We start from the raw sequence: 144,179 nt of genomic DNA, 5'->3' as shown, positions 1-144,179 counted from the left end.
TGTTTTCTTTTATCATTTCTTTAATTTCAGATTATTTTCTTGAATTAAAGATCAAACCCTAGACCCATTCGAACCAAGATTGGTTCAAATTGTTTGGACCGAATCTAGGATTTATTCAAGGCTGAAAGTCAGCCCTAATTTTCCCACAAATGGGCCTAAGGATTGATGTTTAATTAAATGGTTAATTCGGCCCAGCCTGTAAGGCCCAGTTTTAAACTGTTAAAACTGCCAAAAGCCCACTTTAAAGGATCAAGCTATATGGGCCGAACTGGGTAACCCTGATTCAGCCCATATACCTAGATGATGTAAACTGTTAATATTATGAATTAAAATGGGCTTCAAATGGGCTATTACAGATAATTAATTGATTGGATCAATTCCTCCCTGCATGTGATGTATGGATGTGTGTGATGTGCTACGTTCATGGACCATAAGTGCTTGGCCCATGCAGATTCGATAGTGGCTCTTGCGCACACCATGGCTGAATGCACATCATTGCCATGGTGTCCCTACTGGTCATTTGATGACCTCCCTCAATGGTGGGCCCCACACCTCCTGAAGAGGTTACGTGCGGAACCTTGGCCGATTTAGGCCCACCGAAATCTGGCTTTATGAAAATCAGTGGGAGCCACTCTGGTTTGACCTAAAATAAACTAGGGCGTAATTTTTGTTCCCTCCAGTAAATATGAGTGCATTAGATAGGGAGATTCATATGATGAACTCCCTTTTATAATCTCAAAGAGATCAACTCCTAATCAGATTAGGAGTTGCTAATCCAAATCATATTTGGGTTTGAAGTCCCTTAGTGATAACGGATAATCCTTATCTTATCTGCAAATCAGATCAGCTGTCTCCAAATCTAATTAGGAGGTTTCTAGATCTAAATCTTATTTAGATCTTGGACTCTCTGAGTGGATAGGGTCTAAGCCCAATCCTTTTAGCTGACCCACTTCAGAATTCGCCCCCTTTAAATGACTGATCAAATCAGCCCAGTTCGAAATGGGCTTAAGGCCCATTAAGGTTATGTACTCAAAAACCTTCCAAATTGCTGCCCAGTTGGGCTTCCTTGTATGGCGTGGGACCCAAGCATTGATCTACACATCAGCCACATGGGTTCAGCCCGGCCTTTGTTACAAGGCCTAGCCGAATGCACTGATGAAGACAGTGTACCCCCTGAAACCCATCAAATGAGCTCTATGGGCCCAACACTTACACTAAGTGGTCCCTGGGCCAAGCCACCTTGTAACACCCAGGGACTGTGGGCAGATGCTTGATTAGCCCATCAGGTGTTATCCTCAATGGTCTTACACTTAACCTCTCAGCCCATAATGATCATACACTGCCCGACAAGAGAGGACCTCTCCCTCGGCTGCAAGGAACAGTGTTGCACTCTCCACTTATATGGATCCCGGGAATTAAAACCTTCTTGCAAACAATTTAGAAACCATACATATATACTTTTATATCTTATATAAAATATATTTTGCAAAACAAATCTCAACGGTTGAAATCGGCTGCCGGCAGTCTTGGTTTCCATCAGTGAGAGTGCATTCCCGATCATTACCTTTGTCCGACAAAGGGGCTGATCCTGTCACTATGATCACCCACTCAGATGAATTCTCGGACTGTCCCAACATACCCAGGTTTTGACCCCCGCTAAGGATCTCACTGATTGGTACATCAAAGACAGCCCAATCCGACACCTAGTGTAGTATCATAATCAAGTCTAGGGGTCGGGTGTAACTTTCCAGTTTTGCCCATCAATCTCCAAGGTCCAGGGCAATACTGGAAATCTGGTCCAGTTCAAAGATTCAATTAATCCTACACTGTATGTGCCTAGGGTCTCACCCTGGCAGCTGAGACAGGCCACCCCAACCGACTTGGTGGCACCACAGTGTCAGCCTTGTCAGGATAGGTCTCCCCAGACCGACCCATTGGCTGTGAACATTCTAAACTAACACGAGTCTCATTAAGTGTCCAGCTTAAGGGTATTACACAGAAACATACCAAGGGAACATGAATCAAATATGTATCTTTATTCATTTACAATAAACTCATAAAGTACATCATTCTGATTGAAGCTAAGGGCATACAAAACTGTCTAACAGCTCCCACTTGCACTTAGGTCCAATCAGGTACTAGCCGGAGTCCCATGCTTTCCACGTGTTTCTCAAACACTTTCTGTGATAGTGGCTTAGTCAATGGGTCTACCACATTCTCTGCTGATGCTACCTCTTTACACTATCCTCCCGTAGGTCCAGCGTTGTCATACAACAGTGGAATGGGTGATGTGCTGAATTAAAAATTCAGGAATGAACACCTTCATTCATAAGGCAGCCTCACATACGGAAATGCTTTCGGCTTGGGTTGTGGACTATTAATTTTCTACTTAGGACCCCTGTTTGCTGACATTCAGGAAACAACACACGATCCTATCGTGAAACCAAATCCAAATGTAGACTTTCTATCATTTGGGTCTGACTGGAAATCGGCATCTGTATACCCTTGGATCTGTAGTGAGCTACCATCGAATACTAGACAAAACACTTTTGTCCTTCGAAGGTACTTAAGTATGTTTTTCACAGCAGTCCAATGCTCCTGCCCTGGGTTGGCCTGAAATCCGCTTACTACACTCACTGCTTGAGCAATGTCAGGACGAGTGCACAGCATGGCATACATGATGCTCCCTACGGCTGAGGCATAAGGAACGTCTTTCATGCCATCAATCTCCTCAGAAGTCTTGCGAGACATCTTCTTGGAGAGAGTGACTCCGTGCCTGAAAGGAACATTTCCTTTCTTGGAGTTTTCCATGCTGTATCTTTTGACTATTTTGTCATTGTAAGCAGATTGGGATAATCCTATTATCCGCTTCGATCTATCTCTATAGAGTCGAAGACCCAGTATATAGGAGGCTTCTCCAAGATCTTTCACGGAGAATTGCTGCGAAAGCCATACTTTCACCGTAGTTAACATTCCCAATGAGTAGAATGTCATCTACATACAGAACCAAGAAGGTAACCTTATCCCCACTGTACTTCCTATTGACACAGGGTTCATCCGGATTCTGCTCGAAGTCAAACGATTTGACAGCAGAGGCAAAACGGATGTTCCAACTTCTAGAAGCTTGCTTAAGTCCATAAATGGATCTGTTAAGTTTACATACCATGTTTTCCTGACCTGCAGCAATGAAGCCTTGCGGCTGCTGCATATAGATATCTTCAGTAAGATCTCCATTCAGGAATGCAGTTTTGACATCCATCTGCCAAATCTCATAATCATGGTATGCCGCTACAGCTAGCAGGATCCTAATGGATTTAAGCATGGCCACAGGCGAAAAGGTTTCCTCATAATCGATGCCCTCTTTCTGAGTGTACCCTTTCGCCACCAGACGAGCCTTGAAGGTCTCAACTTTACCATCGGGGCCCTTCTTCCTCTTGTAAATCCATTTGCAACCGATTGCCTTTACCCCGGAGGGCGGATCTACTAGAGTCCAGACTCCATTGGTCTCCATTGAGTCCATCTCTGCCCTCATGGCCTCCACCCACTTCTGGGAATCTATGTCCAACATAGCTTCCGCATAAGTCACGGGATCCTCCTCACTAGTCAAGGTTTCCACCAGGTAACTATCCTGGTCATAACCATAACGGACTGGTGGCCTGGATGCCCGAGTGGATCTTCTAAGTTGGTCACTACCTGGAACTTGTGGGACATCTTCCATTGCTCCTGAGCTCTCCTCATCAAGAACAACTTCCTGACGATGGGTGTCCAGGACATAGTCGGTTTCCAAGAATTGTGCATTTCGACTGCAGAACACTTTCTGCTCACTTGGGTCATAGAAAAGGTAACCTACAGAGCCTTTTGGGTAGCCTACAAATAGGCAACGACTGGTCTTAGATTCCAACTTGTCTGCACTCGTTCTTTTAACGTGTGCTGGACAACCCCAAATCTTCAAGTGTCTGACACTTGGTTTCTTTCCGGTCCAAAGTTCATATGGAGTATTCGGAACCGATTTGGTTGGAACCCGATTGAAGAAGAAGGAAGAAGAAGGCGGCGCAGGAGATTTGCAGATGGAGAGGTCGCTTTCTACGATTTGCAGTTTGTGAAACTGCAACCCTAGTGATTAACCTCTGTTTTGTAGGTGGTGCGAACAATCCATATTTGATTTGTGATTGTTTAAAATCAAAATTATTAATTTCAGATCTTTCATGGATTAATACTTGAATTGAAAATCAGTTTTGGACATTTTAGGACTAGATTGGACCAAAACTATTTGGACCGAATCTAGGGTTCGAAGGGGACTGTTTTTAGTCCAATTTTTTTCCCTCTTGCAGTTCCAAATCTGACGTTCAATTGCAAGGATTAATTCAGCCCACCTGTAAAGCCCAATTTTAAAAGTTTAAAACTGCTAAAGCCCACTCTTGTGAGGAAAGCTGTATGGGCTGAACTGCTAACTGCGATTCAGCCCATATACCTAGTCAACATTAATTGTTAATGTTATGGATTTTAAATGGGTTGTTAATGGGCTTTACAGCAGTTAATTGATTGGATCGATTCTTCCTTTACATATGATGTTTGGATGTTTGATGTGCTGTGACCATGGGCCATAAGGACTTGGCCCATGATAACTCGTTAGTGGCTCTTGCGCACACCATGGCTGAATGCACATCATTGCCATGGTGTCCCTTAAGGTCATTGGATGACCCCTCCTTACTTGGTGGGCCCCACTATCCTGAAAAGGGATGCGTGCGAAAACCCTAGCCAATTAAGGCCCACCAGAAATCTGACTTTATGAAAGTCAGTGGGAGCCACTCTGGTTTGACCTAAATTAGAACTAGGGCGTAATTTTTTTCCCTCCAGCAAATATGAGTGCATGTGATAGGGAGATCCATATGATGGACTCTCTAAAGGCCTTCCGTCATTAGCACAATGATGGGTCCTTTAGTAATGAGGAAACGCACCATAAAATTGGGCTATGCATTTGTTGTTGGGTCTGTCAGAGTGTTTCATAAGATGATAGGGGCGTCATAGACCGATGTGGGAAGGGCTTCACCAGAAAATGGGAACTCTCTCACGGTACCTTGGCGTAACTTGAATATGATGGGTGAGCACTCACTGGACAGAAAGGTTTACCTGAAAATGGCTCTGAACCTTGTTTGATAGAGGCCAAAGGGAAACTCATACGATGAGTGGATATGATCTATCACAGAAAGGTAGTGGGGTTTTGCAGCTGAAACAGTTGGCTTCACGCACCCTATGTGATTTCCCACATTTCTAGAGACATTTCGCCGTCTCCGTCACTGAGAAAGGAGGGAAATCTCAGAGATGAACAAATGGGAATGGAACATAGATTAAAAACCATATCTTTGTAGGTTAACATGAATCAAACTAAGGTTGTGGACTAACGTCTTTGATGTTTTATCAGAAAATGGCAAACGGTCAATTCGCAAAGCTTCTAGACGATAACAAGCTTAAGGGCCCAAACTATGCCGACAGGTACAAAATTCTTATGTTGGTCCTAACTTCCGAAAAGTTAGATAAGGTGGTGAAAAATCCTGCCCCGGAACGTCTGGGTGACAGGGCTTCTAAGGCCCGTAGGAGGGAGTACCAAGATTGGGAGGATAAGAACTCCCTAGCCCACTGCTTTGTCATTGCCTCCCTAGACAACTCAATACAGAGGCAGTTCAATCAGATCGAACTAGCCAAGGACAAATTGGACAGTCTAAAGACAATGTATGAAGAGTAGAATCGTTCTACTCGACAGAAAGTCCTGAAACTGTTCATGACCGCACAGATGTCAAAAGGGCAGAAATTTTATGACCATTGTCTTCGGATGATGGGTTACATTAACGAACTCGAATCCCTTGGATCCGGGCTAGATCTTGGCACGCAAGTGGATGCCATCCTGAATTCTTTGCCCTCTTCCTTCAATGCGTTCACAATGAACTACAACATGAACAAGCTGAATGTCAGCATCCAGGAACTCAGCAATATGTTGCAGAGGGCCGAGGATTTACTTAAGAAGGATGAGCCTGTGGTTATGCTTGCTGAAGCTAACAAATCGGGAAAGAAAAAGAGAAAGGCAAAGAAGCCCCAGAAGAAAGCTGCCAAGCCCAAGAAGTAGAAGAAGAACAAGGCATCTGATGTTTGTCACTTCTGTAAGCAGACCGGCCACTGAAAGAGGAACTGTCCTGCCTACCTGGAATCTAAGAAAGGTAACGTCGAAACTTGCGTCATAGAAACTAATATGTTAGTTACTTCTGTGTCCTGGTGTGTTGACTCTGGGGCTTCAACTCATGCGTGTAACTCACTGCAGGGGTTCAAAGTTAGCAGAAGATTGAGTGAATGAGAAGTGACACTATTCTTGGGAACGACTGCAAGTGTTGTAGTTGCGGAAATAGGAACCATAGAATTAGTCTTTAGAGAATGAGTGCTTGTACTTAAAGATTGTCTTTATGTACAGAACTTAAGAAGAAATTTAATTTCTGTTTCTAAACAGTGTGCTGATGGGATATACTGTTTATTTTAGTAATATGATTACTGTTAAACGGAATAATAAATTCATCGTATGCGGGGAAGTGGAGAATGGTCTCTATGTTCTACATCCTTTTTTGGAAAATAACTTAACCGAAATTACATCGGTCAAAAATCCCAAGAAAAGAACTAGTGATACAGTAAATCCCATGTGCCTCTGGCATTACCGACTTGGCCATATCGGTATTGACCGAACCACAAGGCTGGTAAAGGATGGTCCTTTGGATTTTCTAACTGTGGAAAATCTTCCCACTTATGAGCCATGCCATCAAGGTAAGATGACTAAGCGGCCATTTGACGGTAAGCCTGAAAGATGTGTAGACACACTTGACCTAATACATACAGATGTGTGTGGTCCCCTGGGTGTTAGGACACGGAACCAACACGTGTATTTCATCACCTTTATAGATGATTTTTCACGATATGGTTACGTGTACCTAATGAGACACAAGTCAGAATTGATAGCTATGAATATATAACTTTAGCAAGTGCACTAGTTATCAAGTAGTATAATAATATCGTTCCCACGGGGATTTAACAAAATAAGTATTAGAATCACAGTCTTCCCTAATTATTTGGATAGTTGAAATTTAGACTTGAGGAAACAAGAACTACTGAAAATAAAGACTGGAACAAAGAAAACAAGGGTGATCACTAATCGAATATGCAATCGATGGAATCGCTAGGACTTTAGGTCCACCTAACCAATGTAATGAATATTGATGGGTCCAATTATCCAAGACTAATTGTTATTCCCATAAGCTGAGATTTTCACAAATTTATTTAATATTCTCTCTCGAGATATACTAAACCTATGCCCATCAGGTAACCCTTCGATCTCTCGAGTAGAGCTCTCAAGATGAAAGTGCATTAAGTCCAAAAAAACCATTAAATTCAAATGAATCATGTATATATATCTCTATATACCATTCAATTCACACTATGAATTATTCTGTCAATTATGTGAATTCCTCTCTCAATTCATTCACATAACCCAAATCAATTAAGAGGTGGCCAAGCTCTTAATTGCATTAAGCACAATAATTCATAGACTATATGGAAATCACAATCTTGGAAAAATCAAGAAGATAAAAATATATTCATTAACATGGTTAGGCTTCCCATAGCCCTAGCAAGAAACAAATCAGTTCATAATGGAAGAATTAAAACAAAGAAAGGGGAAGAAAGAACTCTTGAATTCGCCCATGGTGCTGAGATCTCTCCTCTTCTTCAAGTTTCTTGAATTCTTGAACCTTTCTTGAACCCTTCTTGACTGATTGCTCCTTGCTTCTTGATTCAGATCAGAAGTCGAATGATTGAATGAGTCAGTGATCAAGTGATAATCCTCCTAGTCCGCCCCCTCCTTCTTTTAGATCAAAGGGGAGAGGGTGGTCTCCTACTTTCTCTTGAAGTTGATCTTTTCAAGAAATAGAAAGTCCTATCCTAATTCTAATCCTATCTCTTAATTTCTTGAACTGAATACTTTTTTCACTCTAAGATTACATCAAGAATTTAAATCTAGAAGGATTCTTCTTAGTTTCTTGTTCTTGGATTCGTAATAGACCTCCTCTGCGAATTGGGCTTCAGCCAGGCTTTTCTGCGAGTTGGGCCTTCCTACGAAATTGCCCCGACTTTGGGCCCAGATTTGACTTCGATGCAGGCCGAATCTGCGAAAGCCCAAAACATGAAAGGTGTGGCTTTTTCTCTTATCTTTCTAGTGGATCTTGAATCAGCCCATTCAGAGTTCGGACACGCGAGTTAGGCCCAGATCACTGAACGATGTCAAAACTGTGAAAAATCATCTGATTTGTCTTTCTTTACTCTTGATGCCTTCTTTCATACCCTGAACCAAAATACAAGAGATATGAGTCCAATTAGATGCTAATTTAGTATAAAAGATAGAATAATTGGGGATAAAAATATGATAAATTCTCCTCTCATCAAGAATCCTTTGAAAAGTTCAAAGAGTTCAGACAGGAAGTCGAGAAACAGTTAGGGAGACAAATTAAGGCCCTTCGATCGGATCGAGGTGGCGAGTATCTCTTTGACGAATTCAGGGACTACTTGAAGGTCAATGGGATATTATCACAATTAGCTCCTTCTGCTACACCTCAACTCAACAGTGTTTCAGAGAGAAAGAATATGACCTTGTTGGACATGGTCCGGTCACTTCTTGTACGCTCAGAATTACCCACATCCTTTTGGGGATATGCATTAGAGACTGCTATCTACGTGCTGAATCGGGTTCCAACCAAATCGGTTCTAAAAACTCCATATGAACTCTGGACTGGAAGGAAGCCAAGTGTAAGACACTTGAAGATTTGGGGTTGTCCTGTGCACGTTAAAAGAACGAGTGCAGACAAGTTGGAATCCAAAATCAGCCGTTGCCTATTTATAGGCTACCCAAAAGATTTGGTGGGTTATCTATCTATGACCCAAGTGAGCAGAAAGTGTTCTGTAGTCGAAATGCCCAATTCTTAGAAAATCGAATACATCTTGGACACTCATCATCAGGAAGTAGTTCTTGATGAGGAGAGCTCAGGAACAGTGGGAGATGTCCCACAAGTTCCAAGTAGTGACCAACCTAGAAGATCCACTCGGGTATCCAGGCCACCAGTCCAATATGGTTATGACCAGGATAGTTACCTGGTGGAAGCCTTGACTAGTGAGGAGGATCCTGTAACTTACGCGGAAACTATGTTAGACATAGATTCCCAGAAGTGGGTGGAGGCCATGAGAGCTGAGATGGACTCGATGGAAACCAATGGAGTCTGAATTCTAGTAGATCCGCCCTCTTGGGTAAAAGCAATTGGTTGCAAATGGATCTACAAGAGAAAAAAGGGCCCCGATGGCAGGATTGAGACCTACAAAGCTCGTTTGGTTGCAAAAGGGTATACTCAGAAAAAAGGCATCGATTATGAGGAAACCTTCTCGCCCGTGACCATGCTTAAATCCATTAGGATCCTGCTAGCTGTAGTAGCATACCATGACTACGAGATTTGGCAGATGGATGTCAAAACCGCGTTCCTGAATGGATATCTTAGTGAAGATATCTACATACAGCAGCCGCAAAGCTTCATTGTTGCTGGTCAGGAACACATGGTATGTAAACTTAATAGATCCATATATGGACTTAAGCAGGCTTCTAGGAGTTGGAATATTTATTTTGATTCTGCCGTCAAAACGTTTAACTTTGAGCAGAATCTGGATGAGCCTTGTGTTTATAGGAAGTCCAGTGGGGATAAGATCACCTTCTTGGTGTTGTACGTGGACGATATCCTACTCATTGGGAATGATGTAGGAATGTTGACTTCGGTCAAGGTATGGCTATCACAGCAATTCTCCATGAAAGATCTTGGAGAAGCTTCATATATACTGGGCCTTCGACTCTATAGAGATAGATCGAAGTGGATAATTGGATTATCCCAGGCTGCTTACATTGACAAAATTGTCAAAAGATACAGCATGGAGAACTCCAAAAAGGAAACATTCCTTTCAGGCACGGGTCACTCTCTCCAAGAAGATGTCTCCCAAGACTACTGAGGAGATTGAGGGCATGAGAGACGTTCCCTATGCCTCAGCCTTAGGGAGCATCATGTATGCCATGTTGTGCACTCGCCCGAACATTGCTCAGGCGGTGAGTGTTGTAAGCAGATTCCAGGCCAACCTAGGGCAGGAGCATTGGACTATTGTGAAGAACATACTTAAATACCTTCGAAGGACAAAAGAGTTTTGTCTGGTATTCGATGGTAGTTCACTACAAGTTCTAAGGTATACTAATGCCAATTTCCAGTCGGATCCAGATGATAGGAACTCTACATCTGGGTATGTTTTCACGATAGGATCATGTGCTGTTTGCTGGAAAAGCAGCAAACAGGGGTCCACTGCAGATTCCACAACCAAGGCCGAGTACATTGCCGCAAGTTAAGCTGTCAAGGAAGCCGTGTGGATGAAGAAATTCATACACGAATTGGGAGTGATTCCATCCAACACATCACCCATCATGTTGTTGTGTGACAACAATGGAGCGATCGCCCAGGCTAAAGAGCCTCGGGCTCACTCGAAGTCAAAGCACATCGAGAGGAAGTACCACGTACTATGGAAGATCGTTGGTAGAGGGGATGTCCTAATTCAGAAGGTAGCATCAGCGGAAAATGTGGTAGACCCATTAACTAAGCCACTAACACAAAAGGTGTTGGAAAAACACGTGGTAAGTATAGGACTCCGGCTTGTACCATATTGGACCTAAGTGCAAGTGGGAGCTGTTGGACAGTTTTGTATGCCCTTAGCTTCAATCTGAATTGATGTACTTTTGATATTTAGTGTAAATAAATGAAGTGCATGTTTGATTCATGTTGTTTGGAATAATTCTGTGTAAGACCCTAAAACTGGACACTTATTGAGACTCGTGTTAGTTTTAAATGTTCACAGCCATTGGATGAGTCTGGGAGATTCATCCTGCCAAGGCTGATACTGGTGTGCCACCAAGTGTTGGGATGACCTGTCTCGGCCACCAGGGTAAGACCCATGGCACATGCAGTATGGGATTACTTGAATCCTTGAATCGGACCAGATTTCCAAACAGATGGGCAAAACTGGAAAGTTGCACCTAACCACTAGACTCGATTATGATACTTCACTAGGTGTCGGATCGGGCTATCTTTGATATGCCAATCAGTGAGATCCTTAGCGGGGGTCAAAAGCTGGGCATGTTGGGGCAGTCTGAGAATTCATCTGAGTGGGTGATCATAGTGACAGGATCAGCCCCTTTGTCGGACAAAGGTAATGATCGGGAATGCACTCTCTTTAACGGAAACCAAACTGCCGGTAGTTGATTTCAATCATTGGAATTTTTTTTTGCAAAATCAATATATATATGTATGGTTTCAAAATGTTTGCAAATGGTTCTAATTCCCGGGATCCATGTGAGTGGAGAGTGCAGCATTGTTCCTTGCAGCCGAGGGAGAGGTCCTCTCTTGTCGGGCAGTGCTTGATCATTAAGGACTGGGAGGTTAAGTGTAAGTCCATTTGGGATAGTACCTGATGGGCTAATCTTGCACCTGCCCATAGTCCCTAGGTTTTTATTAGATGGCTTGGCCTAGGGACCACTTAATGTAAGTGTTGGGCCCATAGGGTCCATGTGATGGGCTCAGGGGTTCATTGAGCTTTTCAGTGAATTCGGTTAGGCCTTATAATAAAGGCTAGGCCGAACCCATGTGGCTGGTGTGTAGACCAATGCTTAGGTCCCACGCCATACAAAGAAGCCCAACTGGACAGCAGATTGGAAACTAGTTAAGCACTGAACAGTTAATAGGCCAAAAGCCCATTTTGAGTTGGGCTGATATGATCACCCATCTATGGGGCAGATCTGGGATTAAAGTTAGCAAAAGGATTAGGCCTTTAACATTATCCACTCTGGGAGACCAAATTCAAATTAGATTTGAATCTGGTAACCTCCTGATAAGATCAGGAGTAAGCTAACCTAATCTGTAGATAGGATTAAGATCATCCCCTATCCAGATACTGATTTGAATTGGGATAACTCCTAATTGGATTAGGAAGTTTCTTAATCAAGAAGAAAAGAAAAGAAACCCTAAGAGAGAACATCATCAGAATTCGAAGCTTGGGTTTTGTGCAAGAGAACATCCTACGAATTGGGATTGGATCTCATACACACTCCAGAGAGAAGAGAAGCAATTTCAGCCATCTTCACTTCAGGAGTTCTCCTCCAGCCGCCGCCATTCTTTCTGACAAGATTCGATCTTTGAAGAAGAAAGAAATCAAGAAATCAGTTCTTGACATCAGTTTTGCAAAAAAGACTGAAAAGATTTGGTGCTCAGAGTTTCCAGAGGGTTCTTGCGAAGGATTCAATGTATAGGATGCACTCTACTGGTTCCGTTCCACCTATTGTTGTGTCATCTTCAGCAAGAGAGGATCTTGGTGTCCTCTTTGGGCGTGAACACCAACTTTGGGAGATACTGCTTCTCTGGATCAGGTATAATCCCTCCCTTGTCTTTGGTTTAGATCTGGTTCCATTATGGTTCAAGTAGGATCCTTGAATATTGTATTCTTAAATTAGGGAATACGATTCCCAGTTGGAAGAAGGTAAGAAATTTTTGAAATTCGCCCACCCATTCTGCAATCTTTATGGCGTCCATACGACGGATCCTACCATCCTTTCACTTTTCTCAGCCCTAAAATTTCATATATGGGTCCAACAGTTGATGATTAATTATAAGATGCAATTCAGCCCACATCTGTAAAACCTAGTTTTAATATGCTAAAACTGCTTTAGCCCAGTTCAGCATAAATGCTATATGGGTTGGACTTCTCTTTGCAATTCAGCCCATTTACCTAGATAATATTATTTGATAATGTTATGGGCTTTAAATGGGCTTTACATATGGGTTTTACAGTTATTTAATTGATTGGATCAATTATGGATTTCATGCATGTGATGTACTACGTTTATGGGCCATAAGTACTTGGCCCATGTTGATCCGATAGTGGCTTTTACGCACACCATGGCTGAATGCACATCATTGCCATGGTGTCCTTAAGATCATTGGGTGATCTCCCTTCGTGGTAGACCCCACACCATCTTCCTCCCCAAGATGAACCGTGCGGAACACTAGCTATTTAGGGCCCATCTAAACCTAGCTTTATGAAAGCCATTGGAGCCACTTTGGATTGACCTAAATTAAACTTGGGCGTAATTATTCGTTACCTCCTGAAAATATAAGTGCATGTGATAGAGAGATTCATATGATGAACACTCTAAAGCCTTCCATCAACAGTATGAAGGTTGATTGTATTGGTGGGTGGGGATGCACCATAAAATTGAGTTATTCATCTGCTAATGCAGTTGGTTGGATTGCTTCATAAGATGATAGGGGCGTTATAAACCGATATGGGAGGGGCCTATCCTAAAATAAAAAACACTCTCACGGTACCTTGGTGTTTACGAACATGATGGGTGAGCACTTACTGGACAAAAAGGTTTAACCTAAAATAACTATGAACCTTGTCTGACATAGGCCAAAGGGAAAACTCGTAAGATGAGTGGATAAGATCCTTCATAGAAGGTGGTGGGGTTATGCAGCTGAAACATTTGGCTCCATGCACCCCATGTGATTTCCCACATTTCCAGAGACACAACTGTTTCCATCACTGAGGTTGGAGGGAATCTCGGAGATGCCCAAAATGGAAATGGAACATAGATTAAAAGCCATATCTATGTGATAACATGAATCAATTAGGTTGTGGACTTACAAATCTGTCTTGCCTTTTATCAAAAATGGCAAACAGACAATTCGCCAAACTGTTGGACGACAACAAATTCAAAGGCCCAAATTATGCTGACTAGTTTTGTAACCTTATGCTGGTCTTAACGTCCGAGAAATTGGACAAAATTATGAAAAACCCTACTCTGGATCGTCCAGGTGACAGGGCTTTTGAGGCTAGACGAAGAGAGTATCAAGAATAGGAGGAGAAAAATTCTCTTGCCCGGTGTTATATTATAGCCTCTTTGGATAATCCGATACAGCGACAATTCGATAAGATCAAAGTGTCCAAGGACATATTGGATAATCTAAAGACTATGTATGAGGAGAAGAACCATTCTACTCGTCAGAAGATCTTAAAGTTGTTTATGACCACACAGATGACCAAGAACCAACAGGTTCATGACCATTGTCTAAAGATGATGGGTTATATTAATGAACTAGAGGTTCTCGGGTCAGGGCTAGACCATGACACTAAAATTGATGTTGTCCTCAATTCCCTACCTCCCTCCTTCAATCAGTTTATCATGAACTATAACATGAATAAACTAAACGTTAGCCTTTAGGAACTCAATAAAATGTTGCAGAGGGCTGAAGAACTGATCAAGAAGGAAAAGCTAATAGCCATGCTTGTTGAAGGTGACAAATCAAGCAAGAGAAAGCGGAAGGCTAAAGGGAAGGCTCAGAAGAAAAGTAGCAAAGCTAAGAAGTAGAAGAAGGATAAGGCATCGGATGCCTGTCACTTCTGCAAATAGGCCTGCCACTGGAAGGGGAATTGTCCTCAATTTTTGGAGACTAAGAAGAAAGGTAATTTTGAATCTTTTATTATAGAGACCAATTTGTTAGTCACTTATGCATCCTGGTGTATTGATTCCGGGGCTTCAACTCATGCATGTAACTCACTACAAGGGTTCAAGATAAGCAAAAGACTGAGCGATGGAGAAGTGACGCTCTATTTGGGGACTTCTACAATAGTTGCAGCTACAGCCATAGGAACTGTAGAATTAGTTTTCAGAGAATGAATTATTGTACTGAAAGATTGTCTTTTCATACCAAATTTAAGAAGAAATTTGATTTCTGTCTCAAAATTGTGCATTGATGGTTATTCTATCTTATTCAGTAATGTGATTACTATTAAACGGAATAACAAATTTCTCGCATATAGAGAACTTGAGAACGGTATCTATGTTCTCCATCCTTCTTTGGAAACAAACCTTATCGAAACTACGTCGGAAATAATCCCCAAGAAAATGACCCATGATACAGTAAATCCCACGTGCATGTGCCATTACCGACTTGGCCACATTAATATAAATCGTATCACAAGGTTGGTAAAGGATGGTCCTTCGGATTTTCTAATTGTAGAAGATCTTCCAACTTGTGAACCTTGCTTTCAGGGTAAGATGACGAAACGACCATTTACCAATAATCCTAAAAGATGTACAGGCACACTTGACCTTATACATACTGATGTATGTGGTCCCCTGAATGTTAGGACATGTAGCCAGCATGTTTATTTCATAACCTTTATCGATGATTATTCACGGTATGGTTATGTGTACCTAATGAGACATAAATCTGAATCTTTTGAAAAGTTCAAAGAATTCAGACAAGAGGTCAAGAAACAGTTAGGGAGAGAAATTAAGACCCTTCAATCAGATCGAGGTGGTAAGTATCTCTCTGACGAATTCAATGACTACTTAAAGGACAATGGGATAGTATCACAACTAGCTCCTCCTGCTACACCATAGTTAAACGGTGTGTCAAAAAGGAGGAATCAGAGTTTATTGGATATGGTCCGATCACTTCTCGTGCACTCAGAGCTACCCACATCCTTCTACGGTTACGCATCAGAGTGTGATATGCGTGTTGAACCGGGTTCCAACCAAATTCATTCCGAAGACTCCCTATGAGATTTTGGACCGGCAAGAAACCAAGTGTAAGACACTTGAAGATTTGGGATTGTCCGACACATGTTAAAAGAACTAGTGCTGACAAATTGGAATCCAAGACCAGTCGTTGCCTATTTATAGGCTACCCCAAGGGCTCTATGGGTTACTTATTCTATGATTCAAAAGAGCAAAAGGTGTTTTGCAGTCGAAATGCCTACTTCTTAGAAAAAGAGTACATCCTGGATAATAATCATCAGGAAATTGTTCTTGCTGAGGAGAGCTCAAGAGTAGTGGGAGATGTCCCACCAGCTCCAGAAAATAACCAACCTAGGAGATCTACCCGGGTTTCTAGGCCTCCAGTTCATTTCAGCTATACGGAAGATATGTTGGACATAGATTCCTTGAAATGGGTAGATGCCTGATGAACATACAATTTATCTATAATTTATGAGGTCTTTGCATGGATTATTATGCCAGTTTTATTTAATTTTTCCCTAATTTAGCTTAATGCTAAGAAAAGATTCCAGGGGTAATTAATCCAAGAAAAAGAAAGAAAAAAGGCAAGAAAATAAGGTTCAAAAAGACCAATTCCAGCCCAGCCCGGTTGTGGAAGCAAGAGAGAGCACTTTGGCCCAAGAAGAACAAGTTGATTCCTTGAAAAAAAACAAGAAAAGAAAGCCTAGAAAAGAGTAAAATTTGGCCCAGTAGAGAAGGCCCATTCTCAGCCCAAAAGAGCCGCCTAGAGTGTAGCTATCATGTGCTAAGAGGGAGCCTAAGTGCAACCAAAATAGCAGCCCAAAGAGCTAGGGGCGGCAACTCTTAGAAGGCTTTCAAGAGAACTCTAGAAAGTTCAACAAGGGGGTGTAATACACCCCATTCTAGAGGCTTCAAGAAGGGGCAAGAGCCCCCTTGAAAATCTATATAAGGAAGCCTCTAGAAGGAGGGAAGGTGTTCAATTGCTTGAGAGAAAAGCTCTCCCACTCCTATAGGTTCGAATACCTTCAAGAGAAGAGAAGAGAAGAAGGGGTAGGCGCAAGGAAGAGAAGAAGAAGGGCTGAAAGAGTTCAAGTGAAACTAGCAAGAAGAGAAGGTGAGTTCGAAATTGGGGTTTTTTGATTCAGAGATCTATTGTAATAATTCTATTCTAGTTTCATTTTCCTTTTATTTGAATTCAGCTTCTTTGTTGTAATTTTCTTTTCTTTCTCCCTCTTCCATTCTTTCTTGATGTAATTAAGTTTGTAAAATTTCAGATCAGCAATCAATTTCTTTTTGATTCATTCGAATGGGTGTGAAGTGTTCTTGAAGTTTCTTGAATAGAGGTTTACTGTAGATCAATTCAGCCAATTAAACTTTCAAAACTCATATCTGAATTCTCAGATCTGAGATTGCAAGATCTAAATTGCTTGAAAGAGAATTCAGATCTGCAAATTTTCAGATTGGCCGAATTGATCTAAGCTTGGAATTCTTCGAGTGTTTGAGAAAGACTCTAGGAATTCAGATCTACTATTCAAGAACTGAATTGCATGCAAGGTTAGAGATAACTTGCACAATTCAGTTGATGATCAATTCAAATTTGAATTGATGCCTTAGATGTGTTTGAAAAAATGCATGCATGAATTATTAGATTCTTGCTAGAGATAGAACAACTGTCACTCATGCATAGGATGAACATGCACTCGAGAGAGGTTGTTCATGACCTTGGGGTATACCAAACCAAGGCTTAATAACAATCTATTCGAATGATTCAATTTGATTGATTACTAAATTCTGAGAATAACATTAACTGTTTACTCTTCTAACCTGAATTGAAGGCAATTGGGCCAATAATTTAGAAAGATTTTAGTTTAAGATTTTTAGCTTTTGAATAAAGTTTTGATTTATTGTTGATCAGATAAGAAGTGTTCAATTTAGTATTGGTAATTATTTCCTAAATCATTGTGGGAACGATACTCTATTCATTACTTTACTACTTAAACGGCTAGTGCACTTGCTAGTGTCACAATGAGCCACATCAAGTTTTTGGCGTCGTTGCCAAAGATTTAGGGAAACAATATTAGGAAACATTGAGCATTCATAATCTGGTCACATTCAGCATTGCATTCATAGTTGGTTTAATTTGCTTAATTTTACATTTTAGCTTTGAATGCAATTGTTGTACTACTGTAGTTATGGAAACAAAGGTGATTACTAACCGAATATGCAATGATGAAATCGCTAGGACTTTTGGTCCACCTAACCAATGCAATAAATATTGATGGGTCCAATTATCCAAGACTAATTGTTATTCCTATAAGCTGAGATTTTCATAAATTTATTTAATATTCTCTCTCGAGATATACTAAACCTATGCCCATCAGGTAACCCTTCGATCTCTCGAGTAGAGCTCTCAAGATGGAAGTGCATTAAGTCCAAGAAAACCATTAAATTTATACCATTCAATTCACACTATGAATTATTCTGTCAATTATGTGAATTCCTCTCTCAATTCATTCACATAATCCAAATCAATTAAGAGGTGGCCAAGCCCTTAATTGCATTAAGCACAATAGTTCATAGACTATATGGAAATCACAATCTTGGACAAATCAAGAAGATAAAAATATATTCATTAACATGGTTAGGCTTTCCACAGCCCTAGCAAGAAACAAATCAGTTCATAATGGAAGAATTAAAACAAAGAAAGGGGAAGAAAGAACTCTTGAATTCGCCCATGGTGCTGACATCTCCTCTTCTTGAAGTTTCTTGAATTCTTAAACCTTTCTTGAAACCTTCTTGACTGATTGTTCCTTGCTCCTTGATTCAAATCAGAAGTTGAATGATTGAATGATTCAGTGATCAAGTGATCTAAAGATGGTCTGCCCCCTCCTTTATATAGATTAAAGGGGAGGGGGTGGTCTCCTACCTTCTCTTGAAGTTGATCTTTACAAGAAATAGAAAGTCCTATCCTAATTCTAATTCTATCTCTTTATCTCTTGAACTCAATCATTTTATCACTCTAAGATTACATCAAGAATTTAAATCTAGAAGGATTCTTCTTGGTTTCTTGTTCTTGGATTCGTAATAGACCTCCTCTACGAATTGGGCTTCAGCCAGACCTTTCTGCGAGTTGGGCTTCAGCTGCGGATTGGGCCTTCCTATGAATTTGCCGCGATTTCGGGCCCGGAATTGACTTCGATTCAAGCCGAATCTGCGAAAGCCCAAAACATGAAAGTTGTGGTTTTTTCTCTTATCTTTCCAGTGGATCTTGAATCAGCCCATTCAGAGTTCGGAGACGCGAGTTAGGCCCAAATCACTGAACAATATCGAAACTGTGAAAAATCATCCGATTTGTCTTTCTTTGCTCTTGATGCCTTCTTTCATACCCTGGACCAAAATACAAGAGATATGAGTCCAATTAAATGCTAATTTAGTATAAAAGACAAAATAATTGGGGATAAAAATATGATAAATTCTACTCTCATCAAATCCCCCACACTTAAACTCTTGCCCGTCCTCGGGCAAGACAAAACTCAAAACAAAATTAAAACAAGAACAAACTAACTAAAAGATTTGTTTTGGATTTCTCTCAACAAGGTATTTGTCCTCCCGCATGCCTTGATCCAGTATTAATGGTCCTCTCATTCGTCCACTTCTTTTCCTTTTTAACTTGTCAAGGAATAATCTTAAATCGCCAATCCTCATGTCCCCAAGTGAGATCGACAATCAAGGGAAGCAGGCATCTCTTCGCATGAATAATTTAGGTCTAGAGTAAGCCCTCTTTGTTTTCATAATCACATGTGGAAATATTCAAAAAATACCCTCTCATGATTCTTCAGAACGAAACAAGGAATGTTATTACCATAAGCTTGCTCATGTATCACATCTCCACCACTTATCATGAGTGCAATGCATCAAAAGGTGAATTAGGGTTTGGGATCTAGGGATGAGTGCATTTTATGCTCCATCTCACCCTTTTATCTTTGTGTGAGTGCATTTTATGCTCCATCTCACACTAGCTCTTTTTTTTCTCTCGGTGTGAGTGCATTTTATGCTCCATCTCACACAAGTTTTTTTTCAAAATTTTTTTTTTTTGGATAACACATTCCAATACATGAACTCATTATCGTGGTCTCAACATGCCTAACAAAACAAGTTCTAGAATAATCAACCCCTGTTTGTTCGTTAGAAACCAAATGCTCACAAGGGTCAACTCTGTATTGCATCTTGCTCATTGATCATTCAAACTACTGAGATACCTTCCATAGCAAAAAAATTCAGCTAGATTTGCTTGCATCCTTTCTTGTCTATCCTACCTAAGCACATGATTCAAGGTGGTTTGCAATCATTCAAAAACAAGTCTCTAAGGAGCAGAAATTTCAAAAGGAAAGATTAAAAAGTGATGATCAAAGCATGCTAGAGTTTGAAAAATTTATCAACCCCTTACTCCTCCCCCACACTTAAGATCTACATTGTCCTCAATGTATGGAATATGCATAGCAAGAACAAGGAGAGAGATTTAAGAGAACTTCCCTGCTATCTATGATTAAGGTCTTAAGAAAGGAATGTTAGACAGTTTTGTATGCCCTTTGCTTCAATCAGAATGATGTACTTTATGAGTTTATTGTAAATGAATAAAGATACATATTTGATTCATGTTCCCTTGGTATGTTTCTGTGTAATACCCTTAAACTGGACACTTAATGAGACTCGTGTTAGTTTAGAATGTTCACAGCCGGTGGGTCAGTCTGGGGAGACCTATCCTGACAAGGCTGACACTGTGGTGCCACCAACTCGGTTGGGGTGGCCTGTCTCAGCTGCCAGGGTGAGACCCTAGGCACATACAGTGTAGGATTAATTGAATCTTTGAACTGGACCTGATTTCCAGTATTGCCCTGGACCTTGGAGATTGATGGGCAAAACTGGAAAGTTACACCCGACCCCTAGACTCGATTATGATACTACACTAGGTGTCGGATTGGGCTGTCTTTGATGTATCAATCAGTGAGATCCTTAGCGGGGGTCAAAACCTGGGTATGTTGGGACAGTCCGAGAATTCATCTGAGTGGGTGATCATAGTGACAGGATCAGCCCCTTTGTCGGACAAAGGTAATGATCGGGGATGCACTCTCACTGATGGAAACCAAGACTGCCGGCAGCTGATTTCAACCGTTGAGATTTGTTTTGCAAAATATATTTTATATAAGATATAAAAGTATATATGTATGGTTTCTAAATTGTTTGCAAGAAGGTTTTAATTCCTGGGATCCATGTAAGTGGAGAGTGCAACACTGTTCCTTGCAGCCGAGGGAGAGGTCCTCTCTTATCGGGCAGTGTATGATCATTATGGGCTGAGAGGTTAAGTGTAAGACCATTGTGGATAATGCCTGATGGGCTAATCTTGCATCTGCCCACAGTCCCTGGGTGTTACAAGGTGGCTTGGCCCAGGGACCACTTAGTGTAAGTGTTGGGCCCATAGAGCTCATTTGATGGGTTTCAGGGGTACACTGTCTTCAGCAGTGCATTCGGCCAGGCCTTGTAACAAAGGCTGGGCTGAACCCATGTGGCTGATGTGTAGATCAATGCTTGGGTCCCACACCATACAAGGAAGTCCAACTGGGCAGCAGTTTGGAAGGTTTTTTGAGTACATAACCCTAATGGGCCTTAAGCCCATTTCGAACTGGGCTGATTTGATCAGTCATCTAAAGGGGGCGAATTCTGAAGTGGGTCAGCTAAAAGGATTGGGCTTCGACCCTATCCACTCAGAGAGTCCAAGATCTAAATAAGATTTAGATATGGAAACCTCCTAATTAGATTAGGAGACAGCTGATCTGATCTGTAGATAAGATAAGGATTATCCCTTATCACCAAGGGACTTCTAACCCAAATATGATTTGGAATTAGCAACTCCTAATCTGATTAGGAGCTGATCCCTTTAAGATTATAAAAGGGGAAGGGGGCGGCAACCTTGAAGAACACAATATCATCAACAGCATTCTTCTCTTTAAAGAAAGAGAGATTGAGAGATTTCCTGCATATTGCGAATTCTCTTCTGCCGCCACCTTCCTGCCATTGCCATTCCTTCAGTTCGATCTCCAGTTCTTAGGAGCAATCAAGATTGGATCTTGATTTCAATCTTTTGGGAAAAGATTGATTGGAGCTGTACTCACAATCCGTCCAATTGATTCTTGCGAAGGGTCAAGTTCTTTTGAAGAACATTGCTGATTCTGCTCCATCCTTCACTGCGCCATCTTCAGTGGGAGAAGATTTTGGATCCTTCCTTGGGCGTAAACACCTCCATTGATTCTAAGGGTAAGTAGACCTTTTCGCACATCAATTAAAGCATCACTAGTAGCAAGAAAGGGTCTCCCTAAAATTAATGGCATCGATCTATCCTCCTCCATATCCAACACAATGAAATCAATAGGGATGATGAAATTCCCTACTTTAACTAAGACATCTTCCACTATTCCCCTAGGGTATTTAATGCTTCGATCGGCCAACTGTAGGCTAATAGTGGTAGATGTTAGTTCATGCAATCCCAGCCTTTTAAAAATAGAGTAGGGCATTAAATTTATACTAGCACCAAGATCACATAAAGCTTTTTCAAATTCAGTTCTCCCTATGGTGCAAGGTATAGAAAAACTCCCTGGATCCTGAAGCTTTGGGGGCAATTTATTTTGGAGGATGGCTGAGCATTCTTCGTTCAAATTTACCATCTCACATTCCTCCCATTTCCTTTTATTTGACATCACCTCCTTCAAGAATTTGGCATATTTCGGCATCTGTGACAATACATCAAGAAGGGGGAGATTAATGTGTATTTTTTTGAAAACTTCTAAAAATTTCTCAAATTGTCTATCTAAGTTAGCTTTCAAAATTCTTCCAGGGTAGGGAATAGGAAGTTTAATTTCATGTAAATTCAGTTTAGGAGTACTTCCCTCATTCTCCTTTTGTAGATCGGCCACTTCAGCTTCCTTGTCCTTTCTTTGAATTTCGCCAACTGTTTTCCCACTTCTTAAAGTTATGGCGTTTACTTGTTCTCTGGGGTTCATTTCTGTGTTGCTGGGTAGCCTTCCCTCTTTCCTTTCTGATAACATGCCTACAACCTGCCCCATTTGAGCTTCTAAGTTCTTAATTGTTGTTTCATGGCTTTGGAATTTTGCTTCAGCAGTGTTGATGAACTTAGAAATCATCTCTTCCAGATTGCTCTTTTTTTCTTGTGGGGGCGGTTGTGGTTGGAATCCCATGGGTGCCTTTTGATGATTGTTGCTCCAAGAGAAGTAGGGATGACTCCTCCACCCTGGGTTGTATGTATTGGACTATGGGTTGAAGTTTGACCTACCAGCATGAGAGATAAAATTAGCATTCTCATGGGAAATAAAAGGACTATTTAATTGACAATCAGAATTAGTATGTCCTATTTGACCGCATAAATTGCATGAGATGCTAGATGGTGTATTAATGGCTGCAATATTAAAAGCATCAAACTTCTTATTCAGACTAGCAAGTTGCACAAATATGGCTGCAAGGGAATCGATATGGTGTACTCCCCTCTGATTGGTTCGACCATTGCTCCACTGGTAGCTGTTTGATGCCATCTCCTCCACTAAGTCATATGCTTCCTCTGGAGTTTTCCTCATAATTGTACCACCTGCGGCTGCATCAATAATGGACCGATTAGAGGGGTAATACCATTATAAAAAGTTTGTATTTGTCGCCAAATTGGTATCCCATGGTGGGGACACTTTCTAAGCATCTCCTTGAATCTTTCCCATGCTTCATACAAGGATTCCCTCTCAATTTGAGCAAAGGTAGTAATTTCATTAATTAACTTTGCTGTTTTGGAGGGTGGGAAATATTTAGCCAAAAATTTTTGGGTTAGATCATTCCAAGTGGTGATACTTCCTGCAGGGAGTGAGTTGAGCCAATCTTTAGCTCTATCACGCAATGAAAAAGGAAATAATCTTAGCCTAATAGCATCATCACTAACTCCATTATGTTTAAAGGTATCACATATTTCAAGGAAGTTAACGATGTGTGCATTAGGGTCATCACTTGGTAACCCACTAAACTAAATACTAGTTTGGATCATTTGAATTATTGCAAGCTTTATTTCAAAATTATTGGCATGGATGGTAGGCTGGAAATGCTGGATGTCGCCCCATCAATGTTTGGACAAGCATAGTCCAAGAGGGTGCGATTTCCATCTGCCATCTCTCCTACTATCTCTATGGCTGGTTCGCAAATAACAACCTCTTCTCTTGATTTTCCTTTGTTGGCCATTTGCAACAAACGAAGGGTCCTTTTAATTTCTGGATCGAATTCAGCTAACCCTTCCTGTCTAGTGCGTGTCATGCACTAGTAAATCTGAACCAACAAAAAAAATTCGAACAAACAAATAAAAATAAAAATAAAAATAATAACAGAAATAAAAAGAAATAAAAGGAAAAAGAATAAAAAAATAATAGAAATAAAGGGTCCAAATTAATCAAGGTTAACAAATTCTAATATTATTTTAGGATTAAATCCCCGGCAACGGCGCCAAAAACTTGATAGCTATAAATATATAACTCTAGCAAATGCACTAGTTATCAAATAGTATAGTAATATCGTTCCCACGGGGATTTAACAAAATAAGTATTAGAATCACAATCTTCCCTAATTATTTGGATAGTCGAAATTTAGATTTAAGGAAACAAGAACTACTGAAAATAAAAACTGGAACAAAGAGAAAATGGAAACAAAGGTGATTACTAACCGAATATGCAATGATGAAATCGCTAGAACTTTTGGTCCACCTAACCAATGTAATGAATATTGATGGGTCCAATTATCCAAGACTAATTGTTATTCCCATAAGCTGAGATTTTCACAAATTTATTTAATATTCTCTCTCGAGATATACTAAACCTACGCCCATCAGGTAACCCTTTGATCTCTCGAGTAGAGCTCTCAAGATGGAAGTGCATTAAGTCCAAGAAAACCATTAAATTCAGATGAATCATGTATATATATCTCTATATACCATTCAATTCACACTATGAATTATTCTGTCAATTATGTGAATTCCTCTCTCAATTCATTCACATAACCCAAATCAATTAAGAGGTGGCCAAGCTCTTAATTGCATTAAGCACAATAATTCATAGACTATATGAAAATCACAATCTTTGATAAATCAAGAAGATAAAAATATATTCATTAACATGGTTAGTCTTTCCAAAGCCCTAACAAGAAACAAATCAGCTCATAATGGAAGAATTAAAACAAAGAAAGGGGAAGAAAGAACTCTTGAATTCGCCCATGGTGTTGAGATCTCCTCTTCTTGAAGTTTCTTGAATTCTTGAACCTTTCTTGAACCCTTCTTGACTGATTGCTCCTTGCTCCTTGATTCAAATCAGAAGTTGAATGATTGAATGAATCAGTGATCAAGTGATCTAAAGATGGTCCGCCCCCTCCTTTATATAGATTAAAGGGGAGGGGGTGGTCTCCTACTTTCTCTTGAAGTTGATCTTTACAAGAAATAGAAAGTCTTATCCTAATTCTAATTCTATCTCTTTATCTCTTGAACTCAATCCTTTTATCACTCTAAGATTACATCAAGAATTTAAATCTAAAAGGATTCTTCTTGGTTTCTTGTTCTTGGATTCGTAATAGACCTCCTCTACGAATTGGGCTTCAGCCAGGCTTTTCTGCGAGTTAGGCTTCAGCTGCAGATTGGGCCTTCCTGTGAATTTTCCGCGACTTCAGGCCCGGAATTGACTTCGATTCAGGCCGAATGTGTGAAAGCCCAAAACATGAAAGTTGTGTCTTTTTCTCTTATCTTTCCAGTGGATCTTGAATCCGCTCATTCGGAGTTCGGAGACACGAGATAGGCCCAAATCACTTAACGATGTTGAAACTGTGAAAAATCATCCGATTTGTCTTCCTTTGCTCTTGATGCCTTCTTTCATACCCTGGACCAAAATACAAGAGATATGCGTCCAATTAGATGCTAATTTAGTATAAAAGACAGAATAATTGGGGATAAAAATATGATAAATTCTACTCTCATCAGTCCCTGGGCCAAGCCATCTTATAAAATCCCTGGGACTGTGGGCAGGTGCAAGATTAGCCCATCAGGTACTATTCTAAATGGTCTTACACTTAACTTCTCAACCCTTAATGATCAAGCACGACCCAACAAGAGAGGACCTCTCCCTCGGCTGCAAAGAACAGTGCTGCACTCTCTACTCACATGGATCCCGGGAATTAAAACCATTTGCAAACATTTTGAAACTGTACATATACATATATATATTTTAATTTTGCAAAATAAAATTCCAACGATTGTAATCAAATGCTGGCAGTTTGGTTTCCATCAGAGAGAGTGCATTCCCGATCATTACCTTTGTCCGACAAAGGGGCTAATCCTGTCATTGTAATCACCCACTCAGATGAATTCTCAGACTGTCCCAACATACCTAAGTTTTGATTCCCGCTAAGGATCTCACTGATTGGCATATCAAAAACAGTCTGATCCGACACCAAGTGAAGTGTCATAATCGAGTCTAGGGGTCAGGTGTAACTTTCCAGTTTTGCCCATCTGTCTCCAAGGTCCAGGGCAACACTGGAAATCTGATCCGGTTCAAGGATTCGAGTAATCCCATACTGCAAGTGCCTTGGGTCTTACCCTAGTGGCTGAGACTGGCCATCCCATCACTTGGTGGCACACCAGTATCAGCCTTGGCAGGATAAATCTCCCCAGAGTTATCCAATGGCTGTGAACATTTAAAACTAACACGAGTCTCAATAAGTGTCCAATTTTAGGGTCTTACACAGAATTATACCAAACAACATGAATCAAACATGCACTTTATTTATTTACACTAAATGTCAAAAGTACATCAAATTGGATTGAAGCTAAGGGCATACAAAACTGTCTAACAGCTCCCACTTCCACTCCCACTTGCACTTAGGTCCAATCTGGTACAAGCCGGAGTCCCATACTTTCCATGTGTTTCTCAAATACCTTCTGTGTCAGTGGCTTAGTCAATGGGTCTGCCACATTATCCGCTGATGCTACCTTTTGAATTAGGACGTCCCCTCTACCAACGATCTCCCGTAGTACGTGGTACTTCCTGTCGATGTGCTTTGACCTCGAGTGGGCCCGAGGCTCTTTAGCCTGGGCGATCGCTCCATTGTTGTCACACAACAACGGGATGGGTGATGTGCTGGACGGAATCACTCCCAATTCGTGTATGAATTTCTTCATCCACACGGCTTCCTTGGCAGCTTAATTTGCGGCAATGTACTCGGCCTCGGTTGTGGAATCTGTAGTGGACCCCTGTTTGCTGCTTTTCTAGCAAACAGCACACGATCCTATCGTGAAAACATATCCAGATGTAGACTTTCTATCATCTGGATCCGACTGGAAATCGGCATCAGTATACCCTAGAACTTGTAGTGAACCACCCTCGAATACTAGACAAAACTCTTTTGTCCTTCGATGGTATTTGAGTATGTTCTTCACAGCAGTCCAATGCTCCTGCCCTGGGTTGGCCTGGAATCTGCTTACCACACTCACCGCCTGAGCAATGTCCGGGCGAGTGCACAGCATGGCATACATGATGCTCCCTATGGCTGAGGTATAGGGAATATCTCTCATGCCCTCAATCTCCTCAGAAGTCTTTGGAGACATCTTCTTGGAAATAGTGACTCCATGCCTGAAAGGAACGTTTCCTTTCTTGGAGTTCTCCATGCTGTATCTTTTGACAATTTTGTCAATGTAAGCAACCTGGGATAATCCAATTATTCACTTCAATCTATCTCTATAGAGTCGAAGACCCAATATGTATGAAGTTTCTCCAAGATCTTTCATGGAGAACTGATGTTATAGCCATACCTTGAGTGAAGTCAACATTCTTACATCATTCCCAATGAGTAGGATATCGTCCACATACAACACTAAAAAGGTGATCTTATCCCCACTAGACTTCCTGTAAACACAGGGTTCATCCGAATTCTGTTCAAAGTCAAACATTTTGACAGCTGAATCAAAGCGGATGTTCCAATTCCTAGAAACCTACTTAAGTTCATATATGGATCTATTAAGTTTACATACCATGTGTTCATGACCAGCAGCAATGAAGCCTTGCGGCTGCTGCATGTAGATATCTTCACCAAGATCTCCATTCAGTAACGCGGTTTTGACATCCATTTGCCAAATCTCGTAGTCATGGTACACTGCTACAGCTAGCAGTATCCTAATGGATTTAAGCATGGCCACGGGCGAAAAAGTTCCCTCATAATCGATGCCTTCTTTCTGAGTATACCCTTTCGCCACCAAAAGAGCTTTGTAGGTCTCAATCCTACCATCGGGGCCCTTCTTCTCTTGTAGATCCATTGCAACCAATTGCTTTCACCCCGGAGGGCGGATCTACTAGAGTCCAAACTCCATTGGTCTCCATCGAGTCCATCTCAGCACTCATGGCCTCCACCCACTTCTAGGAATCTATGTCTAACATAGCTTCCGCATAAGTTACGGGATCCTCCTCACTAGTCAAGGCTTCCACCAGGTAACTATCCTGGTCATAACCATATCAGACTGGTGGCCTGGATACCCCAGTGGATCTTCTAGGTTGGTTACTACCTGGAACTTGTAGGACATCTCCCACTACTCCTGAGCTCTCCTCATCAAGAACTATTTCTTGACGATGGGTGTCTAGGATGTATTCGGTTTCTAAGAATTGGGCGTTTCGACTGCAGAACACTTTCTGCTCACTTGGGTCATAGAATAGATAACCCACTGAATCTTTTGGGTAGCCTATAAATAGGCAACGGCTGGTTTTGGACTCCAACTTGTCCGCACTTGTTCTTTTAATGTATGCAGGACAACCCCAAATCTTCAAGTGTCTTACACTTGGCTTCCTTCCAGTCCATAGTTCAAATGGAGTTTTCGGAACTGATTTGGTTGGAACCCGATTCAGCATGTAGATAGCAGTCTCTAATGCGTATCCCCAAAAGAATGTGGGTAACTCTGAGCGTACGAGAAGTGACCGGACCATGTCCAACAAGGTCCTATTCCTCCTCTCTGAAACACCATTGAGTTGAGGTGTAGCAGGAGGAGCTAGTTGTGACACTATCCCGTTGACCTTTAAGTAGTCCCTGAATTCGTCAGAGAGATACTCGCCACCTCGATCCGATCGAAGCGCCTTAATTTCTCTCCCTAACTGTTTCTCGACTTCGTGTCTGAACTCCTTGAACTTTTCAAAGGATTCAGACTTGTGTCTCATGATGGGATGAGAGATCCATCCTATGGACGCCCAAAAGATTGCGGAATAAGGGGCGAATTTCAAAAATTTTTCTCTCCCTTCAACTGGGAATCGTATTCCCCATTTAGAAAATCATATTTTCAAGGATCAATTCTGAACCATAAACTGAGCCAGATCTGAACCAAAAAGAAGTGGGAAGGATTATACCTGATACGGAGAAGTAATATCTCCCAACGAAGGTGTTCACGCCCAAGGAAGGATCCAAAGACTGCTCCTACTGAAGATGGCGCAGTGCAGGTGGAGCAGAATCAGCAGTGTTCTTCTCCAACAACTCTGTCCTTCGCAAGAATCAGCAAGATGGCACGTGAGCACAGCTTCCTTTCAATCCTTTCTCAAAGGACTGATGTCAAGATCCAATCTTGACTTCACCCACCAGTGGAGATCGAACTGGAAAGCAGGGCGGCAAGAACAGGGAGGCGGCAAGAGAGTATTTGCAGGGAGCAGAATTCTCTCTTCTAGATTTCAGCACCAAAGAAACCTGATGATCTGTGTGTATTGTGTCTCTAAAGGCTGCCGCCCCCTTCTTCCTTTATAGTCTTAAAGGGATCAGCTCCTAATCAGATTAGGAGTTGCTAATCCAAATCATATTTGGTTTAGAAGTCCCTTTAAGTGATAAGGGATAATCCTTATCTTATCTGGAGATCAGATCAGCCATCTCCTAATCTGATTAGGAGGTTTCCAGATCTAAATCTTATTTATATCTTGGACTCTCTAAGTGGATAGGGTCTAAGCCCAATCCTATTAGCTGATCCACTTCAGATTTCGCCCCTATATTAACTAAATAAGCAACCCAGTTCGAAATGGGCTTTAGGCCCATTAAGCTTATGTGCTCACTTAACCCTCTTAACTGCTGCCCAGTTGGGCTTCCTTGTATGGCGTGGGACCCAAGCATTGATCTACCATAAACTAAGCCAGATCTGAACCAAAAACAGTGTTCTTCTCCAACAACTCTGTCCTTCGCGAGAATCAGCAAGATGGCACGTGAGCACAGCTTCCTTTCAATCCTTTCTCAAAGGACTGATGTCAAGATCCAATCTTGACTTCTCCCACCAGTGGAGATCGAACTGGAAAGCAGGGCGGCAAGAACAGGGAGGCGGCAAGAGAGTATTTGTAGGGAGCAGAATTCTCTCTTCTAGATTTCAGCACCAAAGAAACCTGATGATCTGTGTGTATTGTGTCTCTAAAGGCTGCCGCCCCCTTCTTCCTTTATAGTCTTAAAGGGATCAGCTCCTAATCATATTAGGAGTTGCTAATCCAAATCATATTTGGTTTAGAAGTCCCTTTAAGTGATAAGGGATAATCCTTATCTTGTCTGGAGATCAGATCAGCCATCTCCTAATCTGATTAGGAGGTTTCCAGATCTAAATCTTATTTAGATCTTGGACTCTCTAAGTGGATAGGGTCTAAGCCCAATCCTATTAGCTGATCCACTTCAGATTTCACCCCTATATTAACTAAATAAGCAGCCTAGTTCGAAATGGGCTTTAAGCCCATTAAGCTTATGTGCTCACTTAACCCTCTTAACTGCTGCCCAGTTGGGCTTCCTTGTATGGCGTGGGACCCAAGCATTGATCTACACATCAGCCACATGGGTTCAGCCCAGCCTTTGTTACAAGGCCTGGCCGAATACACTGTTAAAGACAATGCACCCCCTGAAACCCATCAAATGGGCTCTACGGGCCCAACACTTACCCTAAGAGGTCCCTGGGCCAAGCCACCTTGTAACACCCAGGGACTGTGGGCAGATGCAAGATTAGCCCATCAGGTATTAACCTGAATGGTCTTACACTTAACCTCTCAGCCCATAATGATCATACACTGCCCGACAAGAGAGGACCTCTCCCTCGGCTGCAAGGAACAGTGTTGCACTCTCCACTTATATGGATCCCGGGAATTAAAACCTTCTTGCAAACAATTTAGAAACGATATATATATACTTTTATATCTTATATAAAATATATTTTGCAAAACAAATCTCAACGGTTGAAATCGGCTGCCGGCAGTCTTGGTTTCCATCGGTGAGAGTGCATCCCCGATCATTACCTTTGCTCGACAAAGGGGCTGATCCTGTCACTATGATCACCCACTCAGATGAATTCTCAGACTGTCCCAACATACCCAGGTTTTGACCCCCGCTAAGGATCTCACTGATTGGTACATCAAAGACAGCCCAATCCGACACCTAGTGTAGTATCATAATCGAGTCTAGGGGTCGGGTGTAACTTTCCAGTTTTGCCCATCAATCTCCAAGGTCCAGGGCAATACTGGAAATCTGGTCCGGTTCAAAGATTCAATTAATCATACACTGTATGTGCCTAGGGTCTCACCCTGGCAGCTGAGACAGGCCACCCCAACCGACTTGGTGGCACCACAGTGTCAGCCTTGTCAGGATAGGTCTCCCCAGACCGACCCACTGGCTGTGAACATTCTAAACTAACACGAGTCTCATTAAGTGTCCAGTTTAAGGGTATTACACAGAAACATACCAAGGGAACATGAATCAAATATGTATCCTTATTCATTTACAATAAACTCATAAAGTACACCATTCTGATTGAAGCTAAGGGCAAACAAAACTGTCTAACAGCTTCCACTTGCACTTAGGTCCAATCAGGTACTAGCCGGAGTCCCACGCTTTCCACGTGTTTCTCAAACACTTTCTGTGATAGTGGCTTTGTCAATGGGTCTGCTACATTTTCCGCTGACGCTACCTTTTGAATCAGGACATCCCCTCTACCAACAATCTCCCGCAGTACGTGGTACTTCCTCTCGATGTGCTTCGACTTCGAGTGGGCTCGTGGCTCCTTAGCCTGAGCAATGGCTCCATTGTTGTCACACAACAATGGGATGGGTGATGTGCTGGACGGAACAACTCCCAACTCGTGAACGAACTTCTTCATCCACACAGCTTCTTTGGCAGCCTCACTTGCGGCAATGTATTCGGCCTCGGTCGTGGAGTCTGTAGTGGACCCTATTTGCTGCTTTTCCAGCAAACAGCACACGATCCTATCGTGAAAACATATCCAGATGTAGACTTTCTATCATCTGGGTCTGACTGGAAATCGGCATCTGTAAACCCCTGGATCTGTAGTGAGCTACCGTCGAACACCAGACAAAACTCTTTTGTCCTTCGAAGGTACTTAAGTATGTTTTTCACAGCATTCCAATGCTCCTGCCCTGGGTTGGCCTGAAATCTACTTACTACACTCACTGCCTGAGCTATGTCAGGACGAGTGCACAGCATGGCATACATGATGCTCCCTACGGCTGAGGCATAAGGAACGTCTTTCATGCCATCAATCTCCTTAGAAGTCTTGGGAGACATCTTCTTGGAGAGAGTGACTCCGTGCCTGAAAGGAACATTTCCTTTCTTGGAGTTTTCCATGCTGTATCTTTTGACTATTTTGTCAATGTAAGCAGATTGGGATAATCCTATTATCCGCTTCGATCTATCTCTATAGAGTCGAAGACCCAGTATATAGGAGGCTTCTCCAAGATCTTTCATGGAGAATTGCTGCGAAAGCCATACTTTCACCGTAGTTAACATTCCCACATCATTCCCAATGAGTAGAATGTCATCTACATACCGAACCAAGAAGGTAACCTTATCCCCACTGTACTTCCTGTAGACACAGGGTTCATCCGGGTTCTGCTCGAAGTCAAACGATTTGACAGCAGAGTTAAAACGGATGTTCCAACTTCTAGAAGCTTGCTTAAGCCCATAAATGGATCTGTTAAGTTTACATACCATGTTTTCCTGACCTGCAGCAATGAAGCCTTGCGGCTGCTGCATATAGATATCTTCAGTAAGATCTCCATTCAGGAATGCAGTTTTGACATCCATCTGCCAAATCTCATAATCATGGTATGCTACTACAGCTAGCGGGATCCTAATGGATTTAAGCATGGCCATAGGCGAAAAAGTTTCCTCATAATCGATGCCCTCTTTCTGAGTGTACCCTTTCGCCACCAGACGAGCCTTGAAGGTCTCAACTTTACCATCGGGGCCCTTCTTCCTCTTGTAAATCCATTTGCAACCGATTGCCTTTTCCCCGGAGGGCAGATCTACTAGAGTCCAGACTCCATTGGTCTCCATTGAGTCCATCTCTGCCCTCATGGCCTCCACCCACTTCTGGGAATCTATGTCCAACATAGCTTCCGCGTAAGTCACGGGATCCTCCTCACTAGTCAAGGTTTCCACCAGGTAACTATCCTAGTCATAACCATAACGGACTGGTGGCCTGGATGCCCGAGTGGATCTTCTAAGTTGGTCACTACCCGGAACTTGTGGGACATCTCCCACTGCTCCTGAGCTCTCCTCATCAAGAACAACTTCCTGACGATGGGAGTCCAGGATATAGTCGGTTTCCAAGAATTGCGCATTTCGACTACAGAACACTTTCTGCTCACTTGGGTCATAGAAAAGGTAACCTACAGAGCCTTTTGGGTAGCCTACAAATAGGCAACGGCTGGTCTTAGATTCCAACTTGTCTGCACTCGTTCTTTTAACGTGTGCTGGACAACCCCAAATCTTCAAGTGTCTGACACTTGGTTTTTTTCCGGTCCAAAGTTCATATGGAGTATTCGGAACCGATTTGGTTGGAACCCGATTCAGCACGTAAATCACAGTCTCTAATGCGTAACCCCAAAAGGATGTGGGTAACTCTGAGTGTATGAGAAGCGACCGGACCATATCTAATAAGGTCCTATTCCTCCTCTCTGAAACACCGTTAAGTTGTGGTGTAGCAGGACAGTTCCTTTTCCAATGGCCGGTCTGCTTGCAGAAGTGACAGACATCCGATGCCTTCTTCTTCTTCTGCTTCTTAGGCTTGGCAGCTTTCTTCTGGGGCTTCTTTGCCTTTCTCTTTTTCTTGCCCGATCTGTTAGCTTCAGCAAGCATAACCACATGCTCATCCTTCTTTAGTAGATCCCCAGCCCTCTGCAACATATTGCTGAGTTCCTGGACGCTGACATTCAGCTTGTTCATGTTGTAGTTCATTGCGAACGCATTGAAGGAAGAGGGCAAAGAATTCAGGATGGCATCCACTTGCGTGCCAAGATCTAGCCCGGATCCAAGAGCTTCGAGTTCGTTAATGTAACCCATCATCCGAAGACAATGGTCACAAACTTTCTGCCCTTTGGACATTTGCGCGGTCATGAACAGTTTCCGGACCTTCTGTCGAGTAGAACGTTTCTGCTCTTCATACATTTTCTTTAGACTGTCCAATATGCCATTGGCTAGTTCGATCTGATCGAACTGCCTCTGTATTGAGTTGTCTAGTGAGGCAATGACAAAGCAGCGGGCTAGGGAGTTCTTATCCTCCCAATCTTGGTAGTCCCTCCTACGGGCCTCAGAAGCCCAATCACCCGGACGCTCCGGGGCCGGATTTTTCACCACCTTATCTAACTTTTTAGAAGTTAGGACCAGCATAAGATTTCTGTTCCAGTCGGCATAGTTTGGGCCCTTAAGCTTGTTATCATCTAGAAGCATTGCAAATTGACCGTTTGCCATTTTCTAATAAAACAGCAAGGATGTTAGTCCACAACCTTAGTTTGATTCTTGTTACCTACATAGATATGGTTTTTAATCTATGTTCCATTTCCATTTGTTCATCTCTGAGATTTCCCTCCTTACTCAGTGACGGAGACAACAAAATGTCTCTGGAAATGTGGGAAATCACATGGGGTGCGTGAATCCAACTGTTTCAGCTGCATAACCCCACCACCTTTCTGTGACGGATCATATCCACTCATCGAATGAGTTTCCCTTTAGCCTCTGTCAGACAAGGTTCAGAGCCGTTCTCAGGTAAACCTTTCTGTCCAGTGAGTGCTCACCCATCATATTCAGGTTACGCCAAGGTACCGTGAGAGAGTTCCCATTTTTTGGTGAAGCCCCTCCCACATCGGTCTATGACGCCCCTATCATCTTATGAAACACTCTGACAGATCCAACAGCAAATGGATAGCCCAATTTTATGGTGTGTTTCCTCATTACTGAATGACCCATCATTGTGCTAATGATGGAAGGCCTTTAGAGAGTCCATCATATGGATCTCCCTATCACATGCACTCATATTTGCTGGAGGGAATTAAATTACGCCCTAGTTCTAATTTAGGTCAAACCAGAGTGACTCCCACTGACTTTTAAAAAGTCAGATTTCTGGTGGGCCTTAATCGGCTAGGGTTTCCGCACGCATCCCTTTTCTGGGTAGTGGGGCCCACCAAGTAAGGAGGGGTCATCCAATGACCTTCTGAGACACCATGGCAATGATGTGCATTCAGCCATGGTGTGCGTAAGAGCCACTAACGAGTCATCATGGGCCAAGTGCTTATGGCCCATGGTCGCAGCACATCAAACATCCAAACATCACATGTAAAGGAAGAATTGATCCAATCAATTAACTGCTGTAAAGCCCATTAAACAGCCCATTTAAAAACATAACATTAACAATTAATGTCTACTAGGTGTATGGGCTGAATCGCAGATAGCAATTCGGTCCATACAGTTTTTCTCACAAGAGTGGGCTTTTGCAATTTTAACCTTTTAAAACTGGGCTTTACAGGTGGGCCGAATTAATCCCTATAATTGAACATCAGATTTGGAACTGCAAGAGGGAGAAAAATTGGACTGAAAACAGTCCCCTTCGATCCCTAGATTCGGTCCAAATAGTTTTGGTCCAATCTAGTCCGAAATTGTCCGAAACTGATTTTCAATTAAGAGTTAATTCATGAAAGATTTGAAATTAATCATTTCGATTTTAAACAATCACAAATCAAGTATGGACTGTTTGCACCACCTGCAAAACAGAGGTTAATCACTAGGGTTGCAATTTCACAAACTGCAAATCGCAGAAAGTGATTTCTCCATCTGCAAATCTCCAGCGCCGCCTTCCTCTTCCTTCTTCTTCAATTAAGAAAATAAAAAAAAATAACAGAAATCCTATTTCTATTAATCAATTAGATTCTTGGTCGAATCCTATACATTCAGTCTAGAAAAAAAATTATTTACAGACCGAATTGAATAAAATAAATGAAAAAGGGTGCGTAGACCATCTGTGCCAAATCTGCACTGCGATCTCCAGGTTCGAACAGTCCATTAAATCAAAATAAATAAAGAACAGTTCTAAATAAATTTTGGATTTAACAGAAATTAATTTCAGATCAATCGCCCTTAACAAGAAACAATTTCTTGAAATAAAGAAAACAATCTGCGCAAATCTTGGCAGAACATCTTCTGTCTATCTACACAGGTTCAGATCTGATTTTCTTTTGGTTCAAGATTCGAACCTGTGGCTCTGATACCACTGAAAGAATGGTAGGATCCATCTAATGGACGCCATGAAGGTTGCGAAATGGGTGGGCGAATTTCAAAAATTTTCCTACCTTCTTCCAAATGGGAATCATATTCCCTAAATTTAGAATACAATATTCAAGGATCCTACTTGAACCACAATCGAACCAGATCTGAACCAAAAAGAAAAGGGAGGAGTTGTACCTGATCCAGAGAAACAGTATCTCCCAAAGTTGGTGTTCACACCCAAAGAAGACACCAAGATCCGCTCCTGCTGAAGATGACACAGTTGTTTGTGGAACGGAACCAGCAGAGTGCATCCAACACACTGGATCCTTCACAACAATCCTCTAGAAACTTTGAGCACCGAATATTTTTTAGTCTTTTCTAAAAGACTGATGTCAAGAATTAATTTCTTGATTTCTTTCTACTACAAAGATCAAATCTTGCCAGAAGGAAAGGCGGTGACTGGAGGAGAACTCTTGGGATGAAGATGGCTGAATTGCTTCTCTTCTCTGGAGTATGAATGAGATCTGATCTCAATTCGTAGGATGCTTTTTTCGCTTTTCACCCTTGGTTTGAAATCTAATGATTTTTCTCTTAGGGTTTCTCCTCCTTTCTTCTTGATTAAGAAACCCCTAATTAGGAGTTATCCCAATCCAAATCAGTATTTGGATAAGGGATGATCTTAATCCTATCTGCAGATTAAGTTAGCTTACTTCTGATTTTATCATGAGGTTACCAGATTCAAATCTGATTTGAATTTGGTCACCCAGAGTGGATAAGGTTAAAAGGCCCTATCCTTTTGCTAACATTAATCTCAGATCCGCCCCATAGATGGATGATCATATCAGCCCAGCTCGAGATGGGCTTTTGGCCCATTAAATGTTCAGTGCATAACTAGTTTCCAATCTGCTGCCCAGTTGGGCTTCTTTGTATGGCGTGGGACCCAAGCAATGATCTACACACCAGCCACATGGGTTTGGCCCAGCCTTTATTACAAGGCCCAGCCGAATTCACTGCAAAGCTCAATAAACCCCTGAGCCCATCACATGGACCCTATGGGCCCAACACTTACACTAAGTGGTCCTTGGGCCAAGCCATCTAATAAAAACCTAGGGACTGTGGGCAGGTGCAAGATTAGCCCATCAGGTACTACCTAAATGGTCTTACACTTAACTTCTCAACCCTTAATGATCAAGCACTGCCCGACAAGAGAGGACCTCTCCCTCGGCTACAAGGAACAGTGCCGCACTCTCTACTCACATGGATCCCGGGAATTAAAACCATTTGCAAACATTTTGAAACTGTACATATATATATATATATATATATATATATATATATATATATATTTTAATTTTGCAAAACAAAATTCCAACGATTGAAATCAACTGCCGGCTGTTTGGTTTCCATCAGAGAGAGTGCATTCCCGATCATTACCTTTGTCCGACAAAGGGGCTGATCCTGTCACTATGATCACCAACTCAGATGAATTCTCAAACTGTCCCAACATACCCAGGTCTTGATCCCCGCTAAGGATCTCACTGATTGGCATATCAAAGACAGCCCGATCCGACACCAAGTGAAGTGTCATAATCGAGTCTAGGGGTCAGGTGTAACTTTCCAGTTTTTCCCATCTGTCTCCAAGATCCAGGGCAACACTGGAAATCTGGTCTGGTTCAAGGATTCAAGTAATCTCATACTGCATGTGCCTTGGGTCTTACCCTGGTGGCCGAGACAGGCCATCCCAACACTTGGTGGCACACCAGTATCAGCCTTGGCAGGATAAATCTTCCCAGACTTATCCAATGGCTGTGAACATTTAAAACTAACACGAGTCTCTATAAGTGTCCAGTTTTAGGGTCTTATACAGAATTATACCAAACAACATGAATCAAACATGTACTTTATTTATTTACACTAAATGTCAAAAGTATATCAAATCGGATTGAAGCTAAGGGCATACAAAACTGTCTAACATTCTTATCATGCATTTCAATGTTTAACAGTCACTTCCTCACACTTCAATGTAAAACGTCATCAATGCACTTTTACACCGATTCCAATCGCAACCTTAAGGGGTTGTTGTTTCCCTTTTAATAGTCCAGGTCGCTTTTAAATTTCCTCCGAAGTTGCATAGCGGACAAAAAGTTTAATTGGTTCTTCAGTATCACCAGCAGTGTAGGCATTAATTTTTTTTTCTTGAAATAAATTAGGAAAGAAAAATAGGTTGGTTTAATAAATCAAAATTCTTGGGTTGGTAATATTTCTTATAATTAATTTTCAGTACAAGTTGAATGGAGTGGTGCAATTACATATTCACACACAATAAAACAAATTAAAATAGAACAAATAGAAGGGAACTTGTTCAAGGGTTTATAAGAGAATGATAGATCAAATCTTTGACCAGAGATGTCTCCCTTCTCAGCGTTAATTCTCTTTTACTAACTACACATTCTTAGACAAGAGCTACAATATGATCAAGCATGGCAAAATATAGAAATATTAGTAATCGGGATTCCTATATATGGTGATCATGTATATTTAGTTATTTGATTTAATTTGATTACACATATATTTAACTTGTCAAAGAAGAATGGGTCGGATCAGAATAAAGAAAAGTACGATGGGTCTCCCTTGAGAAAATTTTCAAACATTTTGAGCATGCAGCTTCAGCGGTTGACCACGCTGCGCTAATCTCAGTCGTCTCTTTTCCACGTGAATCATCAGTTCAGCATTAATTTATGAGTTTCACCCATTTTAGTTATGCAGGAAAGATGGAATAGAATCCATATGAAGAAAATATAATATGGGCTTTCTCTTATTTGCACGTACGTGTATATCATTCGGGAACCAGTTCAGCATTAAAAATTTTGCCTAGCTTATAATTTTTGAAATGCTTGCCAGACGTGGGCTAAGCATCTACATATGTTTACCAAATGAACATATTTTTCTTAATTACATTACAGCTAATGGAATAGATAAATTGCCCTAAAACCATGAATCATCATCATCTAAGCTTTATCCCAACTATGTTTTATCCTAGAGTATGAAAAAATAGGCATCAACTCATCCATATTGTAATTTGTGTTTATGCTATGTATGCTACAATTTCCCATAAAAATCCTTGTTCCATAAAAAGATCATAACATTTTGGCTAGCTCAAGTTGATGATGTTATTTTTATTGGTTTTTAACATGACTCAACCTTAACGAGGCAAAACATATACATGTAAATTTTAAAGCCAAATAAATGGGCTTAATCTACATGGTAGGTTCTAAAATAATATGGGCCTCCATAGGCCCAAGACCCATGTTTACATAAACATGACCATGGCCTAGAAATCCAAGTATTCTAAGTCCAGTTAGGCCCATCTCCTATTGTAATAGGGTGGTCTCATTGGCAAGACCATTAACTCCTACATAATGGAGTATGTTTAAGAATTAATCATAACCTAACATTCCACTTACATGGGGTTAGTTAGCAAAGTTGATTGAGGTGGCAGCTCTAATCCCAGGCTATAAATAGCCTTGCCTAAAGAGAGAGAGGTTCTTTTTTACAACAATCAAATTGCAAGAAGCTCTCAGACACCAACACTTGAGGATTGCAAGCAACCACAAGTTCCTACAAATTTCAATAACTCCAAAATTAAGAGAGAAGAAAAAAGGAAAAAAAAAAAAAAACTTCTTAGTTCCCTACAACACACTTGAATTTAAGCTCTTTAAAGAAGATCAAACCACTACAAAAGGGCCCTTCTTAGAGAAGCATCCTTCACAGCTGATCAAGCGCGAAGCCTAAAGTGAAGAAATCTACATCAACACTTAAAGGAGTACAAGAAACACGCCAATGGCCCTTATCTTCACTAAATTCAACCATTAATCAGATGTTGCTCATGTCATCAAGCAAAAATCAAAGGGAGTCCATTCCCTTGTATTTTCCTTTATTACAAATTTATTTTTGTAATTTGTTTTTGTATTTTGTGTTAATCAAATACACGAAATTTGTGCCGACACTAGTATAAGACATTCTTTGCAAATTTCCATTAAACTAATCTTTCCTTTTTATTAAACAAAAGGATTTGATGCTAAAATTAAACCATGCAAACTTGGATTATAACTTTATATAATTGATTTTCTTTTTGATAAAATGTATTAGATGTGGTTCTTATATTTTATTACTTGAGTCTAACCAAAAAATCTAATTATTATTATTATTATTATTATTATTATTATTATTATTATTATTATTATTATTATTATTATTATTATTATTATTATTATTATTATTATTATTATTATTATTATTATTATTATTATTATTATTATTATTATTATTATTATTATTACTATTATTATTATTATTATTACAAATTTATTTTTGTATTTTGTGTTAATCAAATACACGAAATTTGTGCTGACACTAGTATAAGACATTCTTTGCAAATTTCCATTAAACTAATCTTTCCTTTTTATTAAACAAAAGGATTCGATGCTAAAATTAAACCATGCAAACTTGGATTATAACTTTATATAATTGATTTTCTTTTTGATAAAATGTATTAGATGTGGTTCTTATATTTTATTACTTGAGTCTAACCAAAAAATCTAATTATTATTATTATTATTATTATTATTATTATTATTATTATTATTATTATTATTATTATTATTATTATTATTATTATTATTATTATTATTATTATTATTATTATTATTATTATTATTATTATTCCAAGGGCTCGGGGGGTTAGCCCATCCCCTAAACCCATAATTCCCCCAACCCAGGTGCAAGTAGGATTCAACCCCAAGTCTCTTCTACAATTAATAAGAGACTTTACCAACTAGCTAGTTTGCACCTTGCAATCCACTACTTAATTAATTAAACCCTTCTAAACTATTCTATCAATAAATGGGAAGAAGATTTATATGCAAGAGAAATGCATATTTTAGTGGAATGTACATTTGAATATTAATAGAAATACAATGATATAAAAAACTTAAGGTCTGTTTGGTTCACAGTCAGAATCATAATCAAAATCATTTGGAATCGGAATCGGAATGGTCTATTCCCTTACTTTATTTGGTTAAAACAGGAATGGGAATGAAAATTGGAATAAGTAAGAATGGGATTTCATTCCCAAAGGAGGGGTAGGGAATGACCATTCCCTCATATGGGGGGTTGCCATTCCAACAGGAATAAAAATGGGATTCCGATTCCACTCAATCGGATCTGCTAAAAATTAATTCAAATCAGAATTAAAACTCATCATGGTTCGCATAGAAGAAAGAAATAAGGAAGATTCAATAGAGAAACCTCAAGAAACCCTAATCGAATCTAGGTTATCAATGCAGAATCAAAGAAGAAGACAACTTATGAATCTTGGCATCAAACTTCAATCACCTTGTTGTGATCCTTCTCCAGTTCGCATTCAGCAGCCTTCTCTTCCCTCTAGCAGTCATTCTCTAATTTTCTTCCAGGGGTTCGAACCCTCATCCCCTCTTTTTCTTTTCTTTTTATACCTTTCCTCTTCAGCCTTCAAGAGAAGCCTACAAAATCTCCTAAAATTTATCTAGACAGTCTCCAAGTTTGACTCATCAAGAAGGAGTTCAAAAACTAAGTTCTCGTGTAAGTGGGAGAGTAGTGAATTCCCGAATGAAAACTTGCAGGCTAAGGAATGGCTCCAGCACGTCAGCAATGCAGTTGCAGATAATTCGGTCCCGATTTTGACCTTGATGCAGTCCGTATCTATCAAAACTCAAAACATAAAATTTGTATAACTTTTCCTTATCTTTCCGACGCATCTTGAATTATCTCAATCGGAGTCTGGATGAGAGATTTATTCCCAAATTATGACACAGTGCTGAAACTGTCCAGAATTACCCGATTAGCCTTGTTTTTCACTTAACGTCTCCTTTCGTGTCCTAAATCAAAATATAAGAATAATGAATCCATTTAGGCACTAAAATAAGTATAAAAGACTAAATATTAAGGGATAAAAATATGATAATTTTTATTCTCATCAAATCCCCCCACACTTAGCTTTTGCTCATCCTCGGGTAAAGATATTACCCATAAACTGATCATCCCCGAGATTATTTCCAACTATCAAATGACTTTTAGGATGAGAATGCGTTAAGTGATCGGAAATCCTACATAAGCACTCTGATTCATCCCCATGATTGGTCACTTTTATCACATACATAAGAGCCAAGGAAGGGGAGAACATGAGATTGTTCATGCTCCAACACTCAATCCCGTTCAATATGTATAGCAGTTCCTTAACCACCATGATTAACCATCATCTCGAGCTTAGTCTCAAATCTGTCAATGCACTCAATTGAATTTCCAACTATATTTTTGTCCCTTTGAACTGCAGCCGTCACCGAATTCTTTTCTTTTCTTTTTGTTTTTTTTTTTTGTGAGTGCATTTAATGCTCCATCTCACACGAGTCACAGGCTAGAAACAGATAACAATACTCATATTCCAAGTTGCTAGTTTTACTATTCAACTTAGAATAGCGGAATTGGGACTGAACTCATATCATAAAGCACTTAAAAACTGAACTACTACAAATTGGCTTCAATATAGCAATTGTACTCTCCATTATTCTAGCAGTAACAATCAGGTATATATAAAGCACGTAAAAAGTTTTTATAACACCTCTGTCTCTTAAAATATCCCTAGCCTACTTTTGAAAAAATTAAAATCAACTTTCGATACAGGTGTAATTGTGTAAAATATTTCACTATGTTTATAATGCTGTGCTTATTAGATCCAGACGCCTATTCTAGGCATTTGGGGAGAGCATGCATGGCTAGTTTGTTTTATTTTTTTTACTTTTATTTGCATTGTACATATTTGTATTTGTATTCTTTCTTATGTATGCCTCATTAAATCCTTTTTTATGTATGATAGAAGAAGCATCATTTATAGAAACCAGAATTTCTGGGTTGATGTGCTAGACATTAATTCACACTTGTACTTTGGCTGAATCCACCTCCTTTTATTTCTCAGTCTTCATCTTGATTGTAATCACAGAGCTTTTAATTAATGAAAGTTTCTGCTATAAGGCGTAAAAAATTACATAATAGGTACACTACGAGATCAAAGAGAAGGAAATAACCATGGAATAAGAAACGGGAATATTAATGGTTCAACAACATGAAAGCAGATAGCAATTAAGCTACTTCACTGTGGACATGGCGGCTGATTTGAAATGTTCGTACCACATGAATGGCTCGAAGGTGGCACTGGGGCTCTTGGGAGGGACTGAAATTGAAGCACAATATTGTCTTCCTTGTTGAACCACTGATCTTGGCCGAGAGATCTTGTTGCTACAAGTGGAAGGACTATGGAAAGCAAAATTATGAACATCGCCAAAGCTCTTATCAAGAAGTAGTAGTGATCATTTCTCTTGTACGGAGCCATCCTTAGCTTCTGTGACTGTGACATACAAACTATAAACTGTGGATGAAATCAATTGTCTTTTGTAAGTTTGGGTTCTCTAATGCAATGGGATGGTAATTAATAACAATTCAATGAAAAGACTCTATATATATTAATAACAGCTTATGTGAGCTTTACTCAGCTTGAGAGAGCCCTGTTGCAGGTTGAATCCAAACACCAAAGTTTGACAACCAAAACGTTGTCTTACAGGCATTTCTTCCTCCTGGGTATTGAACAATATGCAAGGAATTGAAGTGTTTACACGATCATTGACCAGAGAATTCCCCTCTTCTCAAGGATTTTGTTTACTAATCCTGGACAACCTACAGTATAGATCTTGTGTTATTTGTGGTTGTTTAGAATTTAGACTACAAGACAATAAGAATTTAAGAAACCATGCAAATTAAAGATTTAGAAATTTGTTAAGTGTTTGTTATTGGTACTAAATTATTAATAAGAGCTAGGTGAATCTCATTTATGTTGTGTTATATAATCGTGTTTGACTAATGCATATTGAACTACAACTCGTCCAAATCAAGAAAAACGACAGGTCTCTTGGGAAAATCTTCAAACATTGTGACGATGCACTGTTCTTAATGCTTTTCAACGTGACAACTCCAGTATTTGTGGGTAACAAAGTCCGACGTGGGCTTTGTATGTATCGTTTAGACGAATATACACATAACCGGCAATGAGAAACCAGTGAAACCAGTAAGCCGTGATCCGCCTTCCGCGTCACCAAAGACTAGCGGCTAGCGCTGAGCAGCAGAGCATAGTATATCTTGCGGCTGTTACTCATCATGACTCATGAGCTGCCCGGGTCAGCAAACCGGTTTGCTGATCAAAATCATCAGTTTGCTGATCAGAGAATTCAGTATTTAACAAAATTGGATAATGATCGAAACCATTAGATATAACATGGTTTTTAAAACCGGACCGGACGGTCGGATCGGATCAGAAAAGCCGGGAACTGGTCAGGTGATCGGTTTCGGTTTTCCCTAAAACCAGATTTTCTTCAAAAATCATTGATTTTGGTCAATAAATCATTGACCCAGACAGTTAACCGTTTAAATGATTTTGACCGTTTTTTATTTTTTTCTTAAAACAGGCTGACTATTCAGTTCAAACGATCAGACCGTTCGACCCTTGAACCAGACCCCTGACCAATTAATTCTCCGAGTCGGTTTTAAAAAACTTGAGGTACAAGGTGCACTACTTCAGCGTTGGAAAACAAAAAAACTAAGCTCTTAGGTCAGAACCACACAAGACACCGTCTAATCTACCAAATACGTCCACAATTCCCAATTTTGCATAAATTATTTCCTAATTTTGCAACTGACCCAATCTTCAAAAAACAACACATTAATTCCTTTTTATTTTACAGGGATCACCATGAATAAATTCATGAACAAAACCATTCATCATCTTCCCCTTTTATTTATAACAGCAAGCTAGTTAGCTTTGGCTTCCAAAAATAATGTTGTTAATTAATTTGTTCCTCTTCTAAAGGAAAGCTTTATAGTATCATCCCAAACCACTATCATGCAATATTTGGTTTGCTTTTTTCAAAGGGATGACCACCCCCTAGTTTGGATGTACACTTTTAGAGGACTAGCATTGGGCTTTGATGGAGGGTGATTTGGCCTGACCTCGGAGCATGGGACATGTGGGTACAACCTGGCATAAGTGACAGCTCAATGTGACAATCTGGCCATAACTCGGCGTACTGAGCTCGTCGGAGCCCAGTAATACAACTCGGCGGACGTAGCAACTCGCCGGGAAGAAGCATCTAGCATACTCCGAATTCTCCCTAAGGGAGGAGGACTCCCGAGCTCCTCCCAGTGGGCCCAGAACTCTCCCTTCCTGAGAAAGGGAACACCCCGATCTACTGGAAGTATCCCAAAGTGGGGACACTTCGGGATAGCCCCATTGACGCTCCCGCCCATACTTGCCTAAGGCTCGCCTCGAGCACTCGCACCTCGGCTACCCCAACACCCCGGTGTAGGGTAGCTCGAACCAAGGCAGCTCGGTGCAAAAGTAGCTCGGCAACCTGCAGAAAAGATCTGCCTAACAATAGTATCTGCCGAATCTGGAGGTTGTGCCCACGTCTCTTGTCAGGCGGCATTGTGCCTGCCACTTCTGCCAAATGTGGCACGCCTGACAGGTCCATACCCTGCAACGGCTGCCCACATCCGTCACCTTGGCTCTGGCAATAACGGTTGTGGCAGAGGCGGTTACACCTGATTTGAGAGATCTTCAATATAAAAAGACCCCGACCCTCGAAGAGAAAGGTATTGAACTTGCACCATCTGCACTCTCAGCTCTTTATTTGCATTCTTTAGCTTTCTCAGAATTCTAACTTAAGCATCAGAGTGTTCCCGACGGGCAAGCTCCCCGGGAATTCTTCACCTTCTTCATCATCTCAGGTACCGTCCGTCACCAGCTAGGAGCCAGGTTTCCGCCAGCTAAGAGTGCCCGGATCGCGCAGCATCATTTGGCGTCGTTTGTGGGATACGTTGCAAAAAGTCTTCCTCCAACCACTACAACTCTCAAAACTCAACATCCATGGCTTCTTCCAGCAATGTCGGACGAACTGCAAACCAAAACGCCTCTGAGGAACAACCCCAGCTTCCCACTATCTGCATTGGACAGTTCACCGTCCCCCTCTCTACGGACAGAGTTCCCAGTCTAAATGTGTCTCAGACAGTGGCACCCGTGAATGTTCCACTTCCCTCTACGATCGGAACAACCTTCGTTGAACCCTCCATCATCCCTCCGGTAGCCAGCCAAAGCCAGCTTGAGGACCTGATGCAATGCATGCGAGCTATGCAAGCTCAAATGCAACAGTTCCAGCAGCTTCAACTTTATCAGCAGCAAGTGTTGCACCAAGTCTCCCAGTATCAGTATCAACAGTAGTTTCCTCCACTGCCTCAGGCTCAGCAACCACTCCCTCCTTGGCATCCGGCTATGCAGCAGGCCAAGCCCCGCCACCAAAACGGGCTTCCTTCTCGCCGAGGAGAGACCTCGGCATCGTCTCGTGGCGGAAAAGAGAGACCAGCTACCCCTACCCATGCCTCGCAACCTGCAGTCAGGTCGGGGGCCTCCCAGCCAGTTAGGCATGCGTCGCCTCAGCATTCGCAGTTCGGGCTCCCACTTGCTGAGAACCAGTTTGAGGTGCTGGCCGCAGACTTGAGGCAAGGCCCCTCAGTTCGCAGCTACCAACAGTAGTCCGAGCCCCTCCCTGGGCCCATCGAGCTCGGTCATACCGAAGCCAGCAGCACCAACGCCGAGCCAGCAAGGAAGTAGCGGAGGCGCCGCCGAACTCGCCGAGCTCCCACTCACAATCTGCTCAAACTCCGGGGTAAGGAAGAAGTAAGCTCGGGCAAAGTAAAAGTTACTCCACTTCTTTCAGTTCCTTCTCCTCTGTCGCCAAAACTTCTTGTCGTTCCTATGCCGAAGGATTTCAAGCTTCCCCCACTGGATAAGTATGACAGATCCTTTGACCCGAAGGACCATGTGGACGCCTTCCAGTCCCAGATGCACCTGGCAAGGGTCAGTGAATCCTGTATGTGCATGGCTTTCTCCACCACCTTCAAAGGGGTGGCCCGTACGTGGTACCGAAACCTTGTGCCCGGATCGATAAGGAGCTGGGCGCAGTTCGTGCAAGTCTTTGTTTCCCACTTTGTCACCAGCAAGAGATGTCCTAGAACTCAAGAGAGCCTCCTTTTTATAGTCCAGAAGGAAGGGGAGTCCATCCGAAGCTATATCAAGCGATTCAACGACGCTTGTTTACAAATACCCGACCTGGACCCCGAAGTTTGGCTCACTGCGGCCAAGCGCGGCATCACCCATAAAGAATTCAAGTGGCATGCGATTATTAATCAGCCCAAGACTGTGAACGAGTTCCTCAAGCTCACGGATTAGTTTATAGGGACGGAGGAGGAGATCAACCAGAAAGGTGAACATGCCCTTGAGAAAAGAAAGAGGAAGATAGAGCCCCCAACCCAGGGCGATAGCAAGAAGAAGAAGGACCAAGCTCAGGGCACAAGGCCAGGATAGCCTTTCCGAGCTCCGGCAGCAGAAAGGGCGGACTACACGCCCCTAAACGCGAAGCGGGTCGAGATCCTTATGGCCATCAAGGATGCCCCGTATGTGAAGTGGCCACCTTGGTTGAAGGCAGACCCTAATGCAAGGAATAAAAATTTGTTTTGTAATTTCCATAAAGACCACGGTCATAGTACCAAAAACTGTAAAAATCTCTGCGACGAGATAGAGGAGCTTATCTGTCGCGGATACTTGAGAAATTTTGTACAGAGTAATAAAAATAATAAAGCAGGTCGGCAGGGAGAGCAGAGTAGAGACGCTCCCGAACCCAATAGGCAAGCAGAGCAACTACAGAGGCAGCCCCCGGAAGAGAGACCAATTCGGGGGACTATCCACGTGATCGTCGGAGGATCAATTGTCGCGGGCTGCACTTCGGCAGTAGCTCGGGCCTCAGCTCGCGAGGCCGCTAGGGAAGAACAGAATCCCCGAAGCGGTCAAGGATGGAAGACCATATCTTCTTCACAGAGGACGACACGCACGGGGTCCACTACCCCCATGATGACGCACTCGTCATAAAGATAAAGATTAATGACTTTAAAGTCAGGTGTGTCCTCGTCAACTCGGGCGGCTCGGCGGATATCCTTTTCAAAGCAGCATTCGACCAGCTCCAGCTCCAAGAAAGTGACCTGAAGCGCACAAATACTCCCCTGGTAGGCTTCAGTGGAGAGGAAGTCAGGCCCCTAGGAAGGATTACAGTACCTGTGGAAGTCGGCACTTGGCCCAACATAGTGACGCTCAACCACAACTTCCTAGTGGTCGCAACCCCCTTCCCATACAATGCCATAGTTAGACCTGTTCATGGGTCGGGCCGGGCCGGGCTTTTAGTGTTCACTAACGGAAAAATAATAGGCCCGAGCCCGAACCCGGCCCGACCAACGGGCCTAGAACTTGGGCCCAAGCCCGGCCCTGATAAAAAGCCTGAAGCCCGAGCCCGAGCCCAAAGCCCGACCTAATAAAAGAAATTAAAATTTTTCCCTGCATTATCTATTTTAATTCAGATGTTTTTTCCCCTATTTAAATAAACACAATTTTACATTCTTAAATCAAAAAATTTATTCAAATGGAAATCACATAGCCCATTTTAATTTCATTCTTTTTTTCTTACAATCAAGTGAATCAACAGCCTTCTTTAAGGTTGTTTAATATATTCCCTGTTGTTTGGTTGTTTCTATACAACCAAGGCAAACCTGAAATAAAACACATAAGAGCAAATCATATAAGTTCATATTCCTACAAATAGCACCACACGCTAAAACTAAATTCATATAACTTCAAGTTCATGTTCCTCCAAAGTCATAAAAAAATAATCTGAATAAGACAAACAAAATCCATAAAACATGTTCTCCATCCATTCTTAAATTCACCAACAAGATGGAATATTCCAACTCTCAAGTTCCAAGCCATTCTAAAAAATAAAATAAAAGACTTCATTGCCCATATGACAATATCAAATAAAACATGTTCTAGGCTTCTAGCCATCTCCATTCATTCTTGAATTCACCAACAAGATTGAACATTCCAACTTCCAAGTTCCAAACCATCCTCCAAAAGAAAATAAGAAATAAATTTAGTACCCATGTCACATATGTAATTTGTTATCATGTCAAATGACAAATAAATAATGGAAATATATATTATTATAATACCTAAAGCATATCATCAAGTTCAACATTTTCATCATCATCATCACTACTATTTGATTCTCCATCCTCTTCTAACAAGCTTGATCCTGAAGAAGCCCCTAACAAGCTTGATCCCCCTGCATACAATTGGAAAATCTATTAGAAAAAATTCAATGAATCATATATTTTAATAAACAATAAATAAAAAAATTACCTAATACAAGGCCTTGTGCACGAAGCCAATCTTCAAGACAAACCAAAGCTTGAATTGTCTTGGACTTAAGTGAACTTCTCCAAGGATTGATCACCTTTTTTCCAATGCTAAATGCAAATTCGGATGCAACTATGGAAATATGAATAGCCAAAATATCTCGAGCCATTGATGCCAATTCAGGATACCTAAGTGAACTCTTATTCCAATACCCCAAAACAACAACATCTGCTTTGATATCAAGGTTTTGTTCCTCCAAGTAAAGGTCTAACTGAGTTTTTTCACTTTGAATCTTTTTTTTCGAATTCAAAAATTGTTGATAATCCTCAAACCCATCACCATCATCATTTCTCTCACTCATGTCAAATTGACTAGAAGATCCAATAAAGGAGGTGGAGGAAAATTTTTTTTTGTATTCATTAAACAAATCATGGAGAGTTTTAGTTATAGCATTAACATGCTCCTCAGCTTCATCCTCATAAAGTTTATCAAAGCAATACTCCACTAACCTAATCTTGCAACGAGGATCCAACACAGCAGCACAAGACAAAATCATACTATATTCAGCCCAATATTTATCAAATTTCTCCTTCATTTTTCTAATCATGTCAGTCATAAAATTCTGAGGTTCCTTACTCACTAACATCAAATGTCTATGAATCATCCTCACTCCCTTGAAGTAATGTTTGAAGTAAGGTACTTACTGGCAGAAAACATGCAAGTAACATCATAAAAAACCTTTAAGAACTTGTGAACCTTATCTACTTTTCCCCATTCTTCTTCCAAAAGCATAAACATTTTAAAAATATTATCCCTTTGCCCCCAATGTTGTAAGACTTTCTTATAATAAATGGCATGTTCAAGCATCAAATAAGTTGAATTCCATCTCACACACATATCTATCATCAATCTTCTAGTTGTGTTTAAGTGAAAACTTTTTTCAGCAAGTTCATAAAATCTATGCTTCCTGGCAGCTGATTTCTTTATATTTTTCACACCATCTTGAATCTTACAAATAACATCATCAACAATATTCAAACCAGCTTGTACAATAAGATTCAAAATATGGCTACAACAACGAACTTTGAAAAAATCACCACCACACACCAAAGATTTATGTATTGAAGATCTCAATTTCAAAGAGTTAGCCATCACATCATTGTAACTAGCATTATCTAATGTGACACTAAAAATTTTCTGATCAATATTCCATTCGCTTAAGCACATGGCCACCTCATCTGCTAAAGACAATCCATCAAAAGGAGGTGCCAAAGCTTTAAAACGAATAATTCTTTTCTGTAACTTCCAATTGTTGTCAATCCAATGAGCAGTTATACACATGAATTCATCATCACTGTGCTCAGATCTCCAATTATCGGAAGTTAAACAAATTCGACCAAGTGTATTAGACAAATCACTTTTCACACCCTCTTTCTCTTTCACATAACTAGACATGATATCTCTTTTAGCAGTATGCCTACTCACATTTTTAAATTCAGGATTTATAGATTGAATAAACAATCTAAAACCAAGTTCTTCAACAGTAGTAAAAGGGTGTTTTCCACATACAAGAAAAACTGATAATGCCTTCTCCGAATTCTTCAAAGAAGTACTCCCATCATTGTTTGATTGAGTAGTTACTTTGTACTATCTAATATCTTGAATTCTACATCTAGGGCAATGCTCTAAATGACGCTTCAAGTGAGTAGTTCCCTTACTTGACTTACCTTGTAATATTTTTATGCAGTGCTTACATCATGCCTTCTCCGAATTAATCTTTTCCATTTCTTCCCACAGATGTCAATCTTTTCTTAGTGGAAGTCTGATCAAACTCTTGATAGTCATCATCAACTATATCTACTCCAGCACCGCATTTTCACTTGCCATTGGCATGATAGTAACTATTAAATATGAAATAACTTGCATAATGAATTCTAATTTTATCAATAAGATAAGCATATATTAAATAAAAAACTAAAAGAAATTTCTACAATTTGTTTACATTAAAAAAGAATATAATTTCTGAATCTGCAAAAAAAACCAATTGTTGATTATCTAATATAAATTCTGAATTCAATAATCAATATAAATCATAATTTATTTACATTAAAAAAGAATATAAATTCAGTATAAATTCTGAATTCAATAATCAATATAAATCAGAATTTATTTACATTAAAAAAGAATATAAATTCAGTATAAATTCTGAATTCAATAATCAATATAAATCAGAATTTATTTACATTAAAAAAGAATATAAATTCAATATAAATTCTGAATTCAATAATCAATATAAATCAGAATTTATTTCCATTAAAAAAGAATATAAATTCAGTATAAATTCTGAATTCAATAATCAATATAAATCAAAATTTATTTACATTAAAAAATAATATAAATTCTGAATTCAAGACAAAATAATATAAATCAAAATTTATATAAATTCTAAAGGAGAGAAGACCAACATTACCTAGTAAATTTCTATTTCAAGACAAACAATAGCATTCAAGCAAGATGATAGCATTCGGCTTGGTTATACAAGTTAATTGGGCTTGGTTAGGTGAGCTGAGGCCCATTCAAATTTTAACAAATACTCAACCCAAATCCACCCAAGTTGCAACTCTGACCCCAAATGAAGGGTGGGAGGACCAAATATTCACAAGGAAACCTTCAAAGTTCAAACCCAATCAACTTGCCTAATCCAAAGCTCTGAGCAACTTTTGTTAGGTTTAACAAGGCCGGTGTCACATTGATTAAATTGAGTCTACATCTCAGGGATGGGCCTCAATTAACACTAAACCTGGTTCTACCTGCCCAAATTGCAATCTTATTCTTTTCTGACTTTACAAACTCAGATCCAGAATCTTCTAGGGATCAAGATGATCAGATTATGGCTGTAAATGTGTTGTTCCTGGTCTGAGGCACTGAACGAATTTTGAAGTAAATCAAGACAAATGTAATTTAAATGAATAAATTTAGGTCTGAGATGCTAATGGCAGCCTAGAGCTTACACCCTTAAACCAGATCAGATTGCCTAAAGCTTCCAAATAAGGACAAACCCAGTACTGGAAGGACAGAACAGCTCCGCACAAACTGCCATGAGGAAATGATCAAAAGGTGAGTTATTTTTTTTTAGAGTGTGGGAGATTGGTCCTCCAGCAACATTGAGAGAGGATTGCAGAAGCGCACCCACCAGCTCATCCTGTCTCAAGACACCCACAAAAGAATAACATAACTTCAGCTTCATCAGTTTTGAAAGGAATGGTAATATCTCACTTCCCTTGATAGAACTGATAAAAATAAATCTTCTTTTCTGTAGTAAACACTCCTCAGTGTTGGTTGAACTGTATACAGAGTAAGAAAATGATTCTTTTGGACTCCTTTTCCTTGCAACTTTTCTCTACTTTTTCTTGTAAGGCTTTCCTGGCTTCCCATTATCTAAACAAAGGCTTCTGCTCCTCATGTTACAACTGAAGGCCATTTCACAGTTGAAGCCCAATTCGTAGAAGAGCCTTGTAGTAGCCCAAGCTATTAAAGCAGTCCAACTCGAATTCAAAAGCCAAGAGTCCCAATTTCGAATGTAATCTCTAGAAAGAGAGTCTAATCAGATTTAAGTTTTGAATGTAATCCTAGAAAGATAAGATGATTGAGATTAGATCACTAGATAAGAGATAGGATAGGATTAGTTCAAAACATATCAGGACTTTCTTAATTGAGGTTAATCTCCTAAAAGGAGTTGGAAAACAGCCCTCTCCCTCAGCTATATAAGGGGGGGGGGGGGGGGGGGGGGGGGGGGGGGGGGGGGGGGCAGACTAGCTTTAAGCATCAAGCAACTCGATCAATCAAGAAAGATCAGTTCGGCCTTCTGAGAAGCAAAGCATGGAGAATTCGAAAATCATGAGCAGTTAAGCTTTTCTTTTCTGGTTCAAGGGGGGATGTTCGATTGTGTCATCGTGAGGTTCAGTATTTAATTCAAGTTCTTGCTTTTTTCAAGTATTCGTTGATTCTTGTGCTTATTCTCTATGGATATTAATGTTAATTAGTCTGACAAATTAGTTAATATTGATTTTCCTACTACTATCCATGGTTCGGTGATCCGTAATTGTCACGAATAGTGGTACAAGTAGCAATTAGGTTAATATCTTTCTGGGTCAATTGTTCGTGACAGCCTTTAACCAATGTATTGACATGTTTTAACCTAAAGGGAATCAATGGAACAAGATTCGATAATTATTATTGTTATTTTGGTTTAACTGTTTTCACAAATTTAATGCTATCACTAGTTAATATGGAGCGCTATCGTACCTAGTCGATTAGTGATAAGTGTTGATCGAATGCTGGGTTTGGTCAGCTGATTTAGGAAAACATAAGGTTTATTATGGTTATCCTAATAAATCTAAGGTTAAATGCTTGAATTGCAAGACTGCCGAAGTCTACCTAGGATCGATGACCAATTGATTAAATCCGAACCCTTGAATCAGAATTCGGTAAGACTGATTTCTCTTAAAGTTGATATTGCTCTCTTGATTCTTTTTGAATTTTAATTATTTAATTTTCCCACTCTCTATATTGCACACTCGGCTGAGAAATTGTTTCCCTACTACAAATTTATTGTGGGATTCATCTTAGTACCACTACTACTACAAATTTATTGTGGGACTAGCATTAATTTTGAGGGCTTCGACAACCCATCAAAATTTTGGCGCCGTTGCTGGGGAGCTACTTTAATTTCTTAGCTTGTCACCTTCTATTTGTGTTAACCTTCTTTGTTTTATGACTCGTGCTTCTCAAAGAGGTGAACTAGAGTACAACCCCGAAATTGAGAAGACTACCTGTCGTTTAAGGAAGGAGGCGAAGCAAAGGAATGACCGTTCACCTCCAAGGGTGAATTCTGAATTCGACTTGCCAACTTGTGATCCACCTATTTTCGATGAAGAAGAAATGATGGCTAATAGGGAGAGAACGCTAAGGGAGTTGGTTGCACCAATCATGAACCAACAGCCCCTGTGCATAATATATCCCACTCTCGAGGTAGCCTTTGAACTAAAATCTGGATTGATTCAACTGCTTCCTATTTTTCATGGCTTTCCAGGTGAGGACCCTCATAAGCATCTCAAGGAATTCCATGTTGTTTGTTCAAGCATGAAACCACAGGGTATGACTGAGGATCAGGAAAAACTTATAGCTTTTCCTTTTACTTTACGAGATAAAGTAGAGGATTGATTATACATTCTTCCTCTCGGTTCGATACGTACATGGGATGAGATGAATAGAATGTTTTTAGATATATATTTTCCTGCATCCCGAGCTGCAAATATTAGGAAGGAAATCTGTGGAGTTTGGCAGTTGGGTGGTGAGACACTATACGAATATTGGGAAAGATTTAAACAGCTTTGTGCTAGCTGTCCCCACCACCAAAAGCCCGAACAGCTCTTGATCCAATTCTTCTACGAAGGACTCCAACCTATGGATAGAAGTATGGTAGATGCAGCTAGTGGAGGAGCCTTGGTCAATAAAACACCCGAAGCGGCTAGGGAATTGATTTCCAACATGGCCAAAAATTCACAACAATTCGGAGCAAGAACAGATGGTACTATCAGGCGTGTTAATGAGGTAAGTCATTCTAATTTAGAAAATCAACTTTCTGATCTAACTGCCTTGGTTCGACAACTGGCTGCGTGGCAATTGCAAACGGCAAGGGTATGTGGTGTTTGTTCGATTCCTGGGCATCCTACGGATATGTGTCCATCATTGCAAGATGGTTTGATGCAGCAAGTTAGTGTCGTAAGAGGATTTCCGGGCCAACCACAATGCAAGTATGATCCCTATTCCAATTACTACAATCCTGGGTGGAGGGATCATCCCAATCTGAGCTACAAAAATCAAGGAGGACCACAGAGATATCAGCCCCAATCTTTCAACAGACAACCCCCAATTTCAGCACCTATCTCTGTGCAAGGTCAACCCTCGAGTTCAGGTATGTCATTAGATGAAATCATTAAGGCTCTTGCTACTAACGCTCAACAATTTCAACAGGAAACAAGGGCCAGCATCCAGAACTTAGGGAACCAAATCAGTCAGCTTGCTACTTCCATTAGCAAGTTGAAGGCGCAGAACTCTAGAAAGCTACCATTGCAGACGGTAGTTAATCCCAAGGAAAATGATAGTGTAGTGGTGCTGAGAAGCGGGAAGGAATTGCAGCCACAACCTACCTCACCAAGGAAGGCAGATAAGGGACAGAAGGAAGAGGAGAAACAAGATTCAAACAAGAGCCCCATTAAGTTAATATCCGACCCCCCTCTCCCAAAGATTACTAATGGGATTGTGCCTCCATTTCCTAGTAGGTTGGAAAAATCCAAGAAATAAGAATATGAGCAAGAAGTCTTGGAGACCTTCAGGAAGGTGGAGATAAATATACCCTTGTTAGAAGCCATCAAACAGATCCCAAAATATGCTAAATTTCTGAAGGAGTTGTGCACTAACAAGAGGAGGCTGTGAATCGATGAGAAGGTAAGGGTTGGAGAAAACGTTTCAGCTGTCATTAAGAGGACATTGCCGGAAAAACGTGTTGATCCAAGTATGTTCACTTTACCTTGTGTGATTGGCAATAAAGAATCAAGCGTGCCATGTTAGATTTAGGTGCATCCATCAATGACATGCCATACTCGATTTATTGTGCTTTGAGATTAGGTCCCTTAAAGAAAACTAGGGTAGTCATTTAGCTAGTTGATCGTTCTAACGCCTACCCGGAAGGGATCGCTGAGGATGTGTTGGTGCAGGTTAATGATCTAATCTTTCCAGCCAACTTTTACATTCGGAAGATGGAGGAGGACACGGTCACAAGTTCAGCCCCACTTCTATTAGGCAGGCCATTCATGAAAATGGCCAAGACCAAAATAGATGTGGATGAGGGTACCCTCTCCATCGAGTTCGACGGGGAGATTGTTAAATTTAATATTTTTGAAGCTATGAAGTATCTAAATGAATGCCATTCGATCTGTTCTATTGACACTGTTGATTCAATTGTGCAGGAAGTTTTTGGAGAAGAGGATATGAATGAGGAGCTCGAATTAAGTGCATAATTGGACATGGAGGAGGAGTTCGATACACCCTGCGAAACTCCAGAACCGATACCAGAACAAAAGGTAACAAATTCTGATATTCCATTGTCATTTTCTCATAAGAAATTGCTGCCTTCTGTTTTGCAGGCTCCGAAGTTGGAATTAAAGACCTTGCTAGATCAGCTTAAGTATGCATATTTGGGTGACAAAGAAACATTGCCGGTGATCATTGTGAAAGGGTTGACTGAAGAACAAGAGGAACGGCTCATCAAGGTTCTGAAGAAATATAAGGCGGCGATTGGTTGGACCATGGCCGACATAAAAGGGGTCAGTCCCTCAATTTGCATGCATAGGATTCTTTTGGAAAATGGCGCCAAACCAGACAGAGAATCGTAAAGAAAGCTCAACCCGGTAATGAAAGAAGTGGTGATGAAAGAAATACTTAAGTTGCTGGATGAAGGGATAATCTACCCAATTTCGAATAGTAAGTGGGTAAGTCCTATACATGTTGTACCCAAGAAAACTATGATAACTGTGGTAAGAAATCAAAATAATGAACTAGTCCCAATGAGGATACAAAGTGACTGGCGTATGGTAATTGATTTTTGAAAACTTAATTTGGCCACTCAAAAGGACCACTTCCCATTGCCCTTCATAAATCAAATGTTAGAGAGATTAGCAGGCAAGGCCTTATTTTGTTTTCTCGATGGATTTTCAGGATCTTATCAAATTGTTATTGCCCAAGAGGACCAAGAGAAAACAACCTTCACTTGCCCATTCAGCATCTTCACCTACAGACGGATGCCTTTTGGTTTGTGCAACACTCCAGGCACTTTTCAAAGATGCATGATTAGTATATTTTCTGATTTTATTGAGAAGTGCATTGAAGTGTTCATGGACGATTTTACTATTTATGGTGATTCATTTGATGATTGCTTAAATAATTTGAGTAAAATTCTGAATCGATGTGTCGAGACTAATCTTGTTTTGAATTATGAAAAATGCCACTTTATGGTAAAGGAGGGCATTGTGTTGGGACATGTTATCTCTGCTAGAGGAATAGAGGTCGATAAGGCAAAAGTTGATTTAATTATGAGCTTACCTTACCCTACAAATGTTAGGGAAGTACATGCCTTTCTTGGACATGCAGGTTTCTATCGCAGGTTTATCAAAGACTTTTCAAAAATCGCCCTGCCATTGCCCAAATTGCTTCAAAAGGATGTGCCTTTCCACTTTGGAGATGAGTGCAAGGAAGCATTTGACAAGCTAACCAAGGAGGGAGTGACTTAGTCACTCCCCCCAGCTAAAGGGCTAGAACACCGAGCTAACCAAGGGCCTCGGCACTACAGTGCATAGTATGCCAAGGACGCAAGCAACTCAGGTATGGACCCTACGGCGCTTAGCCCGCCTCGGCATACAATGGGTTGGACCCGCTAGGGACAGCCAGCAAGTCAAGTACTGGAGGACAATTCGGGCATATGCCTTACTATGTCGCTCACCTCGGTGTACGTTATAAAAACCACCCCTACAAGGTACTGGGAGACAGTTCGGGGAGGCGACAGACGAAAAACCTTACTCTGGACACTTAACAGTTCGGATAAAGCAGTCACTCTGGCAAAAATATAAAGTGTGCAATACTTAGCAAAAAGGAGAAATTCATTGATCGAGAGTTCCATACAAGGAGCTCGGTAAAAAAGAAAGGAAACTAAAACTGAGCTCACAGGCTCAACATACAATGACTACACTAACTATTTGGGGGACTCATCTTTACTCGGAACCTCCTCAGGAGCTTCTGCCAGGTCAGTGGCATCTGCCTCTTCGTCGCCGCTCTCCTCTTCAGAATCCGGGTCCTCTGTGGCCTGGCGGGCTATCTCGTCCGTGATCCGCAAAGTGGTGATGGCGCTCGTGTCGAGCTCGGGGTATGTGTTCCTTATCAACCACCTACTAAGTTTGAATCCCTTATGATAGGCCTCCGTCAGCACAACATCAAACTTGTCCGATCTGACATAGTCTAGAACGACCTTAACCTTGGTCTCCTCTATGGCCTGGTTGAAGATCTCGGTTTTCTCCTCAATATCGGCCATGAGGAACTCCACTTCGTGCTTCAGGACCCCTTTATCCTCCTTAAAGCCTTTCACCTTGAGCTCTAAAGCCCCCTTGCCTGCCTGGAGGGTGCTCACCTTGCTCTTCAGCTCATCCCTCTCGCGTGCCATCTCCTCCTCCGCCAGTAGTGCCTCGATGACATTCTTTCAAGCTGAAGCATCGCTCTCCAGCCGATAGATTTGGTCGCGAGCTGCCCTCAGATCGGTGTGGGCTACGCGAGTCCTCGGCAGCTAGAGCCCGCTTCAGATACCTCTCAGACTGAAGAGTCAAGGCATGCACGGCGGAGTTCACCTGACTAGAGAGGATTGATTAGCACCGAAGAGATGCAATAAAAAAGGGGGACAAAAGAAGAGAAAGAAGGGTCTTCATAACTTACCACCATTGTGTGGGTGGCAGCCCGGGCCCCAAGCTGAGCAGGAGCGAGGTCGGCCCAAAGGGAGACCTCTTCGGTGTAGACAGCTCCCTTGCTCTTTCGAAGGCTGCACTGAGGAATCAGGATGCTCCAATCCCTCTCCTAACTCCTCGAGCTAGAAATGGCCGTCTCGGCTATGCGGATGGGCTCAGCAGAAACTTCAGTCGCTGCATCGGCAGCCTCAGTGGCGACCTCGGGCTCCGTAGCTGCCTGTGGAGCAGGCTCTGCCGATGTCTCGGGCTCCCGAGGTGGTAGGATCTCCTCCAAGTCGATGATTGGAGGTACGTCAGGGAGCTCAGGCTTAGAGGCAGGAGCCTACGGAAGCTCGAGTTCGAAAGTGGGGGCCTGCGGAGGCTCGATGCGAGCTCTCTTGGCAGCTCACTTCTTCTTCTTCCCTTTCATTTGGCGGAAAAGTCTCTCCCCCTTAAGCTTCTCTTCCTCCATGGGCCCTGCAACATAGCTCGGCATTAGTAAACTCGAAAGTACTAACTATTTAAGCAAGGTACTAAGTAAGACAACCTACCCGGGCTCAAGCCGGCCTATATGAGCTTGCTCTCGGTGATATAATCCTTGTAATTAAACCCGAGCTCAGCCCATGATTGGAGCGTCTCCCTTGTCTTCTTGTCCAGGATAACGTCAGGGTCTTGAATGCACATCATTGCCATCCCACGGTGTTCCGGACTACAAAGTAGTCCTGCTTCCAGGCTGGGACTTTGCTAGGAAGCTTGTGAAGTAACTTAAAACCTGGGCGAGGGGACAGGTAGTAGGCCCACCTGTGCTCGGGGAGAACGCTTGAAGCGCTCTTCTTTATTGAGAGGATCGAGCAAAAAATATCAAAATTCAAAGGAAGGACATACTCGAAGCAAAGGGATATGGTCCCGACCATGTTACGAACGGAGTTCTGGTGAAGTTGGTTTATTGTGACGTTGAAGTGGTTCAGGACCTCTACGATAAGAGGTGGAAAGGAAGACGGAGCTCGGCTATAAGCTGCTCCCGGAAGATCACAATCTTGTCAGGACCGTGCTCCCATGAGAAGTTACCCGTAGGAAGACTGTAGGTATACTCCCTATGTAGATTGTATTGCCGGATGAGGTATCGGAGCCTCTCCAGGGTCATAATGGAGGGACCGAACCTATCCGGCATCCGATCTCGGTGAGAGGTGGACGCCAGATTACCTGAGGCCTTCCGCGCCTCGTGAGACTGGACTTCGGTGGGGTCACCCTGAGCCGAGGTACCTACCTCGAGCTCATCCAGTTGACTATCGAAACTAGACATAGTGAAGGAAAGAAACGAACTGGAAGGAAAGGAAACTGAAAGAAAAGCAAAGGAGACTCACCAAGGAAAGCAACCGAACTAGGGAGAATTGACCCGAGCTGGAGACCTTAGACGCGAGTTCAAGATGAGTGCTAAGAACTTATGGCGAGGGAAAATGACCAGGACCCCCGCTATTTATAGCCACTGTACTCAGGCATCAATGGTCAAGATTAAGACGATCTAACGCCTCTCAAGAAAACCGGCTACGCGACCCCCGAGGAGAAATCAGTTTAGCGCGTTTTTTGACGTCCGCGGAGTTCATAGATCACGAGACGTCTGTGCGTAGACTGTACGTGACTCGGGCTGCCCTTGATCGAGCCGAGCAGTGAACTGGTCTGACCAATAAGCCGCCTGACCAGGAGGCCAGACCTCCGAGCCAAATCCACCCGGCATACCGCGGACTCCCCACACTGGGTCAGAACCCCCAACATGGGGAGTGGGGGGCAATTGAAGGAGGGTGATTTGGCCCGACCTCGTAGCACGGGACACGTGGGTACAACCTGGCATAAGTGACAGCTCAGCGTGACAACCTGGCCATAACTTGGCGTACTGAGCTCGTTGGAGCCCAATAATACAACTCGGCGGATGTAGCGACTCGCCGGGAAGAAGCATCTAGCATACTCCGAATTCTCCCTAAGGGAGGAGGACTCCCGAGCTCCTCCTAGTGGGCCCTGAACTCTCCCTTCCTGAGAAAGGGAACACCCCGATCTACGGGAAGTATCTCAAAGTGATGACACTTCGGGATAGCCCCATTGACGCTCCCGCCCATACTTGCCTAAGGCTCGCCTCGAGCACTCGCACCTCGGCTACCCCAGCACCCCGGTGTAGGGTAGCTCGGACCTAGGCAGCTCGGTGCAAAAGTAGCTCGGCAACCTGTAGAAAAGATCTGCCTGACAATAGTACCTGCCGAATCTGGAGGCTGTGCCCACGTCTCTTGTTAGGCGGCGTCGTGCCTGCCACTTCTGCCAGATGTGGCACGCCTGACAGGTCCGTACCCTGCAACGGCTGCCCACATCCACCACCTCGGCTCTGGCAATAACAGCTGTGGCAAAGGCGGTTACACCTGATATGAGAGATCTTCAATATAAAAAGACCCCAACCCTCGAAGAGAAAGGTATTGAACTTGCAACATCTGCACTCTCAGCTCTTTATTTGCATTCTTCAGCTTTCTCACCTTCTTCATTGTCTCAGGTACCATCCGTCACCAGATAGGAACCAGGTTTCCACCAGCTAAGAGTGCCCGGATTACGCAGCATCAGGCTTAATTGTTGTTTGAATCGGGGCCAAAGTCGCATCACGTAGGGTTTCAATTTGCAAATGGTATACATTTGTCCGGATTGCTCCCATTAAGGATGATTGGAATTTGACCCATTTATAATTGGATTAATCATGCACAGGTTTTCCCTACCCGGCCTGATAAATCTGATTTAATTTCATTTATATATACATACTTATATATTTAAAATTTATAGTTGAATTTAATAAGTTACAATATTTGAGAATATAATCAATCCTCCAAAATAAGAACTAAGATCCCAAATGGGGCCTTAAAAAAGGGAAATCTATGATATGAAAAAGATATGTCATGGAAAAAGTTTTGACCAATCAAGACCCACCCGTGAATTTTGATAAAAAAACACATGATTCGCTATCAAGAGACCAAATGGGTTATTGTTAGAGATGGCTGAACTGAAGATTCAGTTAAGTTGATTTAACTGCTTTTGAGGCATTACGGATAAGTTATTCCTTCAAAGAAGCTGAAGCTGACAATTGACTCACAACCGATTTTGGGCTCTCCAAAATTTTCACCTTAACATTGCTTATAAGCTGTCCGTCTGGGGTCCATTTCATAAAGCTTGGATTTATCGATAGTGATATCAATGGTTTTGAAAACCGGACTGGACCGGTTGAACCAGAACCGTGTCAGCTAACTGGTTCCATTTCACCCTAAAACTGTTAATTTGGTCGGTGACCTGCTGACTTGGGCGGTCAAACAATCAATCCATCGATCTGGACAATGTATTTTGGCCATTTTATTTTATTTATTTATTTTATTTTTTAAGTCAGAATGGTCTATCCATTCAAACCAGATGGTCAAACTGTTTGACCTAGATAGCGGTGGCAAAAAATGGTTCCATGCCCAGTCCAATTTTTTAAACCTCGGTGATATGGGATTATATTCGATTCATTACATCCCTTCACATGCCAAAAAAAATGGAAAAAATGCTTAAACCTCCCCTCCATTTTTTGAAAGAATTGAAAGAGTTAGCCCTAAACTGTTATATATAACGGAATGAAGGAAAAGTCAATTTTACTCTCCTTTTCTTTTTCTCTCCCTCTCCTCTACTGTCGATGGGTAGCGGTGGAATCAAACCAATCCAATCCAGCCACCACCTCTATTTACTCAGCAATTACAACCTAAAACTAGAAGTTCAAAGCTTACAACAACAATAGTGAAACCAATTAATAGCCTAATCGGTAGAACGAGCAACAATCAGATCAGATTTATTTATTTATGGATGATCTCTGGTATAAATCAAATTAAACTCATTAAACTTTGTTTTTCGATACATTGCAGTCCTATATAAATATTACACCAACCTCTTAAATCATGTGAAGACACCATAGAAAAATAGTGGAACGAAGAAAAGGCAAGTATAAATAATTGGTTTTGTTAGAATGAAGGTCTTATTTGTAAGTCAACAAGTCTGTGGAGTCGGTGGATGTGGAATATCTTGTTGCTGATCACATTTTGGTGTGGTTGCATTTGAATACCAAAGTAATCATAAACTCAAGTACGCAAATTAAAACATATCCCGTCTTCTCAGTCCCAAAACCAAAAGAGCCAAGAAATGTTAAATCAAATCAAATTTGTTAGTGTATTAGAAAACAACCAAAGAATATTAAAATAGAGACTAAGAAAGAAAAATCATCTTGTGGTGGTTAAGGGTAAACATTCGGTTTATTCGGTTAAAAATCAAACTAAATAAATCAAAATTTTAAAAACTGAATTAATAAAATAAAAACCCAATCAAAGCCAAAATTTAGAAAAACCAAAATAACTGAAACCTAAGAAAAATGTGGCATTCCTAATTGGATTGAACCAAAATGAGGAGAACCCATTCACACATTACTTTGGTGGTTTTAACTAATTTTAGATAAAAATTATTAATATTGAAGCTGAAGGAACTAAGGAGGATGGGCTACCCCCATTCATGTAGCCAATTGAACAAAAAAAAAATATAAAAGATATTAGGCCAAATTTTAATATTGTATTAACAATTTTTAAGGTTTGCCTTGCCCAACTCAGCCCATACCCCAATTTTTAAGGTTTGCTTGTGAAAAGTATAAAACTATGATTTCTTTTATAAATTAAAATTTGTATTTAATTTTAATTTATTATAAAATATATTAAAAAAATCTATCTAAGCAACCTATAAAATTATTAATACACTATGAAAATCTGGCCCAAAGTCTTTTATGTTTTTGGTTCATTGGGCTACACAATGGGGGTAGCCCATCCCCCATAGCTCAGTTTGGTTCAGATGATTACAAATGTCGCATAATTCTTAGGGTTGCAACTTAAGGGGTTGGGTCAGGTTGAGGATTAACCAAAGCCTAACTCGAATTCTTAAACCTCAAGCTCGGGTTTAGATTAATTTAATTATGATTAATAAAAAAGTTAATCTACAGAGTAATTTAATTGTGATTACAACATAACTTTATATATTTACTAATATTTATGTAATATTTACAAAAAAATTATAATATTTAATTGTTAATAAAGTAAAATAAATAAAATAGAATAATAATGGATAATATGGAAAAATAATTATTTTATTAAGTAACTAGCAAGGACCCGTGTGATGCACGGGATTTATTAAGCGAAAGCTAAATAATAGAAAGGGTCATTTACTAAAATACCCCTTATAGTTTCATGGATTTACTAAAATCTACCCTATAGCTTAAATTTTACTAAAACACCACTTATAATTTGCAATGGATTTAATCAATCTTCCATTAGATAACAGTGGAAAATGACAAAACACTAATGTTCATTTAAATAAATTTAATCAAAAGAAAATAAAAATAAAAATACCACTTTTGCCCTTTACAAGACACGGGCAACCACTCTATTAGCTATATTTGGTTAATTTTGTTTCCTATATTAAAAAAAAAAGTGTTAAGGGTATTTTTGGAATAAAAAAAATCATGGGCCTATATATTTGGTTAATTTTGTTTCCTATATAATAATATTATTAATTATAATTACTTATAATAATAATAATAATAATGTAAATAAGTAACACTAATTATATATTTATAAAATAATTAATATGTATTAATTTAAATATAAAATGATTATATCCCAATTAATAGTTAACATTATTAAAATACTTATTAATTATCATTAATTAATTAACATTCTGAAGTAAAAACTATCATTGTTATAATTAAGGAATTAATTATCAGTAAGTAATTATAATCAGTAACTAATTTTTATCAAAAATCATTATTATTAGTAATAATTGATTATAATTATTGATAATAATAATAATAATATAATTATATTAATTAATATAATTATTAATTATAATTATTGATAATAATAGTATAATTAATTATTTCATATAAATGTATGAATTATAATTTTTGATAATGATTTTAATATAAATAAATAACATTAAATATTTGTTTTCATAATAATTAATATGAGTTAATATAAATATAAAATAATTATTTCTGAATTATTAATTACCATTATGAAAATCATTATTAATTATCATTCTAAATTAATAATGAGAAAAATTATCAGTAATATACCTATAATTAAATATTAGCAGTAATTGTTATAAGAAAATATTATCAGTGAGATATAATTATTAGTAATTAATAGCTGATATTAATTAATTAGAAATGATTAATTGTTATTAGTACCCCTCTCTTCAAAAAGTTGTCTCATCATCATTGTCATCATTAATGACAACAACTTGATAAATACATAATTTGATAAAAATAAGTAAATATCATTAATTTATTTTTTTATCTTTTGGAAAACTGAATAAGAGAAAAATAAAATGGTTAACACTACAAATGAAAAATTATTTGAATTTTTGCAAAAAAAAATTATTGAACATAAAAAACAATTGTTCAAAAATAAGGTCGTTAAATCAAAGAGTAATTAAAATTATTCAGTAAATAATAATTTTAAGAAATTATAATTAATAATTAACAATCTATCCGAATTAAAATGGGTAATTTCAGCAAATAATTTTAAGTAATTAAATTTTGCTATTAACATTTTTTAATAATAATCAGTATTATTAATAGATTAATAATATATTAATAATTATGAAATCCGTAATTATAATAAATATACTATTATTATTATTTTTACCTAATAATATAATTTTATTATGTATGCATTGGTTTTGAAATCAGTAATATTAAAGTATTATTATTACTATTATTATTATAATTATAATTATTATTATTATTATTATTATTATTTTATTAAGTAATTGATTTGTTATAATTACGATTTTTAGTTAATTCATAAAATAATATTTGCTTTTATAATTCTTTAAGTTTAACAATGTCGAATAATTAAAAGTTTTATAATTTAACTTTCACTAAATGAAGTATTTATTAGAGAATAATAATACTATTAATTATAATTACTTGTAATAATAATAATAATGTAAATAAGTAACACTAATTATATATTTATACAATATTTAATATGAATTAATATTAATATAAAATGATTATATCCCAATTAATAATTAACATTATTAAAATGCTTATTAATTATCATTAATCAATTAACATTCTGAAGTAATAATTATCATCATTAGTTTTAGTAATAATTAATTATAATTATTGAGTGGCCCGTACATTCCAATCACAGATGCACTTGGCAAGGGCCAGCGAGTCCTGCATGTGTGTGGCTTTCTCCACCACTTTCAAAGGAGTGGCCCGTACATGGTACAGGAACCTCACACCCGGATCAATAAGAAGCTGGGCGCAATTCGCGCAAGTTTTCACTTCGCACTTCGTCACTAGCAAGCGGTGCCCGAGGACCCAGGAGAGCCTCCTTGGCATAGTCCAGAGGAAAGCAGAGTCTATCCGAAGTTACATCAAGCGGTTCAATGACGCTTGTTTATAGATACCCGACCTGGACCCCGCAGTTCGGCTTACCGCGGCCAAGAGAGGCATCACGCACAAAGACTTCAAGTGGCACGTGGTTGTCAATCGACCCAAGACGGTAACCGAGTTCCTCAAGCTCGTAGACCAGTTTATAGGGACGGAGGAGGAAATCAACCAGAAGGGTGAGCAGGCCCTGAAAAAAGAAAAAGGGAGGTCGAGCCCTCGGCCCAGGGGGACAACAAGAAGAAGAAAGACCTAGCTCGGGGGGGCAAGGCCAGGTCAGCCTTTCCGAGCTCCATCAGCAGAGAGGACAGACTACACGCCCCTGAATGCAAAGCGAGCCGAGATCCTTATGGCAATCAAGGACGCCCCGTATGTGAAGGGGCCACCCCGGCTGAAAGGTGACCCTAATGTAAGGAATAAAAATTTGTATTGTAGCTTCCATAAAGATCACGATCATAGTACCGAGAGTTGTAAAAACCTCCACAATGAGATAGAGGAGCTCATCCGTCGCGGATATTTATGAAATTTTGTACAGAATAATAATAATAATAAAGTAGGTCGGTAGGGGGAGCAAAGTAGTGATGCTCCCGAATCCAGCAAGCAAGCAGGGCAGCCACAGAGGCAGCCCCCGAAAGAAAGACCAGTTCGGGAGAATATCCATGTGATCGTCAGAGGATCGATCGTCGCGGGCTGCACCTCGGCTGCAGCTCGGACATCAGCCCGCGAGGTCGAAAGGGAAGACCAGAACCCCCCGAAGCGGCCAAAGACTGAAGACCCAATCTTCTTCACAGAGGACAACGCACGCGGGGTCCACTACCCTTGCGATGATGCTCTCATCATGAAGATAAGGATCAATGACTTCGAAGTCAAGCGTGTCCCCGTCGACTCCGGTAGTTCGGCGGACATTCTTTTCAAAGCGGAACCTCGCATACATTAGGATCGCGGCCTACCAGCAGAGAGTAACTCGGTACTATAACGCCAGGGTCAAGAAGCGGAACCTTCGCGTTGGAGACCTGGTCCTTCGTAAAGTTATGGTGCCTGAGCCCAGTGTTGGTAAGCTCGGGCCAAATTGGGAAGGACCCTACCGGGTAAAGCGAGTGCTCGGGGAAGGAACGTATGAGCTTGAAACCTTAGAAGGGAAACAAGTACCTCGGGCATGGAATATTGTCAACTTAAGGCAGTATTACCTGTAATCACCGAGCTGAGTGGACTGCAATCGCTCTCAGAGCCTAAGGGCCAAAACACCGAGCTAACGAAGACATTGGAACTATAAGACCTAGTCGCCTCTATCGCATGGGCGAACTCTAGGAGAGTGGACCATAAGTCACTCCCCCAGCCTAAGGGCTAAAACGCCGAGCTAATGAAGACATCGGCACCGTATAAGGCCTAATCGCTTCATCGGCATAGGCTAAGTATTAATACCAAAGGCAGCTCGGGTGTGAATTCTATGATGCATAGCCCGCCTCAATATACAAGTTGGACCCGCTAGAGACAACCGACTTTAACCTAAGTAACCCAGGTGCATACAGGTCGGGCATATGCTCACTGTGGTGATCACCTCGGTGTACATTATAAAAATCACCCTTACGGGGAGATGACTCAGGGTAACAATAGTTGAGAAACCCCACTTCGGGTGCTTAGCTCTAGTAGTTCGGGTGAAACAGTCACTTCGGCAAAAGAGTAAATAGCACAACACTTAACAGAAAAAAGAAACAATTTCATTAATAAAAAAGAAACCGGGCCTAACAGCCCAGGAATACTTCAACAAAGCAGAAAGAAAAGAAAAAGAAACCGGGCCTAACAGCCCGGGAATACATCAACAAAGCAGAAAGAAAAGAAAGAGAACCGGGCTCAGCCGCCCGGGAGAAACCACTTCAAGAGAAACATTTTTTCAGAAGAAAAAAGAGAGCAACCAGCCTCAAGGCTCCACCTCCTCTACATCCTCGTCACTCTCCTCCAGGGAGTCGGGCTCCTCCTCCGCCGCCGCGTCCGCCGTCTCTAGGGCCAGGTCTCTCATTGTTACACCCTCAAGGTTAAGGCCGAAGAACTTCTTCCAGACCAGCTACCAGCAAAGCTTGAACTCCCGAGCTGTAAGACTTAGAGCCGTATTCGACCTGAAGGTCGTGGAACTGCTGGGACTCTTTGAAGTCCTCCACCGCCTTAGCCCGCTCTGCCTCCACCGCGGTGTCGAAGTTGCGGGTCCTCTCATGGAGCGTGGACTCCAAGCTCTAGACCTATGGGCGAAGAAGCTCCCTCTCCGCCGCCACCCTCGAAGAATCCTCCCTATAATGAGCACTTTCCTCAGACAATCGGGAGATCCGTGCTTCTTGGTCCCTAACGAGCAGCTCCTAGGCCTCGCTCCCCTTCTAAGCTTGGAGAAACTCATCCCGGGCATGGTCGAGCTCGTGTTGGAGGCTCTGCATGTTCGACCTCTGGTTGATGGCGTCTTGGAAGAGAATGGTAGTCTGACAGGCCATGGCGTGGATAGCGGAGTTCAGTTGCCAATAAAAAGCCGAGGTAAGTGGGAGAGAAAGAGAGAAAAAAGAGGAGGAGAAAAAGGGGAGAAACGGGCACTTACCACCATGTAGTAAGTCGAGTTCACCTTGGCGAGCTCCCTGTGATGCATCCCGGCCCAGCTCGCGACCTCCTCATTGCTGGCCGCCTGCCGGCTCCTCCGCGCGGCCACGAAGAAGTTGGTGACGTTGTCGTCCTTCCCCTCGGTAGGGAACCGCGGGAAGACGGTGGGACCGGACCGCATAGCTGGAGGGTACTTCCCTTGAGGTGGGACCTCTTCTTCTTCGCCGCCTCCTGCGGCTACTCCCTCGAACGGCATAGGAGGGACCTCGGGCGACGGAACAAAGGTTGGGTCAGCAGCCTCGAACTCAGCAGTCCTAGAGGTGGATGCTTGGTCAGGGTGCGACCTCTTTGCCCTGCACTTCCGGTTGCTCGATGGTAGGCGACGTGCATCTACACCGGACATGTTGGCTGCAAGAATTACATGGCATTAGTCCAGCTCACAAAAAAAAAATGGCGACCTAAAGGTAACCTACTTGGGCTCAGGCCGGCCTGTACGAGCTTGTCCTCTGCCAAGTAGTCCGAACAGAGAAAACCGACCCCTGCCCAGGACTGCAACGTTTCCCGAATCTTCGGGTCCAACTCAATGCCCAGATCCTGGATGGCAGCCCTCTAGTGGGTCGGAAAGGGCTACCCCTCGGGGTTGCAAATTACAAAATAACCCCGCTTCCAGGCCGGGATCCTATTGGGTAGCTCGTGAAGGAGCTTGAAGTCGGGGCGGGGGGAGAAGTAATAAGAACGCCTTTCTGGATGAGCTCCATGGGAGACATTCTTGATTGACAGAATGGTAGCAAAAATATCAAGAGAAAGAGGAAGACAATATTCAAGAAACAGGGAAATAGTCCCCACCAGGTTTCGAACAGAGTTCGGGTGCAGTTGGTCAATGGTAATATTGAAATGGCAAAGAACCTCCACTATCAGAGGGTGTAGCGGGAGTCGGAGACCAGCCACAAGCTACTCCTCGAAGATCACGATCTCGTCGTGACCATGTTCCCAGGGGTAGTTGCCAGACGGGAGGCTGTAGATGAGATCCCTGGGGAGGTCATACTGAAAAACTAAGGCCCGAAGTCTCTCCATCGACATGGAAGAGGGGCTGAAGCTATCCCGGGAAGTAGAAGCAGAGTTACCAGAGGTTTCCCGAGCCTCTGAAGACCGCCCTTCAGGGTACCCAGACATTGTTTGGACAGAAGTAGAGGACTCACCGGAAAAGTGGACTGAGAAAGCAATGAAGAACAGGGAGAGCTCAAGCAAGCAAGGTGAAGGCGCGACCTCAGAACTGAATGCAAGGCAAGTTGGCATAAGGAAAATGAGGCCTGGGGCCCTCCTATTTATAGCCATTATACCAGAAAAACCAACGGTCTCGATCAAAGCAAATCCAATGGCTTACAATAAAGCTGGTTGCACGTCCTCCGAAACTGAAGTAGAGACGGTTGCACGTCTTCCCAAATTGAATGCAGTTTGGTGCATTTTTTGGCGCCCGAAAAGTCTAGAAATTGTTTGACACCCGTGCGTATACATCATGCAAACAATCAACCTAGTTTGAATTATGGGTCAAATCCACCCGTCACTTCATGAACTCCCCATGCTAGGGTGAGACCCTTATCCCGAGGAGTGGGGGGCAATTGATGGAGGGTGATTTGACCCGACCTCTTAACCAGGTGACACATGGACATGACTCAGCGTAAGTGACAGCTCAGCATGACAGCTTGGCCAAAACTTGGCGTAACGAGCTCGCTGAAGCTCCGACAGAATAACTCACAATAAGACAACTCGCTACAGCACAAGGCAGCTCGCTATAGGAGCCCGCTGCAAAGGAGTTCGCTACAAGGGAGCTCACTACAGAGGAGCTCGCTATTGAATAACTTGAAGTCTTCGGGAAGCTTCCTACCTGACAAGACCGTGCTTGTCAGACTGCTCCCACGTCTCTTGTCTGACGGCGCAACAATGCCAGTCCAGAGGACTGCGCCTACGTCTCACGTCAGGCGGTGTGGTACACACCGGCTCTGCATAATGTCTCTCAACCGACAGGACCGTACACTACAACGGATACCTGCCCCAATCAAATCAGCCTAGCGAAATAACGGCTGTAGCAGATGATCAAAGGCAGTTACACCCAATTTGATAGAACATCAGTATATAAAGGTCATGATCCCCAAGGGACAGAGGGAACTTGAACAAGGTGATTTCACGCTATCTGCACTCTTAGCTCTCTTACTATTCCCTACAGTTCTTTCTCAGAGTTCTAACTTAAGCATCGGAGTGTTCCCGCCGGGCGAACTCCCCGGTAATCCTTCACTGTCTTCTCCATCTCAAGTACTACCCGTTGCCAGGTAGGAGCCAGGCCTGTTATGGTTCCGCGCGTAGGATCTCGTCACGGGTCGGTCCATGGTGAGAAAGCCTTGCTTTCCCTTGCGCCTTCCCTTGCGTGCAGACCCTATTGCGGAAACTGAATGGGTGATTTGTCCAAGAGACCACCCAAACTCTCCCTTGGGGTGGTTTGTCCAAGAGACCACCCGAACTCTCTTCACTCTTTTCTTGACTCGAAAAAACTGAATCCTTTATTTCAATTCGTAGCTCCTTAAATAAGAGTTTACAGAAGGAAATTCCTAATTAAACTCAAATTCCAACTTGAACTCAAACTCCTAATTACCTACTCCTAATGGTAACACAACTCTTACTTAAGATAAGATAAAGATAAGGATAAGATAAGATAAGGGATAAGGGATAAGGGACAAGGAATGGTGTAGCTGGCGGCGAGTTGGCAGGCAGAGCTGATGGGTAAGATAAGTGTGGCCCCACCCTGATGAACTGTCATGTGGGCCCCACCCTGGGAGGCTCACGCGTCTCGCGGTGCTGCTGCCGTGCGGTGTGTGCTGCTGTTGTGATGTGCGTGCTGCTGCCGTGTGGTGCGTGCTACTGCCTAGTGCTGTTGTTGTGCGGTGCGTGCTACGCGCTGTCGGGCGGTGCGTGCTGCGTGCGGCCAGGCGGTGCGTGCAGCGCGCTGTCGGGCGGTACGTGCTGCGCGCTGCCGGTTGGTGTGTCCATAACATCACACCCCTCCTGGACCACGAGCTTGTCCTCAAGCTCGAATTCCGGATACGTGGCTTGGAACTCCGCCAATGAATCAAACGATTGCATACTATCTCTTAGTCCACCAACAACATGAACAACAGGGACTGCCCGTAGCTCAGTGCATAAAGCTGGTTCAGTCCACATGGCTCAAATCGAGAAGGCATGAGTAGGATGTCTGCACCCGCAGTTATTCGATGGGTCATTTGCACAGAGGAACCAACCCAACCCCTGATTTTGTCATGGTGTTGACTCTCAAGATGTTTGAGAAGCTATTCCCGGTCAGGTCTCCTAGTGCCCAACATGACTAGTTGCACATCCTGGTCCACCCTCCAAGGAATGGACTCAGCAACGAGATCAACACCTTTCTGATGGTCAAGCCTGCCAATCAACCCAATCAGAGGAACATTCTCCCGAAGAGGAAGACCAAGCTCCCTTGTAGAGCTGCTTTGCATTGAGGCTTGCCAGTCTGAAGAGTCTCCGCAGGGTAATTGGTGCAGCCATCCAATGCCAAGTAAGCATCTAACTGTGGGTTCCCTTCGTTTGTACCAATCACATTCACGATGCCCTTCAGCTTCCAATCAAACTCATTTATTATTTGATGTAGACCCCAGCCACCTTCTTTAGTTTCCAGCTCCCAGGCATAACCATGGCTTACAGTGACTACACGATCTGCTGCTCTCAGGCCAGCTGCAAGGACATTGAAGTGTTCCCCACCTCCTGGTCATATAGTTTGAAGTAGTTTTGTGGAAGATCCACATAACAGAAATCGCGTACTGGACCACGACCCCGATGTGCTATGTTGTGAATCACAGGCACGCACCGGGTATACGTACAAAAGAGAACCTTAAGAGCATCCTTACAGAAGCGAACCATGCGTTTTAAAATATCCCCTCGGCCTCCCCCATATATATTTTTCTCAATGTTGTGAAACATAGGGCTGTCCATGAACACAAAATCTATGCCATCAATATAAGCTTGAAAGAAAGTTACCTCCATATCCTGCCCATCCACCTTATATCTTTTGCGCACTCTTGTTTCTTGGGCTTCTGCATAGTTATCATACCGTGGTGGCACAATCATAACTCTATGTTCATGCCGAGCCAAAGCCTTAGGTAAAGCCCCAGCAACATCGCCAAGTCCACCTGTCTTCGACAAAGGAGCGCATTCTGTGGGTACCAATATAATGTTCGTGACATTGTCCCCGGCCAAAGGAGGAGACTTTACAGTCTCATCCTCCGTGTGCTGATCCTTGGTAATAACTGCGGCTGTAGGGGCAGCGATCTGTTGTTCGCTGGATGCCTCTGCCCAGTCCAGACGGCGACTGTTTGTGTTGGCGATTCCCTCATAACTCCTTTCTTCATTGGAGAGGAATGCTTCCAGCAGGCGTCGCATCTCCTGGACATCTTCCCTGACTTCACGAACCTCCATGCTGGTTTCTGCTAGCCTATGTTCCAGTTCGTTGACATTGAATGATAGCTGCTCCATATCGCCCGTGACGTTTGGCTCTGATACCAAATGTTATGGTCCCGCGCGTAGGATCTCGTCACGGGTCGGTCCACGGTGAGAAAGCCCTGCTTTCCCTTGCGCCTTCCCTTGCGTGCAGACCCTATTGCGGAAACTGGATGGGTGATTTGTCTAAGAGACCACCCAAACTCTCCCTTGGGGTGGTTTGTCCAAGAGACCACCCGAACTCTCCTCACTCTTTTCTTGACTCGAAAAAAACTGAATATTTTATTTCAATTCGTAGCTCCTTAAATAGGAGATTACAGAAGGAAATTCCTAATTAAACTCAAACTCCTAATTACCTACTCCTAATGGTAACACAACTCTTACTTAAGATAAGATAAAGATAAGGATAAGATAAGATAAGGGATAAGGGATAAGGAATGGTGTAGCTGGCGGCGAGTTGGCGGGCAGAGCTGATGTGGCAAGATAAGTGTGGCCCCACCCTGATGAGCTGTCATGTGGGCCCCACACTGGGCGGCGCATGCGTCTCGCGGTGCTGCTGCCGAGAGGTGCGTGCTGTTGCCGTGTGGTGCGTGCTGCTGCCTAGTGTTGCTGTCGTGCAGTGCGTGCTGTGTGCGGCCAGGCAGTGTGTGCAGCGCATTGTCGGGCGGTACGTATTGCACGCTGCCGGTTGATGTGTTCATAACAAGACCACTGCTAGATAAGAGTAACCAAATCGTGCTACATCATACATATATATATATATATTAACAGGAATTTATTATTTTTGTAATAAATTACAAAAATAAAGATAAGTTATTTTTAGTTATCATATTTATTATTGTTGACAAATCCCGTCCATCGCACGGATCCCGCTAATTAGAACTTGTGAAACCCAGCCTGGTTGCCGGCGGCGATCCCTGGTAAAATTCTCTCACCAGTCATCAATGTTTTTCCTTGTCCTTCTTAATATTCGAATTTCGAACGCCATCCTCTCTCTTCTACTCTGGCCGTGGTTGCTGGCGCCACTACCATAACCTATCACCGCTGAAGTACTTTCACTATCTGCCTCTTCTTTCCATGTTCTGTCTCTTCGCGTCCTTCTTTATCTCCAGCCATTGCCGGAACCACCATTACCCCAAACTGATCCTTGAAACACCATGAAGATGGATGTTTCATATAACCTTATCCTTCTTATCCCCTGCTGTAATATTGATTTCTCTCGTCAGTTGTAGAACCTCTTCTGCAGTTCTGCTCTAATGGTTCCTTCATATTCGAGCGAAACAATCTTTTCTTGCCTTTTCTATAATGCCTAGGCAATTTTGTTTCATTCCTTGATTCGTCTTTTTTTTTCTTATTTTGATTTTTATTTGTGATTATATTTTGCAGCACTAGACAGAAGTCGTTCTTGGGTAAGTTGGGTTTAGAGTTATTGAACATTTGACAAGTTATTAGGTGAACGACTTGGGGGAGTTCGCTATAAAATGCTTCTACGCTGTACCTCTCCAGCGTTTTATGGGCACCGAAATGATTACCTGGTTAACTCGGAATCCAGAAGTAAACCTCTATATCTGCAAAGAAAGGAATTAAATTTTTCAATGGCACATGCGAGCAGATTAAAGGGCGGGAGTGAGTCTTCTTCGATGCAGCATAAGAGCTGGATCTCTTGTTGTCTGGCTTCTAGAGAAGATCACGCCAATTCAACCAGGTACAGATTAATTCTTTAAACTATTGCATGGTCAGCATGCCTATGCTTTTTTTCGAATAGCTAATGGGCAATGACAAATGGATATGGTTGCACTTCTGCACTTTCTCCATTACTTATGGCAGTTGGAGGTTGGTCTGATACTCTGATGGTCTCTATTAGATGCTGTATGTTAGAAAAGTGTGATTCACCAATTGTGCACGTGCATTAGGATATTGCATACCATGGAGTCATTGATTAATTTCTCTCTATTGGGTGGTTTAATTCTTCTTCATCCTCAATTTATTTGTGCATATAGGAAAGATGATTTATCAGTTCATGGACTATCTGATACAATTGTGGGTGTTCTGGGAGGAGGGCAACTGGGGCGTATGTTATGTCAGGCAGCTTCACAAATGGCCATTAAAGTAGTGGTTCTGGATCCGCTTGAGAACTGCCCTGCAAGTGCACTTTCCCATGATCATATGGTTGGGAGGTTTGATGATAGTGCTACGGTTCAGGATTTTGCTAAGAGGTTGGTCTTACCTGATATAGGTTACAATATGCTAGGATTTTGATTTGTATCCTGCTATACTATCTTCAAGTTTCTATATTCATTTTATGGTTTTCAGAAGCTGATGTTCTCCTTGCTAGTTAGATGTGGAGTTCTTACAGTTGAAATTGAACATGTTGATGCCGCTACACTGGAGAAACTTGAGCAACAAGGTGTAGATTGCCAACCTAAAGCATCTACAATCCGAATAATCCAGGCATGTCCTTCTTCCTGTTGAATATGTGCCCATAATTGGCTAATTGCACAAATAGTATAGACAGTTTATGCCATTCTCATAGCTATGCAACAATCACAAATAGAACCATCATATTTATTTTGAATTTTGAAATGCCTGATTTAATATATATTTTACTCATGCTGGCTTTTATGGATGGTTATGTCATCTTTGTATTTTGCTGATATTTTCTTTTTCTATTAAGGTAAAGATTCTATTAAAAGAAAAGAGAAGAAAGTACAAGGGAGGTCCAAGAAACATCAAAGGACCATACTTTGAGGATTATGCATTGTTATGTACTTCATTCTAGTTTGATGTTTTCTATTAAAAATTGATAACACTTGCATTGTTATGCAAGTCTTTTAGATTATCAACAAGAGAAATTATGGAAGTGTTTCCACCCATCCCAAGACCCCAGATGGCTAGGACCAACATTGGGTAATGGCCTTTTAGTAAATTAGTGGAAGTTATAAGAGATTTTTGAGTTTCTTAAAAGTTGAAACTAAATCAAAACTTTTTGGTGGTTTTACCAAGGCAGTCTCCTAGGAGAAAGCACTCTATGAATGCTTATTAATGCGATACCCAGACATTTGGAGTCCAAGATGCACAACTAGATGGACACCATGGCTGGTTAGGAGCTAAAAACAGAAAATACTTGACTTGTATTGTGGTCTTTAAATGGGAATGAAGTGTTGGTGGATCTCTCTCTATATTGCTTCTCACCACAAATCTTTGTTTTTGGTCATAAATTTATTAAAAATAGAAAAGGGTACAACTGAGGGTGATGAGAGATCATCAAGAAAGAAAGAAAGGTACAAGAGGATAGAAATACAATTATAAGAAAAACTTTACCTCTAGGCCAATTCACGGAGATTCCAAAACCCAGCACCAAGATCTTTTGTAACCACCTCAAACTCTGGAAGAATGAGAACCCAATAAATGATCCTTTTCCCGCTTAGTAGAATGATATGGGTCGTTATGTATTGAATGGGTTTCTTCTCCTGTCATTCTTCTCATAATAAAGCCCAAATTGGAAGGGGAAATTAGAAAAACATTTTTTTTGTTTGATATTTTTTTTTGTGATTTGTAACTAATAAACTTTACTAATTTAAAATTAAAAAGCCTTGAATTAGCAATCTTACAGCTTTCAGCTCCATTGAGCCACCCCCTAATCACATCATACATACAAAAAATCCCAAAAGAGTTGCTTCCTAGATACCCCTTGTTTGGCTCGTGTTTCAGTTAAACCATTTGCTGATCTATTAACCCATCTGAAAGTGGCCTCAACCTCTCTTGCTTACTCCCTGATTTCTCTCATAGCTTGCCTGTGAAGCCAAATCCCTTGGCTGTTATGATTCATCCATCCCACAACTGGCATAGTGTCTCCTTCAACATCCACCTGCTTAAGGTTCAACTGCTTAGCTAGTCATATATTTAATCATTTAATTATATTTTATCAGAATTGAGATCTGCTCCTCACTAAGCACACCTCACACTGATCTCACAGCCACATCTCACCTTGTGTTGGGAACATCTTCCCATGAATAATAAATACAAGTATTGGAGATGTTCCTGATGTGTGGCCAGGACATGCTGTGAGGTTGGCTTGAGGCGTGCTGTGTGAGGAGCAGATCGGACTCATTTTATCATATAATTGCAATACTGTAATTTGTAAATTGTAAATTTGTATTCTTCCAACTTGCCATTCTATCATGCTTATCTTATTACTTGTTATCTCATTGTATTCAGAAATTACTATTAAGCAGAAATTGCTGTGTCTTATTGTATGATTATCCTCTTTCCAATCTGAAACTCAAAATGAGAAGCATGTTACTTCTGCCTCAGCATGGAATATACATTCATTTCTGTGGCATGACTTTTTCACCTAAGCTGTTGCTTACAAGGAAGAGGAGCTTTCTTCTGCTGTAGCTGGTAATTTGTCCCAACTAGTTCAGATGTATTTACAAATATTTTTAGTGTACTGTTATTTATGAAGCTTTGAGCATCTGTCTGCAGATATCTTCTTATATGTTCTGACTTGGAAATTGAACCATTATCTATGCAATGCCATCCGTTAGAACTAATGTTAGTTGAACAATATCACTGTTCTTATAGTTGTCAAAATCTCATGCTTTAAGATTTTCTTTTGATAGGAAATGGTAACTTTCATTTAAGAGAGATTAAAAGATACATCTGTCACCACTGAAAGGGTGGCTAGGCAGCCCAATTACAATAAATACAACACTACAAACAGGCCCAGAACAAAGCCTCCCTATTTACTCCTTGCTTAGCTAAAGCATCCGCCATTCTGTTTTCTGATCTTCTTGCCCACTTGAACTGCATCCTTAAGTCCCTTGCTAAAATCAAAATTTCCCTTATCAGTTGCCCGGAGTACCATGTGCCAGGTTTCAGCTTGTAGCCACCCTATAACCAGTTTGGAGTCACCTTCCACTTCTAACTGTTGCATTCCCCACTGTTTTTTCCAATCTTAGACCTTGAAGTAGGCCTTTTATTTCTGCCCCTAAAGAGTTACCTACCCCTATTTGACCCGAGTAGAGGGCCAGCACTCTTCCTCATCTCTGAAGACTCCACCAATTTCCCGATGGGCCTGGGTTACCTAGAGAGCTGCCATCTGTTAGAATACACAAATCAGGGGTATTTTGGTCATTTGGGTTTATCTATTTGAGAGTGAAAGGTCTATTTTATTTAAGTTTAAGTTATGTGTCCCATCACTTATGAGGGACAATATGGTCTTTCTTGTAACTATGTTATTGGAGATAAATACAAGTGGGTTGGCTAGAGGTGGACTGATTTTTCCTAATTTGGCCGAACCCTTCTTCTTTTCCTTCTTCTTCTCTTCTTCTTTCTCTTCTTCTTCTTCTCTACTTTAACCTAGAATCGAATAGAGATTTTACATGGTATCAGAGCAATAAAACCTAGTTCTCTTTTCCCTTTGTTTTTTCTTCTTTCCTCACTGTTTGTCTTCTTCCTGGGTTCGCCACCAACCATTTCAGCTTTCTTCGATTTTCTTCTAGCCTGAGTGGAAGCTCGACAAGAGGCTAAAAAGGAGTGGTCGTTTTGTGGTTTTGGAGGTGAGTATGCCTCCAGTTACTGTGGTGGTGGTCGTTAAGGTTGTGTACTAGATGCCCTCTATTCTATGATACGAAGAGGGCTGTTTGTGGACAGGTATGAGCAGTTCTGTTTTTTGCCCAAATAGTGGACTGTAAATGCTGTGTTTTGGTTCAAAATATTTTTTTTGTAGAGGTTTGAAGTGATTAGTATGCATATCGGCCTTGTTCTCTGTTTTTACCTCATATGTGTGCTGAAAGTAGAGTTTTTCGACTGCTGAAGTTCACGACAGCAGTGGTGTGGTGGTGGTTGTACTGTGTTGAATGGTGTGTGGATGATTCTGAATAGTTGAAAGTGAAACCTTGTGTTGTGTGGTGGTGTTTATACTGATTTCTGTGTTTGGTTTAATGACTGAGTGACTTCAGCCCTTGTATTTGGTGTGTGAATGGTTCTGCAGTGTGCAGTACAGGTGTTTGATTTAATGACTAAGTGATTTCAGCTTTTGTATTTGATGTGCAATGTGTATTTGAAGATGTTGGTGGTGCTGAGAGTGAGATAAGTTTTGTGGAAGTGCGTGAGGTTGTGCTGAATATTTGAAGGTGAATTAGTTAAGATGGCATCGATTGGAGATGGGAATGACAATAAAACAGGCGTTATGATTTCTCCATATTACCTAAATGTTCAAATGACATCTATTAAGTTGAATGGTGAGAATTATGTGCTGTGGGCAAAATCTGTGGAGGTGTGTTTAAAGGCCAAGAAAAAAGTAAAGCATGTGAGAGAGGAGAAACCCTCATCTGATTCTCCGGGGTTTAGTGACTGGGAACAGGAAGATGCACAAATAATGACATGGCTGTGGAATAGCATGGAACCAAAAATTAGCATGAACTTTATGTTCCTAGATACAACTAAAGAAATCTGGGATCATGCTAAGAAACTGTACTCCGAACAAGACAATACAACTAGGGTGTATCAGTTGTACCAAGAGTACTTTAATCTGAAGCAAGGCAGTCAAAGCTTGGAGGAATACTATGCAAGTCAGAGGAATATCTGAAATGAGCTCAATGTGTATCATCCTCTGACACAGGATGTTCAAATTCAGCAACAACAGCGTGAGCAACTTGATGTGACAAGGTTTTTGGTGGGTTTGAAGGCTGAATATGAGCCTGCCCGAGCACAAATACTGGGGGGGTCTGCTCTTCCCTCACTTGAAGAAGTTTTTGCCCGTCTCAGGAGGACATCTATTGAGTCTATAGAGCATTCTTCTCTCTCAGACAGATCTGGTTTTGTGGTGACTAGAGGGGGAGGCCGTGGAAATAGAGGTGGTGGTGGTGGTCGTGGACTTCCAGGTAACCGTGGTGGTCCCATGTTTAACCGTGCTGGTGGCCGGAGTGGAGGTCGGGACTCAGGGGGAGGTCGTGGTAAAGGAAGAAGTAATGCCCCTAGGAAGTGTACACACAGTGGATTAGAGGGGCACACAGTTAATTTCTGCTATGATTTACATGGTCCACCCAACACTTGGGCTAACCACGCTGTGACTAAGGGTAGTGGTACAATTACTGAAAGGAGAGATCAACATCACCAACACCACAGATGGGAGATGTAGAACCATTAGCAAGAGTAACTGTTTGATATGTGGAGGACCGAGAAAGAGAAGAAAATACATTAGGAGTCCCAGACATATGGTCTGAGGCTCCTGAGTCAATGATCCAGTGTGAAGGCTTGGAAGCCAAGCAAGCCATACCTGAATGGGCAAGGGTAGCTGTGTTCTGTTGAGATGTCTGAAGGAACTGCTCATATACTGCACGGGGTACACTCACCATCTCCTTCCCAGAAGCACCAGTAGATGTGGAGGGAATCGAGTTAGTTTGCTGACTTTCAGTAATTGTACCACTATCCTTAGTCACAACATGGTTAGCCTAAGTGTTGGGTGGACCATGTAAATCATAGCAGAAATTAACCGTGTGCCCCTCTAATCCACATTGTGTACACTTCCTAGGGGCATTACTTCTTCCTTTACCACGACCTCCCCTTGAGTCCTGACCTCCACTCCGACCACCAGCACGGTTAAACATGGGACCACCATGGTTACCTGGAAGTCCATGACCACCACCACCACCTCTATTTCCACGGCCTCCCCCTCTAGTCATCACAAAACCAGATCTGTCTGAGAGAGAAGAATGCTCTATAGACTCAATAGATGTCCTCATTGCCTTTATCATCTGTTTTATATGTTCCCAAGTTCCCCTTTAACCTTATGTCTGTTAGTAGATTAACCAAGTCACTTAATTGTTCCACAACCTTTTATCCCTCTTCTTGTGTGTTTTAGGATCTCAAGACGGGGATGAAGATTGGTGGAGGGCATGAGGCAGGTGGATTGTATTACCTTGATGGTGGTGGCCCTTCAGTAGCTTTTCAGTCGTCTCTTACTCCTCTTCAATGGCACTGCAGACTTGGTCATCCTTCTCTCAAGGCTCTGAAGTTGCTGGTTCCTTCCTTGAGTCATCTTTCATCTTTGGATTGTGAGTCATGTCATCTTGGGAAACATCATAGAGTCTCTTTTAGTCCAAGAGTTGATAGTCGTGTCTCGAGTCATTTTTCTTTAGTTCATTATGATGTCTGGGGTCCGATCAAAGTGATGTCATACAATGGCTATAAGTATTTTGTAATTTTTGTTGAAGACTTTTCAAGGATGACATGGATTTATCTTATGAAAGATTGCAGTGAATTGTTTTCTATTTTTCAAAAAAATTATGCTGAAATACATACCCAATTTGGTGTTCATATTAAAATTCTTTGCTCCATAATGCCAAAGAGTACACCTCAACACCATTTCAGCAATACTTAGAGCACCATGGGATAATTCATCAAACTTCTTGTGCCTACACCCCACAATAGAACGGTGTAGCTGAACGAAAAAATCGACATCTCCTTGAAACTGCTCGGTCTTTGATGCTTAATATGAATGTCCCAAAGAATTTTTGGAGTGATGTTGTCCTAACATCTTGTTTTCTCATCAATCGGATGCCCATGTCCATCCTTGGAAGTCAATCCCCCTTCTCGGTGTTGTTTCCCACCTTGTCTCCGTTTCCTCTCACCCCAAGAGTCCTTGGATGTGTTTGTTTTGTTCAAAACTTGGGGCCTGGTTTAGACAAGTTAGATGCACGAGCTATTAAGTGTATCTTCGTTGGCTACTCAAGGACTTAGAAATATAAGTGCTATAACCTTAACTTCCATAAGTCATTTGTGTGCTCCGATGTCACATTCTTTGAATCAGTTCCTTTTTTCTCGGATACTATGGTTTCTTCTCCTTCCTCCGTAGTTCCTCTTCTCGTCCCTGTTGCGGATCCCCTTCCCGTGGTTCCCATTCCAATTGCAGATTCACCTCCCATGCCAGTTACTACTGAGAGGCCACCAATCAAACAAGTGTATACTCATAGAAGAGCACCGGCCCCTCCTCCAATTCAGCCCTCGTTGACAGATCATGTCATTGCTTCTTCTCCCTTAGACCTTGATCTTTCTATTGCCCTGCGGAAAGGTAAACGCACTTGTACTTCTCATCCTATTTCACACTGTGTTTTAGCTGCTCACCTTTTTGCTTCTCATCGCAACTTTATATCATTAATATCATCTGTTTCCATTCCCAAGACTGTCCAGGAAGCCCTTACCTCCCCAGGGTGGCGGCAAGCCATGGAAGAGGAACTCTCTACTCTACAACACAATCACACATGAGAACTTACTGCTCTTCCTCCTAGTAAGCATGCTGTTGGGTGTAAGTGGGTTTACACAGTGAAGTATCTTCCAGATGGCAGTGTGGAGCGATTGAAGACCAGGTTAGTGGCCAAGGGCTATTCTCAGCTGTATGGTGTGGACTATATGGAGACATTTTCTCCTGTGGCTAAAATTGGTTCAGTTTGGGTGTTGATTTCATTAGTTGCTATGTATGATTGGCCTCTTGTGCAATTGGACATAAAAAATGCTTTCCTACATGGTGATCTCATTGAGGAAGTGTATATGGAGCAACCGCCAAGGTTTGTTAGGTACCTGAAGGGTGCTCCAGGTTGTGGTTTGTTATACCAAAGTGGAGGGACTTTTGAAATAGTAGGGTATACAGATGCTGATTGGGCTGGTTCTATATCACCCAGGAGATCAACTATAGGGTATTGCACCTTCCTTGGTGGCAATCTTGTAACTTGGAAGAGCAAGAAACAAACAGTAGTGGCAAGGAGTAGTGTAGAAGCTGAATACAAAGCTATGACTCATACCACATGTGAACTAGTATGGTTGAAGAACTTGCTACAAGAGATGGGGTTCTCGGTTGACAAACCCATGAGACTATACTGTGATAACCAAGCTGCTGTTCACATCTCTTCCAACCCAGTCTTCCATGAGAGAACCAAGCATATTGAGGTCGATTGTCACTTTGTGAGAGAGAAAGTGATAAGTGGAGTTATAACCACATCTCATGTGAGCTCAGGAAATCAGTGGGCAGATTTCTTTACAAAGGGATTGTCTCGGGGTAGAGTAGATTATATTTGTGACAAGCTGGGACTATATGACATATACTCTCCAGCTTGAGGGGGAGTGTTAGAATACACAAATCAGGGGTATTTTGGTCATTTGGGTTTATCTATTTGAGAGTGAAAGGTCTATTTTATTTAAGATATGTGTCCCATCACTTATGAGGGCAATATGGTCTTTCTTGTAACTATGTTATTGGAGATAAATACAAGTGGGTCGGCTAGAGGTGGACTGATTTTTCCTAATCTGGCTGAACCCTTCTCCTCCTTCTTCTCTTCTTCTTCTTTCTCTTCTTCTTCTTCTTCTCTACTTTAACCTAGAATCGAATAGGGATTTTACACCATCAAAATTCAGTTTCACCCTAGCTGCCTGTAAAAGTGGGGACCAAATCTCTTGGACTAAAGGAGGAGAGGAAGAAGGCGTAGCTATAGCCCTCCAACCTCTAATGGAGTCATCATAAGAGAAATCCTTGAAAAGATGCCAGACTTTCAGCCAGTGAATGATTTTGATTGTAATGCCCTCAAAGTGTTTCCTTGGATTTTTCTTGCCCTTGAAAGATCCTATTATTCCTCTCCTCCCAAACCGACCAAATAATAGCTGCTCTTATGCTTTAAGATTTCTTGATTTGAATCATCAATCGAAAGGATTCCAATTGAGTCTTAAATCTCAATCTTTTCTGAAAAAATCATACTATTATTGTTTAAATGTAACATTTCAATTAATGATTAATGAATATTACAATTTATCTAATTACGTGATTGGGATGTATTTGATAGGGTCCTAGTTTTCTACTTTGTCATTTCTTTGTTTGTTATGATTCTTTTTTTTCTTATAGACAACTGAAATTTATAAAAGTAATCAACGAATAAATATATGCACAGGATATATACAAACCTGAATATAGGCTAGAATCTTCCACTAATCTCCAAGAATAAAGATACATTACAATTGAGCCTAAAAGGTATGATCCCTATTCACCCCTTGTTTGGCTAAGGCATCAGCCAAACTGTTTGCCAATCTTTTAATCCACTTGTCTAACACCACATAGCCTAATCAGGATGTATTTTCCAACTGACTACCACCCTTGAGTCACCTTCAATGATAATCTTCTGCATATTCAATTGTTTTGCTGGACTCAGCCCTTGTAATACTGCCAATTGTTTGTTTTGATTTTTTAATAGTCTTTTGTTTTAAACTCCTGTTGGTAGTAAGATTTGTTTAGGTTATTTAAGAGTTAAGACCCATATAGATTGACTTTCAAGATCAAACTTGACCATACCATCTTATGCTTCTAGTGTATTAGTGGAAAATTCTACTTTATTTACATACATAAGTGGTAGATATGGAGTAAAAATGGGATGAAATCACTTTTCTAAGTTTTACATAGTTTTAATTTTTTAATAAATCTAAGGTTTTTTTTTTCTTTTTTTTTTTATGAATGGATGGTATTTTATTAAATAGAGATAGAAATAGTACAAGCATGAAGCACTATAAGAGGAGGCACGAGGTGTTACCTCCCCTTAAAGGTGGTTTCAAACCCAACTCTTTCCAGATTACAGTTACAAAATAGCCAAAAACAGAGAATCAATTGAAGCCCCTTGTTTAGTTAAAGAATCTGCCAAAGCATTTGTCGATCTACTAACCCACTGAAATCTAATTGACATGGTTCTCGTAAGCCATTTGACTTTTTTGATGATCTCCCTATATCCCCAAACAATAGTTTCTGGGTCCGACATCCATCCCACTATCACCTTAGAGTCTCCTTCAACTATCAAATTAGTCACTCCAAGTAGGTTGGAAATCTGTAGTCCTTGTACCACAGCTAATATCTCAGCCCTTGTAGAGTCTCCATAACCCACTGGACCTGAGAATAAGGACAGAATGTTGCCATCCTTATTCCTCAAGATCCCTCCTATACCTGAAGGTCCTGGATTGCCTTGACTGCTTCCATCAAAGTTCAACTTTACAACTCCTTTCGGAGGGGGTAACTGACTTGCTTGTGTTCTATTTTTCTTGGATGAGGTGGAGGCTGCTGCTGCCCAACTCCTTCGAAGGTCATTATTAGAGTAATCCGCAAAGAGATTAGTAGTTTCCAAAGGATTTCCTTTGCCAGTATACAATCCTTTATTTCAGCAATACTTCTCTCCTCCTGGAAAATTGTAGCATTTCTTTCCTCCCAAATGGTCCATAAGAGGGCTGCCCTAATACATTTTCAAATTACTTTCCCTCTCTTTGTTGGCCAACCAAAAAAAGACAGATCAAAAAGCCGATTTACCTCAGGAGACAGGTTCCACCTATACCCAAACAGCATAAAAACCCAATTCCAAATATTTATTGTAAAAAAGCAAGAAATCAGTAGGTGATAACAGTCCTCATTCTGCATTTTACATAAAATGCACCAATTGGGGGACAAGCATGAATAAGGTCTCTTTTTTTGTACATTGTCCATAGTATTAATTTTACCATAATACACTTCCTAACAAAAACCAGCAATTTTAGGTGGAATTGGCCTTGATTAGACTTCTTTAATTGGGAACAACAAAGGGGAAGGAGTAGAGCATAGGGACTTAAAGAAGGAAGAACAAGAGAAGGAGCCACTCGAGGTCAAAGACCAATTTCTTCTATCTGGTTTAGGAGGGTCCAAACAAACAAAATCAAGTAAAAGTAAGAGCTCAGAGGCAGGAGCCGATTCCTCATCCCTCAACCCTCTATAGAACCCAAAATCCCAGTTAAGAGACAATTGGAGAATTGGGGGGGGGGGGAAGAAACCTCGAAACAAGCTCCTTTTTATAGAGGGAAATAGAAAAAAAGGGAGGGATAGAGGTCTTTTAATGGTTGATTGCCCACCCAAACATCTTCCCAAAAAAGCACAGAATTACCATTGCAGACATCATACCTTACAAACTTGAGAAATTTTGGGAGGATGCCAGAAATTACCTTCCAAGGTGTAGTGAGTGTGGCTTGTCGAGATACCTCGGCATCCCAACCAGATTCAGAACAGCCATGGATACTAGCCACCACCATGTGCCACAATCTCTCTCTTTCCAAAGGCCACCTCCATAACCACTTGCCCAAAAGAGCTTCATTCTTATTTACTAGGTTCCCTAACCCTAACCCTAAGCCCCCTTGTTCCTTTTTTCGACTCACCACCTCCCATCTAATCAAATGATCATTTTTCTCTACACTTGGCTCCCACAAAAAATCCCTCATCAACTTTTCTATCTTCTTGGCTTCCCTAACAGGTATCCTAAAAACAGACAAAAGGTAGATGGGTAAGTTTGCGAGTGTGGCCCTAATCAAAGTTATTCTACCCCCCAAAGAGATATAGTTCTTTTTCCAAGTCACTAGTCTTTTTTCAAACTTCTCTACCACTGGGTTCCAAAACCTTTCCTTTGGATTTGCACCTAGGGGAATATGTGTAGTCCCCTATGGGACATTCTCTTGAATATGTGTAGTTAATTCATCCTGACTAGTGTGCAAGCAAAAGAAATAAGGCATAAGTCTTGGAGAAGTCATATTGCAACTAGAAACACTATTGTGTTGGTGAAGTCTCACAGAAACTTTCATGTCTCTCCCACAGGTTTTCTTGCATTGGCTGTTGCACCTTAAATACAATCTTAATTAAGTTCAAATATCTATGTGGTATTTCTTTGATTCTTTCCTTTTCAAAATCCACCTTATTATCATTCTAGGAACTCTATCATGTGCTTTATTTGGATTAGTAAATACCACGTGAAGATCTCTCTTCTTTTCCTTAATTTTCTTTATCAATCATATAAGTAAAAGGATCATTTCCCTTGTTGATCTCCTTGGACTAAAACCAAATTGGCCTTTTTATATACTTGTTTCTTGTCCTAATCTCCACTCAATTACTCTCTGCCAAGGTTTGATAGTGTCACTTACAAAGTTACAAGTTTATCCTACAGTAATTATCATATTTTTGTATATTTGCTTTATTTTTAAACATAGGGCCATGATGCTTTTTCTCTATTAATCTAGCATTTTCTTTGTTTTCGTCTTTTTTTTTTTTTGAGAAAGGTAAAGTATTGTATGTTGTATTGATATCAAAAGTATGGTGCTCTGTGCAATAAGAAGCTATACATGATATCCTATTAGGGACCCCCAAAAAAATCCACCCTCAAAAAAAGTAGAAGAAAAAGTATCATTGCTAAATACATTATGGACAGACAGCCAGCCCTTTAAAAACCCTTTAAAGAGGGTCATTTACTTGGGACACCCTATTTTTTCACATATTTACTAAAACATGTCCTATAGGTTGTGTGTTACTGAAACAACCTCTTCAAATGAGTGGAAATTGGAAAATATAAAAGGGCCCAGGATTTTTATTCCAAAAACTTTTCATATATATATATATATATGTATTTTTCATTATCACTGTTAATGTCTTTATCATCATCATTGTTGTTACTACTGTTATTTTTTCGTAAGTAGTCATGACCAGTGCACTTGATCTGTATGGTGATTGTGTATGGCTTTGAGATAAGAACCAAGGCTGTAACATGTAGCATCTATAAAGTAGAGCTTATGAAGATCTTAATTCATAGGGCACCTTTTATGGGTATATATATTCCTGGGCACTCCAGATCTGCTACCCACAAACTGTTCCTACATCCCACCCAGAGAACACCACCAGCCTGTGTCGGGAACATCTCCTCGTGAATGACAAGGGAGATATTCCCAATGTGCAGCTGTAATGTTAAGTGGGTTGGGATGTGGGAACAGCTTATGGGTAGCAGATCCGAGTGCATTCCTCGGATCATAATTATATCACAGAATGACTTTCCTTGATCATATATTTCAGTATTATAGACTTAAATTCTATAATAGACTACAGTTTAATTTATTGGTACCATTTTCCTTGATCTACCTTGCAGTATTGTGGCCTTCTGTTCTGTATTGTTGTATGTCAATTTAAATTTTCCTACACTTGAGATTGGGAGAAGCTTCAATTGCCAAAGCTTTAAATGTTTCTTCTGATTTTCTATGTTCTACTTTATTGCAGCTCTTGGAGGATATAGTCGAGGCTTATATGTTGAAAAGTGGGCACCATTTGAAAAGGTTAATATCCACTAGTTGGTATGAAGTTCAATAACTACTAGACTTTTGTCTTGTTTTTGATTGGTAACAATGAAACTTTATAAGAAGTAAGAAAGAACAAAATTACAAAGAAATACTAACATCTTCCCCACGAAAAAAGGAAAATTAGAGTTAGTCCCCTAACTTATCCAAATTACCTACTTCCAAGAATTTGTTTATAAGATTTCTGTCCCAAATGGATACGGATCTCAATATAATTGTTGTCTGTTTACTCCCTGTTTTGTCAGAGTCAGAAAAATAGTTCTCTGATCTTAACCAACTAAAACTAGATTTTGTCCAAGATATATGCATCTCGGTAATGACATTGCAGCATTAAGCATATAAATACTTTGTCCAGAATGGGCCTATTTCCATTGTTCTATTATTATAAATAAAAGAGGAAATTATGGAGCTGTACCATTGTTCCATTCAAATTTTCTATAGTGCAGACTGCAGACCAAATTAATGACTTATATATTTCAGATGTAATGACTTATGTATTACAATAAATTTTCTGTCTTGGCTGTTAGAAAAGGTGCTATTGTTTTGGGTGCGGGAATTATAATGTCAAAAGTTCCATCCCTCTATGTTCTCTTCTTGAATGCCTCAATTTTTCCTTGTTTTCTTTTCTCTCCCCTCCCCCATTATTCATATTAACAGCTTTTTTTAAGAACAAACTCAACAACTGTATGAAAAAGGAGGTTGTTTGTCATATTTAATGTAAATGACTGATGCAGCAGCACTGCCACGGTTATGATCTATGATCAAGGTTCAAAGTATCAATACACCTGATATGCATGAGCTTTTATATTGAGTGTGTTGATAGCCTACAACATTTTTTTCTAAGTTTTTTTTTTTTCAAAATTGATCAAGGGGACGGTCTTAGGCTTGCCTCCCCCCCTCCCCCCTGAAAAGACTCACAACTGCTTTATTGCTTCTATTGGGAGGCATATAAAGCTAAAATACACAATGATTATGCAACTCCATAGATCTATAAAATTATTCAATATCTAACCTCTAGTCTCTAGAATCTAGATGAGCCAAAATTAGCTTGTAGCTAAGAAAGCTTCCAAGATGTGTATTGCTAGTTATTCATCAAAAAAAGTGTATTGCTTGTTCCAAGAGGGCACAACACAACATGTGCACCATTTGAAAAATAATATCAGATTCAAAGGAAATGAACTTCACAAAATAAATGATAATGAGAATATCCTTTATTGGTTAGTCACCTCTACAATCTGCAGTATGGTGGTAGTGGCACCATGGAAAAGAAATGAGATCTTTTGAGAAGAAAATTCTTTCTTTCCAATTTAAAAAAAAATAAAAAAATTAAAAGCGCAAGGCCAAAAATTTTAAAAATGCAAAAATTCAAAAAATATTAAATATAATGTTAATAAAAAATATAAACTTAAATTTTAAAATAAATGTTTTAAAAAACCTATTATCTAAAATTGAAATACATAAACATAACATGTAAAGCACATTCAAATGAAAATTTAAAAATAAAAGCAAACATATAAAGCATTTTCAAGCATGTAAAGCCCACAATCTCTTTTTTCCTTCACTTGCATTACTTCAATTGGCTAATGTGATGTAAAACATATTGCATTCTTGATTCTATGAGTCGCCATTGTACCACGCCCCTTGAGGCAAGCCCGAACAAGTCCATGTTAGGGTCTTAAATTCTTATTTCCCACATAAAGAATAATGATTTTATAACGTTAATTGCCTTTTAAGAAGATATTTTATTGGAATGAATGAATGAATAATATTAGCAAATAGGGGGTTCTCGAAGCCTGCCTTTTAAGAAGAATAATGAACTTGTTTGGGCTTGCCTCGAGGGGCGTGGTCGGGGGTCCAGAGGCAAATCCCCCGGCCTAGTAATTAAGCTCAAAAAAAGGAAAAAAGCACAGAATTTTAAAAAGGCGCATGCTTGGGGTGAGGCACAAGGCACATCAGGCGCATGCCTAGGCGCACCAGGCATGTGCCTTTTGAAAGGGGTGCACCTAGAACCTGGGCTAGGCACATGCCCTAAAATGCGCCTTGCCTGTGCACCTAGACACGCCTTCTAAATCACTACTCTGTAGTACCTTATCTATTGTTATGGGTCCTCAAATCATTTTTCGCTACTTCAACCTGTTTCCCTTTTGGTCTGTCCCTAGTGTCCGACTCTTTAACTTGTAACAGATCACTTCTCTTCACAATGCTGTAAATGGTCTTCTCTGGTCTTGACTAAACCATCTTACTCTATTTTCCCTTGTTTTATGTCTTATTAGAGCTATTTCTAGGATCCTTCAAATAAAGTTCATTTCCAAGGTTTAAAATGTTGATGTCGATGGAAATGTTGCTTACCAAAATATAGGACATATGTCGGAAATGTCGGAAATGTCGAGGGGAAATATTGTAAAAATTAGAGACATTGTGGAAATATTATGAAATATGTGGAAATATGCATTGATATTTTGTAAAATGATAAAAGAAGCATTAATACATATTTCTAGACTATTATTCTTATTTTTTTTTGATAGATAATGATAATGAAAATTTTATTAAATAAAGAACTAAGTATTCATCATACAATTCCCCACAAAGAGGCGCGAGGTGCAACCTCCAAACTACATCATAAAGCTTACAATTGAGCCCAAAAGAGCTGATTCCTATGTACTCCTTGTTTAGCTAGAAGGTCTGCCAGCCCATTTGCCGATCTTCTTTCCCATTGAACTGTGACTGAAATATTTGAAGTCAGCCACTTAAATCTTCTCAAAGCCCCCCTGTACGGCTAGGCTGCCGTCTCTGGTTCTTTTAGCCATCCAATAACCAATTTGGAATCACCTTCAATCATTAAATGCTCCATTGCCAACTCTCTTGCATATTCTGCTCCTTGTAACACTGCTTGGAGTTCTGCATTTACAGAGTCTCCCCACCCTATAGGACCAGAAAATAGAGCTACAATCTGACCCTCATCATTTCGGAAGACCCCCTATTCCAGATGGCCCCGGGTTGCCCAAACTACTGCCATCAAAATTTAGTTTAATGACGCCTGCATCAGGAGGCTTCTAATCCACCACTGGCTTGCTGCTGATTGCAGAACTTTTAGCTAGTTGTTCCCAATTTCTCCTTATGTCATCGAAAGTGTAGGTGGAAAACAAATCCAAGGATTTTGCCCAACTTATGGCCCTACAAAAGATACTTTCTAACACACATGTTTGATCCCTCTCCTTGTCATTAAAGATTCTAGCATTTCATTCCTCCCACATAGTCCACACTAAAGCAACTCTAACACACCTCCACAAAACTCTTCCTCTTCTCTTTGGCCACCTGAAAGTTGTAGGATCAAAAAGATTGCAAATCTGCACCAGTTCTATCCACCTGCACCCGAAAAGATCAAAAAGCTTTTCCCAAAGGCCTACAACAAAAGGGCAAGTGATTAGTATATGGTAGCAACTTTCCTCGTTAGCTTTGCATAGGGTGCACCAGTTAGGAGAGATACAAAGACTAGGTCTTCTTTTTTGTAAAACATCCAAAGTGTTGATTTTCCTGAGGGAGACTTCCCAACAAAGGGCTCCAACTTTAGGAGGGACAGGTTTGGACCAAACTTCCTTGTTATGAAAAGGTTGACTCAATGGAGAGGAGCACAAGGAAGCAAAGAAGGAGGCACAAGAAAAGGAACCTGAAGGTAATGGCTTCCAAATACGGGAGTCTACAGAAGGAGGGTCCAAGCAAACATAATCAATAGTTTTGAGGAGCAAAGCAGCCTGGTCAAGCTCAGAATCTCTCAAACCTCTTCTAAAACCCAGATTCCAGTTTACGCCAGAAGAAATGGATGATGATACAAACTTTTGAATTGGCTCATTTTTAAAACACGAGATGGAATACAAGGAGGGAAAGATGTCCTTGAGGATACAATCACCAATCCAAACATCCTCCCAAAACAAAACCCTATCTCCAGTACTAACATCATACCTGATCAGGTTCAGGAAAACGGGAAGAATACTATGAATAGCCTTCCATGGGGATTTCAGCGTAGCACGCCGAGATACACCAACATCCCATTCATTGTTTGCAACACCATGCACACTTCTTACCACTTTATGCCAAAGTCTCTCCCTTTCTAGAGGCCACCTCTATTTGCTGGAATGAAGCTGCTGAAGGAGAAGAGAAGAAGAAGAAGAAGAAGAGTTGAGAATGGTGGCTAATAACCTCTCAGCCGGCCCTACTCTATTATTAATAAGTGTATTACATAATATTATACAAATAGACTAGAATGCCCCTGATTAGTGATGGGACACCTAGACAAATAAAAAAAAACACTAAATAAGATTAGGCCCAATAACAGAAGACTAAAGACCCAACAAAGATAAATAAACATATTAAGACAGCCGAACCAACACTCCCCCTTAAACTAAGCATGGATGTCAATCATGTTTAGCTTGCCAAGTAAGTCCAAGAATTTTACTGTATCTAGCCCTTTAGTTAAAACATCTGCGATCTGCATCTCGGAGGGAGTATAAGGAATGCATAGTTCTCCTGAGACTATTCTTTCTCTGACAAAGTGGCGGTCTATCTCAATATGTTTCGTTCTATCATGTTGCACTGCGTTTTTTGCTATGTTGATGGCAGCCTTGTTGTCACAGTACAACCTGAGAGGGCTCTCGATCTTTATTCCAAGTTCACCAAGAAGGATCTTAAGCCACAGAAGTTCAGCAACACCATGAGCCATAGCTCGATATTCAGCCTCTGCACTTGATCTAGTAACAACATTTTGTTTTTTACTCCTCCATGTAACTAGATTTCCTCCAACAAAGGTGCAGTACCCGGAAGTGGACTTCCTGTCCCCAATAGAGCCAGCCCAATCTGCATCAGTATATGCTTCAACTTCAATCTTATTGTGTTTTTTTAACAGAACCCCTTTCCTCGGGCAAGACTTTAAATATCTGAGAATCCTTTCCACAACTTTCATGTGAGGGATTTTAGGAGTGTGCATGAACTGACTGACAACATGTACAACATAAGCAATGTCAGGGCGAGTGAGGGATAGATAGATCAACTTCCCCACTAGCTTTTGGTATCTTTCCTTATCAAGGTAGTCCTCTCCTACTGATTCCTATAGGCCATGGTTCTATTCTATTGGAGTATCTGCTAGCCTACACCCCATCATGCCTGTCTCTTGTAGAAGATCAAGGGCATATTTCCTCTGACATATGTAGATGCCCTCTTTTGATCTAGCAATTTTAATCCCAAGGAAGTATCTCAGCTGACCCAGGTCTTTGATCTCAAATTCAGTAGCCAAGAACTCCTTTAGTCTTTTAATCTCTTCCTGATCATCCCCTGTAATCACCATATCATCCACATAGACAATAAGTGCTGTAAGTTTTCCATTTCTCTTCCTTATGAACAATGTATGATCTGCCCCACTTTGAGTATAACCACCTTTCTTCATGGCCCCACAAAGTTTCTCAAACCAAGCTCGAGGAGATTGCTTACGACCATATAGTGCTTTTCTCAGTCTGCACACCTTCCTGCCAAACCCATAACCTGGTGGAGGATTCATGAATACCTCTTCATGTAGGTCGCCATTTAGGAAGGCATTCTTCATGTCCAACTGATGTAGCTCCCATGAGAAATTTGCAGCTAATGACAATAGAACTCAGATTGTGTTGAGTTTTGCTACTGGAGCAAAGGTTTCTCTATAGTCAATCCCTTCTTTTTGAGTAAACCCTTTTGCTACAAGTTTGGCCTTGTACCTTTCAATGGACCCGTCCTCCCTATGCTTTATAGTGAACACCCACTTGCATCCAACAGTGCTTTTACCTTCCGGTAGATCCACTAATTCCCAAGTCCTTGCTTTCATTAAGGCTTTCATTTCTTCGTCCATAGCCTCTTTCCATCTTGGGTTGGATACTGCCTCTGAATACCTAGTAGGAACATGCACAGAAGAGAGAGCAGACACAAAAGAACAATAACGGGGAGACAAATGTGAGTAAGACACAAAATCAGCAATGGGGTGTCGGGTAGTACAAGAACGGGTAGGCTTACGAAGGGCAATAGGAAGATCCAAGTCAGAGGGATGTGTGATAGGATTACTTGGGGTTGCTGAGACAGGTTGATCCGAGTCTAATTGGTTGCTGTCATGAGTTGGAAGACCCTTTTTCCTTCCGTTGTAGGTGATTCTTATATCTTTCTGCTGCCTTCTGGAGTCTTCAGTAACATCTGCAACATCACTAGTAGTAGTTGGTGCAATGGAAGCCTCACTAGATTCACCTGGGATACCACAACTAGGAGGATCAGGAGGAGAAGATGGAAGGTCCGAGGCAGAAAGAGGCACAAAGGAGGGAACAGAAGAATCCTCTTCCATCCCGCTAGTCTCCCCCTAAAGAGGATTCTGGGAAGAATGAAAATAGGATTGAGACTAAAAAAAAAACACATCCTTTGTGACATTTTTTCTTGGTGACTGGATCATAACACTTGTAACCCTTCTGTGTAAGAGAGTACCCCAAAAAGATTCCTTTCGTAGCCCTAGGATCTAGTTTGGTCTTCTTTGGATCCTTTACATGTATAAAGCATACACAACCAAAGACTCTCGGTGGAAGAGAAAAGTCTGGAAGATGAGGGCAAAGGACAGAGAAAGGAGTTTTCATCCCCAATACCTTGGATGGCATTCGATTTATCAGATATGATGCAGTAAGGACTGCTTGAGACCAATAGTTTTTGGGAACTTTGTGCTGAAATAGTAAGGCTCGAGCAGTCTCCAATTGGTGTCTATTCTTACGCTCAACAACCCCATTCTGTTGGGGGGTACTAGCACAAGATGACTGATGGATCATTCCAGCATCTTCCATAAACAGATTCAGGGACCTTTCAAAGTATTCAGCTGCATTATCAGACCTAAATTGTTTAATTTTCTTGCCAAATTGTGTTTCAATCATTTTGTAAAATGCCATGGTTACCCGTGGCACTTCATTTCGTCCTTTTAACAAGTAGATCCATGTGCATCGAGAGTAGTGATCAATAAAATTGATAAAGTACCAAAAGCCATCAACAGAAATAATGGGTGAAGGGCCCCAAACATCAGAGTGGACTAAATCAAAAGAAGCTTGAATTTCATTACTAGAAATTGGATAAACAGTTCTACATTGTTTTGATAACTGACAGAATTCACAAACTAAATTTTGACTTGAAACACCTTTGAATAATTCCGAAAACAACACTTGTAATGATGAAAAAGGTAAATGACCTACCCTAGCATGCCACAGATGTAACCTAGCTATTGACTCCACATTGGACTGACTACTAGTAGCAGATGTTTGTAAGGCCGAACTGATGTCTGCATTGAGGTAGTAGAGGCTTCCACACTCATGACCGCTCCCAATCGTTCTCTTCGTCAATCTGTCCTGAAAGACACAATGAGTAGGAAAAAAAGTTATGCTACAATTCAAATTCTTGGTAAGCTTTGAAACAGATAAGAGATTTGAAGAAAGATTGGGAACATGCAGAACAGATTTGAGTGAGAGATCCTTGCTTAGGTCAACCACCCCTTTTCCAGAGATGGTAGAGAGGGAACCATCAACAACCCTTATCTTATCTTGGTCAGACAGTAAATGATATGAAGAAAATAGAGAAGACATATGTCATGTGGTCAGTTGCACTAAAAGCAGAGGCAGTACCTGAACTGGCAAGGGAGGTGGAAGCAAGAGAATTGGTCCTTAGATGGGCTAGTGCCCGGCTAAGAACCTCTACCTCATCAGCAATGAAACCCAAGGACCCGTGTCCGGGGGAATTAGCAATTTGTCCCATGGAAGATGATGTAACTGTGGATGAGTGTTTTGAGCCATCACCACTATGACTGGCAACCAGATTCCCACTTGCAGCTTGATCATTCTGTTGCTTATCTTTCTTCAAAGCAGCTGGTTTCAGATGTGGATAGAGAACCCAACAAGTCTCTTTCACATGCCTTTCTCCTTCACAGTGGGTACACTTCAGATGTCTCTTGTCCGAGTACTTATTCCCCTTTTGATTTGTATAAATTAGGGCCGAATGCTCCACAGACTGTTCAACTGGTTTAGTTTGAGTATCAACTTGCATCTCTTTTCTTCTAACCTCTTCATTCCTCACGAGATAGTAGACATGATGTAGGTCTGGCATTTCATCCCTTCCCAGAATTTGGGACCTTATGCTCTCATATATTGGATCTAGGCCAGCCAAAAATTTAAATGCTCTGCCCTCTTTAATTTGTTTGTCATGCCTTTCCTTGTCTCTGACATTCTCCCAATCAAGAATGAGGTGATGATCTAGCTCTTCCCATAGTCCTTCTAAGGTAGCAAAATATGTTGCAACAGTCATATCCCCTTGCCTCAAGGCAGCAATGTCTTGATTCAATCTATAAATTCTGGCATTATTTTTTCTCTGCCCAAAAGTTTTGGTCACTTTCTCTCATATCTTCGTAGCAGTGGAGAAATGTTGAACAGTCCTAGCTACCCTTGGAGTCATTGAAGCAAGTAGCCAGGACACAACTGTAGCATTCTGCTTACGCCAAACTGCATAATTAACACTCCCCACTTCAGGTTCCTTCTTCTGCCCGTCCAAATAACTAGTGAGTTCCCGGGATGTGATGAAGAGCATGGCTGAAACAGGCCATTCTCTGAAGTTATACTCATCCAACAACACATTAGTAATCTGCAGGCTGTGCAGATTTGGATTCTCCAGAGTAGGGGACCTCCCACTAGTCCTAACATCTCTAGAAGACAGTTCCCCGGATATAGAAGACATCTTCTCCTACTTGCAAAGATCAAAACTGTAAACACAATATACAGAGAACTGTTTCAGACTTACGGAACTTGTTGCATTGCAAACTCTGTCCAGAGAACCCGTAACAGAGCTGAAACCACGAGCACCACACTGCTGCACTGATAAGACTAAAAAGTACCCTATTTTTATCCCCTAATATTCACTCTTTTACATTAATTTAGCACTTAAATGGACTCATTACTCTTGTATTTCGATTCAGGGCAAGAAAGAAGGCAATTGGAAGAAAACAGGGGAATTCAGACGATTTTGCACAGTTTCGGCAACAGTCAGTAATCTGGGCATAACTCTCAATTCCGGACTCCGAATTGGACAATTCAAGAGGCATCAGAAAGATGAAAGAAAGGCCCACAACTTTTTCTGTTTTGGGTTTTGATAGATTCGGTCCGCATCGAATAAGAAACCGGGCCCGAAGTCGGAGCAAGTTCGTAGCCAGGCCCATTTCACAATTGAAGCCCAACTCGCAGAAGAACCTTGAAGCAGCCCAAGTTATCAAGCATCCTAACTCGAATTCAAGAGCCTAAAGTCCCAATTTCGAATGTAACCTTCAGAAAGAGTCTTATTAGATTTAAATTCTTGAATGTAATCCTATAAAGATAAGAATATTGGATTAGATCACTAGATAAGAGATAGAATAGGATTAAGTTCAAAACAGATTAGGACTTTCTAATTTGAGGTTAATCTCCTAGAAGGAGTTGGAGAGAGCCCCTCCTCCTAAAGTTATATAAAGGGGTGGGGGGGGGCGGACCAGCTCTAGCATCACTCAATCTAAGATCCAAGAGATCATCAAGCAACTCTAGCTATCAAGAGAGCAGTTCGGCCATTGAGAAGCAGAGCATGGAGAATTCGAAGATCATGAGCAGCTAAGCTTTTCGTTTCTGGTTCAAAGGGAGAGGTTCAATTGTGCATATTTCCATTGGATGTTAATGTTAATTAGTCTGACAAACTGAATTAATGTTGATTTTCCTACTGCTATCCATAGTTCGGTGATCCGTAATTGTCACGAATAATGGTACAAGTAGCAATTAGGTTAATATCTTTTTGGGTCAATTGTTCGTGACAGCCTTTGACCAATGTATTGACATGTTTTAATCTAAAGGGAATCAATGGAACAGAATTCGATAATTGCAGCTATCTCAATTATTGTTATTTTGGTTTAACTATTTTCACAAAGCTTAATGCTATTTAGTGATAAGTGTTGATCGAATGTTGGGTTTGGTAAGCTGATTTAGGAAAACACAAGGTTTATTATGGCTATCCTAATAAATCTAAGGTTAAATGCCTGAATTGCAAGACCACCGAAGTCTACCTATGATCGATGGCCAATTGGCTAAACCGAACCCTTGAACCAAAATTTGGTAAGACTGATTACTTATTGTTAGTTGAATTTGCTATTGCTTTCTTATTCTTTTAATTTCAGTTATTTAATTTTTCCACCCAGTGATAATATTCATTCGACTGAGAGATTACTGTTAGCTCCCTGTGGGATTCGACCTAGTACCACTTTTACTACAAATATTTGGTTGTGGGACTAGTACTAATTTTGAGGGCTTCAACAACCCGTCATGCACTGTGCTCTAATTTCTGCTGTCGTAGACTGTAATCAGTTCAGACTTCTGCTGTGCTCTAATCTCTGCTGTCGCAGCCTGTAATCTCTGCCATGACCAGTTCTAGGACTGCCGAGATCAGTCCTCCCACCTAGATCTGTTCCATACAGATTTCTCTTAGTCGAATGGCTACAATCTGCTGTATTGAGTCTATTAGGGCATCAGCTTCTGGGACTAACTCCCCTTGGGCCCTACAACCAAGGGAAACCCTAGATGTAGGTCCTACTGTGTTCTACGACCAACCCTAGGGTTTCTTTGCAGCAACCAAGATAGAAAAGAGGAAGAAAGAGAGTTGGATACCAGTAGAAGATGAAGCGGTGGTTGTAACCAGGTGCAAGATTAGAGCTCTGATACCATGTTTGCTGGAATGAAGCTGTCGAAGGAGAAGAGAAGAAGAAGAAGAAGAAGAAGAGTTGAGAATGGCGGCTAATAACCTCTCAGCCGGCCCTACTCTATTATTAATAAGTGTATTACATAATATTATACAAATAGACTAGAATGCCCCTGATTAGTGATGGGATACCTAGACAAATAAAAAAAAACACTAAATAAGATTAGGCCCAATAACTAAGGCCCAATAATAGAAGACTAAAGACCCAACAGAGATAAATAAACATATTAAGACAGCCGAACCAACAACTTCCATAGCCATTTACCTAATAATGCTATATTTTTCTTCCTTAGATTGCCTAATCCCAATCCCCCCTGCTCCTTCCTCCTACACACTATTTCCCACCTAACCACATGATCCTTCCTCCCTTCCCTTGATTCCTATAAGAAATCCCTCATGACTTTCTACTTTCTCTACCTTCAAAATTACCTTATGTGGCATTCTAAAGACAGATAGAAGGTAAGTTGGCAAGTCCACAAGAGTAGCTCTAATTAAAGTGATCTGACCTCCAAGGGAAATGTAGTTTCTCTTCCAAACTACTAGCTTCTTTGTGCATTTTTCTACGATCGAATTCCAAAATCTTCCTTCTCTTGGATTATCTCCTAGAGGCATACCCAAATACTTCAAGGGCTAGCTAGATATAAGGCAACCTAAGGACTCTGCTACCTCACTCAATTCCTCCATCTCCAAATTTACCCCCACTACACAACTCTTTTCAAAATTGACCTTCATCTTTGACACACATTCAAACAACTTTATTACTCCTTTCAAGTTTCCAGCCTTTGAAGGATCTCCAGACTCACAAAAAATGATTGTGTCATCCGCAAATTGCAAGTGTGACACCACAATACCCTCTCTTCCTACCCTCAATCCTCTAAACATATCAAACCCATCAACTCTCAAAATGAGCCTACTAAATACATCGGCTACCAAGGCGAAAAGGAAAGGAGAAAGAGGATCCCCTTGTCTCAACCCTCTAGAGGCTAGAAAGAAGTCTCTAACCACTCCATTAACTAAAACTGAAAAATGACAAGTTTTTAAACAGGCCTCAATCCAGCCACACCATTTCTCTCCAAACCCAAAATTCCTCAGGGCTTCCAACAGAAAAGACCAATCGACCATGTCATACGCTTTCTCCAAGTCCAGCTTACATACAAAACCTTTCTTCCCCCTTCTCTTGAAGTCCTCCACACATTCATTTGCTATCAAGATTTGATCTATGATCTGTTTACCTTGAATAAAGGCCCCTTGTGATTTTATTAAAGTTGGCAAGGCTGATTTTAACCTTAACGACAACACTTTGGCCAAAATTTTATAAATGCTAGTCACTAGACTGATGGGTCTAAAGTCTTTCAGTTGAACAACCTCTCCCTTTTTAGGGATCAAAGTCAGGAAGGTGGAGTTGATCCCTGGACTTATAAAGTGAGACTCCGCAAACTTCTCAAATACTACCAACAGATATAACTTGATGATATCCCGACAATCCTAAAAGAACGCCATAGTGAAACCGTCAGGTCCAGGAGCTTTAGATCTGTCCATTAAAAACATGACCCCCTTTATTTCTTCCAATTCAAACTCCTTTTCCAACTGATTTGCCACCTCTGAGTCCAATCTAGGCCACTCTAACCCATCCACTCTAAGCCTCACATCCCCCTGTCTTTTGTAAACTGCCTTGAAATGATTCATGAAAACATTAGCAATCTCCTCTTGATCATCCACTATTTCACCATTAATCTCTAACTTTTCCACGAAGTTTTTTCTCCTCGTTCCATTAGCGATTGCATGGAAAAATTTAGTATTACCATCCCCTTCCTTAATCCATTGATGCCTTGATTTTTGTCTCCAACACCTCTTCCCTTAGCACTATCTCTTCCAATTCCTTCTTCAGATTCCCATCTTAAGGTCATTTCTTCTTCTGAGAGAGAGTTGTGTCATTTTTCATCCAAAAGTTCAATCTGGGAAATAACACTTAATTTCTTCTCCTCCACTCTCCCAAAATGCTCCCTATTCCACTCTTTAATTTTACATTTTAGCCTTTGAATTTTCTTGTGAAATTTGACACCCCTCCCAAGGGTACCCACCACTTCTTCACTCCACCACTCTTTGACCTTTTGGGTAAAGTCTGGATGTGTTAACCACATATATTCAAATCTGAAAGGTTTAGGCCCACTTAGGAAATTCCTAGTTCCAATGCTTATCGGCCAATGGTCTGAAGTGACCCTTGGCAAGGCCCTAGCTGATAGACCTAAACAATGCTCTCCCCAATCTGAACTAAAGATGAACCTATCCAGCTTAGAGCATCTCGGGTTAGATTGTAGGTTAGATCAAGTGAAAACAACTTGTTGGAGGGGGATTTCTAACAAACCACACTCATTAATAAACTCATTGAATTTCCTCATGCTAATTGTGATCGCTTGATTGGGGTTATTGGTCTCATTTGTAAACCTAATCACGTTAAAATCCCCGCCTAAACACCACGGACCCTTCCACAAACCCCTTATATCATAGAGCTCTTCCCACATCACCCAAGTAAACTCTTCTCCCACACCCTTAAATTTCAAAGAAACTGTAAACCGACCTATTAGCTCTTCCATTGGCTCCACTACCTCTTTCCTCCACAAAGTCACTAAACCTCCTGAAGCCCCGCAGGACGGCAGAAAAGACCACCCTACTCCTCTATAACACCACACACTTCTTACCCATTTCCTATCCCAAACTGCCACTTTTGTTTCTTGAAGCAAGACTATATCCGGGTTTTCCTTTCTAATCAAATCCTTTATTACCCTCCTTTTCCTAGCAATACCCAACCCTCTGACATTCCAGCTCAGTATCTTCATTGGATTACTTAAATTTCCACCCTAGACACCACCATCCCTTACTTGGTTCATTTCCTTCTTTCCCCCCTTGTACTGAATTCTAAGTCTGCTGCCACGTCTGATTTTAATATTTCTACCTCCGAAAGCTTCCTCTTTCTTGGACGATCTTTTTCCTTCTTTCCCTTCTTTTTGGAATACACTATGACACTCACTACTTTCAATTTCAGGACCATCTCTTCAGCCACTTGATTCATCGGTCGCTTCCCCATTCCCTCACCCTCATTCCTTTCCTTCCCTTTTCTCTGGCTAGCCTCCTGTAGATTCAAGTCTTCTTCAATGTATCCAACTTCCGCATCCCTCCTAGTCAGCTCCTCGAAGGAATCACAGATTAAATCCCAAATTTTATCACCTTGTGCTTTCCAATCAGCTTCCATACTCCCTCCATTAAACCCTTCTTCCTTATCTCTAACCGGAACTTGCTGGATTGTGGCAGACAATGGAAGGGTCTGGATGACATCTGTTGCACTCAAAGAAGGCCCATTAGTATTCTTAAAATCAAAGACTAACATACCTGGAGAGGATGGTTTTGTTGAAGGACTTCCAAAGAAAGTATTTGTCTTGGGACTAAACCTACAAGAACCGGTTTCTGGAGGTTCGGTGTTAGATTGAAGTTGAATGGGCGGCTGAACTTGAGAAATCGATGCCCCCTTACTGGTTATACCCCTACTTTGCTTAGAAGAACAGTTAGAAACAAACCGCAACACCTTGCACCTGTTGAGACCTCGAGATAGCTTTTGGATCCCCCGGGCAGTGTCCAATACCTAGGCTGGTTGGCATCTCTTCTTTGGCCGAACACTCCCAATACTTGAAGTTTCAAATTCGTCAAACTCAGAATCTTCCTCACTGAGTTCCAGAAAATCGTCCTCCTTTGCTACACCCTCTGTTAAACCGGATCTCTTGTTTCTTGGATTACATCTTTCTAGAGAGCCTAGCTCCGGCGCTGACACAGGTCTCCACTGCAACGAGCTGAAACTCCCAGGACCTCCCCTCCCTGCGTCCCTTCGAATTGGGGAAGATGATGGACCAAAGTTAGAGTTTATCATCTGTCCCTTTAGTTGGCCCACGTGACCACTTAAGTGGTCACATGACTTAATTTTAAGTGGGCTGGCTGGGCTAGACCCAAACACTCCTTTAAGGACCTATTGACAATCAGCCTTTGAAATGACTCGACCCACCCCACCTACCCTTTTTAGGCCCATTAGAACAAATTTCCCTGTGGCTAAGATAAGTTCCCTCTCTACTTGTGCCCACGTGTCCCTCTACTCTTACCACCTTACCCCCCTTGCTTTTTTAAAGAATGTTTCAGTCCGTTCTCTCCACCTTGACTAGAACCACTCTTATTTGGTGAAACCTGTCGAATAGCCTTCTCCCTACTCCCTCTTTCTGTCAGAACATGAGCATAAGACCTATAGCTCACCACCTTTTCCTCTTCTCCTAATGGCTCTTTCCCCTTGGTTGTTGGTAACCTTCCTTTTGAGTTATCCTTTCCCAAGAATACCATTTTAGTTAAGTGTTAGCCAGATTTGAATACACCAATCCCTCACTTCCACATAGCCTTTCTTCTTCAACCTTCTCATCCTCCTTCCTTCTCCCCTCACTCCACAAGGCAACTTCAATGGTTGTAACCAGCCAGGCTACATATAACACTCCATCAACCATCAGCTTTATTGAACAAGGGATATCTTCCAGATGCACATTACTCGAGCAAATTGCAGCTGAATGGAGGTCTTCCACAAAGGAACCTTCCAATCTTGCCTTACACAGAGCAGCTATAGAATCAAACACCTCTGAGGTCCAAAGATGAAACGGCAGACCCAATGTCCGAACTATTACTTTGTCCCTTGCATGCAGATCCTTAGAGTTTGAATGAGGGGTCCATTTTGTGATAGATACAGAAGCTGAGTGCAATTTACAACACAAAGCATATAGTTGTAACTTCTCTCCAACTACCTCAAGCAAGGCCTTACAAGACTCAAAGGGGGTTAAGATGATAGTACAGTTCAAGTTTAACTTTAATAATTCTTCTCCAACTGTCCTCCAGTTTTTCGGAGGTACTATAGAAGTTACTGTAAACTTTTTCTCCCACTCATTCTTGAGCTCATTGCATACTATTCTACAATCTTTTGCTGCTTTACCCAGAATTTGTACACTTCCAACCTCTTTTTGGAACTCTTGTTTCCTAGCTCCACCAACTCCATTCACTACCTGTAATTGTTCTTCCTTCTCAGAGCTGCTACCTTCTCCAAATCCTTCTCGGGAAAAGAAGTCCTTCAAAACAGTTGACACTTCTTTCCATCCAATCCCCAACTTTCCTTCAGGGAAACAAACCATTTGTTTTTTTCCTTCCCCAAAAAATTCCAACAAAGCCACAAACCTTCCTCTAAAGTTCTTCCTCCTCTCTGCTACAAATCTCCTACCATTAACCTCATTTGATTCTTTGCACTCTAACTTTCCACTCACCTGAACTTTCTCCAAGAATGTCCGAAACCAAACTACAGCTTCTTTTCTGACCAGTAATACCATAGCCTTGTTTAGTTCTCTGATTTTCAGAGATTTCTTCCCTTTCACCCTAAAGCTTTCAAAAGGAAACTGCTTAGGCTCAACCTTCAAGGTCCTTCTCCAACTTGTTGCCATGTAAAATCTCCTTCCTCCTTCAATCCTCCCCTAGCCATCTCTCTATTATTCTTATTCCCAACCGTTATATAAAGCTAAGAAACTAAGGTCAATAACAAATTAGTAAATGACGATTTACTGATTTATTATGCATTTTGATGTTTTTACAAGGTTATCCGATATTTTCTTTTCTTATTTTTAATTCTGATTTATTATAAATTCTAATATATTTATTTCACACTAGTAAATAGAAATACATTTATTCTGATTTTTTAAATATTAAAGTTATAATACATTATGTTTTATTATAAATTTAATAAATTGATTCTCCTTTTTGTAGTATTAACTATTAAGATTATGATAAATTCTGATTTCTTATAAAACTTAATGAATTTATTATGATTTTTAATACTAAATTTATAATAAATTATGATTTAGTATAAAATTTAATAAATTTATTCTCATTTTTTATATTAAATTTAGAATATGATTTATGATAAGATTTCATAAACATTTTCTGATTTTAATAAATATTTTAAAAATGCTAACTAGTTAATATTTTATTACTTGAAAAATATTTTATGTTTTATATTATAAAGTAATTAATTTATTCTTTTGTTTTTATTTTTTGTTAATTCTTTTTTATAAATATTTTATTTGAAATATTAAATAGAAATTATTAATGGAATAATTTATATTAATATAATATACTATTATATTATATTATTAATGTACATTAGTCGACTGTAGAGAAGATGGGCCGAATGGCCCATAGACTGTTTATCCTTTCTTATTTTTTATGTTCTTTACTGTAATGGGCCTTATTCTGGGCCTATTCTTTCTATGTCATGTTCTTTTAATTTCTTGCCCAACTAAGGGCCTCTTTGTAAATTATTAAAGTTTAACTTAATAAAATAGTGTTAGGGGGTAAGAGGAGAGATTAAGGTTCGAAACTCTCTTCCTCTGAACCCTTATTGCCGCCATCTTCTTCTTCATCTTCTCTTCCTTAGAATAAGGATTTCTGTTGTTTTCTTTTGATTTCTGCATTTGTTCTAAACAGTCCTCTATTCTCAAGGACTGTTTTTCTTCTTGGTATCAGAGCAGGCCTAAACTTGGCTTGGGCTCTCATGTAGGTGTTGTCCATCCGACTACATGAGAGTTGTTCTAGGGCTGGAAGCTTCAGCTTGAGTCTCCTGGTTCTTTGAGGTCATTAGAGATTGAAGAAAGTGCCCAAGATTCAAATCTCTTGGAGAGTTGCCTGGTGACCAGGAAGAATTGGAGAAAACAGGTTGGTTCCTGATTTAGAGCTTAAATTAGAGATTGAGAGTGGTGCCCAATAATTTCTGGGTTGTTTTCTTTATATTTTTTTGGACTGTTAAAGTATCCAAAATTTCTCTGAAATCAGTACTGCTATTCGGCTGTTCTTTTAGACTGCTTTAGCCCAGAAATTTTTGGGTTGTTTTCATATTGTTTGGAGTTTCAAGTGGCTGAAATATCTCTGGAATCAATACTGCTGGTTGGCCTTTTCTTTTAGACTGTTTAGGGCACTTGTACGGACTATTTTCTGGGCTGTATTAATCTTTTGACAGTGTGGTCTCCTCTACTGCCCACCTTGTGTTTGTGAAAAAGTCTCTGAAGTTTTTTGCTTCCTTTGGATGCTGATTGGACAGTACCTGGATTTTCTGTTTAGAAAAGGAGTTAGTTGAAAAACAATCCTCTTGATGTATGGAACTACTTGAGATTAGATGCAAACCAGAAAATAAACAAACAAGAGAGGAAGAAGAGAGAGAGAGTTGGCGGCAATGAGGGTTAGAGAGTAAGAGGTTCGAACCTGACCTCCCTCTAACACTCTAAACATTTTATTAAGTTAATCTTTGAAATATTACAGAGAGGCCCTTGAGTGGGCAAGAAAATACAAAAAACAGAACATTACAGAGTATGGGCCCAGAATAAGGCCCATTACAGAGGGAAACATAACATAACATGAAATGACAGTCTATGGGCCATTCGGCCCATCTCCTCTACACTCCCCCTCAAGCTGAGCATAGATGTTAATCATGCCCAACTTGCTAGTGTCATGTTGAAGCCTTGCCTTGGAAATGCCCTTGGTGAAGAAATCTGCCAATTGTCCTTCAGAAGTAATGAATGGAAGACACACTTCACTGGAGGATACTCTTTCTCGAATAAAGTGTCTATCAACCTCAATATGTTTGGTTCTATCATGTTGTACCGGGTTGTGAGCAATGTTGATGGCAGCCTGATTATCACAGTACAACATCATGGGTTTGTCATGATCAATCCCAAGTTCTTCCATTAAGGACCTTAGCCACAACAATTCCGAGACTCCATGTGCCATGGCTCTATACTCTGCTTCTGCGGAGGATCGGGCCACAACCGACTGCTTCTTACTCCTCCAAGAGACAACATTACCAGCCACCAGACTGCAATACCCTGAAGTAGATCTTCTATCATCAATATTTCCAGCCCAATCAGCATCAGTATAGGCTTCAAGTTTCAGATGACCATGCTTGGTAAATAGAATTCCTTTTCCTGGAGAGCCTTTCAGATAGCACAAAATCCGTTCTGCTACAGTCATATGGGTATCTCTAGGAGCATGCATGAACTGGCTAATGCAACTAACAGCATACGCAATATCTGGCCTAGTCATGCATAGGTACAAAAGCTTCCCAAGAAGTCTCTGAAAGACCCCTTTGTCTTTCAACAAAGTTCCATCCGAAGCTGAAAGTTTGTGATTCATATCAATGGGAGTTGCAGCAGGTCTTGCACCCATTTTTACAGTTTCAGACAACAAATCAATGACATATTTCCTCTGGGAAATAAGAATCCCATCCTTGGATCTAGCAACTTCTATGCCAAGAAAGTATCTCAACTCCCCCAGATCCTTAATCTCAAATTCTGTACGGAGGAGAGACTTAAGGGCCAGAATGCTTGAGGCATCATCACTAGTCACTATAATGTCATCAACATACAAAATGAGATACACTGCTAGAGATCCACTTTTCTTCACAAAAAGAGTATGATCTGATTGTGTCTGAACATAGCTGAATTTAACAAGTGCAACTCTAAATTTCTCAAACTAGGCTCTAAGAGATTGTTTGAGGCCATAAAGTGATTTCTTCAATTTACATACCTTTCCTTGTATATCTTTCCCATACATTCTTGGAGGAAGACACATGCAGACCTCCTCATGTAAGTCACCATTCAGAAATGCATTCTTTACATCTAACTGATAGAGAGGTCAATCAAAGTGAGCTGCCAGAGATAAAAGAACCCTCACAGATGTCATCTTGGCAACAGGGGCAAAAGTCTCCAGGTAGTCAATCCCATATGTCTGTGTGTAGCCTTTTGCAACAAGTCGGGCCTTGTACCTCTTAATAGTCCTATCAGCCCTGTATTTAATGGTAAAAACCCACTTGCACCCAACTGGATCCTTCCCTTCAGGCAAATCCACCACCTCCCAAGTACCATTTTCATGTAGAGCATCCATTTCAGTCTTCATGGCATCTCTCAATTCTGGAATCCTAAGAGCTTCTGATACAGACCTAGGAATGGGGTTAGAAGCAACTGAAGAGAAGTAGGCAAAGTATGAAGGAGAAAGTAGGTCATAAAAAAGGTGTTTGGAAATGCAGTGTGCAGTGCACTTCCGCTTTCCTTTCCTAACAACAATGGGGACATCAAGATCTGGAAAGGATGATTCCAAAGGGGCTGAAGCAGTACCTGTTATCTCATATGTGATTGGGAATGTATGAGCTTCATCTGTTGTAAGGGAAACTACTTGCTCATTCCTGGATCTCTACCTTTGATACACTTTGGGATTATGGGTAGGACGAGGAGGTAAAGAAATAGGGGCACTAGGACAAGAGGAATGAAGTGGTTGATCCTCCTTTGATTCATTTGGTGAGGATACAGGCTTATCAAGAGACTCAACTGGGACAGGAAGAGGAAGAGCAAAAACTTGTGATAGACTCTCCCCTTGTTGACAATGTCCTTCCTAAGAGGAACCATAAAAAGGAGAAAGTTCATCAAAGGTAACATCCATAGAGACATGTCGGGTGCCAGTCTTTGGATCAAAACAACAATAACCCTTTTGTGTGGGGGAGTAACCAAGGAAGATGCATTTGTGGGCTTTTGGTTCAAACTTATGTCTCTGCACACTTGGAATGTGAACATAACAGGTACAACCAAACACACGAAGAAGAATTGGGAAGAGATCCTTGTCTGGATGAAGAAGATTGAAGGGGGATTTAAACCCTAAAACCATGGATGGCATACGATTTATGAGATAGGTAGCAGTAAGTACAGCATCACCCCAAAATCTTGTGGGAACATGTGAGGCAAACAAAAGGCTCCTTGCAAATTCAACAATATGTCTATTTTTCCTCTCAGCAACTCCATTTTGTTCAGGGGTTCTAACACAGGAGCTTTGGTGAATAACCCCCATGTCAGAGAGATACAAGGATAAACTTTTCTCAAAATACTCTTTTGCATTGTCAGATCTGAAAACCTTAATTCTGGTATCAAATTGAGTTAAAACAAGCTCATGAAATTGCCTCACAAGTCTTAGGACTTCATCCCGGGATTTCATTAAGTATATCCAGGTGAATCTAGAAAAGTCATCAATAAACAGGATAAAATATCTGTAACCCCCCATAGAGGATAAGTGGTAAGGCCCCCACTCACAATTGAGACTGGACACACTGACTCCCTTAAACAGTTTGGGAAGTAAATGACTTAAAGCAGAAAAAGGTAAATGACCCAACCAACAATGACTCAACATAATTTGACTGACAAACTCTGAAGAAGTAGAACCAAAAGCAACATTCTTGGGATGATCAAAGCATTGGCCAGGGGTGTCGAGCAAGTATATTCCATTCGCTTCATGGCCACTCCCAATCACCTTTTGAGACCTCAGGTCCTGAAACACACAGTGAGAAGGGAAAAAGGTTAGACAACAATTCAATGACTTGGTCAAGCTACTTACAGATAATAAGTTGGTATTTACTTTAGGTACATGAAGAGTCGAAAATAAGAGTAAGGAGTCTGTAGGCTTGATAGTTCTCTTGTCAGAAATGGAGGCAAGAGAACCATCAGGTAAGGTGATTTTGTCACGACTAGGAAGCAAATCATATGAAACAAACAAAGTGGAAATGTTGGTCATGTGATCAAAAGCACCCGAGTCTATGATCCAAGGGGTCTTGGGATTACCTGAGGTGGATGCATGGTTAGCAGAAGCCCTTATACCTGAGTGAGCAAATGTGGTGGTGGTTGGACTTCCAGAAGGGTTGGATGATGAAGTTACGCCTTCAAGCTGGCTGGTCATCTTTCCAAACTTCTCATATTCAGCTTTCATGGCTGCCAACTGTTTCACTGGTAGACTTAACCTCTGTATTTGTACTTGTGGCTTCATGTGCACTTCCTGTCTTTCTACTATCATTCTTCTTCTGGAATCGGATAGGGACAAGACTGGGATGCAATTTCCAGCACTTGTCTTTGGTGTGTTTTGGCTTTTTGCAATATTCACACACCACCTCCTTCTTTCCTGTCCCACTGGGAGCTCCTATAACCCCTTTGGGTTTAATTCTCATATTTGCAAAATGATCATTGATACTGACTCCTTGAACCTGCACTTGCCTCCTACTTCTTCACTGCTGACCAAAGCATATGCTTGAGACAATGAAACATCTTCCTTGGACAAAATGTTTTGTTTTGTGATGTCATATTCAGAATTCAGCCCTGTCAAGAATTCAAAGACCCTATTCCTTTCAATCAATTTCCTGTATGTTTCAGCATCCTTAGGTGTATCCCATGTCACAGCCTCTATCAAATCAATCTCTTGCCATAGAGATTTCAGGGTTGAGAAGTATGCTGCAAGTGACTTCTGTCCCTACCTTAGATTCTTCACATCACTTCTCAGTTTATAGACTCTGGCAACATTCAACTTCTGGGAGTAAGTTTCTGCAACACTATCCCAGATTTCTTTAGCCGAGTTCATCCACAAATAATGCTGACTAATCTGTGGCTGCATTGAGTTCACAAGCCACCCAATCACTGTGTAGTTTTCTTGCACCCATCTCTCATAAGATGGATCATCCTCTGGAGGAGCTTTCTTGCTCCCAGAAATAAAACCCCATTTTCCTTTGCTACAAATATGGATTTTCACTAATTGAAACTAAGCCAAGTAGTTGGTCCCATCAAGTTTAACTGTAGTTACAACCAACATAGAATCGGCTGGAGTTCCCAAAGTCTGTCCATATTCAGTAGCATTCTTGTTTTCAAGGTTTGAGAAATCCATCATGTAAAGGCTCCAATTAGGATTTTAATAAGCTTTCCAAAGTACTGGGGGTCTTGATGACCTTAGTTTGAGCTTTGAGAAATCCATCATGTAAAGGCTCCAATTAGGATTTTAATAAGCTTTCCAAAGTACTGGGGGTCTTGATGACCTTACTTTGAGCTGAATAGGCAACAACAACCAGCTCACAGAATCAGTTCAATCTTGATAACTGTGACAGTCCAACTCGGTGGTAGCTCTTTCTATACTGTTTCAGCCTTTAAAGGACAACCAGCAAACCCCCAATCACAAGGTATTTCAGGTCCCCAACAACCATTGTCCCAAAAAGAAAAAGGCCACAGTCCTTAAGAGACTTTTTGTCAAACACTCAGTGTGCAGTAGTTAACAACCTATTGTTAACTAGAAGAAACCACTTCAAAGTGTTCTGTATAGGTCCAAGAAGAGGCTGGGATGAAGATGAGACTAGTACCACTTAGTTTAAATCAGTTCTAGCAGCTTAGTAGTCCAATAACAGCCAAACAGCTCTTCCAAAATAACCCAGAAATTTCTGAGTTGAATCAGTCCAGCAACAGTAGGGCAGAATGGAGGAGGGGTTTGAATGCTTTAACAGTCTTCCCAAACAACAAAATAACCCAGCAAAGAGCTGAGACAAAACTTACAGTAAGAGAATCTCTTATTTGAACTTCAAATCAGGCCGAACACCTTGCTCTTTGAGATAACTTCGAAATCCTTTTCTCTGATTTCAAATCAGGCCGAACACCTTGCTCTCTGATTCTTCTTGGTCACCGAACCCTTCTCCAAGTGTGTAGAGACTTGGGCACCCTCCAATGACCTCCAAGAACCAGGCGAATGACTGTAAACTCTCAGCCCTAAAACCTCCTCATGTAGTTGGCTGAACTAGAACCACATGAGGGACACGCCAAGCAATGGCCTGCTTTGATACCAAGTTGAAAAACAGTCCTCTTGATGTATGGAACTACTTGAGATTAGATGCAAACCAGAAAATAAACAAACAAGAGAGGAAGAAGAGAGAGAGAGCTGGCGGCAATGAGGGTTAGAGAGTAAGAGGTTCGAACCTGACCTCCCTCTAACACTAAACATTTTATTAAGAAGTTAATCTTTGAAATATTACAAAGAGGCCCTTGAGTGGGCAAGAAAATACAAAAAACTGAACATTACAAAGTATGAGCCCAGAATAAGGCCCATTACAGAGGGAAACATAACATAACATGAAATGATAGTCTATGGGCCATTCAACCCATCTCCTCTACAGAGTTTTTCTGATTTTCTTTCTTGAAGATCGAACCAGGTTGGTTGGTGTACCGTGTAGTCTACAAGGTGCAGCTTCTGTTTCTGTTTCTCACAGCTTTTGGGTGTGACTCAGATTTGTGGTTCTGCTGCATTGAGGTAGTCTTAACACAGTCCTTGTTCCATCTTCATTCGGTGTCCTTTTTGGAGTTGGTTGAAATCTTTTTGAAGTGATTAAAGAGATGAACTCCTCAGAGATTGAAAACAAGAATGTTGCTGAATCCAAGTAGGTTCCGGGAGCCTCTGTTGACTCTTTACTGACTGTTACCACAGTTAAGCTGGATGGAACTAATTATCTGGCATGGTCACAATCAGTAAGGATTCATATCTGTAGTTGAGGAAAGTGGGGTTTTATCTCCGGGAGCAAGAAGGCTCCCTCAGAAGATGATCCATCTTATGAGAAGTGGATGCAAGAAAATTATGCTATTATTGGGTGGCTTGTGAACTCAATGTAGCCATAGATTAGCCAGCAATATTTGTGGATGAATTCAACAAAGGAAATATGGGATAGTGTTGCTGAAACCTATTCCCAAAAATTAAATGTGGCTAGAGTTTACAAGTTGAGAAGTGATGTGTAGAATTTAAGACAGGGGGAGAAACCTTTAGCTGTATACTTCTCAACACTGAAGTTTTTGTGGCAAGAAATAGATTTGATAGAAGCTGTAACCTGGGACACCACTAATGATGCAGAGACCTACAGAAAACTGGTTGAGAGAAACATGGTGCTTGAGTTCTTAACCGGACTAAACCCAGAGTATGATATTACAAAACAGAATATTTTATCCAATGATAGTGTCTCACTGTCACAAGCATATGCCTTGGTAAGTAGTGAAGAGAGCAGAAGGATTGTCCAGGTTCAAGGGGATGGTCTAAATGATCACTTTGCTAATATGGGAGTGAAACCCAAAGGGGTTGCAGGGACTCCTAGTGGCTCAGGGAAGAAAGAGGTTGTCTGTGAGTACTGTAAAAGGCCAAAACACACTAAAGACAAGTGCTGGAAATTACATCCTGAGCTTCTACCTCTTCGGTTTCAGAAGAAGCATGATAATAAAAGGGGAGGGAGTGCTAATGCGGCTGCTGATCTAGATAGTGACAAGTATCATACTGAAGAGATGACAGCTTGTGCGCAGTTAGCAGCCATGAAAGCAGATATGAGAAGTTTGGGAGGATGATCAGTCACCTAGAGGGTGTGACTTCTTCCAACCCTTCAGAAATTTGAGCCTCTTCTACATTTGCTCATTCAGGTATATGGGCTTCTGCCAATCATGCAACCATTTCAGGTAATCTTAAGGTCCCTTGGATTATTGATTCAGGGGCTTCTGATCATATGACCAACCTTTCTACCTTGTTTGTTTCATATGATTTACTTCCTGGTCGTGACAAAATCACCCTAGCCGATGGTTCTCTTGCCTCTATCTCTGGCAAAGGAACCATCAAGGCTACAGATTCCTTGTTCTTACCTTCTGCTCTTCATGTACCTAGACTAAATACAAACTTGTTATCTGCAAATAGTCTAACTAAGTCATTAAATTGTTGTGTAACCTTCTTCCCTTCCTACTATGTTTTTCAGGATCTGGAGTCTCGGAAGGTGATTGGGAGTGGCCATGAGGCAAATGGAATATACCTGCTTGATACTCCGGGATAGTGCCCTAAACAACCTGGAAAAGCTGCTTTTGGGTCTATATCTACAGAGTCTATCAGTCGAGTTATGTTATGTCATTTTTGTTTGGGTCATCTTTCTTTTTCTGCTCATTTATTCCCTGAACTGTTTAAGGGAATTAGTTTGTCCAGTCTTCATTGTGAGTCTTGTGAGCTGTCAAAGCATTGTAGAAACAGTTATCCCTTGAGTAATAAAAGATCTTCTCCTTTTAATGTTGTGCACTCTGATGTGTGGGGGCCTTACCACTTACCCTCTATGGGTGGCTACAAATATTTTATCTTATTCATTGATGACTTTTCTCGGTTTACTTGGATATTCCTGATGAAATCCCGTGATGAAGTTCCCAGACTTGTGAGGCAATTCCATGAATTTGTCCTAACCCAGTTTGATACCAGGATTAAAATTTTCAGATCTGACAATGCAAAAGAATATTTTGAGAAGAACTTGTCCTGCTATTTCTCTGACTTGGGGGTTATTCATCAAAGCTCTTGTGTTAGGACCCCAGAACAGAATGGAGTTGCTGAAAAAAAAATAGACATATTGTTGAAGTTGCAAGAAGTATCTTGTTTGCCTCACATGTTCCTACAAAGTTTTGGGGTGATGTTGTTCTCACTGCTACCTATCTTATAAACCGTATGCCATCCAGGGTTTTGGGGTTTAAGTCTCCTTTCAGCCTCCTTCATCCAGACAATGAGCTTTTTCCTATTCCTCTTCGTGTCTTTGGCTGCACTTGTTATGTACATATTCCTAGTGTCCAAAGACATAAATTTGAACCAAAAGCCCACAAGTGTATCTTCCTTGGTTATTCCCCCACACTGAAGGGTTACTATTGCTTTGATCCAAAGACCGGTACTCGATATGTCACAATGGATGCCACCTTTGATGAGCTTTCTTCCTTTTATGGTTCCTCTATGGAAGGACATTGTCCAAAGGGGGAGGATTTGTCACAAGTCTTTGCTCTTCCTCTTCCTATCCCAGTTGAGTCTTTTACTGAGTCTCTTTCTTCTTCAAATGAATCAAGGGAGGATCAATCATTCCACTCTCCCTGTCCCAGTGTTCCTCCCCCTTTACCTCCTCGTTCTCTCTTTAATCCCAGGATGTATCAAAGGCAAAGATCTAAAAATGAGCAGGTTGTTTCCCCTACAACACATGAGCCTCATGCACTTCTAGTTACAGATGAGACTGAAAGAATGGTAGGATCCATCTAATGGACGCCAAAAGGTTGCGGAATGGGAGGGCGAATTTCAAAAAAAATTTCCTACCTTCTTCTAACTGGGAATCATATTCCCTAAATTTAGAATACTTTATTCAAGGATCCTACTTGAACCATAATCGAACCAGATCTGAACCAAAAAGCAAAAGGGAGGAATATACCAGATCCGGAGAAGCAGTATCTCCCAAAGTTGGTGTTCACGCCCAAAGAATACACCAAGATCTGTTTCTGCTGAAGATGACACAGCTGTGGATGGAACAGAACCAGCAGGGTGCGTCCTACACACTGGATCCTTTGCAAGAATCCTCTGGAAACTCTGAACACTGAGTCTTTTTCAGTCTTTCCTACAAGATTGATGTCAAGAACTGATTTCTTGACTTCCTGTTGCTGTAAAGATCTAATCTTGCAAGAGGGAATGGCGGCGGCTGGAGGAGAACTCTAGGGACGAAGAGGGCTGAACTGTTTCTCTTCTCTCTGGAGTCTGTGTGTGATCAAATCTCAATTCGCAGGAGGTATCCCTTGCACACCAAAACCTGGTTCGAAATCTGATATATTTCTCTTAGGTTTCTCCTCCTTTCTTCTTGATTAAGAAACCTCCTAATTAGGAGTTATCCCAATCCAAATCAATATTTGGATAGGGGATAATCTTAATCCTATCTACAAATTAAGTTAGCTTACTCCTGATCTTATCAGGAGGTTACCAGATTCAAATCTAATTTGAATTTGGTCTCCTAGAGTGGATAAGGTTAAAAGCTCAATCCTTTTACTAACATTAATCTCAGATTCGCCCCATAAATGGGTGATCATATCAGCCCAGTTCGAAATGGGCCTTTGGCCCATTAAGTGTTCAGTGTTTAACTAGTTTCCAATCTGCTGCCCAGTTGGGCTTCTTTGTATGGCGTGGGACCCAAGCATTGATCTACACACCAGCCACATGGGTTCGGCCCAGCCTTTATTACAAGGCCTAGCCGAATTCATTGAAAAACTCAGTAAACCCTTGTGCCCATCATATGGACCCTATGGGCCCAACACTTACATTAAGTGGTCCCTAGGCCAAGCCATCTTATAAAAACCCAGGGACTGTGGGCAGGTGCAAGATTAGCCCATCAGGTATTATCCTAAATGATCTTACACTTAACCTCTCAGCCCTTAATGATCAAGCACTGCCCGACAAGAGAGGACCTCTCCCTCGGCTGCAAGGAACAGTGCCGCACTCTCCACTCACATGGATCCCGGGAATTAAAACCATTTGCAAACATTTTGAAACCGTACATATATATATAAATATATTAATTTTGCAAAACAAAATTCCAACGATTGAAATCAACTGCCAGCAGTTTGGTTTCCATCAGAGAGAGTGCATTCCCGATCATTACCTTTGTCCGACAAAGGGGCTGATCCTGTCACTATGATCACCCACTCAGATGAATTCTTAGACTGTCCCAACATACCCAGGTTTTGATCCCCATCTAAGGATCTCACTGATTGGCATATCAAAGACAGCCCGATCCAACACCTAGTGAAGTGTCATAATCGAGTCTAGGGGTCAGGTCTAATTTTCCAGTTTTTCCCATCTATCTCCAAGGTCCAGGGCAATACTGGAAATCTGGTCCGGTTCAAGGATTCGAGTAATCTCATACTGCATGTGCCTTGGGTCTTACCCTGGTGGCCGAGACAGGCCATCCCAACACTTGGTGGCACACCAGTATCAGCCTTGGCAGGATAAATCTCCCCAGACTTATCCAATGGCTGTGAACATTTAAAACTAACACGAGTCTCTATAAGTGTCCAGTTTTAGGGTCTTACACAGAATTAAACCAAACAACATGAATCAAACATGCACTTTATTTATTTCCACTAAATAACAAAAGTACATCAAATCGGATTGAAGTTAAGGGCATACAAAACTGTCTAACAGAGACAAGAAGTACTGTTTCAGCCCCTTTGGAGCCATCCTTCCCTGACCTTGATATTCCCATTGCTATTAGGAAAGAAAAAAAGAAGTGTACTGCACATTGCATTTCCAAACACCTTTCTTATAGTTTTCTTTCTCCTTCATATTTTGCCTACCTTTCTTCTGTTACCTCTAACCCTATTCCCAGGTCTGTGTCAGAAGCTCTTAATATTCCAGAATGGAGGGATGCTATGGGATCCGAAATTGATGCCCTGCACAAGAATGACACTTGGGAAGTGATTGATTTTCCTGAAAGGAAGGATCCAGTTGGCTGTAAGTGGGTCTTTACTATCAAATATCGTGCTGATGGCACCATTGAGAGATACAAGGCTAGGCTGGTTGCAAAAGGTTATACACAGACATATGGGATTGATTATCTGGAGACCTTCGCACCTGTTGCCAAGATGACCTCTATGAGCGTTCTTCTATCTTTGGCTGCTCACTCTGATTGACCACTTTATCAATTAGATGTAAAGAATGCATTTCTGAATGGAGAATTACATGAGGAGGTTTATATGTCTCTTCCTCCAGGGATGTATGAAACAGATATGAAAGGAAAGGTATGCAAGCTAAAGAGATCTCTTTATGGACTAAAATAGTCCCCTAGAGCATGGTTTGAGAGGTTTAGGGCTGCCCTTGTTAACTTTAGCTATGTACAAACACAATCTAATCATACTCTCTTTGTGAAGAGGAGAGGGCTCCTGGTAGTTTACCTGATTGTGTATCTTGATGATATTGTTGTGACTGGTAATGATGTTTCAGGAATTAATGATCTCAAATCTTTCCTCCATGCAAAGTTTGAGATCAAAGATCTGGGGGAATTGAGATACTTCCTTGGCATAGAAGTTGCTAGATCCAAGGATGGGATTCTTATCTCCCAGAGGAAGTATGTTATTGATTTGCTCTCTGAAACAGGGAAGATGGGTGCTAGACCAATTGCTACTCCTATTGATACGAGTCATAAATTCTCTGCTTCAGATGGAACATTGTTAGAAGACAAAGGAGTCTTCCAGAGACTTCTTGGAAAACTTTTGTATCTATGCATGACTCGGCCAGACATTGCATATGCTGTCAGTTGCATCAGCCAATTCATGCATTCTCCCTGGGATACTCATATGACAGCAGCAGAGCGAATCCTGTGTTATTTGAAGGGCTCCCCAGGAAAGGGAATTCTGTTTGCCAAGCATGGCCATATGAAACTTGAAGCCTATATTGATGCTGACTGGGCTGGAAACATTGATGACAGAAGATCTACTTCTGGGTACTGCAGCTTGGTGGCTGGTAATATTGTTTCTTGGAGAAGCAAGAAACAATCTGTTGTTGCTCGATCTTCAGCAGAAGTAGAATACAGAGCCATGGCACATGGAGTTTCTGAACTATTGTGGTTAAAATCATTGATGGAGGTGAAGGGATGGGATATCCATCTCATGGACGCCCAAATCTTGCAGAATGGATAGGGCGAATTTCAAAAATTTCTCCCATCTTTGCAGGGAATCGAATTCCCTATTTCATAAAACATATTTTCAATGACCAATCTTGAATCAAGAACCAAATCAGATCTGAACCAAAAGAAGTAGGAGGGAGGATATACCTGATACAGAGAATCAATATCTCCCAATGGAGGTGTTCACGCCCAAGGAAGGATCCAAAATCTGCTCCCACTAAAGATGGCGCAGTGAAGGATGGAGCAGAATCAGCAACGTTCTTCCAAAAGAACTTGACCCTTCGCAAGAATCAACTGGATGGCTTGTGGGTACAGCTCCAACCAATCTTTTCCCAAAAGATTGGAATCAAGATCAAATCTTGATTTCTCCTAAGAACTGGAGATCGAACTAAAGGGAATGGCAATGACAGGAAGGAGGCGGCAGGAGAGAATTCGCAGTATGCAGGAAATCTCTCTTTCTGTGATTTCTTTACTCTGAAGAGAGTTGAACCTCAATCACACACAAACTATATTCGCCCCTTTCTTCTTTCATAATCTTAAAGGGATCAGCTCCTAATCAGATTAGGAGTTGCTAATCCAAATCATATTTGGGTTAGAAGTCCTTTTAAGTGATAAGGGATAATCCTTATCTTATCTGCAGATCAGATCAGCCATCTCCTAATCTAATTAGGAGGTTTCCAGATCTAAATCACATTTAGATCTTGGACTCTCTAAGTGGATAGGGTCTAAGCCCAATCCCATCAGCTGATCCACTTCAGAATTCGCCTCCCTTTAATTGACTGATCAAATCAGCCCAGTTCGAAATGGGCTTAAAGCCCATTTAAGGTTATGTACTCAATTAGCCTTCCAAACTGCTGCCCAGTTGGGCTTCCTTATATGGCGTGGGACCCAAACATTGATCTACACATCAGCCACATGGGTTCAGCCCAGCCTTTGTTACAAAGCCTAGCCGAATACACTGTTATGGACAGTGCACCCCCTGAATCCCATCGTATGGGCTCTATGGGCCCAACACTTACCCTAAGTGGTCCCTGGGCCAAGCCACCTTGTAACACCCAGGGACTGTGGGCAGATGCAAGATTAGCCCATCAGGTATTATCCTCAATGGTCTTACACTTAACCTCTCAGCCCATAATGATCATACACTACCCGATAAGAGAGGACCTCTCCCTCGGCTGCAAGGAACAGTGTTGCACTCTCTACTTATATGGATCCCGGGAATTAAAACCTTTTGCAAACATTTTAGAAACCAAAATATATACTTTTATATCTCATATAAAATATACTTTGCAAAAAACAAATCTCAACGGTTGAAATCGGCTGCTGGCAGTCTTGGTTTCCATTAGAGAGAGTGCATCCCCGATCATTACTTTTGTCCGACAAAGGGGCTGATCCTTTCACTATGATCACCCAGATGAATTTTCGGATTGTCCCAACATACCCAGGTTTTGACCCTTGCTAAGGATCTCACTGATTGGTACATCAAAGACAACCCAATCCGACATCTAGTGTAGTATCATAATCGAGTCTAGGGGTTAGGTGTAACTTTCCAGTTTTGCCCATCTATCTCCAAGGTCCAGGGCAATACTAGAAATCTGGTCCGGTTCAAAGGTTCTATTAATCCTACACTGTATGTGCCTAAGGTCTCACCCTGGCAGCTGAGACAGGCCACCCCAACCAACTTGGTGGCACTACAGTGTCAGCCTTGTCAGGATAGGTCTCCCCAGACCGATCCACTGGCTGTGAACATTCTAAACTAACACGAGTCTCATTAAATGTCCAGTTTAAGGGTATTACACAGAAACATACCAAGGGAACATGAATCAAATATGTACTTTTATTCATTTACAATAAATTCATAAAGTACATCATTCTTGATTGAAGCTAAGGGCATACAAAACTGTCTAACAGGAGGAACTGGGGATTGAGCATGACAAGCCAATGATGTTATACTGTGATAATCAGGCCGCCACCAACATTGCTCACAACCCAGTACAACATGACAGAGCTAAGCATATTGAAGTTGATAGACACTTCATTCGAGAAAGAGTGGCTTCGGGTGAAGTATGTCTTCCTTTCATCACCTTTGAAGGACAATTAGCAGATTTTCTCACCAAGGGCATTCCTAAGGCGAAACTTCAGCATGATACTGGCAAGCTTGGCATGATTGACATCTATGCTCAGCTTGAGAGGGAGTGTAGAGAAGATGGGCCGAATGGCCCATAGACTGTTTATCCTTTCTTATTTTTTATGTTCTTTACTGTAATGGGCCTTATTTTGGGCCTATTCTTTCTATGTTATGTTCTTTTAATTTCTTGCCCAACTGAGGGCCTCTTTGTAAATTATTAAAGTTTAACTTAATAAAATAGTGTTAGGGGGTAAGAAGAGAGATTAAGGTTCGAAACTCTCTTCCTCTGAGCCCTTATTGCCGCTATCTTCTTCTTCATCTTCTCTTCCTTAGAAGAAGGATTTCTGTTGTTTTCTTTTGATTTCTGCATCTGTTCTAAACAATCCTCTATTCTCAAGGACTGTTTTTCTTCTTCGACATAATAGGAAAAACTAGAAAAAACTGTCTTTTTTTTGGTTATTTGGACCGATTTGGTCGACATTTCCGAAATATAGGAAAGACCGAAATAATGTAATTTTTATATTACCATCTATTTTCATGTCGGTGAACCTCGATATCGACATATGTCAGGCGACATTAGCGAAATTTTGCGACATTTGAAACCATGTTCATTTCCGACCCTATCCTTCCTGAGTGATTTCATATATGGCAGAACCATCCAGATTCTTTCAGTGTTCGAGACAATGGCAAAGAATCTAATAAGAGAGGGCATAAGAGGAGGTGACCATAGACCCCTTGTATGGCATAAGGAGTAGTCATTGCCTTTTATTATAATCTTCTAAGTCAAATTGATCTGCCCTAGGTGGTACATCCAACTCTCTTAGTTTTTATTAATAAAACCAGAAGTTCCAATCTCTTTTCCCACCTACCCTAGTATCTATTATCAATTATTAATTAACATAGAGCGAATCTTGTATACATAAGTTCTGAAATTATATTTACAAAAGAAATCAAGACAATATCCCAACAGGTATACCCTAACGTATTCTAAGAGGGGAAATTGATTGCCATATTAACTCTTATCAAAAAATATTGACTCTTTAACTACTTTATGTTTTGTTCTTTTTTTCCTCTCCCAATTGTTTGACAGCATGGAACTTTCTTGCACATTGTAACTGAAGTGATTGCTTCTCTGTTAATTTATTTAGGAGCTGGCCATCATCGTAGCAAGAGGAAGAGACAATTCTATTTGCTGTTATCCAGTTGTTGAAACTATTCACAGGTAAGGTGTTTTCTTCTTCTTCTTGGTGCTACACATTGGGGGTACCCCATCCCCTATACCCGTAACCCCCCTCCCAACCCTGATGACAGCAGGATTTCATCCCAAATCTCTGCTACAACTAGCCAGAGAACTTACCAACTGAACCACCATCAGTTGGTTATTCACAAGTAAGGTGTTGTATTCACCTTTCAGAGTATGAAGGAACTATTTATCTGATAGCTAGAAACCTTAATGCCATGAATAGCTGTTAGTGTTAAAGACTTAATGTTCTTTTTCTTTTCCATATTTGAAGTTTTCAAGTCCTATTGCATTCATTTTTTTTGGTTTCTTTTGTGCTTTTGCAGGGATAATATTTGTCACATAGTTAAGGCACCTGCTAACATCCCATGGAAGATCAGGAACCTTGCTACTGAAGTTGCACAGAAAGCTGTTGGTTCATTAGAAGGTGCTGGTGTCTTTGCAGTTGAGTTGTTTTTGACAAGTGATGTCAGGTTGTTTTCTACTCATAGCATGCTTACTTTATGGCTCTATTAACTACTTTTAGCTGTTCCATTGATTCTTTTCTTATTTTCAAAGTATATCATGTAATATACTAATATTCTATTGAAGATATTCAATAAGTTAATAGGCATTTGTTTACTTAACATGTTCTAATGGATGGTATTTGTTTACTTAACAGATTTTGCTAAATGAAGTAGCTCCTAGACCTCACAATAGTGGGCATCACACAATCGAATCTTGTATCACTTCACAATTTGAGCAGCATTTGCGTGCAATTGTTGGTCTTCCACTTGGCGATCCATCAATGAAAATGCCAGCTGCTATTATGTACAACCTATTGGGTGAAGAAGAGGTCAAAATCTATTCTGACTTTCTAGAAACCAGGTCATGGCATTGGCTCATAGATAACTTCTGGAGAGCATGTTTTTTCCTCTGTTTTGATGAGTGACAAGAGAATGACCACCCCGTACTAAGTATGGGGACACTGGGCCAGTATTCTGACAAATTTTGTTTGACACCCGTTATTTATGTTGTAAATTTAGGTTATTTTTTGTTAGTTTTTTTTTATATAGATTTGTTATTTAATTTATGAGATTAAATCAGGTCTTGTTTCTAAACTATTGCCCATTTTATGGATCCTGCATTATTTGAAATAAGTTTTTTTATTTGCTTTTTAGTGGAGGTAATTACCATTTGAAGCTCTTTCATGTCTGAAAAAGAATGCTTGTATTTGAGAGTGGAGATAACCACTATACAATGCCACTTGTCTGAAGGCGAAGCCGTTGGTTTGAGGGATTTGTTTTAGTATATATGATAGATGTTGAGATGGGCAGCAAGTCAAGTTGCCCGATATGAAGAATTTCTACTACATTGAGTTTGGGTTAGGGTTTGGGCCCATTGAAGTTTAACAAATTCCCAATCCAACCTAACCCAAGTTGCACCCCTAGTTGAAATCATAAATTATTCTCCATGTCCATGATGGATATTATTTCAAATATTTTTTTGGAGCATGATCTTTGTTGAATACAACCTAAATTTGCTATGGTACCAATGATGCTAGTTTGCATATTGGGTCATTATTGGTGCAAATGATGTTAATGCATTCTTCATACTCTTACCATTGTAGACTTATCAAAGAACCACTGATCAAATGTTGCAATTTCATTTGAAGGGGTTTTACTTAGCTCATCAACTCATTGGAAGGGCATTAACTATTCCTGGGGCTACTGTTCATTGGTATGACAAGCCAGGTTGGGTTGTATTGAAATTTAACTCACAATTAGCATATGCCAATTCTTCTTTATTGTTTTGATTACTAATATGGTTACAGTGATGTTTCAGAAATGCAAAAGCAACGGAAGATGGGCCATATCACCATTGTTGGACCTTCTCTAGGCATGGTGGAATCACAGCTAAATTCTATGTTAAACCAAGAAATTATGGCAGAGATGGCTGCAGGTCAGTTCCCAAATCCAGTTGTACCTTTGTTCTTTTGTTTCATGCTTTTAAGTGAAGCAATTGTACTTTATCATTCTATTAATTATTTGCTTACTCTATCTAGGCATTTCTGTTGTACATATTTCCTTTTTTTGGTCTCTTTGAATAAAATTTTAATTTACAAAAAGAATATCATACTTATGTTTAATATGACGATATATAATAATATTACATGTCCAATTTTTTTACAAATTTTCTTTATTTTTATATTTTTTGTATACTTATCTATTTTTAATTTTTATGATTTAATTATGGCATCATGAGTTGATCCATTTGGTCTAAATAGTTGAACTACTTATCCACCACCTAGATGAAAAACAAAATGATTTCATTTCTAGGTTGATTTTAAAAGTATAATTTTTATACCATGAAAATCATTCTTTAAGGACTTAATTAATGGTATTTAACGATAAAAAACAAAGATACCATAAATATAGGATCCAATGGTAGAGAATAGGAGTTAATTTCTTAAATATGAGATTTAACGAGGGAATTAAATGAAGTCAATAGTGGTAATAGAATTACATTTTTGCCCCCAAAATAAAGAGTGTCCAAATTCAAAATGTGGAATATTTTTGTAAAAAAATCTAAAAATTTTAGGCATTCTTCCTGAATTTTATGATTATATATATATATGCCAATTTAGTCACCATCCACTATTTTGAAACTCGGGATCAGGGTTGAACTGCAAGCCATTGCCGGTCAGTTTGGAGCATTGAGTTAACACGAGTCAATGTAGAGAGGGAAAATCGCCTAATCCAGTCGACCAATTCCATGTCTAAAAGTAGTTTTTATGTATTGTCATATATTAATTAGGTTGGGCCTTATTGGGTATCACCGCGTCAGGTCCCATCCATAAACCATAACCCTCCAAGCTCAAGTTAATTGACCCATCTATATACTATATGTATTTAAATTTAAAACATCAGAAGACAAAATGTGATAGCCAAAAAGAAAAGAGAGAAGGAGATGGGTTTTCAAGTTTCCAGTAGTAAAAGACACTTTAAGTTGCGTTTGGATAAGTTTCAGGATTTGTGATTTTCAAATCCAAAACCACAATGCCCCTATTTTTGGATTTTGTATTTTGAAAATAAAAAAGGCTCTAGCTGTGCCTGTATATCTCCGAGAGGTTATGATGCCCTAAAATTATGGGCTTTCTTAGTTTTTGGGCTGGGCGTTGTCCTAATCCTTGGTAGCCCCAACTCAATGCAACCTTAGCCCAACCCAAATCCATCCAGACTATATACATATATACGTATCCAACTTGAGTGCAACCCGGGCCTGGGCCCAACCTATATATGCCAAAATTCAGTGCAGGCCAGACCAGGTTGAGGCTGTGGCTAGGGGTTGATCATGGGCTGAGATGAGTCGGGCCTCATCAGGGCTTAGCACTGATAAGGGCTATAGGCCAGGCCCAGTCCTGGCCCAGCCCAGATTCTGGGTTGGGCAGGACCTGATTCCAGGCCTATAGATTTTATGTATAAAATATTAAATAATAATTATGGGTAAAATACAAAAATCTCCCCTCAAGTTTCTGACAATCATAAAAACCTCCCCTATAGTTTCATTTTAACAAATACATCCCCTGAACTTTTGAGAAACTCAACAAAAACCTCTCTTCCGTCACTGTTCCAAACAGAAAACGTTATATTGATGCACCAGTTTTTTCCAAATACCCATTTTAACTCAACAAAAACCTCTTTCTACGATCATTTCAGTAATTTTACATACAAATTTACTAAAACATATATTTTTTGTTGAGTTAAAATGGGATTATTTCAGTAATTTTATATGTAAAATAAATTATAAAAGGGTAAAATGGATATTTGGAAAAAACTGGTGCATCAATCTAATGTTTTCCGTCTGAGACAGTAATGGAAGGGAGGTTTTTGTTGAGTTTCTTAAAAGTTCAGGGGATGCATTTTGGTAAAATGAAATTATTGGGGAGGTTTTTATGATTTTCAGAAACTTCAGGGAGGCTTTTGTATTTTACCCTATAATTATTTATGCAAACCACCTTATGTTTTGGGTATTAATGTGTTTTTTCTTAATTTTATTTTTTTAATCTTTTATAATTTCATTAATATTATTCCACTATTTTATTGTCAGTGGTGGAGAGGTTGAACCGAATGGTCCACCTATTATCACCAGCATTTAATAATAGCCAGTTGTGCTCTATTTCTTTCTATCAATGGTCCAGGTCAATCAACCAGACCTTGGATCTTCATTTTGAGTCCTAATTATTAATAAGGTGGTTTTGAGTTCTGATTATAAATTTACATTAGCAAATAGAGATATCCCTTCCATTGGAACCCAAGAATAGCTTCAATAGGTCATCAAATAAAAGAAAAGAGAATTAGATGGTTTATCACATGCATCGAAGACCAGGGCTGCAACTTGGCCGGGTGAACCCAGTCTAAAAAAACTAGGGTTGGTTTGAGTTGAATTGGATTGAAGTTTGGGTTAGAGTTAGAGTTGAGGCCAACCAATCCAAACCTAACTTAATTTCGTATTTGCATGGACAAATATTAGATAAATATGTATTATGCAATTACTTATGTATATGTGTATCCATTATTCATGCATGTATACATATGCAATTGTGCATCCATAAATGTATATATTTATATATTTATATTTTTTGTTGATGCAAATATTTCTATATTTATGTATATACGTATTTATCTATCTATGAGTCTATCTATACATGTATGCATGTATATTGTATGACACAAATTTTAAATTTAAAGCCAATTTTTTCTCTAAAATATGATAATTATATCCATTTCACATAATAATTCTAATATTGAATAACATTGTCTAGGAAATAAATAAGAACATTAAGAAAAAGGCAAAGTGCCAACTGGTTGGTTGCTAAGATCTCCTGTTGGTTGTAACGGACACTTGGGATCAAATCCTACTTACACGGGTTGGGGGATGGGTTACTCCCATTATGTAGCCACATGGAGGAAAAAAAAAGAACATTAAGCAAAAGGAAGAGAAAGTCAGACCAACCTGAGACCAGCAAAGCTGATTTGAGCCCAACCCAAAGTTTTAGGGTTGGGGGCTCAACAACTTGGATTGGGTTAGGGTTAACCTCAACCTAACCTAACCCAGCCCAACTTGCACCCCTGTTGAAGACCACCTGCAGCAACCATAAGAATAAGTGACTAGTGACAAGGGACTAGAAGGGCTAGGGGCAGACAAAAAGAACATGGATTGAAATAATAAGAAATGATCTAAACCCTCGTAATTTAACCATGAATATGGAATTAAACATAGCAGAATGGTGAAAATAGGACTCATGTATCGAACCCCACATAGTTGGGTTAAGGCTTAGATGATGATAATAACAAAGATACCCCACAAAATAGTGAAAACAGGACTCATGTAGCCAATCCCACATAATTGGGATAAGACTTAGATGATGATGATGGAAAAGATACCCTTTTCTAGCATGTGTTTTGTCAAATTACCAGGCTAAATGCTTATTAATTATAACCAGGTCTTACAGGGTCAGACCCAATAAGCCTGACTAATAATAGGTTTGGTTCTCGTCTATTATTAATAGACCCTATAGTATGGGTCAGGACCAGGTTTGTTTTTTCTTACCATACCAGGTCTACCCTAACCCAGCCTAGTCCGAACCCAATATCACAAATGTCTACTCCAACAAACGAAACGAATTTTACAAGTTTTGGAAAGAACTAAAAAAACCACATGGGGTACCATATGATCGTCTTAGGGCCACTTTATAAGGAAAAAAAATGTCAACAAACCAATTCATAAGCATCTCGGATGCCCTGTCATGTCATGGGGTGTTATTCTTCTCCATCAACCTTTCCAATTATATTTATTGTTTAGTTGGATTACATTCACAGACAAGATATTAGAAATTTATAAAAATAAATAAAAATAAAAAAAAACCTGTCAAGTGTCAATCTTTCCTAGAGTTAATATGTACTTACATCAATTATGTTCAATCTGGTGAAGTTTTGCTTGGCCAAGTAAACAATAAGCTTCTGGGCTTTTATTGAAGAATTTACACACCATTGGATCAGGCCCATTTTCACATTTTCACAAATGCTCCTAACTCAAGCCCACCCAATTTGCACCACCTACATGTAAGAAAATTGTAGACTTGCAATTGTTTATTCTTAACATAAACTGATCTCTAGTTTTTCATAACAATCAATACAAATGAATCCATTTTGGGTTAGAAGTAGAGGCCTCTAGGCTATATTACAAACAAGGTTTTTAAAATCAAATCAGACAACGAACCGTTCAGGAGTTCAGTTCTCAAGTCGAATGGTCCGAATGTTCGAACCGAACGGATGGTCCGTTCTGACAAAAAAAAAACAGTCAAAAACCATTGGACGGCTTGAACAATTTGACTGTCTGGGTCACGATTTGTTGACCAAATCAACGGTTTTTGGCCAAAATAACGGTTTTAGGGTAAAACGGAACTGATCAGATGACTCCTCGGTTTGGTCCACGATTCCTGATTCCATTCATCAAATTTTGGTGTATCATCTATAATGATCTAAGGTTAGGCATTTCTATTTAAAGATCATATATATATAATTATAACAATATAATATAATATAATATATAAATCCCAATTTTTGAATTTAGTTCATTTCTAATTGTAAGAACAAAAATGTAATTTGAATAATCATGTTTCTTCTTATTCAAATCCTTCTCATTAAGTCTTATTGTTAGGACATTAATTCTCATTCTTTTATTGAATCCTAAATTAATTAATCATATTATTAAAGAAAAACAAATGTGACAAATAAGAATAATTTTTATAAAAATAAAAATATAAAAAAAAATTAAAAATTGGAAATATATTATTTAATATCATCATCAAAAATTGCCATGCACAAAGCACAGGCACACTTATTAATTAATATACATATGTCTCATGCTGGTTGTAACTCCATACAAAAGGGGTTAGAGGATGAAATACCCCTCTTGTATAGCCCATGGAGCCCAAAAAATATATTATAGCATTTATATCCAAAAAAAATATTATAACTATTATGATATTTATACTTTTTTTACTTGGGATGAACTCTCTTACATCTTTCTTTCTTTTTTAATAAATTTTTTATTTTTACCATAAAAAAGTGTCCTCAATCCCAGAAATTTGTTCTCTGGGCTACTACTGCTAGCATAGAAATGATCGATCACTAATGGCTGTACTGTTGTGGTTTCTCGTCTAATTGAAGTAATTAAGTTTGAGAAAATAAAGTTTTCTATTGCCATCATCAACGAGTATTGCTTTTTCCTCACCTGCTCATCCATAACTGTTGTACACAGGAATACCAAAATTTGTAAAAGCAATTTTTCTCTAGCTTATTTGTTTAATTGAGCTTTGATCAGGCTAGGATATCAAGGTCTGCATCTTTGATAATTATTGTTCCATTACTAATAAAGCTGTGTTTGGTTGCAGTGCAATTTTATTTGCACTAGTACAAATGCAAAGAAGTGTAAATGAAAATAATGCAATTTTTTATTTATTTTTGTTTTGGGTTATATTTTATTCTGCTGCAAATCTTATTTTATTTTATTTGTATTGCAATTAAACAAAATAAGATAAATTTTGAAATAAAATCATTTGCACTATCATAATTTTGTGTTGGTGCAAATAAAACTATATTACAACCAAATACAAACCGCCAAATAAAATTACATTATTACCATTATATTGTCAATTGATGGTGGCTCAGTTGGTAGATTCTTTGACTCGTCGGAATAGAGACCTGAGATCAAATCTCGCTGCCATCAAGGATTGGGGGGCGTTAAGGAAAAGGGGATGGGCTACTCCTTATTGTGTAGTCCCATGAAGCAAATATATATCATACCAGGACCAGCACATGGTATGCGTCCATATCAACCAATACAAGTTGGATACGGCGGGATATAAAAGTGATACTGACTGGCACTTGTTGAATGAATGGGGCACCAATCCCATTCCACGTATGCCACGTGCCCATCTTTAACAAAATTGATACAGTATAGTCTATGTCATGTCAATATTTTAACCCTTGTTTACGGCATTAAGCCGCTCATGTTAATGTCAAATTCAGACTATTATAAACACTACTGCTAACTCCTTTATGTCTGGAGTCTCCTTCAGTGAATAATTAATCATCATACTTCAGTCGTTATATATCTGTTCTTCCACCGCTGTGGAAAAGAAATGGATCGAGCTAGCTGTGAAATAAATGAAATTCGCAGGTGATATGTTAGACCAAAGTTAGCTATTGTATAGTCAATCGAGGGCTGGTTTTTTCCGGTGTTGATGCAGAATTGAATTCCGTAATATTTTGGGTTCAGTTTGGAAAGAGTATAAATGTAAATATGTACAATATTTATATATAAAAAATAATACAAAATGTAAGGTTTTATCCATAGGTAATAGGAACTTGAGATTATTGAGGCAAAGTATTACATCATTTGTATCATATATAAATTTCCCTCTACTATCGATGTAAAACTTAATATGTATGAAGTTTTAAATGGGTGGTTAGTATAAAATAAAACCAATTTGATATTTATACCACAAACAAATACAACCTTAGGCTAAGTTTGGAGAGAATAATATAAATGCGTAGAATGCAAAATTCTATATTTTATATATATTTACACCGTATATATATTTGTATTGTTTTCAAACTAAGCTTTATTTTCTTTTTTTCTTTGTTTTATAGGTTTTGGGGGGTGGGGGTGGTGAGGTTGTTGGGTTGGGTTGGATAAAAGTCAATCAACTTTGAGCCCAATGTTAATTTTTTTTTGGATATACAACTCAACGATGATTATAGATGGAGCCCAGCCCACTGAATTATCAACCCATGGTTGGCCACGTGGAAGATCCAGCTCCCTTGGAACTTGGAAGGACGATCAGCAGGAAATTACCAAAAAGAAGAAAAAAAACCAATGTCTAATATATCAACATCAGTTTGTTAAATTAAATATCATCCTGTCTTCCAGGCAAGATCTCTAGGTCTAGGGTGGTGGTGGTGGCGCCGAATCCGCTGCACGCCAAAATCCAAATCACATATGGGAGATGCGTGTACATTCGATCAGTGATTTATGACCGATGTCTTCTCTTACTCTTAGTGCTCATACACAAAGCAACTCATCCCTTATCCCATTTACGGAAAACAATTTTATAACTGTCTCTACCATATAACATAGTGGGTCGACTTCACAGGTTTGCTTAGTCAAAATTGGATCCAAAAAGAGCCCATCAAATGCGGTTTGGTCAACTAGAAACTTGAGATAAAAGCCCACAATCTCAAGCTCCATAAGACGATTGCGTGTTTAAAAACTCACCTTTTACTTTACTTATCACAACTTCCAACCCATTAGCTCTTACTTACTTCCCTTAAATTCCAATATTTGTCAGCTACAGTAGCTGATTTGGACAAAGGCGGCATTGAACACATGATTAATAGAAATAATAATGTCCATACTTCATATTCATATTTGAATGAACGATCTAGAGTAAGGCTGTAAATAGATCAGATTGAAACCCATTTGCCTATCCAAATTTGGTTTGGGTTGGACTCGAATTGGGTTTAGATATTGAATAACACCATTGATCCATATTCCATCCAATTCGAATTAACATCACCTTAATTAATTGAATTGGATTTGAATTCAAATTTGACAAACGGGTACTGTAGTATTACTAAATAACTAGCTCGTTCATTGGGCTGTGGCCACAAGAGAAAGCATATTATAAGCTTCGTGCATGCCCAATTCTGATGGAATGGAAGAGTACTAAGTAATTAAATTCAATGTAGAGCAAAGCCCGATATAAATTAAGGGCAACTTGTAGCAATTATTGAAGAGAAAGGTGAATCATGACTCACTCATGAGGATCCTTCAGATTTATTTATAACAATTGGGAGTGACAATGGGCGAGCTGGGTCCATATATATATATACATCAGTTCCGGGTCGTGGTCTGGGAGCAGACCCGCCAAATGATCATGATTGATCTGGTGTTTAGAAATTGTGTGGCAATTAATCCTAATAATTTAATATCCTATTAAAACAAACAATCGAATGCATATAATTAATTGATTATAAAAGGAAAAAAAAGTTGGTACGTGCTAACCGGGTCCTGAATTGGACTTGATTCTTATGGGGTCTCTAATTTTTGGACCTGAAACGGACCCAACTATGATCGGGTCCAAAGTTAATTTATTGAGGTCAGGTTTGTCAGCTAGGTTTGGACCTTTGAGTTTGTCGTTGACGGCCAAACATTCTAGCCAACTGAGCTAGTACTGCAAAATTTCAGAACAACCATGTCTCTTCTCTTTCCTTTTAAAATGAAAAGAATATTACAACTGAGAGAGAGAGAAAGAGATACTTGTATACATAAATCAGTCTGCTGCGACCAAAAGAAGAAGAAGAAAAATAAGTGAAGACGGAATTGATAACATTAACGGTGATGACATGTAATTCGGTTTGATTTTATAACCTCCAAACTAACAAATTTTGAATGCAAATGGAAGCAGAAGGATGAGCATTAAAAGGTTTCATATCTGATGCGTAGTGTAGCCACAGGCAACAACAAGAGCCGACGCAGCAAAGTTAAGTTCATCCATGGATAGGGCAATTGGCTCTGTCATTTCCAGGGACGTACGTGCACGGAGAATTTGTAGAACCATTGACAGGGCCCTTCTGCAGAGACACCAAAAACAGACTCAGACTCTTCTTCACCAATTCCTCAGTACTCTGATCTCCATGCAACACCCTACTAGCTATGTGAGGTTGGACACTCAGAACAAGAACTACCATAATTGCCAAAACCTTCCTTATTATTACCTGCTCCATCTCTTGAAGCAGCAGAGGACAGAGATTTAATGCAGGAGATCTATAGAGTGTATTTATATAAACAACCTTCTCCGCATATCTAAGCTGCTTCCGAATTTTGACTGTTGGCCATTAAGACCTCTCTCTCTCCTTTCTTATTCTTTAACTTCAGGAACCATCTTTTCTTTCCGGCCCCCTTTCTACTTTCTTGGTCTATTAACTTTTGGGAACCTTAGATGCGGGACTTTCGTCCCAAACGGGTCTAATAAGGATATTTCACAGTCAACCATAGACAAAGCATATACATTAATTAATTCCACGAGAATGATCATTGATCAACACAATATTAATTGTTTCCAAGGGGCTGGGTGTGTATTATTGTATCCATGTATGAAACTGAAACCCAATGGTCCGGTCCCATCGACTCCACTTGGGATTTTCTATTGACTTTTCCTACCCGCCGTGAGTTAGAGCCATACATCTCTCTTATGAATTGAGAGATGCGTGGTTGCAATTCTTTCAGAAGTAGCATCACAAAGAGCACGAGCTAAAAGAAACTCAGGTTTCTTACTAATTTTCTCTACCCACGCCCTGTCTACAGTACACTGCAACCACACTTCTCACAATACAAACTTTGGAGATGTGTGGCTCTAATTCAAGGTGGGTAGAGTGGACTCTGGATCTCCTGCCCACAAGAATTCTACCTGTCTACCCATAATACACTACCTTTATGCATTGGGAACATCTCTCCATGCATAATACTATGTAGGAGGATGAGATGTTCCTCATGTATAACTGTAATATTACGTGAATAAATATTGATAAAGTTCTCGTGATTAGGAGATCCAGACTCTGTAGAGTATGGGTAAAGAGTAATGGGCAGAATATCCAATTTGAGTCAAAAGGGCATGCTTCTCTCTACAGATAAATGCATCAGTGACGTGTTTCCTCCTAGTTGGCTTCGTAGTCCATTGTCTTGTTTGTCGAGAATTCAAATGACATGGTGTAGTGCTTTCCATGGCATCATGGAAATTGTCTTGAAACTATTATAAACTGTGGTGTAGTGCTTTCTATGCCATCAGGGGTCCGTTTGGTTTGAAGCTGGAACCGGAATGATCTATTTCTATTATTTGTTTGGTCTAGATAAAATGGGAATGGAAATTAGTATCAGCATGAATGGGATTTCATTCCCAAGAGAAGAAGAAAGAATTGTCATTCCTTTAAATGGGAGAATGTCATTCCATCAGGAATGAGAATGAGATTCTGATTCCACTCAACCAAGTAGTTAGAATTGAAATAATTTCTCTCAATATTGGTTAATTTAAGCTCAAAAGTTGTGACTTGAAATACTACAGCACCAAACGCCTACAAAAGTTTAAAACTTTGAATCATTAACTTTATGCAACACCACTTTTTCCAAATGGACCTTCTAGATCTCTTCTTTATACAACTTTCTCATTTCAACAAATGGAAAATAATGTCCCCGATCGATCAAAACAATTGATTAGAGAGAACGACCATTTCCCCGCAACAATTGAATTAGTTCAATTCTACCACTTTACTTAATTAGGCTGCATTCGATTAATGCTTTTAAAGACGAAGTGAAAGAAATGATTTCTCTAGAAAATGTTGCTCAGTTTCACACTAAATTGGAAAATGATTTCAACTAATCTGGGCTCTTGACAGGACCACCCTATATTTGTAAAATAATTTCAAGGTTCAAACTATTGATTCACGTGATATACACTTAGATTAATCTTAATTAGTTCCAATAATTGAGTCAGGGGCATTTCTAAAAGGGTGTATTAACCTCCAAAAGTGACCACATGATTGGTTGTAATGTAAATAAATTTGCGCTGATGTAAAATCATGGCAATATAAATGATTTGAGTATAAATTCTGACCTATTTTTGTTTTAAATTTTAACTTAATTTGTTTGATTAGAGTACAAATGAAGTAAATTAAGACATAAAGTAGAATAAAATAAAATCTAAAACAAAATTAAACAAGAATTTGCATTTTTTATATTTATACACCCATGCATTTGTACTAGTGCAAATAAAATTGTACTATAACCAAACACAGCCTTACAAAAAAAGATTAACAGTAAGGAATGCCATTTTATTAATACAACTAGTATTCGCCACCTTTAGGATGCATTTGGAAACAATGCAAATAAGTGTGAATCAAGGTTTTAAAAATTGACCTGGAAACGGAACCATTTTGGCCACTGGTTTCCGGGTCAGCAGTTTGACCATCCGGGTCAAACGGTTCAGATGGTTTGAGTATTTTAACAGTGATATGTCATCTTACCCATTAGATTGAAATATTAGGGTAAGATGCATATAAATATAAAGAGAAAATAAAGATAGAATGAAAGGTATTTGAGAAGTTGTCAGCTGAAAGAGTTTAGAAGAAGAAGAAGATGAAGAGGGCTTGAAGGCTTTAGTGGCAACAGCGGCGGCAGTAACTTATAGTGACGACGGCAAAGATGATGGCAGCAATAGCGGCGGCAATGGTGAAAAACGGGAGTATATTTGAGATTTCTATATTTAGATCTCTCTCTCTCTCTCTCTCTCACTCGCAAATCTGTCATCTAGAGTCTAAAGACTCTAAACTTCTCTCCCAGATCTCTAAATGTGAGATCTCTCTCAGTCTCACACATCTCTCTCAGTAGATCTCAGATCCGAGAGATTTCAAATCTCAAATTTGAGAGATCTTTTTCCCTTTTCATTTTGTTGTTACAAGTTAATAAATCGCAAACCGTTTTCCGGGTCGAACGGTTCAACGGTCAAACTGTCCAGGTCAACAGTTCGTTGACTAATTCAATGGTTTTTTACCAGAGACCGGGTTTGGGGTAAAACGGAACCGGTCATCTGAATGGTTTCCGGTCTAAACAGTTCGACCGTCCAAGTCAACGACAGTTCAAAAGCATTGGTGTGAATGCAAATATATAGAGTGTAAAACGGTTCATATAAATTGGAAAGTCGGGTTAGTTTTGCACTGACAAATTTACCTTCTTACAAAACAGACTTTTAGCTGTAATGGATGCAAACATAAATTTCAATAAAACATATGCTTTTTTTTATTAAAAGTCCACTTGAATGCAAATTTACTTCTTCTTTATTGGTGTACTTTTACATCTTATTATCAATGTAAATATGCATTGAAAAATGTGTTTTCTATCATTTGTCAATGCATAAATATAATGTTGTAAAAAACGGACAAAAGTGAACCAAAATGCAAATTTACCCTGAACCAGAATTTACACTCCATTTTCATCGTTTCAAAACACAGCCTTAATAAAATATCCAATTTCCTCAGCCATTTACGTGAAACCAAACACATTAGACACTGTTTCCTACATTTATGAGTTTAGTTTTTTTTTTCTTGGGCAACCTAACCGGGTGGATAATCCATCCCCACCGCCCAACCCTGGTGGCAATGGGATTTGATCCTAGGACTCTATTAGATAGAATCAGAGATCCTACGTAGCCGGGAAGTCCAAATTAGCATATATGTGTATTTCTGTGGTGGTAGGTGTTGATCTAAGTTAGCAACGCAACTCTCATTCAAATTAAACGGACGGTGAAGTTGGCATTTTTAAGCTGCCGCTGATCAGATGAGAGAAACTCGATCGATCAGAAGTGAAAGGTTTGGATGTGAACTCCAGGTAATTAAACCAAAACCAGAGCTACTTCTGATGCTGAAGCTAGCGGAGGTCCCTACAGAGCTACTTCTGTTGTCCCCATGTCATATTAGTTCAATTGATTTTAACTGAAGTGACAAACTAATAAAGATCAGTGAAGGAAGAGACTGAGATTTATCTGGCTCTAAGGGAAAACCCAGGAAATTAAGCAATAAGAAGTGGTACTTCTTCTTGATGAACAATATATATGCACACATATATAAATAAAATTAATAGTTCTCTGTAAACCTCTATGATCAGTGTCCTCTCTTTACTATATATTGACATTTTTGTTGCTTATAATTATAATTAAGTCTCTTTTTTTATTTTGCATGTCATACCTTGTTGATTTTATAATAATAAAAGAAAATCTTTCTCGAACCCAGCTTAGAGTTGCCATTCTCATTCCAGCTGGTATACAAGTATGCATGACGATGCCATTCCTTGCACGTCTAAATTCAGTGGTCAATCAAACTGATTGACCCAACATTGAAGTCTGATGCTTGCTTCGTGGAAACAGGAAGAAGAGAGAGGGGATTGTCACCATTAACTGATAACTCATGTGAGAATTTCCAAATTGATCCAACCCAACAGATAGCAGCCCTAGGCGATCGTGACGAATTTCAACAATTGCCATCTAGACAAGGATGACGTGGATGATTTCAATGCCGCCAATCCACGTGGCTATAACAAGCTAGTTTGAACGAGCAAAAAAAATCTGTCGGAGACACATCCCCAGCTAAACACATGTATTTCAACAAGACGTAGTTTTAAATTTTAATCAATCAGGGCTGGGTTTTCAGCAAAATTAACGTGGTTTGTGATTGGTCAAAACCTTGAGCGAAATTCAAATTTTCTCAGAAGTAGGCGCATTATTACACAAAACAAATATCAAAATGAATGTTTAATTCGCTAGAAGAAGGGTTTAAACCTTCGATCTTGTGATTAACAGCCACACGCTCTAACCAACTAAGCTATTCCAACTTTAATAAAACATAACATTTAAATCTAAAATACATTAATTACGCGCATCAAAATATATATAATTCCTTCTATCCTTGGAATTGGAAAGTTTAGATTCTTTGCGTGTTAAAATGAATTGATCATTACAAAACGAAAAAGAAAAAGAAAAGGCATGAACAGATGTACAAAACAAATGCAGCCTGAACCCCAAAAGAACGAAAGAAAATTAATTGAATTATAAACCGAACTTTGCCACTGTTTACGACCTGCATGTAATTCGATTTGCTTTATTCTGCAGCCTTTCAATAGATTTTGATTGGTTTCCATATATCGTCCAAGGTCATTAATATATATAATGACTAATGAGAGCTTAATTCACTTCTGATTGCCGCTTGCCACTCCAAATGGGACGACGACAGACGGGAAAGGGTTAAAATTGACCAGAGCACTGCCGGCAATGTTCATTTCCGTCACCGCTGCAGCTGGGACGGGGCAACTGCTGCCACCACTCCCGGGGACGTTAGTGCACCCAGAAGGTCCCGAAGGAGAAACACTACCCTTCTGTAGAGACTCTAACAACACACTTCTCTTCATCCACTCTTCTCCTTCTCCAGCCAAGACCCTACCAGCCATGCTCAGTTGGAAGCTCAGAAGCAGCACACCAGCTATAATTGCAGAAACCCTCCTCAGGGACCCCATATTGTTAAATCTTATACGAGAGAATAGAGATGAGCAATGGATAATTTATAGGGGGGATAGACTAGTATTTATATGAGCAACCTTGTGCACCCTACTCCTTAATTTAATTATTTCTTGGGCTTCAGGGTTTTGACTATCGACTGCACATGAACTTTTCTGCATGGTTGGAATAGAATTTTTTTGGTGAATAGATTGGAATAGAATGCATGGATTATAAGAAACAAAGTCTGGGTTTCAAACTTGTACCCCAAGGTCTTTATTGGTCGCCCCCTAACTCTCTCTCTCTCTCTCTCTGCACAGATATAATATTGATAAGTATAACATCAATAGTCTTTGTAAATTAAAATATTACAAGTATGAAGCATGTTCTGGTTGTGGTCTTCTAGTTTACCTTTACTTCTTTCTTGTTTTTTCTGTAAATGGTGGAGCATTATAGACTGAGGAAGTATCATGGGTGTGCTTTTGGGCCCTCAATTTTTGAAGTTTGATCAATGTGTTCCTTTTGTCAAGTTTCCATGCGACATCAATGGACACTGTGGTGGGGATAAAGTGAGAGACATGGATCATATTTAATTTGTATTTGATTAATTCATTCACTTGCGTGAACTATAAGGTGTTAATTGGCGGTCTTAGTCTCAAATGTCTGTCACGTTCAACCATTTCCACATCTCTATATTTCTTGTAATTCTCGTTTTTCTCAAAAAAAAGGTTAATTATATACGCGATTGAGATCATCTTATTAAGACCTGGCATAGATTAATTTCCAAGTATTGGGTTTGCTTCCATGTATGTAGTCAAGAGAAAGAACCCGGATTTGATGCTTCAAATATCAGATCTTGTATTGCTTATTATAGAAAATATCTCTCAGACTTGTTATTCTTGTCGCTAGTAGCTGGATAAAGCTAACAATAAATGCATAAATATAATATAATATATCCAGTTTGGACGCCTAAGAGAGTGTTCTCTAATGTTCATTATATTGTTTTCCTTAGTTGTGATTTCTAAAAACAAATTAAAATAGTCTGGTTTGAAAATAAACTGATTCTTGAAACAAGGGTGGTCACTATGATATTAGCATGATATAGGGAAAAACTTGTAACCAATCAGGTGTTATTCATCAGTATCATAAAAGTGGTACTCAATCAGGTGTTATTCATCAACATTTAAAATAGGTTTTGATTGGTCAAAGCTATTCTGTTATCATATTTTTCCATCATCATAGATTTATCCAAAACAAAAACATGAAAAACATGTTTTTAGTTAATACATGTGTTAAAAAAAAAAAAACTACTCTTGAGTTTCTAATTTAAATAACGGAAAAGTACGGATAGACCCAATGCAGATTTCTGATTTCCACTGTAAAGCTTTAAACATTCAAAATGTTAACAACCCACACTTTATGTTTTCATCTTGTTATTTAGGAGGTGTATGTTTGACAATGTGAATGGTTTTGCTGACTTGGCAAGTGTTTTTGTTTAATAAAACAAAACCACACATTGCGAAACACCCTTTAAAAGTTAAAATCATGTTTCATAAATCATATAATGTCTGCATTACAAATGTTGTTTTTGTTTTCTCAAAGACATGAATTGTTTTTGGAAATAAAACCAACTTGCTTTTGCTCTCGAAACAAAAACATGTTTTTGTTATTTTATTGATGTGGCAATTTGGAAACAACAACATTCGTGTTGTAGAAAACAAGGCGGAGGGGGATCATCGGAAAATCCAATGAAACCTATACATGTCTGACAGACTATCACTTCAAAATATATTAATATCCCTCTCCCTATGTTAGAGAATATCAACATATTCAAATACCTCACCTAACAGCTTAAGCTTTTAGGTTGAATGGTTTCTTGATATGGTATTAGAGCCACTTTGACCAAGTGGTCTAGCATTCAATTCTCGTCACCCCCATTATAATTAATTAAATTTCAGAACAAGGTATTGGTGGGCCTGTACTATCCACACTTCAAGCCCAATGAGCTTTCGTGTGAGGGGGCATGTTAGAGAATATCAACATATTCAAGTACCTCACCTATTCGGTCTTACCTTGGCCAAACCATAGGGAATGAGGAGATCTGTCCCAGATCTATCTATACTATCTATAAAAGTAAGATTATAAGTGGTTGGCTTCTAGAATTTTCACTAGACTAAAATACCCCATCTCTATAGTTTGAATGAGAGAATGAGCAATGGTAAAAATTTTATTTTGTTTTCTCATTTAATGCTTATTAGGAAATGACTCTTCTTTCTCATTTAGTGCTTATTACAAAAAAGACACAAAACTCCATTCTTTTTGTTCATAATTGTAAAACAAGTTAATGGCAAAAATGTTATTTTGTATTCCCATTTAATGCTTGTTAGGGAAAATACACAAAAATCCCTCTATTTGTTTAATAATTTGAAAACAAACCATGGTAATTGTTGAAACTGCCCTTGAAGTTTTTGACCGTTGTCCAAACCTCCCCTTAAGTTTGGTAATTACAAATGGATGAGCAATTTATTCTTTAAACTATTTTCTTGTTTTAATTTTTTTAATATTTTTAATCTATTTTCATTGGTTCAGTTCTTGATCATTAATGTAGTAGATGGTTTTCTCTTCTTTATTCCCACCATATGGTGTGTTAATTCTTAATTTCCGTTACCTTAAGTCCACATCATTTGATGGCAAGATATCTTCAAGAGTAAGTGACATTTTTTATAGCAGTCATTGTAAGGTTTTTAGCAGTAGAAGGAGTTGAAGTTGGATTTATCATATACAAGTTAATTCATGCAAAGGTAACGAGAATTCAAATAAAATTCTGATGAACATAATTGAAAAAAAAATATTAATTTTATTAATGAACCATAATAAATAAGAATAATAATAATTTTATTAATGATAAATAAGAATTTTATTAATTCTCATGACCTTTGCAAGAATTTTATATCCACATATCTCTATATTAGTGAATCGATAAATAAGAATAATTTTATAGATGTAGAAAATATTAAAAAAATACAAAAATTTTTGGAAATATATTATATGCTATCATCATCACAAAATTTGTCACATGCAAAGCACGTACACAAATACCAGTAAATAAAAAATATATAAATGAAAAGGTTGTCTGGTTGGGTCAAGTATGTAGGAGCTTCCATAATACCAACTCTATATATTTTGGCCACATGATGAAATGTCTTCTAGTTAATCCAAGCCATTTATTAGATGGAATACCTCTTGATTGACCATGTATATTTTAAATCATGGAATTAGAGGTGGATTTGAGCTGAGTCGAGCCGAATACATAGCTATTCGAGCTCTGCTCGCTGAAATTGTGTTAGGCTTGAGCTCGATTCGAGCTAAAGACTTGAGCTTAAGCTCGGCTAGGTTCAAAGTTCGCAAGTTCAAACTCGACTTGACTTGTGCTCGACTTTAAGCCAAGTTCTTTTTTCTAAACAATAAATATTATAAATATAAAAATGTTTTTTTTATTTTATATACAAGAAATTAAGAATTATAAAAATGATTTATTATTAAACATATAAAAATAAATATATACATATAAAAAATGTTTTTATTTTACATACAAAAAAATAAGAATTATAAAAACTATTTATTATTATATATAAAAAATAAAAATGTTATATATAACATATTATTATATAATAAAAATTATTTATTATATATATTTATATATTTATATGTATATATATGTATATGTATGCATATAATAAAAAATATTTATTTATTATACTAGGCTCGTAAGCTTTACGAGTCGAGGTTCACTGGGCTCGAGTTCAACTCAATTAGCAAATGAGCCTATATATCAAGCTCGAGCTTAGCTCGAAGCTCGATTTAAACAAAGACGAGCCGAGCTCGAATAGCTCGTGAGAAGCTCGGCTCGTACCCACCCCTACGTGGAATCCACATTAGATGAATTTCAACTTGGATCGGTTTTGTTTGATTAATGAGGTATTTTGCATTGTGGATGAGAAATTAGGTGGTGTATTCTCATCTACATACCACACCTATGGCAGCATAGCAGGATAATTTTTTTGCATTATGGATAAAATTGGGTAGACTTAACCACACCACACCCTCATAGGCATTCTACAAGGTGTGGAGTAGTTTAGTCCACAATCTATGTTTTGATCCCATGCATCTCACCTACAACATGTGTGACAATGATTTATGTTGTTAATAAAAAATAAACAATGTTCTTTTTCTTGTAATATATATTATAAATAAAATAATATAACTTAACAATGAAAGTAATATATTTATACATAATATGGATAATAAAGATAATTATTGAAAACCATTTATTAAAAAAGCAATAATAAATCACAAAAATTAATAAAAGTTGATAAAAATTATAAAAAATAATTCAAAATATTTAAAATTAGTAAATTGCTAAAAGTAATTTTTGTGAAATTAAATAATTTTATACAAATTATAGAAATTATTAAAATGAAAGGTCTACGATTCTAGAATTTTCGAGTTTGAGTAAAATGCACTCTACAAAATAGGGAATCATCAATTTTGGAATTGGTCGTTGTGGCATGGAAAGATCCAGATGAGATTTTAAGATATGGTGTAGACTGTTCCACGATATAGAGTGGTTCGGTCCACACCATGGTGCAACCCGCAACCAAATGCTAAGAGGAGGCGTGGCACTTTTAAAATGGAATATATCGTGGCTGAGACATTGTTTTAAACACCACCTAAAAATAGCTTTGCATTACAAATCTGACACCTTCAGCTAGAGAATCATAACTAGATTATATAACTTGATGGAGTAAATGAGTAATGTAGATTCTCGAGTAATTTATAAAACAAGGCGTGGAACTTTTAAGTTGAATAATTTAGAATGTTTGATCAAATGGTCTAGTGTTTGATTCTTGTATCTCTTATTATAATTAATTAAATATTAGCATAAGGTATGGATGGGTCTATGGCTTTATGCTTATCCTTACTTTAAGCCTTGTTGGGCTTTTGTGTGAAAGGATGTAGTAAAAAATAAAAACTTATTCAAGGACCTCTCTTAACATTCTAAGATTTTAGGTTGAATGGTTTCCTTGATATGCTTTCCTACTTTTATTCTACTCAAGGTTCTGTCATGAAGAACAATGGATCTTTAATATTACAAGCATTCCCATTGTCATATTTGGCATAAAGGAAATCAAAATGCAGCTACAATGCAAATTACAGGTATAATATTACAGCTCAGTCCATTGCAGTTTCAACATTTAAAATGAATTAGTTATATAAATGAGATTGTTTCTTCAAATCCAGAAATGATCTCATTTACATGTATTTTTTAAATAAAAAATTCGTGCTTTCAAATGCAATGAGAAATGGCAATAAAATAATAGGATATTTATTAAAATACCCCTATAATTTATGAATTTACTAAAACCTACTCTATAGTTTTCTTTTTACTAAAACACTTGATAAGTTTACAACTGATTTAATTAATGGACCCTCCATTACACCTAAGTGGAAAATAGTTT

At 39.9% G+C, this 144,179-nt stretch overlaps 1 protein-coding gene, 2 non-coding genes and 2 pseudogenes across 4 annotated transcripts; 2 read left to right on the top strand and 3 right to left on the bottom strand.

Annotated features, from left to right (window-relative positions):
- Positions 1–23,412: 23,412 nt before the first annotated feature.
- On the top strand, positions 23,413–23,519 carry LOC148804083 (small nucleolar RNA R71). The gene has a single exon (XR_016081599.1). It is a non-coding gene; the product is annotated as a small nucleolar RNA R71 (small nucleolar RNA).
- Positions 23,520–49,489: 25,970 nt separating this feature from the next.
- Positions 49,490–50,232, bottom strand: LOC148804082 (zinc finger BED domain-containing protein RICESLEEPER 1-like). The gene is made up of 2 exons (XM_088899383.1): positions 49,680–50,232; positions 49,490–49,602 (listed from the first exon to the last, which is right to left on the bottom strand). The coding sequence occupies exons 1-2, from the start codon at positions 50,230–50,232 to the stop codon at positions 49,490–49,492; spliced, it is 666 nt and encodes a 221-aa protein (XP_088755509.1).
- A 20,015-nt stretch (positions 50,233–70,247) lies between these two features.
- LOC148804081 (granule-bound starch synthase 2, chloroplastic/amyloplastic pseudogene) lies at positions 70,248–74,008 on the bottom strand (annotated as a pseudogene).
- A 732-nt stretch (positions 74,009–74,740) lies between these two features.
- LOC104610105 (phosphoribosylaminoimidazole carboxylase, chloroplastic-like) lies at positions 74,741–130,171 on the top strand (annotated as a pseudogene). Its single transcript, XR_016080530.1, has 10 exons — positions 74,741–75,519; positions 75,815–76,030; positions 76,154–76,265; positions 78,129–78,215; positions 88,897–88,952; positions 122,425–122,498; positions 122,843–122,984; positions 123,178–123,351; positions 124,171–124,249; positions 124,341–130,171. The product of XR_016080530.1 is annotated as a phosphoribosylaminoimidazole carboxylase, chloroplastic-like (transcript).
- Positions 130,172–137,928: 7,757 nt separating this feature from the next.
- Positions 137,929–138,002, bottom strand: TRNAN-GUU (transfer RNA asparagine (anticodon GUU)). Its single transcript has one exon. It is a non-coding gene; the product is annotated as a tRNA-Asn (tRNA).
- Between the last annotated feature and the right edge of the window lie 6,177 nt (positions 138,003–144,179).

This window comes from Nelumbo nucifera, chromosome 1 (assembly GCF_055504915.1).
Source record: "Nelumbo nucifera cultivar China Antique chromosome 1, China Antique-T2T, whole genome shotgun sequence".
Lineage (NCBI taxonomy): Eukaryota > Viridiplantae > Streptophyta > Magnoliopsida > Proteales > Nelumbonaceae > Nelumbo > Nelumbo nucifera.
This window is presented reverse-complemented; position numbering and strand designations above follow the sequence as displayed.

Bases quoted from the DNA above. Each gene is read 5' to 3' on its own strand.
- LOC148804082 (XM_088899383.1), bottom strand. From the start codon at position 50,232: ATGATTTTGTCTTGTGCTGCTGTGTTGGATCCTCGTTGCAAGATTAGG. The intron at 49,603-49,679 runs GTAATTTTTTTA...AATTGTATGCAG, and splicing joins TGCACAAGGCCTTGTATTAG to GGGGATCAAGCTTGTTAGGG.